This window comes from Dendrobates tinctorius, unplaced genomic scaffold (assembly GCF_039654945.1).
Source record: "Dendrobates tinctorius isolate UK_male_01 unplaced genomic scaffold, ASM3965494v1 ptg000060l, whole genome shotgun sequence".
Taxonomy (NCBI): Eukaryota; Metazoa; Chordata; class Amphibia; order Anura; family Dendrobatidae; genus Dendrobates; species Dendrobates tinctorius.
The window spans coordinates 35,593,120-35,737,298 of record NW_027361728.1 but is presented as its reverse complement, the minus strand read 5'-3'; the positions used below and the strand labels follow the sequence as shown (position 1 = coordinate 35,737,298).

At 43.9% G+C, this 144,179-nt stretch overlaps 1 protein-coding gene across 2 annotated transcripts; it reads right to left on the bottom strand.

Annotated features, from left to right (window-relative positions):
* Window positions 1–62,824: 62,824 nt before the first annotated feature.
* On the bottom strand, window positions 62,825–99,004 carry TNFSF10 (TNF superfamily member 10). 2 transcript variants are annotated; one of them, XM_073578837.1, is made up of 5 exons: window positions 98,867–99,004; window positions 79,908–80,054; window positions 79,757–79,802; window positions 75,171–75,284; window positions 62,825–65,562 (listed from the first exon to the last, which is right to left on the bottom strand). In XM_073578837.1, the coding sequence occupies exons 1-5, from the start codon at window positions 98,990–98,992 to the stop codon at window positions 65,153–65,155; spliced, it is 843 nt and encodes a 280-aa protein (XP_073434938.1). In that variant the 5' UTR covers window positions 98,993–99,004; the 3' UTR covers window positions 62,825–65,152. The 2 variants fall into 2 exon arrangements, with proteins under 2 accessions (XP_073434938.1, XP_073434939.1); XM_073578838.1 differs by lacking the exon at window positions 98,867–99,004 and adding an exon at window positions 92,282–92,416.
* Window positions 99,005–144,179: the final 45,175 nt, after the last annotated feature.

The window sequence follows — 144,179 nt, the reverse complement described above, 5'->3', positions numbered from 1 at the left end:
ACTTATCAAAGCAAGCTGTGAAAAAGAAAAGAGTGAAAAAAGAAAATTAGAAAAAAATAATTACTTAATTGAATTTAATGCTACTTACGTATGTAGAGCAGGGGAAGCAAGAAGAGGGGAGCTACAAAGCAGTGAAGATGTCAGGAAGAAGAGCTATTGTACAGTGAAAGAACGTTGGGACATTGCTCTGACCTTCCGGGAGCGTACTGTCCTGCTCGATTCAAAATGGTTGGGAGCTATGCAAAAGGCCTGATTCATTATTGCATTTGTGCCTTCTTTCTTTCTCTAGTTTTGTGGTGTTGTTCACCTGTTTTTCATTGGTGCCTAATTCTTTTAATTTGCACTTTAATAAAGTCTATTTTACATATGGTCACTTGTGTTTTTTTACTTTCACCTTTGTGGGCATGGTTTGTGGTTTACAAATGCTTTAAGCTGCTTCATCAATTGCAACTCTTCAATAAGAGCAATTGATGAATCAACCAAAAACATCTGAAAAACAAAAACCGCACCAACAATGGAGAACATGAAAAGACAAGCGAGCACGTAAAATGAGCCTCAAAAAAGTGTAGATTATAGTAGTACTAGGCACAAATATAAAAAAGCTGAAAGTGCCACAAGAAGAAAAAAAAGCACAAATGCAATAATGAATCGGCCCTTCAATGACTGGTTGCTTGGAAGATGTAGGGAATGTATGTGCTTGTGTTATCCTTTATTTAGCTGCAGTCTGCTACTTGCTGGTCATATTTGTCATATTATATTCAGGATCTGTAGGAAACACAATATTCTAGTATACTGATTAGCTGATGTACCTTCAATAGCAACAATCCCTATATTATTAACCTGTTGTTATAGGTATCTAACAGATGAGGGGGACTGTAATGTAATCCTTTTGGTATGTGCTGTGAAGTATTAGATGTACAAAGTATTATCTGTTGTAGCTGAAAACTTACATTCTGATGCCCTCTAGTGGTAGCTTTGAAAATATGTAAAGTTAGGTCAAGAAATATCTGGACATTGACACAGGTTTTGGCATCATAGCTCTTTGCCAAAACTTATTCACGATACAGTTATATAATCAATATGAGCTTAAAGTGCAGACTCTCATAATTTATTTGAGGCTATTTACAACTTAATTGGAGTAAGGATTTAGGAATAACTGCTTTTTAACATGTAGCTGCCTCTGTTTAAATGGACCAAAAATAATTGGATAATTATCTCAAAAGCTCTCTAGTGGGCTGCATTGGCTATTCCCTCATTAATCCAACATTAATAAAAAGGTAAAAGGCCTGGAGCTGATTCCAGATGTGGCATTTGCATTTGGAAGCTGTTGATCTGAACCCACAACACGAGGTCACAGAAGCTCTCAATGCAAAAGAAACAGACCATCATTCGTCTGAAAAAAACACAATAAATTCATCAGAGAAACAGAAGAAATGTTAAGAGTGGTCATATCAACAATTTAGTACATTCTGCAAAAAAAAAAAAAAGAGTGCACTGGTGAATAGGAATTCAAAATGACCTGGACGTCCACAGACAACAGTGGTCATTGATTGCAGAATCCTCTCTACGGTGAAGAAAAAACCCTTCACAACATCCACCCAAGTGAAGAACACTTTCTAGGAAGTAGTTGTTTCACAATGTAAGTCTACCATAAAGAGCTGAACTTTATTCCTCTCAGCAGCCCCGAGCTTTCAGTCATAGAGGTGTGGCATACACAGCTTCAGTCACCACTGTGTGCATAGTGAGCAACGGTTTTAACCACACCCCGACACTGACAGTTAGCCGGATCATCATTAGAACTCACTGTTATTCAGTGCCGGGGAGTGGTTATAGCCAGTGCTCACTATACACTGAGCGGTGACCTGCGCTGATCGTCCCCCAGTTATTTAAAGCTCAAGCATGCCAAGAGGAATAAAGTACATTTCCCCCAGCAGCAGGCCTCTCAGTGCGACTGTCACACGGCTTCAGAACATTATTAACCTGCAGATTAACCCCATATCTGCAGGTTAAAAGAATTTTTTTACATGACAGGTTCTCTTTAAACTAGTGTAATTCCTTCATATCATCATCTATGGCCTAAAGTTATTAGACACAGAGCACAGACGAAAACACTCCACACTCCAAGAAGTTTGATCTTCCACTCTGTTTAAGGCACTGGAGATTTAGATAAGACTCCACTTTTATTTATTTCATGTGATTAAAAAAAGTTGCAGTGACATTTTGTACTTGGTATATTTAGTATTAGTGAAACTTGAAAACAGTATACATTTTCATTCTTGTAAAGCTTGCTAAAAAACAAATTTGGCCAAAAAGTTGCAGCTTTTTTTAACAAATAAAAGTGAAGTCTCTTCTCCATTGCTAATCTGTGGGCTTGATGTCACCTGATAATACAAAGGTAACATCAGCCTCACAAATATTACCCCCACTTGCCACCACCACAAGGCAAGTGGAAAGAGTTGGGCAAATCACCAGAACTGGTGCATCTAATATCTATTTTTAGGCTGGGGGGTAATATCCATGGCCCCTTACCAGCCTGAGAATACCAGTTCCCCAGCTGTCTGCTTTAGCTTGGCTGGTTGTCAAAAGTGGGGGGACATCATGCCGTTTTTTTATATCATTTATTTAAATAATGTAAAAAAACGCATGGGGACCCCTCTACTCTTGATAACCAGCCATGATCAAGCTGACAGCTGAGGGTTGCAACCCGCAGCTGTCAGTTTTGCCTGCTGTGGTTATCAAAAATAGAGGGAACAAATGAACAGGAGAAAGCATCATGGCACAAGTAACTCCGATATCCATGTATATATGTTGCAGCCAGATTAAAGAATTATTGTCGGCAGGTCGACTGGTATGCGGTACTTAGCTCAGAGCCCGTAGAAGCATTGGACGAGCATGAAACGGCCATTGTCCTAACTCGTCCTCCCTACATACCCTGTCCATGTTCCAAAAATGGAACAAAGAACTTTATTTTTAATCGACTTGTTGAATACCGCTCTCTTTACTCTTTTATCAGTTGTATTTTAAAAATATAGGGAAAAACACCATTTTTTTTTTTAAATGTATCTATATTGCAGGCATCGGCTGATGAATACTTCCGTCAGCGGCGACTGCGCTTGCTGCTATTAATTCGGGGTTCATGACCAAACAGTAGGTGTTTGGTACAGACCACGAACTTTAGTGTTCGGGTTCGACCATCTCTACCCCATAGATCTCTACATGTTCAAAGATGCACATCCAGTTGAAGAAAGCTCTGGTCGCAACTGCGTTGTTACACCATTATTCAGGTGTACTAGTGCACCGAGCAGGGTTCGAAGAATCGATACAGGGAGGAGAATACGCGCCGTCGCACTCAGACAGTGCTTTCTCGGGGAAGCGAGCTCTGTTAACCAGAAGTGGAGAAATGGCCCCAGCAAGCAAATGAGGCGGCTTAATGGTGCACCAAACTCTTGGTCATGCCACAGGTGCACCAAAGCCTCCACATTTGCATATGAATTAAAAGTTATTTTCTCAGTCAGTGAACTGTAGCTGAAACCAGTGTAAATTGTACTATATAAGGTCTGCATCTTGTTTCCATGCTGGAGGTGACTGTATAGATACCTCAGAGCTGCACTCTCAAAAAAAGTGAAGCTTTTAAAAGCAGACAGTAAAGTATGTACAGACAAATCACTGCTGCAATTATAAAGTAAAATTATTTAGCAGAATCTAAACAAATGCATGTTATGTAACAGACCAACATTCTGTCTCCTCCGGCTTTTTACCGACACTGCGTTCTGCTGAAATTAAAATCAACAATACTTTTAGGGGGTGGGGGCTGAGAGTAGTAAACGATTGTATACAAATGTTACATCACTGCATCAGGCATTTTGTTTTTGGTGTTTTCTGGCGATATTTCTATTGGTTGCGCAATTGAACTCTAAAAAACACGTTATTAAAATGCTGAAAAAGTGTATGTGTGTGTGTGTTTTTCTGTGTGTAAAGAAGGCCTTAGAGATTATTATGGGAAAACATGACAGCAGGCACCATCCTGTACTTTGGCAGGAAAAAACAATGACAGAGCAGCATCCTATTCCTCCCTACAGAATCCTGTAGAATAAAGAAACTAGTGTTTAGTCCAAATGCATAGATGTTAACAATCTAAAAAAAAAATGACTAGCTGTTAATAGCCTGGGCCACAGCAGTTTGGAGCATATTTATTAAAAGAGGTTATCTAGGACTATTTTTCTCATGGAACCGAAAGTGAATGATGGTCAGAGGAGCGCAGGAATAAGACCAGGACAATAAGTTCAAAGTTTACCACAACGCGTTTCAACGGTAACCCGTCTTCATCAGGTGAAACCTCCACCCGATGAAGACGGGTTACCGTTGAAACGCGTTGTGGCAAACTTTGAACTTATTGTCCTGGTCTTAATCCTGCGCTCCTCTGACCGTCATTCACTTTCGGTTCACAGTCATCCTCTTTGAAGGCATACGGCTGGAGCTGCGGTGGACCTGCACTTTAAATCACCTTCCTGGCCACATCTACAGCGCTCCTGCTCGACCGCTATTCTTTATCAATCATATTTTTCTCATGGGGCTTAGAACTGACATCTAGGTAACTGATACTTACCTTGCTTGTTCTGCCCTGCACCGGGTCAGAGTGGTGACGGACCACTCCTGCTGGCAATTCTGCTACTTAATTTGATCTCATGGCAACAGAGCAGCTCCTCTGTCGATGGGGCCCCACTGTTGGGCAGCTAGGAGATGACTGCCAATCAGCATGATATCAGTAGTTTTGCCCCCTCAACAGAGCAGAGAAGAAAAGAAGCAGCTGCTCTGTTCACATGATGTCACTGATAGCTTCAGAATCATCGGCAGGAATGGTCTGTGACCTCTCTGAGCCTGCAGAACAGGCAGATAGTTAACAACTACATGCCTGCAAGTTCTTAGGCCCATAAGAAAAAAAATAATCCAGGAAAACCTTTCTGTGCAATGCTTAGGCAGTGCAAACTTACACTAAATAAATTTATATTGCACCAGATTTATCAAAGAGGTTTATGCTGTTTGAGAAATCTGGTGAAGCTTTAGACTGTCTAGTCTAAGTTTACATCAACTTTTTGGTGGCTTACTTTATGCAAAAATTTGAGGCAAATTTTTGGTGCATTTTGTTGTACACAATGTCACATTTAAGCAATACCTCTTTTCTTTAGACTACACCCCTTCAAAGTGAGACCATTCCTCTTGTTGGATAATTTGCAGATAATGCATAACACACATAATAAATATGGTGCAAATCATGATCATTTTTATTTTGCACTAATTGATCCAAAATTTTGGCAAATTTAGGTAGTAAAACTACCCTCCATTTTTCTTTGCTATGCACATGACATTATGAGTGCAGAGCTCAATGGGAGAAGTTAAAGAAATACAACCCAAGTACCCACCCTAATAATAAATAGTCAGACATGGCTCTTCAGCTGGAAGGTGACTGGCCACGGCTTTTATAGAAAAATACACACAACCTCTAAATATAAAGTGCAAATGTATGAAATATAAAATTAACATAGAAATGCCCTATAGGTCAAGTTCCTGGCAAGAATGACTCCCTAATTATCTAACAAACCACAAAATTATGTATCTATCTCCATGTATACTATAATGAGCACAGATACGTGCAGCATTCGCCTCCATCATTAGCAGCATAAAACCTCAGCTACAGTGGTGTACAACAGCTTCTGCTTCCATGGCCACAAAATCATCAGACCGTGTCACTCCCCAGGGTCTGCTCCTTAGAGGAGATAATTAATATATTAATCAACCATCAAAACTGGTAAGTGTCAACAGTTATGCAATGGAGTCCATTCTTGTTACCAAGGACCAGCCACAGGGGACAACTCTTAACAGATCTAAAATTAAGTACCTAAACCCTACTGCTACTAAATCCATTGACCCAAAATATTCCCAATACCAGACCTAAAATCATTTGAATAGCTTATGACATGGAGTGTAGAAACTGCAGGAACGTGGGATGTTGTCACAGACAGTAGGCAGATCAAGAGTTAACAGGTTTATTGACAACAAGTAAACTCCACGCAGGGAGTAGCAGGACAAGGGGGAGGTGATCAGGAGAAGAGCAGAACTGGGAGCTAGGAAGGGGTAGGACAGGGACGAACGATAGTTCAATAGGAAAAGGCAAAAACTTAACAATCTGTAGTCTTCTTGATTGCAGCGTATTGGTTCTCCAATGGTGGCACCGGCAACAGTGGCACGTGATGTCTTGGAGGTGTCTGTAGAGGACAGGGTTCCAATCAACGGAGCAGAAGAAGAGTCTTTGAAGAGCGCGGGAAGCTCCCGTACCCAGGAACTCCAAACACTGTGCTAGTCCAGTAAAAGTAACCGCCGCTTCACTCCGTGGTGTATTAGGAACTTGGCAGAATGGCTCTGGCCTAGTCACCTGCAGCTTAGAGCGGAGTGTGGACATTACAGTCTCTGGTCTCGACTGTGAGTCACCTCCCGACACGGAGAATAGCGGGGAACAGGCAGTCCGTCATCTACTTTCAGCGGACCTGTACACAGGTAATCTTTCACGTTGGCCTGCGCTCACGGGATGTTCTGGCTTCACAATTGACACTGTACCTGACTGCCTGCTTCGGTTTCCCACCTGCACTTTGACCCTCTTCCCGCGCACAGTGCTTTTTAACTCGGCCCCGCCTCTACCTCAGTCACATGCCAGGGTCGATCCCTCTCTGGAAGTCTTCCCCCTTGCAACATTGGTGACAGTCCCGGCAGTTCCGGAACCGGAGTGATATAGGTACCCCCAATCTTGGTCTTCCTCTTACAGGAGGGCGAGCATGACACCAAAAATCCTCACTGTAAAATGGTGACTAAATCTGCCAAAATCATGTAAATAAACCCTTTATTTAGTAGCTACTCCCACGAATGCTATCTTACTCCGTTATCTAGTTCATGTTTATTACAGAAGCAATAGATGATAAATTAGACAGTCAGACAGCCTGAATAATCAAAAGTTACAACCAATCAGCCCCCATGTGGACTTCTGAACATGACTGTGGCTAGCTGGATGGATTTCCCTTTCTTGAGCCCAACCCTAACTAACCACCTACCTCTTTAACTGAGCTGGACTTCTTGTCTGATGGCTGGCGCTCACATCCGTATTTTCGAGTTACTTTGAGAATACTGAAAATTTGTTAGGAAAGAATGGAAAAGCTTGCAAACTTTTATTCAGGAACAGTAAAGTACACAACAGTATTAGACACTGACTGTGTCCTTAACTAAAATATTGTGTGGTACAAACAATTCCGAATATTGAAACTAAAAACTACTAATCGTGTAAAATGTGCATTTTCTAAGTCATTTCTGAGGGTATACTTTGATGACATATTAGAAGACTGTCTAGATATTAGAGATGATCTCATCTGCAGAGATTTGAAATCAGCAAATCACAGGAATTTATCAGGGAAATTTGTTTTGCATCCAATTAATTTGATGGGAATTGAATGTTCATTATTATGCTCCAGGTTCTGGTAAAGTACTATGTAAAAAAAATAAAATGCTCACCTTATCACTCACCTGTCCCACCACCCCACTCACGTAGTAAGAACATTCACCTGGACCCATAGAAGCGAGTAATCGCCAAACGGCCATTGTCTGTCACCTCCTTCCCTTTGCAGTCCTCTAAAGTCCTGCTTGTCCATAAATCTGTCTATGGTACGATTGTGAAATAAAGGACACACAATTTTTCACCTCAACTGGTGAGTGCTGCATTTTTTCTATTTTGTATTAGGCGCTAACCATGACTCCAGCAATCCCAGTCAACATCAGAGCAGAGCTTGCAAGCTCAGTTTGAAAAAACTTGAAAGCACTGCGCAAAAATAAAAAATTGGATAAGGAGTGATAGGAAGAAATACATAGCAAATACATGGAAAATGTACCTAATTTCTATCGTTATCTATTCTTTCCAAAAAACATAGCTGTAGCCAACATTTTACTAAGGAGGTGTCCTAGGGATGACAAAACAAAGCAGTTTTTCATGTCAGCATATTTCTATAAAACTGCTGGTCATTAAAAACTGTAATAAAATATTTTAACCCATTAGTTCACAACCTTTGTTGGTTTCCTCACAAAATATCTACAGTAGTCATTGTATGTGTTACAGATACAGGATGTTACAATTAGCCTGTAACCTATTAATTACCACCTACGTATTACACATATTACACCCACACAGTATGTAAATGGAAATAGCTAATCTGCCTAATAATGAAATGGTACAGCTTCAAATTCTGCACATTCTGCATTCTTGTACTTAGTCATCAGATACATTTAATTAATCATATGTCCATGTCACATATACATCAGTAGCAACATACCTGATTTAATCACTGTATACTATATAGCGCATTACCCAGCAACAATGTGGGGTTCCTGGTGATACACCAATTTAGAAAGTATGGTTTTTCTTTACTATATTGTTGCAATTTTTGGCATAATCCTGCTACTTTTCTAGATAATACACAAACTACAGACAAGTAAATTATTTTTTAGCGTAGCCTGGCCTGATCTTCAGGGCACTGGGTGATGACGTCACTACAGCGCTTCCTCTGTGCTGAGCACTGCGGAGAGTCACAAGACACTGAGGAGACCGAAGCAACAGAACCTGGAGCAGCGGGGGAAGAGGGAGAGATGAGCATTTGATTTTTTTTTCTGTTTGGAGCATTAAATGGGGTCTATTCTGTATGGAGCATTATATGGGGCCCATTATTCTCTATGGAGCATTATATGAGACTCATTATTCTGTATGGCGCATTATATGTGGCCTATTATTCTGCATGGAGCATTATATGGGGCCCATTATTCTGTAAGGAGCATTATATGGGATCCATTATTCTGTATGGAGCAATATATGGGGTCCATTATTCTGTATGGAGTATTATATGGGGTCCATTATTCTGTATGGAACAATATATGGAGTCCATTATTCTGTATGGCGCACTATATTGGGTCAATTATTCTGTATGGAGCATTATATGGGATCCATTATACTGTATGGAGTACTATATTGTGCTCATTATTCTCCTGCCTCCTCCAGCAGCGACCCTGGGACCCCGCTTCACCACAGCCACCACTGCGGGTAAGCAATAAGTCACATGGATTATAAGAAGTACAACCATTTTATTAAAAAAAATTCCCATTTTTCTCCTCAAAATTTGGGGAGCGTCTTATAATCCGGAGCGTCTTATAATCCAAAAAATCTGGGAAGTGACATCTTGGCCATTGTACTATACCTTTATTTCTCTGCCGTATCTGTGCATCATGAATTGTGGTATGTGTTAAAGGGGCCCACTGAGATTCTTTCACCCAGGACCCACAAAAATCTAGAGCCGGCCCTATGTGTCTGTCTGTTCATGTGTATGTATGCTTATACATGGGTGTGCATGTGTTTATGCATGTGTGTATGTGTGTTTATGTATGTGTGTATGTATGTTTATGCATGTAGGCTAGAGAGATTCGCCACACACTGTTTTTTGGTGATGCAAATTTCTTTATTTCATGCGAGCAAACAAAATTAAATGTGACTTTGAAGTAAGGACGTTTTGACCCCACTGGGGTCTTTATCACAATGTCATTTGGCACTTTGGTACTGATGGGCAGCATGGTGGCTCAGTGGTTAGCACTGGCGTCCTGGGTTCAAATCCCACCAAGGACAACACCTGCAAGGAGTTTGTATGTTCTCCCTGTGTTTGCTTGGGTTTCCTCTGGTTTCCTCCCACATTCCAGATACACACTGATAGGGAATTTAGATTGTGAGCCCCATCGGGGACAGTGATGATAATGTGTGCAAAACTGTAAAGCACTGCGGAATTTGTTAGCGCTATATAAAAATAAAGATTATTATTTATTTATTTACTTGAAATGGAAGCGATACATTTGAAGGGGAAGAGTTGCAGTTACTGTGTTATCTTGGTTTCCTTGGTGCTCTCGCACATATGTTTGCAATAAAATATATACAGAGAATCAGATCACAGGGGTGGAGGAGACGGAGAAAGTAATAGAATCATAGAATGGTAGAGTTCGAAAGGACCTCCTGGGTCATCTGGTCCAAGTATTACCACCAGCTCAGGGGCACAGCGATGGGGAGCCCTTGTGCCCCCACTTACGCTAATCTGCTCCTGGGTTGGTGGCAGGACACAATAGTCTTTGGGGACGAGGATGTCGTCTGGTACCCGAGGATTCTGTTCTGGGGATGCTACATTGACGACATCCTCGTCCTGTGGGCGGGGAGTGGAGAGTCGTTTGGGTCCTTTGTGGATACTCTGAACAAGGATGATTTGGGCCTTTTCTTCACACATGAGGTGGGGGGAGACCATATTACCTTCCTGGATATAAGTATATCTATCTCCAGTGAGGGTGTATTGAAAACGTGCCTGTATCGAAAACCCACCTCAACAAATAGCCTTTTGAGGTGGGAGAGTTATCACCCCCCCGTTAGAAAGGGGGATCCCCAGAGGGCAGTTCCTCAGAGTCCGGAGGAACTGTTCAGACGGGGTTATTTTGAATCACAATCAAGAGACCTTTGGGGTAGATTTAGGAACAAGGGTTACCCCACTAGGGTTATTGAACCTGCATAAAGACATGCAAAACAAGTGAGGAGGGCATCTCTTTTGGCCCCCAGGGGAAAAGAGGACCTGAAAAATGTGACCAGATTGATAGGCACTTTTGATGATCAATCGAGCAAGGTTCTAGACATACTTTAAAAACATTGGGGGATCCTTATGACGGATCAAGATATCTGTAATTTTATCACCCCGAAGCCATCAGTGACTTATAGAAAGGGCAAGTCAATCAAAGATAAAGTGGTAAACAGTCATCTTGAACTGTGCAAAAAAGAAGGCACATGGCTGCAGACTAGGTCGACTGGTACATTCAGATGTGGACACTGCAGTTTTTGTAAATTTGTGTGTCCTTCACAGACATTCTGCAGTTCTGTCACTAAAAGGATTTATAATATGAGATTTTTTGCCAATTGTAAAACCACAGGTGTAGTATATTTGTGTACTTGCTCGTGTCCACTTGACTATGTGGGGAAGACTAAACGTGAGTTTAGAATCCGCATAGGTGAGCATCTGGGTGACATTAAACACTGTAGAGATGCCCCCTTGGCACGTCATGTTAATCTGGTACATGGAGGTGATACTTAACAGATCTCTTTTCGCGGGATTGAGAGGGTCCAGCCCGCAGTGAGACAGGGAGATTGGGACAGGAGGATCTTACAGCAAGAAACACGCTGGATCTTCTGGATCGAATCACAGAGCCCTAAATGATTAAATGAACAATTGAATTTTACAAGTTATTTATGATCAGGGTGGTCCTGCATGTTTCCAGCCTACTGCTCTGAGTGAGCTTATGTGATGATTAATACCGATTAATGGTGTAAATTTATATCCAATATTATTATTTTTTGCCCTAGGACACAGATTTTCTGCCTTGCTCTTTTTAGGGGGCTTCCTCTATTGGGGACACATTCAAACGATTTAAATGCATGATGCATAGTCTGATAAGATGGGCGTCAGTATGGGAGTTTGGCTAATTAAATTAGAGGTGTATACAATATATCTGATTATGCTCTGAAATAGTTATAAGCATTAAACAATCTATTTTGTGTATTAAGATCTAAATGAATGCCGAATGATCACAAGCAATATTATTTGCTTGTTTATAAGATGGAAACATGTTTTTTTATAATAGGTTATTGGGCTATTTGATATCATGCTGGGTAGTAGCTGAGATATGACTTTTATAGCTGGATTTTCGGTGCTGTGGAACAGGGAATGTGCGCTCTCTGGGATGGGCTCTTAAGCCTGATGTCATGCAGGCATGTATGGATGCTATTTAGTTTGCATGTCCCTCCCTGCTATGACACACTTCTGCCCTGACATGAGCCGAGCCTTGTGTCCCTCCCCGTTATGACACACTTCCGCCCTGAGACTAGTTGGGCATGTATTTTTTGTGGACGCTACTCAGCCCTTCTGCCCCTCCCCTCTAGTACACACTTTTATTATTATTATTATTATGCATTTATATAGCGCCATTTATTCAATGGCGCTTTACATGTCAAAAGGGGAATTATAGACAAGTGTAATATATACACTTCTGCCCTGACGCCATGTGGGCATGTAATTCATTATGGACGCTATTCAGACTTCTTGTTCCTCCCCCTCATGACATACTTCTGTTCTGTGGAAGGCAGATTGCGCTCCATCTGACCTTCATTTTGACATCTGATAGACCGGAAGTGGGCGTTCTATAATTGACGCTGAAGTTTCAAATGAGAGCGAGGAACGCGCTTTGAGGACGCCGCACTGACCGGATGGCCAGGGGTGACTATACCCCTTTCTCCTGACCCCTGATGAACCCTCATCTACCCTGAGGGGGAAATGCATCGGGTTTCGTTTTCATCATTGGCTGAATGACAGATTAGTACCTCTACTGCACATTGCACTTTGCAGATTGATTATTAATGGACGCTGAGGGAAAATTGTGTACCTCATGATTGAGCAGATGTATTGAGAAATCTGTTATTATTCTGCAAGAAATACTGTATGGTCTATGCACAAGACTATGCTTGTCTCTGCTCTGACCATTATTTGGTGGAGATAGCATTTATCTGATTTATATGAGGCTTTCATTGATTATTTTTCCTCTACTGCACATTGCACTTTGCAGATTGATTATTAATGGACGCTGAGGGAAAAGTGTGTACCTCATGATTGAACAGATGTATAGAGAAATCTGTTATTATTCTACAAGAAACACTGCATGGCCTATGCACAAGACTATGCTTGTCTCTGCTCTGACCATTATTTGGTGGAGATAGCCTCATATAAATCAGATAAATGCTATTATTGATTGTTTCTCCTCCTTTTTTTGCTGCATAGAAAATTGGGTGACCGCATACCTCTGTTGTTTTCAATAATTGATATTGCACAGAGAGTTTATTTGTTCTAATATTCCAGCGATTTTTTTCTGGCATTGGGTATGTGCAGTGTGTTTCATCTGAAATACGCTTCCTGAGCTTGGTACACCTGTGTTATTTGTGCTGTTGATTTTTCCAGTCTTTTTAGATTATGGGGAATTAAACTTTTGGAATTATCTACTGCAGCTTGTTATCTACTACGAGATAAGTTCCAATGAAGCTGCATTATTGAATGTTTTAGTTTAATCCCTATGTAGATATTTTTTCCTTACAAATTTTGGAACAGGATATTAGGCCTAAATTTTTATCTACTGCGCCCTGCTGTCTTTTTGACTACGAGATAAGTCTTAGTAAGGCTGCAATTTTTTTTACATTTTTTTTTTGAGATTTGAGAGAAGACTGTATTTACAATACGAGATGAGGTTTACAGCACTCTAGCACTTTTAATTGAGACCTATTGTGTGTGTGTATTTTCTTTTTGTGTCCCTTTTTGTAAACGTAGGGTGATCTAGGGCGTAATTAGGGACGCCGACATTGAGCGGGGGCGCCATATCGTCTACAACTAGGGTCATTTTAGGGCCTGATAGGGCATTATAGATTTTTAGACCCGGTATAAGTACATATTATTTGTCTCTAATATCAATTGTTGATATGAGTAACTGACCTCTGACCCCCTGATGTATATGGGTTTGTCCAATTTATGGGTGGTTTTAATGATTCTATTAAAAATGTAGATTTTAAAGGGATTTTTTTTGGTGCTTTCTGGTATTGATCATCTGGTCCAACCCCCTGCTCAAAGCAGGAATCACTGATCAATGAGTGGAACAGGCTGCCACGAGAGGTGGTGAGTTTGAAGACTTAAATGGAAGGAGAACCCACCACCTCTCGTGGCAGTCTGTTCCATTCATTGATCACCCTGTCAAAAAGTTTTTTTTAATATCTACTCTGTGTCTCCTCCCATTCAGTTTCATCCCATTGCCTCTAGTCTTTCCTTGTGCAAATGAGAATAAAGTTGATCCTTCTACAATGTGACAGCCCTTGAGATATTTGTAGACAGCTATTAAGTCTCCTCTTAGTTTTCTTTTTTGCAAGCCACACATTCCCAAATCCTGTAAGGTTGGGGTCACACTGTGTTATTGCAGTCCGTTACACGGACTGCGTTACACTGCGGCATAACGCAGTGTAATGCAGTCCGTTAACGCTGCCATTCCCTCCCATTATCGGGCGCATCGCTACGCATGCCATAATGTGCTGTCATTCTGTGACGGAGCCTCGAATGCGGGCTGCAGCGTCTGAGGCTCCGTCACATGAAGCATCTGCGCTAGCGGTATAGCATAACGCGATCGCATTATGCTATAGCATTAACATAGCCCATCTACGCTATGTGTTGAAAGGGCTGCCTTAATGCAGTATGAACCTGGCCTAACTGTTCCTCATAGGACATGGTTTGCGGACCGGTCACCATTCTAGTTGCTCTTCTCTGAACTTGCTCCAGTTTGTTGATGTCTTTTTTAAAATGTGGTGCCCAAAACTGGACACAATATTCCAGATGAGGCCTGACCAAAGAGGAGTAGAGGGCAATAATGACTTCACGTGATCTAGATTGTATGCTTCTGTTAATACATCCCAGAATTGCATTTGCCTTTTTAGAAAGTCCTAATAGAAAGCATAGGTGACAACTCACAGCTCTTGCCTGAGTGTGTCCACAGAGCAGAGTATGGAATCAATAGAAGGCATAGGGATCACAGTATGGACTCAATAGAAAAACTAGACTACAAAAAATGCTGAAAGCTTAATTACTCTTTCAGGACAAATTTGGCTTAGAATGAGAAAAAAATAGCTCTATATTTAATTTAAAAACATTGTCCCCTTCTAGTTTTTTTCTGTATACAACAAGTTCATGTCTCTGACCCACTTATCTGCTAATGGCAGCCTGTGCAAATGAAAAAGGAGTTGCCCATACTAGAAAAGATTTTTAATTCTTTATTATTTAGAAATTAGTTTCATCCATTTCCATAACAAATTGGTTTCAGGATGTCATATAGTGATTATTTAAATGAATGGATATCACATGGTTAATCACTTACCAGCCCAGACTTTATTAAGGTGACATATCATTTTTGATTTATGCAAAGTTCTTATTTATATTAAAATCCAAATGAGTTATAAAACTAATAAACCAATATATATATACACAATTATAACCCAGCGGAGAACCCGAGGAGCTCGAGCCTTCCCAGTCACATAATAATGCAATCATGCAGGGGGCAATGTTAACAAGCTGAGAAAATCATTAGCTCTAATGTTGACTTTAATGATTCACAGAAATACTTTTCACTTCTTGTGAGTTTCTATTGTTTTGCTTACCCTGCAGCTCAGCTAAAGCCCCCGTTACACACTGCGATATCGCTAGCAATATCGCTGTAAAGTCACCGATTTTGTGACGTTATAGCGATATTGCTAGCGATATCGCTGCATGTGATACTTACCTCCGACCGGCTCCCCCGCTGGTTATCGCTGATCGCGCGAGAAGCTCCTGGATCATTCCTCGTCGTCGAGCTTCCTGCTGCGCTTCCTGCTGTGACGATGAGCGACGCGTGGAGCCGGGCGGGAAGACGCAGGATCGCTGCGTCTGACAGGTAAGTAGCGACCCCCGTCCCCAGCGATGTCGCTGGTGAGATCTGCCTGTGTGGCAGCTCACTACCGACCACTTAGCGATGCACCAGCGATCCTGACCGGGTCATATCGCTAGTCTGGATCGCTGGTGCATCGCTAGGTGTAACGGTACCCTAAGACTCTGCTGTTGATGGTCTCTGAGAGGAGACATAAAGCTAAAAGTATCCCTCTATCTTGACCCTCTTTGCTGCCAACAACTTTGGCTAGATGTGCACCCATTCTTGGCATCTCTCTCTGTTTCTTTGTTTTTATTTTCTTCAAGACTTTTTTCTTCTGATGCTGTAGGGTTCGAGCAGGCTCACAGGATGCAGTGACGAGACACGAGACTGAATGTGGGGTGAAATAAACTTTTATAAGTTTTAAAGCCGCAAGGGCTAAAACTGCTTAAATCAGACAAAAGGGGAAACACTTATTTGTCCTCGCAGGGACTCGTAAAACAACATTTAAAAAAACAAAAAGGGTCCTTATTTTCTCTATAATACACTTAGCCTTCCGGGCGTCGCTCGAGTTCACTACCACTCAGGGGTTGCAGATGTGGCTGCCTTGTAATCCACGACTTCCCGGAAGGACTTGTGCTTGTCCAGCCCCGAAGAGACCAGAACGATGGGGCGCAGCAGGCCCTTAAGAAACTGGACGGTGGGGCGCAACGGGCCCTGTAGTAACCGGAACGATGGGGCACAACAGGCCCTGAAGAAACCGGAACGATGGGGCACAACAGGCCCTGAAGAAACTGGTCGGTGGGGCGCAACGGGCCCTGAAGAAATGGGGTCGGTGGAGCACAACGGGCCCTGAAGAAGCTGGCACGGTGGGGCACAACAGGCCCTGAAGAAATGGGGTCGGTGGGGCACAACGGGCCCTGAAGAAGCTGGCACGGTGGGGCACAACAGGCCCTGAAGAAGTGGGGTCGGTGGGGCACAACGGGCCCTGAAGAAACTGTTCAGGGGGTCAATCTCCCAGGCGTCCGTTTAGAGGCGCTCGTTCCCCAGCCAGGTCATGACGCAGTTTCAAAAAAGACATAAACGTTAACAAATTCTGCTCAGTGTCCCCTCAGTAACCGGGACGGGCTCTGCGGCCGCCTATAGCGAGGTGACGTCCCCTGAGGTCGGTGATGACGGGGCCGCGGCTGTGGGAGAAGACAGGGGGGCAGTGTCCTGGCCACTGTACCGGATTGCTGTGTCGTCGCAGCGGTCGCCTGAGATCCCGGTCCTGTCACACCACGGAGGGAATCAGCGGCCGTCACTTTATCTGAATCTTTGCGGGGGGAAACTCCCGGGGAGAGTCTCTTACGCGTCAACCTTCGGTAAGTCTCAAATTTCCCTTTTTCAATCTCCTGCCTGTCTCTCTTTTCCACACCGTCAGTTGCCACAGTCCTCTCTCTGCCGCACGGCTTCCTCTCTCCTGTCAGGCTCTCTGCCAACTGCCACCTCAGCGCGTCCCCTGCTCCTTTTACCCTCGCCCCGCCCCCTGTTGCCCTGACAACTTCAGTCGCATGTCTCCCTTTGTAATCCCCCTGATGTGGTTTCTTCAACAACCCTGATGGCGGTCCCCCTGGTTCTAGCCCAATCACTGTATGGGGGTCCTCCTCCCCACATTCCCCCACCCTGTAAGCTCGCCAGTCCTCGGGCGAGGGTGTTAGTCTATTGAGATTGGTCTGTAAAGGTGTCAATATTTGTTGCCATACGAACTGGTCTTGTTCATACCGTTCGGGGGGGTTTGCCGGCTGTTGACCGCTCGGAGCGTCTAATTTCGACTGGGGTGGAATCTTCTGGGGTGGTGGACGTCGGTGAGCTGCAAGATGCCGGTGGGTTAATTGTGTCAACTGGCTCATTATTGGGTGGAGGGCCCTTGGGAACTGGAGGGAAATCCTCGTCGTCTGAGTCCCAGCATATGGACTCCGGTTCGGATGTCTTCGGGACGGGTTCCAGTTGCTTCGGGTCGGAAGAAATACACAGGCGTAACATATTACGATGTACAATGCGAGTGGGCAGTGTTTCATCCTGCTCGGGCTGTATTTCGTACACAGGTCCTTCTGAATGGATACGGCATAGTACCCGATAAGGACTCTCTTCCCAACGTGACTCCAGTTTATTCTGGGGGCGTTGATCTAGTACAAGCACACGGTCCCCGCTTTGGAGATGGGGAGGGGAGGTTGTATTCTTCCCGGGGTGTTCCCAGTCTTGAAGTTTGGTATGTACAATTCGGTGAAGAGTTTGCAACCTGTGGCGATGATTTCGGACCCAAGACGACACTCCGGTCCAGGGCCGAGGCTCTTCGGGGTCCAACTCTACCTCCGTGATCCCTTTACCCTCTCGTCCGAACAGCAGGAAATAAGGAGTATAGCCCGTTACTCGATGTACCCGATTATTATAAACCCACACTAATTCAGAAACATATTCAGGCCAACGAGCTTTCTTGTCACTCTCCAGAGTGCGTAGCATTTGAATCAATGTCCGATTAAATCGCTCACAAGCCCCATTCCCTTGCGGGTGATATGGTGTGGTCCGGGATTTATCAATCCCATAAAGATGATGTAGTTCCTCCATAACTTTCCCCAAAAAACATGCTCCCTGGTCGGAATGTATGCGTTGAGGACAGCCGTACACTTGTATAAAATTTCTGCAAATTGCGGAGGCGGCTGACTCCGCGGTCTGGTCTCGAGTAGGGGTGACCACAGCGAATTTAGTGAAATGATCCACCATGACGAGGCAGTGTTCGTATCCCTGGAATGCGGGACCAATGTGCAGATAATCCACCGTCAAGAGCTCCAAGGGTTCTGAAGTCACAATCGTCTGTGTTGCGGCCCTCTGAGCAGGCGGTTTGGCCAATTCACATAAGCGGCAAGTACGACAAACTTCGTCCACAACAGCCGACAAGCGTGGGTGATAAACTTTCTGTTGTAACCATTGCAAAGTCTTTTTGACTCCAAAGTGGGCCCCTTTTTCGTGAGCCTCTCGAGCCAGTTCGTGTAGTTGAGCTCCGGGCGTAACCACCTGCCAAACAGTCGTTGAGGTTGTTTGCGAAGTGATCTTACGGTACAGTAATCCCCTTCGGATAATCAGTCTCTCCCATTGTCGCAGCATCAGCGACAGGTCTTGGGTCAAAGCTTGTCGTTGAGTGTCAGTGGGTAATTGACCAGCAGCGACCCATTTCCGGAGAAGTCCAACTTCTTCATCTTCTTGTTGCTGTTGTATCCACTTATTACGAGATTGTTCCAGGATGCCCCTGTGGGCCTCTGGGGAAGATACTTTTGCATCAACATTGGTGAGCACGGCAGCGGTAAGAGCGAACGGTATTTCCTCTCCTTCTAATTCTTCGTCTCGATTCTGTCCAGGAGTTGTATGTCGAATCCTAGAGAGAGCATCTGCATGAACATTCTCGGCCCCTCTTTTGTAAATAATCTTGTAATTGTACTTCGCCATTCGGGCCACCCATCGCTGCTCCAAAGCCCCCAACTTGGCGTTTTCCAAATGAGCCAGTGGGTTATTGTCAGTTCGCACTACCACCTCGGAGCCCGCTAGGTACTCTGCGAATCTCTCCGTCATAGCCCACACCACTGCGAGGAGCTCGAGCTTAAAAGAGCTGTAATTGTCAGGGTTACGCTCGGAGTCATGGAGTGAACGGCTTCCATATGCGATCACCCTTTCCCGGCCATCCTGAACTTGTGACAACACAGCTCCTAGCCCGTGAAGACTCCCGTCAGTGTGCAGGATGAACGGCTGAGAAAAATCCGCATAAGCCAACACTGGGGCATCCGAGAGTGCAGCCTTGAGATCTCGGAAGGCCTCTTCCTGAGGGTGTTGCCACTGGATTTTTCGCCCATTGGCCCCAGCGGGAGCCCCCTTCAGCAGGTCATGTAGGGCTCGAGCTCGACATGCAAAATTCTTTACGAAACGACGGTAATATCCAGCTAACCCCAGAAAAGCCCGCACGTCTTTCACCGTCTCGGGGGTAGGCCATTCCTGGATAGCAGCAATCTTCTCCCGGGATGGCCTCACACCTTCTGCCGAAACGACATGACCCAGATACTCAATCTGAGAGCGAAATAGGTGACATTTCTGAGGCTTCACCTTCAACCCGTACTTTTGCAGCCGGCTGAGTACCTGTCCCAACCGCTTCAGGTGGTCCTCGAAGGAGGCGGCATAGACGATGATGTCGTCCAGGTAGATCAACGTGGCCTCAAAATTGAGATCCCCTAGACATCGCTCCATCAATCGCTGAAATGTCCCGGGGGCGTTGGCCAGCCCGAATGGCATTCGATTAAACTCAAACAGTCCCATGGGCACTATGAACGCCGTCTTAGCTCTGTCCTCTTCTGACATAGGCACCTGCCAGTACCCACTGGCCAAGTCCAGGGTCGAAAAATATGTTGCTTTACCCAATGCAGACAGAGATTCTTCTATGCGGGGCAGTGGGTATGAGTCTTTAATAGTGCAAGCATTCAATTTACGATAATCCACACAGAATCGTAGTGTACCATCTTTCTTCCGAACCAACACGATGGGGGCCGCCCAAGGGCTTTGACTTTCCCGTATCACCCCTTTTTGTAGCATCTGAGCCAGCAAAGTTTTCACCTCCTGATAGAGTTGTGGCGGGATCTGTCGATATCGTTCTCGGATAGGGGCCGCTCCTGCTGTGGGGATCTCATGAGTGATGGCGGTGGTACACCCAAAGTCGTCCTCATGACTAGCAAATACTTCATGGTACTGTCCCAGCAATGCTTTTACTTGTGAAAGTTGGGCCGCAGTTAGTCCAGAAAGCTCGGCCCGCATCTGCTCCAAAATATTTCGGCCCTTCTCTTGTGTCGAGACTTCGTGGGCCTGTAGGGTTCGTATTGTTACCTCCCCGGGATCCTCGGGGTGTACTCGTAATTGAACCGCAGCAGCGGGCAGCACTTCTTCTAGAGGCTTTACTAGTTTGGCCAGTACAGTCCGTGCTTTCAGAATGATATCTCGGTCTTCAAGGTTAACGCAGCGGACCAGGGCGGTTCCTTTTCGCACCGTAGCGAGGGAACGGGCCACCAGTATGCCAGGAGGTAAGTGCTCTGAGTGACACGGCTCCACCTGCACCTCTACGCCTTCCAAAGGTATCGGGGCCCGAATTGGCAGGGCTACCACTGTCTGTCCAGGAGGCAGCACAAGCAGGGGTGCCGCTGTCGCGATGACCTTGCCCAGAGCCTCACCCTCCTGGCAGTCCCGATGCACCCGCGCACCTCGCACCAGCTGCTGGAATACCTGTCCCTGAGCTGTGCGAGAACCCCACTGCTTCAGTGTCCTTTGTGTGGGATCATTAAGCAACAGGTTACCAAACTCTTTTAAAATATTCATGCCTAGGGTGACGGGGTGTCGTTGATCAGCTTCTCCTTGAGTCAGCACCACCCCTCTGCGGCCGAGGGGTTTACCGCACAACGTCACCTGCACCCACACTACCCCGGCAACCGGAACCGGCAGTTGGTTGGCGGCTACTAGTCTAATCATGGGCCCCCACTGAGGCCTTGCTGCCTCCGGAAAGTTTTGTTGAAAGTACGCTGCGGGCATAGTGGTTACTTGTGACCCTGTGTCCACCAGACACCGGACGGCCCGGCCCTCTACTTCTGCCCAAACTTCAGGACACTTTGCTACCAAATCTTCGGGACTTCCACCACCCCTAGTTGTGGTTTTCGGCTCCGAGCGGCGTCCCCCCAGCCCGGAGCCCTTTAGTTTAATGGCCGCCGGGGTGGGTATCTCCCACGCCGCGGACACTCTCGGGCGAAGTGGCCTGGTTCTCCACACTCATAACACCGGGCCGGTAGAGATTGACCACCTCGCGGAGAGCGTGACCCCCAGGGACCGGGATTAGCACTGGGTCGTCCAGTCTCCGGTTCGGTTCTTCTCTTTACTTCAGCCAACTCGCTCTTTATATTTTTCAATTCACGCTTCATCTCCTCCACCCATTGAGGTTCCTCAACTGTGTTCGAGGAGGCCTCCACACCTCGGACCTTCCCCACGGGGACCGCCATCCCCTGCTCTTGCTCCTGAACCCGTGCCTGACTTCCCACTTCTGAAAAGTCGATTTGGGGATTCATTCTGATCCGTTCCCTTAAAGCCTGCTTTATCAGTGGATCTCGCAGTCCAGTCACCAGTAGGTCACGTAGGGTTATGTCAACAGGTCCTACCCCTACCCCATCTTTTCTTTCAATAGCCGTATGCAACTCTTGGAGTACATTCATATACTGAGTAATCGTCTCCCCATCTGCCTGCATCCGGCTAAACAGTCGGGTCCTTAACTCTCCCACATTAGTGGGATCCCCGTGGGTCTGTTCCACTATCTGCAACACCTTTTCAAAAGTGTTGCGGTGCCCCGGGGGTTTCAACATCACTGACCTCCGCACCTCCCCGTCTAGGGCCATGAGTGCCACTTCAGCTTCCAGGTCAGGGGTCATTGGGTGCATCCGAAAAAGCCCCCTCATCCGCTCTGTCCAGCTCCATAGCATAGTATTTGAGCCAGAGAATCTAGGCAGGTTGTTCAACATGGCCCCCAATGAGATGCTGGTACGGGGACCCTCATTATTTACAGAGCTTACAGCTCCCCCATGTTCGGGGCTACCACTGTCCGCGCTCGGAGACTGCATCCTGCCGACTACGCCAAGTGTAGGGTTCGAGCAGGCTCACAGGATGCAGTGACGAGACACGAGACTGAATGTGGGGTGAAATAAACTTTTATAAGTTTTAAAGCCGCAAGGGCTAAAACTGCTTAAATCAGACAAAAGGGGAAACACTTATTTGTCCTCGCAGGGACTCGTAAAACAACATTAAAAAAAACAAAAAGGGTCCTTATTTTCTCTATAATACACTTAGCCTTCCGGGCGTCGCTCGAGTTCACTACCACTCAGGGGTTGCAGATGTGGCTGCCTTGTAATCCACGACTTCCCGGAAGGACTTGTGCTTGTCCAGCCCCGAAGAGACCAGAACGATGGGGCGCAGCAGGCCCTTAAGAAACTGGACGGTGGGGCGCAACGGGCCCTGTAGTAACCGGAACGATGGGGCACAACAGGCCCTGAAGAAACCGGAACGATGGGGCACAACAGGCCCTGAAGAAACTGGTCGGTGGGGTGCAACGGGCCCTGAAGAAATGGGGTCGGTGGAGCACAACGGGCCCTGAAGAAGCTGGCACGGTGGGGCACAACAGGCCCTGAAGAAATGGGGTCGGTGGGGCACAACGGGCCCTGAAGAAGCTGGCACGGTGGGGCACAACAGGCCCTGAAGAAGTGGGGTCGGTGGGGCACAACGGGCCCTGAAGAAACTGTTCAGGGGGTCAATCTCCCAGGCGTCCGTTTAGAGGCGCTCGTTCCCCAGCCAGGTCATGACGCAGTTTCAAAAAAGACATAAACGTTAACAAATTCTGCTCAGTGTCCCCTCAGTAACCGGGACGGGCTCTGCGGCCGCCTATAGCGAGGTGACGTCCCCTGAGGTCGGTGATGACGGGGCCGCGGCTGTGGGAGAAGACAGGGGGGCAGTGTCCTGGCCACTGTACCGGATTGCTGTGTCGTCGCAGCGGTCGCCTGAGATCCCGGTCCTGTCACACCACGGAGGGAATCAGCGGCCGTCACTTTATCTGAATCTTTGCGGGGGGAAACTCCCGGGGAGAGTCTCTTACGCGTCAACCTTCGGTAAGTCTCAAATTTCCCTTTTTCAATCTCCTGCCTGTCTCTCTTTTCCACACCGTCAGTTGCCACAGTCCTCTCTCTGCCGCACGGCTTCCTCTCTCCTGTCAGGCTCTCTGCCAACTGCCACCTCAGCGCGTCCCCTGCTCCTTTTACCCTCGCCCCGCCCCCTGTTGCCCTGACAACTTCAGTCGCATGTCTCCCTTTGTAATCCCCCTGATGTGGTTTCTTCAACAACCCTGATGGCGGTCCCCCTGGTTCCAGCCCAATCACTGTATGGGGGTCCTCCTCCCCACAATGCTATAAAAGCATATAGGAAACAGATAAATAAAATGGCACAATGAAAATTTCTAACGTGACATTTAGGTAATCAATTTGCACATGACAAATCACTTTTATTTAGAAAATTTAGGAGATCAGAATTGCATCACGAAAGAAAGCATGAAAAAGAAAAACAAAGGAAAGTGTAAAAAAGAAAAAGTCAGATGGTTGAGAGAGTAAAGGCGCATTTACACTGTAGGATTATCATGAAAGAGGGTTTCTAGCTCCCAATTATCTTTTGTTCATTGATTGAAATGATCTTTTGTGCTTTACAAAAGGTCATTGCTCTCGGTAGCACATCATCCAATGCAGACATGACTTGTGCTACCGAAAATAATAATGGCAGCCAAGGAAATTGCTCTGTGCATTGTTAAGTGTCATCTACATGTGTAAACAAGCTATTAACCCCCTAGTGACAGCCAGTTTGCAGCTTAATGACCAGGCCAATTTTTACAATTCTGACCACTGTCACTTTCTGAGATTATAACTCTGGAACGCTTTAACGGATCCCACTGATTCTGAGACTGTTTTTTTATGACATATTGTACTTCATGTAAGTGGTAAAATTTCTTCGATATGTCTTGTGTTTATTTATGGAAAAAAACAGAAATATGGCGAAAATTTTGAAAATTTTGCAATTTTAAAACTTTAAATTTTTATGCCCTTAAATCAGAGAGATCTATCACACAAATTTCTTAATAAATAACGTTTCCCACATGTCTACTTTACATCAGCACAATTTTGGAAACAAAATTTTATTTTTTTTAGGAAGTTATAAGGGTTAAAAGTTGACTAGTGATTTCTCATTTTCACAACAAAATTTACAAAACCATTTTTTTAGGGACCACATCATATTTAAAGTCATTTTGAGGGGTGTACATAACAGAAAATACCCAAAAGTGACAACATTCTAAAAACTAGACCCCTCAAGGTGCTCAAAACCACATTCAAGAAGTTTATTGACCCTTTACATGCTTCACAGGAACTAAAGCAATGTGGAAGAAAAAAAATTAACATTTAACTTTTTTTTGCAAAAAATTTACTTCAGAACCATATTTTTTTTTATTTTCACAAGTGTTAAAAGAGAAAATGAACCACAAAATTTGTTGTGCAATTTCTCCTGAATATGCCAATAACCAAAATGTGGGGGTAAACCACTTTTTCAGCGCACAGCAGAGATCGCAAGGGAGGGAGCGCCGTTTGACTTTTTCAACGCAAAATTGGCTGGAATTGAGATCGGATGCTATATTGCGTTCGGAGAGCCCCTGATGTTCCTAAACAGTGGAAACGCACCACAAGTGACCCCATTTTGGAAACTAGACCCATTAAGGAACTTTCTAGATGTGTGGTGAGCACTTTGAACCTTCAAGTGCTTCACAGAAGTTTATAACGTAGAGCCGTGAAAATAAAAAATCATTTTTTTCCACAAAAATTATCTTTTCGCCCCCAAATTTTTATTTGTACAAGGGTAACAGGAGAAATCATACCACCACAGTTGTTGTGTGATTTGTCCTGAGTACGCTGATACCCCATATGTGGGGGTAAACCACTGTTTGGGCGCACGGCAGAGCTCAGAAGGGAAGGACTACCATTTGACTTTTTCAATGCAAAATTGGCTGGAATTGAGATTGGACGCCATGTCGCTTTTCAAGAGCCCCTGGTGTGCCTAAATAGTGAAAAAAAACCACAAGTGACACTATTTTGGAAACTAGACCCCTTAAGGAACTTATCTAGATGTGTGGTGAGCACTTTGAACCCCCAAGTGCTTCACAGAAGTTTATAATATAGAGCAGTGAAAATAAAATAATCACTTTTTTTTCCTCAAAAATGATAATTTAGCCAGCTATGTTTTATTTTCTCAAGGGTAACAGAAGAAATTGGACCACAAAAGCTGTTATGCAAGTTGTCCTGAGTACGTTGATACCCCATATGTGGGGGGGAACCACTGTTTGTGCGCATGGGAGAGTTCGGAAGGGACGGAGCTCCATTTTGGAATGCAGACTTTGATGGAATGGTCTGCGGGCGTCATGTTGCGTTTGCAGAGCCACTGATATGTCTAAACAGTATAAACCCCCCACAAGTGACCCAATTTTGGAAACTAGACCCTTGAAGGAGCTTATCTAGATATGTGGTGAGCACTTTGATTCCCCAAGTGCCTCACAGAAGTTTAGAGATGCAGAGCCGTGAAAATTAAATATCATTTTTTTCCTCAAAAATGATAATTTAGCCCGTTAATTTTTATTTTCCTAAGGGTAACAGGAGAAATTGGACCACAAAAGTTGTTGTGCGATTTGTCCTGAGTACGCTGATACCCCATATGTGGGGGGGAACCACTGTTTGGGCACATGGGAGAGCTCGGAAGGGAAGGAGCGCCATTTTGGAATGCAGACTTTGATGGAATGGTCTGCGGGCGTCATGTTGCATTTGCAGAGCCCTTGATGTGCCTAAACAGTATAAACCCCCCCACAAGTGACCCCATCTTGGAAACTAGACCCCCGAAGGAGCTTATCTAGATATGTGGTGAGCACTTTGAACCCGCAAGTGCTTCACAAAAGTTTATAAATGCAGAGCCGTGAAAATAAAAAATCATTTTTTTCCTCAAAAATGATTTTTTAGCCCGCTCTTTTTATTTTCCAAAGGGTAACAGGAGAAATTGGACCACAAAAGTTGTTGTGCAATTTGTCCTGAGTACGCTGATACCCCATTTGTGGGGGGGAACCACTGTTTGGGTGCATGGGAGAGCTCGGAAGAGAAGGAGCGCCATTTTGGAATGCAGACTTTGATGGAATGGTATGCGGGCGTCATGTTGCATTTGCAGAACCCCTGATGTGCCTAAACAGTATAAAATCCCCACAAGTGACCCCATTTTGGAAACTAGACCCCCTAAGGAACTTATCTAGATGTGTGGTGAGCACTTTGAACCCCCAAGTGCTTCACAGAAGTTTATAACGCAGAGCCATGAAAATAAAAGTCTTTTTGTTTTCCACAAAAGTGATTTTTTTTTTAGCCCCCAATTTTTTTATTTTCCCAAGGGTAACAGGAGAAATTAGACCCCCAAAGTTGGTAAATAGTGGAGACCCCTCAATTCTTGCTCCAATCCTAATCCCAACACACCCCTAACCCTAATCCCAGCCCTAATCCAAATTCTAACCTTAATCCTAATTCGCCCTAACCCTAATTCTAAAGCTAACCCTAATTCTAACCCTAACCCTAACCCTAATTCCAACCGTAACCCTAATTCCAACCGTAACCCTAATTCCAACCCTAACCCTAACCCTAGCCCTAACCTTAATTCCAACCCTAACCCTAACTCCAACCCTAGCCCTAGCCCTAACCCTAACCCTAGCCCTTACCCCAGCCCTATCCCTAACCCTAACCCTAATGGAAAAATGAAAAAAAAATATTTTCTTTCATTATGTTTGCCTAAGGCCGGTTTCACACTAGCGCATTTTCAACGCGCGCACGGCCGGGGGTAGCTCCGCCCCCGATCCGGCTCTCTGCCCGGCGTGCCCGCCCCTTCCTTGTAGCGCCGCCTCCTAGCGGACAGCGGCGCCTGCGATCGGCGCACCCTATCTTTAGCATAGGGTGCGCCGATCGTGCGCAGGCCGTGCGCTAGTTGCGCTTTGACCTGCGCTGCGCACTTTTGACGGTGCGCCGTGCGCGCCAAAATCGAACTTTTCGGATTTTGGCGCGCACGGCGCACCGTCAAAAGTGCGCAGCGCAGGTCAAAGCGCAACTAGCGCACGGCCTGCGCACGATCGGCGCACCCTATGCTAAAGATAGGGTGCGCCGATCGCAGGCGCCGCTGTCCGCTAGGAGGCGGCGCTACAAGGAAGGGGCGGGCACGCCGGGCAGAGAGCCGGATCGGGGGCGGAGCTACCCCCGGCCGTGCGCGCGTTGAAAATGCGCTAGTGTGAAACCGGCCTAACTAAGGGGGTGATAAACGGGGGGGGGTATTTAATATTTTTTTTTATTTTGATCACTATCATAGTTTATCATAGTGATCAAAATGAATCTGCCAGCCGGCAGATTTGCGGCGGGCGCACTGCACATGCGCCCGCCATATTCTTCCGGATCCAATATGCTGGCGCCCACCGGAGGACCCCGGCGGGACAGAGGACCACCGGGAGGGAATCCAGGACCACCGGGAGGTACAGGGGGGGATCGGGGACCCTATTTCTCTCTCCTCTGCTGTGCGATCACATCAGAGGAAAGAGAAATTAAATGCAAAAATTGCGGCTTTTTTTGCGATCGCCGTTATAGGGTTAAAAACGGCGATCGCAAAATCGGGGTCGGTAAAAACTGACCCGATTCATGTTCTCTGGGGTCTCGGCTACCCCCTGCAGCCGAGACCCAGGAAAAAATCCGACACTGGGGGGCGCTATTTACTTACTCCACAGCGCCGTGAATTAACGGCTCTTTGGTTTAAGTACCCTTACTTACCGCTGTTAAAAGGCGTATCGGCGGTCGTTAAGGGGTTAAGACTGCTGTTAGATAAATATTTACTGATCGGTGGTTGTTTTGTGCCACTAGTTGGTCCGTATAAATAAGGGGTCTCAAAAACCTATATGGCTGCAATAATGCAGCCAGGCTCAGATACATGCTGACTCTGTCTTAGGCAGCATGAATCAACTGACAGGTACCCTTTATCCACTATAAGAGAAGGCTATTTTTGAGGTTCAGTGCTACACAAAATATATATTTTATAAAAAGGATTTTTATTTTTAAATGTTACTTTTTTAATCTTTTTGTGACTTAAAGAGGTTGTTCACTACTCAGACAACCCCTTCTCTATCTGTGTGTTTTCCCTTATAAAATAATAACACTTATACTCACCTCCAGTGATGGCACCTTCCCAGCGGTGTTGGCACTGGCTCTCTCTGATATCTCCTAACATTGTTATGTCACGCAATCCCTGTGTGCAATCAGTGCTGGCTTCACTCTCTTTGCCTTTGGATGTATCATGTACATCCGATGGATTGAGATATCAGCAGCTTTCCTTCTTCTGGATGTACAGTGAAGAACAAAAGGGTAACAATATTTCCATATCTCATTATCCACTTCTGCTTTGAACTTGAGACTGCCATCATTTTATAGACAATCAACTTCTATATCTCATACTTAAATTTGACTTCCAACTATTTAGCATATGATTAGTTATGCAGATTCGTGCCATGTCACTGCATTGTTACTGTTTTGCTCCTTAAGATCTAAATTTTAATTTTAATTATTTTAATAGTATTTTGTAACTCCACCTTTGGCTTTCAACATAGCCTGAATCCTTCTTGGCATGCTCTCTATCAGATTCAAACATGTTTCAACCGAAATTTGATCTCAGGTCTCTTCTACACGTTCCCAAAGTTGGTGCATACTGGTCGATTCACTTGGGTATGTATACAGTTTTTCTTCAGTCCTGCCCACAAGTGTTTGATTGGGTTAACGGTTGGGGGCCAATCCAGCACCATTACTTCAGTGGTATTTAACCATTTTTTCACCAATTTTGACATATGCTTCGAATTTTTGTTCTGTTGGAACACTATGCTGTACATTTCATACCCATAGCACTTTAGTGTACAAAGTAACTTATCTTGTAGGATACTCACATATAGCTCAGCATTGAGATCACCATCAATTCTGGTCAAGTATCCAATGGCTTTGCCTGTGAAACGACCCCATAGCATCAGGCTTCCTCCACCGAACTTAACATTTCCTTCAATTTCTCAATCTGTTTGCCCCTTTTTCCCTTGTTTCTTTCAGACCCATTTGCACCTTTCAGAGTCTAGTGTATTGACTTTCCTAGTCTATTGACTTTCGTGTCATCGTGCGAAATCACCTGTTTCAAATCTTTAAATGTCCACTTTTCGTACTTGTTTGCAAACTCGAGCCTACGCTTCTTATGACAATACTGAAGTGGAAGTTTTTTCACCAGTTTTTGAGCCACCATTGCAGACTTGTCTAATGTGTGTTGAACAGTGCTTGTATTGATGTCTGTGATCTCACTATTATGAAGCATATGAGCCACTTCCACTGCCGTGTTTGTTACGCCAGAACTGATAGACTTTGGGATGGGTTGACTTGTTGACTCCGATATTTTACCTGGATGTCCACCTTTTGGCTTCTGAGTGCATGGACAGACTTCATTTCACACTCTTGCAACTGTCATGGCACTTACATGATGCAGTTTGTCAATTTTCTTGGCCAAGAGACCGCTATTGATGAGCTGGATGATACCGTTTCGCTTTTCTCAGGAAATCGCCTTCATGGCTGCTCCGAACCAATGATCTTTCACTTGAGAATCCACCTAATAACACACCGAGCTATTAGGAAGTGTGAGAGCAGGTTGTATTTTGTAGTATATAGGAAGAAAAATATTTTTCCACCACCAGGAATAAAACAGCAACAATGCAGTGGCATGACAAGAATCTGCATAACTAATCATATGCTAAATAGTTGCAAGTCAGATTTATGTATCAGATAGCCAAGATGATTGTCTATAAAATGATGGTGCCATTTACCATGACAGAAAGGAGCAGGAAGATCCCAGGAAGATCTAATTTCTCCTACTCCTGCACTGAATTGATGCACTTCACCTTCTTATTAAATGGTGTAAATTTCTTTAAACAGTACAGGAGTTAAACAGCTCTATTGAGAGCTCTTGGAGCTAAGGCTCTCAACTGAGCACTGTTAGCCACTCCCATACCCTATATTACCTGAGTCCTGACTAAAGCCCCCTTCACACATAGCGAGATCGCTAGCGATATATCGCTAAAGCATCACCGATTTTGTGAAACAACAGCGATATCGCTAGCGATCTTGCTACATGTGACACTTACCTCCGACCCGGCTTGCTGCTGGATATCGCTGGTCCATTTCTCGTCATCGGCTTCCTGCTGGCGCCGACGAGCGACTCTATGGACAGGCGGAAGACATCACCCTCGCTGCGTGTGACAGGTAAGTGATGACCGACGACCGCTGCTGCATTGCTGGTGAGATCTGCCTGTTTGGCAGCTCATAAGCAACCATTTAGCGATGCACCAACGATCCTGACCGGGTTGTATCGTTGTCGGGATCGCTGGTGCATCGCTAAATGTAACGGGACCTTTACACACATAGTCAGAACTATCTATTCTGCATGGCTAGTAGGATAGGTGTTGGTGGTTATTTGAGTAGTCAGTTGGTGGATTTATCTGTGACGGTTGCTAGGTTTTGAGTATGTGATAATTCCCTTTTTTCTCCTACTTTGGTTTAAACCCATCCTCCACTCCCCGTCACAAACCTTTGTGATATGTGAGTGTATATTTGCATGTTTGGTATTTTCTGTTACCCCTGTTCGTGTTACCTTGTTAGTCTGGTTGGTGTACTGCGGTGCACTACTACTCCCCTCTTCCCTGGGTGGGGGAAGGGTACAGACTGAGGGTGGATTTGTGGCACCCCTGAGGGTCCAGTTGCCACAGAGGTACTGCACCTCACCCAGATGTGTGGTACCCCACAACCAGGTAAGGTGAGTGCACCCGACCAGATTCCAACACCCACACCCCACACATACTAGTAGTGTAGCAGAGCACCCTTTATGGCTCCCTGCTTGGAACATGAAGAGTGCTGGGAGGTTGGCGGAGCGTAGCTTAGAGGGGAGCAGGATAGAAAGTGAGATCAGATCCCTTTGAGGGAGCGAAAGCAGAAGGATGTGTCTGCAGCAGCCCTACTGCTTAGAGGCTGCTGGACGGATTGGAACACAAGGGAAGCTCCCTAGGAAAGAAGGTTCTTCTGGGACACGGCTGGAGCGAACTCCCCATGGGTCCCTTATCCATGCTGACTATAGGTCAGGTGGAGGGAGAAGCTGGTCACAAAGGGAACGGCCCCTAGCCTAGATCGCATTCTTCAGGGTGCCACTAGCAAACTGACAGCTTTGGTTACTTTATGGACCATCGCCCCTACCACGGTTAGTCCGACTGGAAAGGCACTATATAGAACTATATAGAATCACAGAAACGGTGAGGCATTGTCTGAACAGGATTCACAGCAGCTGGCCCAGAACGACAACTGTGAAGTGCTGGAATGGAAGGAAGGAGTTTTAGCAGCAAATTGTTTGGTAACAACCAGGAAAGGCACACACTGACTGGGAAAGCTGGAAAGGTGCATTTCATCTTATCTGGAAGTTGGCTGGACACCTCACCTGGAGGACGAAGCACTGAAGCGGGTATCTGTGTGTACAGCAGAACTGTGAGTAAAGCCCATTGAACTACATGCCACTGTGTCCACCGCATTCTTTCTGCGCCGCTCACCCAGCACGGCTACATCCTCCCTTCTACATCACCTCACCATCTACCCATTCCACTCTTCTGCTCTGGGACTACAGCTCTACCTGTGGAGGGCTTCAACATCTCAGCTGCACCTAACATCTGTCCCAGAGAAGCAACACCGCAGCGCTGGTCAATCTGACCAGAAACCACAGGTGGCATCACGAATAACTTCATAGACTTTATGCCCATTAAATTCAACCCCTTTTACATGACCACCTGAGACCACGGAGCGGGTCACTGCCACTGTGACTTTTCCCATTGAAATTAACGGGCCCGGCGCCGAGTATCCCACGGCCTCTGGGGTGCGTCATTACTGGTGTCATGAACAGGATACTGTTGTGAATTCACTTTCTGGCCTATCTCTGGTTACTAGTGAAGATAATGGAGCTGGTTATATTGACAGAGGGGTCACGAGTTCTCTTTCTGGGCTCCCTCTGGTGGTTACTGGAGGTAATGGAGCTGATCTGATTAACAGAGGCTTGCCACCTGATAATGAGGAGGACGATTGGAGATCTGGGGTTTCTGACTGGATTTAAGACAGCTGACTCCCTCTATCCCTGCTGGTGATTTTTTCCTGCCTCCTGAGGTCTTAGTTTCCAGCTCAGTCCCTGCATGCTCAGCTAAGTGTTCTTTTGTTATTGTTCACATTTGATCTGGTTTTGTCTATTTCAGCTTAGTGTGGTCAGCCAGCTCCGTCTGGGGCTGTGCTGAATCTCCATCCATATGTTACTGCTTGTGCCTGTTTGTTTTTGTCCCTTATTAGATTGGCCTCTTTTTGCTCTGCTTTCAGAATATACCAGAGTGCTGATATAGTGGGTGAAGTCGTGTGACTTCAGTATTTTTCTCAGACGTGTTGGACATTTTTTGCAGGGTTTTTTGCGTGATTGCAGACAGTGTCTTTCCTTTCCTGTCCTGTCTAGTTAGTGTGGGCCCCATCGTTTGCTCAGTCTATTTTCCTACCTGCGTTTGTGTTTTCTTCTTGTCTCACCGACAATATATGTTTGGGGGCTATCTATTCCTTTGGGGTCTGCTCTGGGGCAGTTTAGATTTCCCCTTTCTTGCTTTAGGCTTATTTAGCTCTCCGGCTGTGCCGAGGCATCTAGGATCATCGTAGGTATGCTCCACGGCTACTGCTACTTGTGTGGATAGGATCAGGGGTCTGCAATCCGCTTAGTTACCAATCTCTCTGGTTTCCTGTGGCTTTGCTTGGTCTTGCTCTCCTCCTCGGTGACCCAATCATAGCAGGATACCGTGCGTGCCTAAAGTCCTACAGGAGCAATGACCTGCAGCAACTGAAGCAGTGAGTCGCACCCCTTCAAGCGTTATCTGAGGGGGAAGATGTCTAATCCTGGCAACGCTCAGGGTGCAACAGCTGCAGCTCCCATATTGCCTCTCACCATCTCACCATGCCTTATATACCTTGTGCGACATGGCTGCCACAGTACACTGGCGAATCGCACACCTTAAGTGACTTTAAAGAGAAGCTCAGTGGTGGGAAGAAAAGCCAGGAAGAAGCCACAACCCCCAGCAGCCATCATGGAAGGTGGACAGAGGCTAGGAGAGCGCGGAGGAGATGAGCAACTTTCCCCCGGCACGATCGTTGTAGTCTCTGGCCCACTGGAAGATATAGACCTGAGGCAGCTGGAGGAGGAGATCGCTCAGCTGAACCACAGCCTGCAGCTGAGGCAGGCCTTGCTGGAGCAGCGGAGACAGCACGCCCAAGAGGGGTCTGCTGAGAAGGTTCCCTCACTACCAGTACCAACTACCGCTGATCAGGTATCACCGCCGCCAGTACCCACTGCGGCCACCGCCCAGACCACACTGCCGGAAGCCCCAGACAACACCCTGGAGGTGCCATTGACCTCACCTGAAAACGGCCCTCAAGCGCGGCCCGCTCCGGATCCTGCAGCTATCCCAGGTGGCCCAAGATCAAGCCACAACACCAATGAGAGATACTACCATCACCACCACTGCTACAAGAGGTTGCCGTGAAGTGCTTCCCTGGAAGCAAAAGGGTTACCAGGCCTCCAACACCCCAGGAGGTGGACCCAAGTAAGCAACTTTCTTGCAACTGAACAGCTACCCGGGAGGGTATGGGCGCCGTTGTGGCCTCATTGTTTGTCATTTTCGGTTTGCCTTAGTTTGGCATTAGTTTCCTTAAAAGTTTAAAAACTGCTGAGATCATGGACAAGGAGTGATCCTTAAACTCTTCCCTGTAAATAGTTTGCACCTCTTTAGGTGCTCCCTCTTGGTTTTACTTTAACCTCTGCAAAACAAGGACTACCAGAAACCTAAACAAAAACCCACGGGTGTGGCCGAAAGCTGGGTCTAAAGGAAAGTACCAGCAAGTCCTGCAGCACCCAGGACCACCGTTGGAGGTTTAGGGTGGGTCCTCCACCAGCAAAAGGGACACTGCAAGACACCCCGGCTGGGACATTGTCCACTACTCACAAGACTCATTACAGTTTAATGAAGCACTTTATACATTGTCTAATAAAAATGTTGATAGTATTGTATAGCTATGGTATTAGAAACAGATTTTTTACAGAGTATAGCTGGTAGTGATATTTAATAAAAATGTGAAGTTGTTGAATAAAAATTGAACCAGGTAACGAACCATAGTCAGCGGTTGTCACCCGGCAGCACCTAGAGTTATAAGTAGTAAAAATAAAGTTATTTTTAGGTAACGTTTAAAGTAATGGTACCTCTCTTTGACAGAAGATGTTTGATAGTAATATAATGTTGACTGCTGGCAGTATTGTTTTAAAAAAATATAATTTTGTATTTTCTTCCTGTAACATCCTTGCTTTATTTCAGCCCGCGGATGTGCTGGGTTTAACGGGGGAATGTGGCGCCCCTGAGGGTCCAGTCGCCACAGAGGTACTGCACCTCACCCAGAGGTGTGGTACCCCACAACCAGGTAAGGTGAGTGCACCCAACCAGAGTCCAAACCCACACCCCACACACACTAGTAGTGTAGCAGAGCACCCATTATGGCTCCCTGCTTGGAACACGAAGAGTGCTGGGAGGTGGGCGGAGCATAGCTTAGAGCGGGAGCAGGATAGAAAGTGAGATCAGATCCCTCTGAGGGAGGGAAAGCATAAGGATGTGTCTGCAGCAGCTCTACTGCCTGGAGGCTGCTGGACAGATTGGAACACAAGCGAAGCTCCCTAGGAAAGAAGGTTCTTCTGGGACACGGCTGGAGCGAACTCCACGTGGGTCCCTTATCCATGCTGACTACAGGTCAGGTGGAGGGAGAAGCTGGTCACAAAGGGAACGGCCCCTAGCCTAGATCGCATTCTTCAGGGTGCCACTAGCAAGCTGACAGCTTTGGTTACTTTATGGACCATCGCCCCTACCACGGTTAGTCCGACTAGAAAGGTGCTATATAGAATCACAGAAACGGTGAGGCATAGTCTGAACAGGATTCACAGCAGCTGGCCCAGAACGACAACTGTGAAGTGCTGGAATGGAAGGAAGGAGTTTTAGCAGCAAATTGGTAATAACCAGGAAAGGCACACACTGACTGGGAAAGCTGGAAAGGTGAATCTTATCTGAAAGTTGGCTGGACCCCTCTCCTGGAGGACGCAGCACTGAAGCGGGTATCTGTGTGTACAGCAGAACTGTGAGTAAAGCCCATTGAACTACATGCCACTGTGTCCTCCGCATTCTTTCTGCGCCACTCATCCAGCACGGCAACATCCTCCCTTCTACATCACCTCACCATCTACCCATTCCACTCTTCTGCCCTGGGACTACAGCTCTACCTGTGGAGGGCTTCAACATCTCAGCTGCACCTAACATCTGTCCCAGAGAAGCAACACCGCAGCGCTGGTCAATCTGACCAGAAACCACAGGTGGCGTCATGAATCACTTCATAGACTTTATCCCCATTCAATTCAACCCCTTTTACTTGACCGCCTGAGGCCACGGACTGAGTCACTGCCACTGTGACTTTTCCCATTGAAGTTAACGGTCCCGGCGCTGAGTATCCCATGGCCTCTGGGGCGCATCAGATTCATAAGCTGAGGTAAGGTACATGGCCCCGGCCTTTTCACCTTCAGAATTAACCTGAGGAACAGGTTGCGCTAGGGCACCCCCTAGCGTTAGGGACAGGGAAGAAGCCCCAGGTCCCTGGTTACCTGGCAACACAATCATGACAGATGATAGTCTCGCAATCAAAGCAGTAGTGGATGGTGAGATATGGAGCCTGAAAGTCAGAAGTTCAAAACATTGTTGCACTTTTTCTCTTCTCTGTATATGAGTATAAGGCTGGAATTACACTAGCAAATGGTATCCGATGCTGTCACATCAGATGCTATTCGAGAGCATCAGTTGTGATGTGTTAATGGCGAGATACTGATGCGGATGCTAAACGAGAATATCAGTTGCGATATGCTAATGATGCTCAGCTACAGCTGTGGAGCTCATGGAGTGTTGCATGAGAGAATCACAGCACGACTGTGCAGGAGTCGGAGAAAGTAATTTATCCATCTCCTCCATTGTGTGTCTCGGGGTATATCGGACTTAACTGTGAGTAATGTGTTCTTTTTGGAATTCGTAGCATAAGGCTTTGCGCCAAACATACCATGACATGTTTTCCCACATGCTTTTGACAGATTACAAGAAGGTTTTAGCAAAACATAGTTGGAGTTCAGATGTTTTTCTTTGTAAGAAAAGCTTATGTATTGCCAACATACCCCCACAGGCCAGACATAGGAAGAGTATAGGAGATCGCTGTCACATGGAGCACATGACCAGCACTTGCCAGAAATTCCTGAATATCCTTTAATGTTGCTGTTAGCCTATTGGCAGCCTCCTGGTCCAGTTTTTTTCTGGTCTGTTCATCAATTTTTCAGAGATATCCAATTCCTGCTAATGGTACTGTTGTGACATATTTAAGCCACTTCTTCATGACCATCCTCTCAGTGTTCCATTGTATATCTAATGCCTTGGAAATTTATTGTACATTTCTATTGACTCATCATAACTTTCATCAATGAGATCCTTTTGCTGTGTTGTAAGCTGATTATGGACCATGGCTTTTGTGGTAAAACATAGCTAAGAAAATGTCAGGAAAATCCTAATAGAACAGGAAAACTATATATGGGGTTAATAAGAATCACTTTTAACCCCTTTACCCCCAAGGGTGGTTTGCATGTTAATGACCAGGTCAATATTTACAATTCTGACCACTGTCCATTTATAAGGTAATACTCTGGAACGCTTCCATGGATCCTGGTGATTCTGACATTATTTTCTCATGACATATTGTAGTTCATGAGAGTGGTAACATTTCTTTGATATGACTTGCATTTATTTGTGGAAAAAAATGGAAATTTGGTGAAAATTTTAGAAAATTTAGCAATTTTCCAACTTTGAATTTTCATGCCCTTAAATCACCGAGATATGTCACATAAAATACTTAATAAGTAACATTTTCCACATGTTTACTTTACATCAGCACAATTTTGGAACCAAAATTTTGTCATTTTTGCAACACCATTTTTTTTTAGGGACCACATCACATTTGAAATCACTTTGAGGGGTCTATATGACAGAAAATATCCAAAAGTAACACCATTCTAAAAACATAACCACATTCAAGATGTTTGTTAACCCTTCAGGTGCTTCACAGGAATTTTTGGAATGTTTAAAAAAAAGAACATTTAACTTTTCTTCACAAAAAATTTACTTAAGATCCAAAAATTTTTTATTTTACCAAGGGTAACAGGAGAATTTGGACCCCAAAAGCTGTTGTATAATTTGTCCATAGTAGGCTACCCCATATATGCAGGTAAACCACTGTTTGGGCGCATAGCAGAGCTTGGAAGGGAATGATTGCCGTTTGACTTTTCACTACAAAATTGGCTGGAATTGAGATTGCATGCCATGTTGCGTTTGGAGAGTTCCTGATGTGCATAAGCAGTGAAAACCCCACACAAATGACACCATTTTGAAAAGTAGACCCCCTAAAGAACGTATCTAGATGTGAAGTGAGCACTTTGAACCCCCAAGTGCTTCACAGAAGTTTATAACGTAGAGCCTTAAAAATAAAAAATCATATTTATTCACAAAAATGATTTTTTCATCCCCAATATTTTATTTTCTCTAGGGTAAAAGGAGAAATTAGACCCCAAAAGTTGTTTTCCAATTTGTCCTGAGTACCCTGATACCCCATATGTGGGAGAAAACTACTGTATGGGCACGCGTTGGGGCTCTGAAGGGAAGTAGTGACGTTTTGGAATGCAGACTTTGATAGAATGGTTTGCAGGTGTCATGTCACGTTTGGAGAGCCCCTGATGTGCCTAAACAGTGGAAACCATCCACAAGTGACCCTATTTTGGAAACTAGACCCCCCAAGGAACTTAACTAGATGTGTGGTGAGCACTTCGAACCCCCATCTGCTTTACAGAAGTTTATAATGTAGAGCCATAAAAAGAAAAAAAATCTTATTTTTTTCCACAAAAATGATCTTTTAGTCCCCAATTTTTTACTTTCCCAAGGGTAACATTAGAAATTAGACCCTAAAAGTTATGCAATTTGTCCTTAGTACGCTGATATATCACATGTGGGGGTAAACCTCTGTTTGAGCACATGGCAGAGCTTAGAATGGAAGGAGCGCCATTTTACTTTTTCAAAGCAAAATTGGCTGGAATTAAGATCGATCGCCTTGTCGCGTTTGGAGAGCCCCTGATGTCCCTAAACAGTGGAAACTCCACACAAGTGACACCATTTTGGAAACTAGACCCCCTAAGGAACTTATCTAGATGTGTGGTGAGCCCTTTGAACCCCCAAGTGCTTCACAGAAGTTTATAATGTAGAGCCGTAAAAAAAAATCATATTTTTTTTAACCAAAATGATGTTTTTGCCCCAATGTTCTTTTCCTAAGGGTAACGGGAGAAATCGGACCCCAAAAGTTGTTGTGCAATTTGTCCTGAGTACGCTGATACCCCATATGTGGGAGAAAACTACTGTATGGGCACACGTCGGGGCTTGGAAGGGAAGTAGTGACGTTTTGGAATGCAGACTTTGATGGAATGGTCTGCGGGTGTCATGTCGCGTTTGGAGAGCCTCTGATGTGCCTAAACAGTGGAAACTATCCACAAGTGACCCCATTTTGGAAACTAGACCCCCCAGGAACTTATCTAGATGTGTGGTGAGCACATTGAACCCTCAAGTGCTTCACAGAATTTTATAACGTAGAGCCATAAAAATAAAAAAAACATATTTTTTACCACAAAAATGATATTTTAGTCCCCAATTTTTTATTTTCCCAAGGGTAACAGCACAAATTACACAACAACTTTTGGGGTCCAATTTCTCCTGAGTAGGTTGATACCCCATATGTGGGTGTAAACCACTGTTTGGGCACATGGCAGAGCTTGGAAGGGAAGGAGCACGTTTGACTTTTTCAATGCAGAATTGGCTGGAATTGAGATCAGACGCCATGTCGCATTTGGAGAGCCCCTGATTTGCCTGAACAGTGGAAACCCCCCCAATTCTAACTCCAACCCTAACCCTAACACACCCCTAACCCTAACCCTAGCCCTATCTCTTGCCCTAAACCTAACCATAGCCCTAACCCTAATGGGAAAATGGAAATAAATACATTTTTTCAATTTTATTATTTTTCCCTAACTAAGGGGATGATAAAGGGGGGTTTGATTTACTATTTATAGCAAGTTTTTATGTTTGGCAGCTGTCAAACACTAAAAGACGCTTTTTATTGCAAAGTTTTTGCATCACCACATTTTGAGAGCTGTAATTTTTCCATATTTTGGCCCACAGAGTCATGTGAGGTCTTATTTTTTGCGGGATGAGTTAACGTTTTTATTGGTACCATTTTTGGGCACATGACTTTTTTGATCGCTTTTTATTCCGTTTTTTGGGATGCAGAATGAACAAAAAACAGCAATTTTTTTTGGGGGGGGGCGTTGACACCGCTCCACGTGTGATAAAATTCATAAAGCGGTTTTATTCTTCCGGTTAGTATGATTACAGTGATACCTCATTTATATAATTTTTTTATGTTTTGGCGCTTTTATACAATAAAAACTATTTTATATAAAAGATAATTATTTTTCCATCGTTTTATTCTGCGAGCTATAACTTTTTTCATTTTTTCACTGATGATGCTATATGGCAGCTCGTTTTTTTGCGGGACAAGATGACGTTTTCAGCAGTACCATGTTTATTTATACCCGTCTTTTTGATCACGTGCACTTTTTGTTTGGCAGTATGATGATAAAGCATTGTTTTTTGAAGGGGTTCACTAAAGGGGATAGCTAGTGGGACAATTTTATAGGGTGGGTCATTAAGGATGCAGCGATACCAAATATGTGTACTTTTATTGTTTGTTTTTATTTTCAAAAAGAAATAAATTTATTGGGGATTTTTTTTTTCTTTATTTAGGAATAGTGTTGAGAGAAACCTTCCGATATCGTGAAATATCGGATCGGATTGGATCAGACCGATACCCAAGAAGTATCGGATATCGACGATTCCGATACAGGAAACCAATGCAAGTCAATGGGACAGAAATATCGGAATTAAAATAAACCCTTTTCTTCCTTGTAGGTTAATTCTACATGAAGAAAAACAACTAAGAATAATGTAGAATGTATTGGGGGAGGTGGAGGAGATATTAAAGGCATAGAGGTTTAGCCCAATCAAATGGAATAGCAGGAATTAATTTTTTTTTTAAGACGTTCGGCGTTACAAAGATATTGACTATGTTAACCTTTGTTAGATATGTATGTTTCAGTACTTCCATGCTCTTCACCTTCTGTTTTACTTCTCCCACACTTTCTCCTTCATGATCCTCAGCAGCAGCAGCATCTTTTTCATCAACTTCTTCACCTTATTCATCTTCTTCTTCACCTTCTTCCTATTATTCTTTTTTTTTACAATCTTCATATTCTTCTTATTCAACTATTATTCTTCATATTCTACTTCTTCATCTTCTTCCTATTCTTCTTCTTCTTCATCATATTCTTATTTGTGACAGGCATTCCTGTAGTTGTTATCTATAAAAGTTTGAAGATTACACCTTCCGTTCTGCCTGTCACAAAAGATTTACAACAGGATTTGTCCGCGTTCAGTTTGACCTGCAGCAGCAGGCATTTTCCAGGGGCACCACGAGGAGGAAAGGACTCACCCCCATACACTGCTTAGTCTTCTTCTGCTTATAATTTAGATAATATCTTTTGCTCTGATTTTTAGTCTTATGCTTAATGTTCTTCTGCTTTTTGTTCTTCTGCTTCTTGGTCTTCTGTCTCTTGTTGTGCTGTATGTTGGTGGTTGTCTTCATGTTCTTTGTCCTCTTGGTCATCTTCTTCAGGGTCATCTTTTTGGTCTTCTTTGCGGGGTCTTCAGGGTTGTCGCCAGCGAGATCCAGAGTGACTACCAAAAACCATTTCAAAAAGTTTGAACTTGGAAATGTAGCAGAAGGTACAAGAAGGCTGAGGAACTGCCGAGAACCAGCTGACGGTACTGGAACCCAGATGGGTAGCAGAAGGAACAAGAGCCAATGGCACTACCGAGGACCAGCTGATGGTACTGGAACCCGGTTACTAAGCAGGAGGTACCTGTGCTCGAAAGCACTACCAAGGACCAGCAGACGTTGCTGGAACTCGGATACCGAGATGGAGGCACCTAAGCCAAAGGCACTGCCTAGAACCAGCTGACGGTGCTGGAACCCAGAGGGGCAGCAGAAGGATCAAGAGCCAATGGAACTACCGAGAACCAGCTGACGGTGCTGGAACCCGGAGGGGCAGCAGAGGGAACAAGAGCCAATGGAACTACCGAGAACCAGCTGACGGTGCTGGAACCTGGAGGGGCAGCAGAAGGATCAAGAGCCAATGGCACTACCGAGGACCAGCTGATGGTACTGGAACCCGGTGACTAAGCAGGAGGTACCTGTGCTAGAAAGCACTACCAAGGACCAGCAGACGTTGCTGGAACTCGGATACCGAGAAGGAGGCACCTAGGCCAAAGGCACTGCCGAGAACCAGCTGACGGTGCTGGAACGCAGATGGGTAGCAGAAGGTACCCATGAAAAACAAAGTTGCAAGGCCGCAAGCCGGCCGCAGTTACCGAAACCCACAGTCCTACAGGGGGTGCTTGTCCTATTGGCACTATGGAACCAGCCTTTATTCCCAGATCCCGCAGCCCACATAGGAAGCACCTAAACTGCAGGCACCATAGAGTCGGCTAACCCGACCGCAACACGACAGGACAATGTATTGGTGACAAAGTGACGTTGACACTTCCCGGAAACAGCTGGCGTGCTGGAACCAGGCTGGGCAGGAGAGAGTACCCGTGCCAAAGACACTGCCGAGAACCAGCTGACGGTGCTGGAACCCGGATGGGTAGCAGAAGCTACAAGAGTCAATGGCACTACCGAGGACCAGCTGACGGTACTGGAACCCGGTAACTAAGCAGGAGGTACCTCTGCTAGAAAGCACTACCAAGGACCAGCAGACGTTGCTGGAACTCGGATACCGAGATGGAGGCACCTAAGCCAAAGGTACTGCTGAGAACCAGCTGACGGTGCTGGAAGCCGGAGTGGCAGCAGAAGGAACAAGAGCCAATGGCACTACCGAGGACTAGCTGACGGTACTGGAACCCGGTGACTAAGCAGGAGGTACCTGTGCTAGAAAGCATTACCAAGGACCAGCAGACGTTGCTGGAACTCTGATACCGAGAAGGAGGCACCTAAGTCAAAGGCACTGCCGAGAACCAGCTGACGGTGCTGGAACCCGGATGGGTAGCAGAAGGTACCCATGAAAAACAAAGTTTCAAGGCCGTGAGCCGGCCGCAGTTACAGAAACCCACAGTCCTACAGGGGGTGCTTGTCCTATTGGCACTACGGAACCAGCCTTTATTACCAGAAACCGCAGCCCACATAGGAAGCACCTAAACTGCAGGCACCATAGAGTCGGCTAACCCGACCGCAACAAGACAGGACAACGTATTGGTGGCAAAGTGACGTTGACACTTCCCGGAAACAGCTGGCGTGCTGGAACTATGCTGGGCAGGAGGGAATACCTGTGCCAAAGACACTTCTGAGCAGCAACTGGTGTTGTTGGAGCCCAGGGATTACAGTACAAGCAGAGTGGAGGCAGAGTCCTAATTGGAGCAAGTTTTAGCTCTGTAGTAGTGTGAATGTGGACAGAGCAGGCGAAATTGCCGGACACACAGCAGGGGAGCAGCTGGTGTTACTGAACCCCACTAACACAGGAGCTAGTGTTTTTCTCTGTGCAGACGGCACTTCTGAGCAACAACTGGCGGTGTTGGAGCACAGGGTCAATCATGGAGTAGGCTGAGGCCTAATTGTAGCAAGTTTAATATCTGATGTTGGGATGAATGTGCAGGCAGCAGGAGATATTGCCAGACACACAGCAGGGGAGCAGCTGGCGTTACTGAACCCCACTAACACAGGAGCTAGTGTTTTTCTCTGTGCAGACAGCACTTCTGAGCAACAACTGGCGGTGTTGGAGCACAGGGTCAATGATGGTGTAGGCTGAGGCCTAATTGTAGCAAGTTTAATATCTGATGTTGGGATGAATGTTGAGGCAGCAGGAGATATTGCCAGACACACAGCAGGGGAGCAGCTGGTGTTACTGAACCCCACTAACACAGGAGCTAGTGTTTTTCTCTGTGCAGATGGCACTTCTGAGCAACAACTGGCGGTGTTGGAGCCCAGGGTCAATCATGGTGTAGGCTGAGGCCTAATTGCAGCAAGTTTAATATCTGATATTGGGTTGAATGTGGAGGCAGCAGGAGATATTGCCGGACACACAGCAGGGGAGCAGCTGGTGTTACTGAACCCCACTAACACAGGAGCTAGTGTTTTTCTCTGTGCAGACAGCACTTCTGAGCAACAACCGGCGGTGTTGGAGCACAGGGTCAATGATGGTGTAGGCTGAGGCCTAATTGTAGCAAGTTTAATATCTGATGTTGGGATGAATGTTGAGGCAGCAGGAGATATTGCCAGACACACAGCAGGGGAGCAGCTGGCGTTACTGAACCCCACTAACACAGGAGCTAGTGTTTTTCTCTGTGCAGACAGCACTTCTGAGCAACAACTGGCGGTGTTGGAGCCCAGGGTCAATGATGGTGTAGGCTGAGGCCTAATTGTAGCAAGTTTAATATCTGATGTTGGGATGAATGTTGAGGCAGGAGGAGATATTGCCAGACACACAGCAGGGGAGCAGCTGGTGTTACTGAACCCCACTAACACAGGAGCTAGTGTTTTTCTCTGTGCAGATGGCACTTCTGAGCAACAACTGGCGGTGTTGGAGCACAGGGTCAATGATGGTGTAGGCTGAGGCCTAATTGGAGCAAGTTTAATATCTGATGTTGGGATGAATGTGGAGGGAGCAGGAGATATTGCCGGACACACAGCAGGGGAGCAGCTGGCATCACTGAACCCCACTAACACAGAAGCTAGTGTTTTTCTCTGTGCAGACGGCAGTTCTGAGCAACAACTGGTGGTGTTGGAGCACAGGGTCAATGGTGGTGTAGGCTGAGGCCTAATTGGAGCAAGTTTAATATCTGATGTTGGGATGAATATGGAGGGAGGAGATATTGCTAGATACACAGCAGGGGAGCAGCTGGCGTTACTGAACCCCACTAACACAGGAGCTAGTGTTTTTCTCTGTGCAGATGGCACTTCTGAGCAGCAACTAGCGGTGTTGGAGCCCAGGGATTACAGTTCAGGTGGTAGAAACATGAACACAACAGGAGACCTGGATACTGTTGCCAACCAATTATTTAATCTGGAAGAGGACTGGCAAATTCCGGCGAGATCCAGGCCTTGTTCATTTTCAGAAAAGTAAGCAGTCAGCGTTATCGGAGGATAGTCGCATGCGACGGTCTGTTAGTACACCACCTGCGGCACTAAAGACGCGTTCCGATAATACACTAGCAGCAGGGTAAGCCAGCACCTCCAATGCATACTGGCTAAGCTCTGGCCATGTATCCAGCTTAGAGACCCAAAACTTGAAAGGGGAAGAGCCGTCTGGGAGTACACTGAGAGGGCAAGACATGTAGTCTGTCACCATTTGACGGAAACATTGCCTCCTGCTGACTGGAGCCGTCTGTGATGGTGTAGACATTTGTGGCGGGCACACAAAACTTTGCCACATTTGGGCCATACTGGTCTTGCCTTGTGCTGAGGCGCTGCCTCTGCTCCCTCTTTGTGCAGAGCTTCCTCCACTGCCTCGACGCACAGAGCTGCTTTGTAAAGCACTAGCAGCACTGCTCTCCGGTGGAATGGAGAACATGATGGACTGCACCAGTGTGTCTTGGTACTCCCGCATTTTACGCTCCCGGTTCAACGGTGTTATGAGGCTTTGTAAGTTGTCCCGGTAGTGAGAATCTAGGAGGGTGTACACCCAATAATCAGCCGTGTTGAGAATGTGGGCGATGTGGCGGTCGTTTCTCAGGCACTGCAGCATGAAATCAACCATGTGCTGCAGACTCCCAACTGGCCAAGAAACGCTGTCCCCTGCTTGAGGTGTCATCTCTGCCTGCTCTGCATCACCCCACCCTCGCTCTACATACTGACTACTAGAGTATTGTGTACCTCCCTCCTCTGGAGAGATGTCTTCCTCCTCCATTGACTCCTCCTCATCCTCCTCACAAAGTGTCCCCTGCCTAGGCCTTTGTGAGGAACCACATTGCGCAGACTGTCCAGAAGCAGATGGCATTTGTGACTCCTCTTCCGCCACCTCAAAAAGATATAGGATTCAAAAAGATATAAATAAACTGGAGAAGTGGGCAGCAACTAACAGAATGGTTTTTAACAGGGAAAAATGCAAAGTACTACATCTGGGCAATAAAAATGAAAAAAGCATATACAGAATGGGAGGAATAGGGCTAAACAACAGCACATGTGAAAAAGACTTGGGTATACTAATAGATCACAGACTGAATATGAGTCAACAGTGTGATGCAGCAGCAAAAAAGGCAAATGCAATTCTAGGATGTATTAACAGAAGCATACAGTCTAGATCACGTGAAGTCATTATTTCCCTCTACTCCTCTTTGGTCAGAGCTCATCTGGAATATTGTGTCCAGTTTTGGGTACCACATTTTAAAAAAGACATCAACAAACTGGAGCAAGTTCAGAAAAGAGCGACCAGAATGGTGACTGGTCTGCAAACCCTGTCTTATGAGGAAAAGTTGCAGGATTTGGGAATGTTTAGTTTGCAAAAGAGAAGACTGAGAGGAGACTTAATAGCTGTCTACAAATATCTAAAGGGCTGTCACATTGTAGAAGGATCAACTTTATTCTCATTTGCACAAGGAAAGACTAGAAGCAATGGGATGAAACTAAATGGGAGGAGACACAGATTAGATATTAGAAAAAACTTGACAGTTAGAGTGATCAATGAGTGGAACAAGCTGCCACGAGAAGTGGTGAGTTCTCCTTCAATGGAAGTCTTCAAACAGAGGCTGGACAGACATCTGACTGGGATGATTTATCGAATCCTGCTTTGAGCAGGGGGTTGGACCAGATGGCCCAGGAGGTCCCTTCCAACGCTATGATTCTATGATTCTCTCCCAAAACCTCCTCCCTTAGTGCTTGCAGTGTTTTTTGAAGCAGGCAGATAAGGGTGACAGTCATGCTGACTAGTGCATCATCTGCACTCGCCATCTGCGTGGAATCATCGAAGGCACGCAAAACGTGGCAGATGTCCTTCATAGAGGCCCACTCAGTGGTGGTGAAGTGTGAACGGCGCGCAGTGCGACTTGTTTGCGCCTGATGCAGCTGGTACTCCATTACTGCTGCCTGCTGCTCACACAACCGCTCCAACATATGTAACGTTGAATTCCACCAGGTGGATAGGTCACATATGATGTGATGTTCCAGAAGGCAGCAGTGCATCAAGATCCGGATAGTCCCTCAAAAAACTCTGCACGACCAAGTTGAGCACATGTGCCAGACATGGGATGTGAGTGAGGTTGCCTAGGCCCAGAGCTGCCACCAGATTTCGGCCATTGTCACACACTACCAAGTCTGGCTGGAGATTCGCTGGCACAAACCACACGTCGCTCTCCTGCTTGATGGCATTCCAGAGCTCCTGTGCTGTGTGGCTTCGATTCCCCAAAGAAATTAATTTCAGTACGGCCTGTTGACGTTTGGCCACGGCTGTGCTCATATCGGTCGTAACAGGTAAGCGTTCACGCGTCCATGTGGAGGTAGACCGTGACGGCTCCTGCAGCACTGATTCTGAGGAACTGGAGTATGAGGAGCAGTCAATGTGTACACACTGGATTCCTGCTATCCTTGGAGTTGGCAGAACACGTACAGCGCCACTCTCAAGATCTGTACCCGGCTCCACAGCATTTACCCAATGGGCAGTGAGGGAAAGGTATTGTCCCTGTCCATGGTTACTGGTCCACGCATCGGTGGTCAGGTGGACCTTGCTACTGACGGCGTTTAGTAGCGCATGTTTAATTTTTCCCTCCACATGCTTTTGCAGGGCAGAGACGGCTTGCCTGCTGAAATAAAAGTGGCTGGGCACATTGTATTGTGGGACTGCCAATGCCATGAAGTTACGGAAGGTGTCAGTCTCCACCAGCCTAAATGAGAGCATTTCAATTGCCAGTAGTTTGGCAATGCCAGCATACAGAGCCTGTGCTCGGGGATGGTTTGCCGAGTATGGCCGCCTTTTCTCCCATGCCTGTGCTACCGATGACTGTAGAGTGGCCTGGGAGTGTGAGGATGACAGGGAACGTGGTGCTGTTGGTGTAATTACACTGGGTCTCTGTACAACAGTGCCAGAGGTTCTTCCATGGCGATCCTGTGAGGAAGCCAAACCAGCTGTGTGTGAGCTGGAGGAAGAGGCTACAACACGAGCTGAAGAGGTGGTAGGTGGTGCTGTAGGTTGGCCTACGTCTTCAGTGTGTCTTTGTAACTCCACCACGTGCTTGGTCCGCACATGTTTCCACATATTTGTGGTATTGAGGTTGCTGACACATTTCCCTCTTTTGACTTTCAGATTACACAGCTTGCATTTGACAAAGCAAATGTCATCTGCAACTGTGTCAAAAAAGGACCACGCACTGCAAGTTCTGGGAGCGCCCGTTTTGGGTTTTGGAAGAGGAATGCTCCTAATGGGTGCCGAAGTGGAGGCTACAGGCAACCAAGTCTGCCCCCTCCCTCTCCCTCCTGTCTTGGCCGTTCGGGGAATCTCTTCCTCAGAGCTGCTCCCACCACCTTCCTGTTCCTCACGCCATGAAGGGTCTAGGACCTCATCATCTACACTACCCTCTTCAAACACCTGCTTCTCCTGGGTAGTCTCACCAGCACAGTACGCACCAGAAAGTGGCACCTGAGACTCATCATCAGATGTGTACTGAGGTTTGCACTGCTGACCATAGGCACTGGCCCACCCGCCTCTTCAGATTCAGAGAGACAAAGCTGTTGCACATCACTGCATAGTCCCTCTTCTTCACATTCTAGAATGCTGCTTGGCTGGCCCCCTATTTCCAAGCCAAGAGATTCAGAGAACAGAAGTAGAGAATAAGATTGCTCCTGTCCAGGGCTCTCTGACTGCCTGGGCAATTTGGCAGGTGGTGAAGAGACAGATGGTTGCTCTTCAGTGCTCTGGACCTGAGAGGATGTGGAACTAATTGAAGTTGATGCGTTAGCTGCCATCCATCTGACAACGGCTTCAATTTGTTCCTCCCGCAGCAGTGGGGTATGGCGAGCTCCTACAAAGCTGCCCATAAAGGACTGTTTTTTTTTTAAATCTAGGGGATGCTGAGTCACTGGTGCCCGCAGCAGGCACAGAATCCCCATGTCCTCTCCCTGCTGAAACTCCACGCCCACGACCACGTGCCTTACTCCCTGCCTTCTTCATCTTGGTAGACTGATAAAGATAGGCAGAAAAATACTAATGGCTTAGTGTGCTTATTCCTGAACAGCTGCTAACAGGTATAAGAAACACTATTTTTATAAAGTGTGGACTACACTTTAATATGAGCGAATGTGGCCTACACAACTGTAAAGTGGAGTGTTTGGTGAACTTTATTTACGTGTTTTTTTTTCAAAAAAAACAAAAAGGATGTGACCAAAGATGTTAAAGCAATAGTATCACAAACTTTTTGGAGCTATTACAATGCAGGAAGGTAACCTACAATGCAGTAGATGAGGCTTCAAAAAATAGGCTAATACTAATCTGGATGGGGCTGCAGGGCACAAGCCAGCAAAAAGGCTCCTCTATCTACTCCTATATAGTGTTTGCAACCAATCTAGCTGGACACGGATGGAAGCACACTAATAGGAGAAATTCAGGAAAAATAAGCAGCACTACAGCAAAAAAGGACAATGTATGAGGCAGTGACGCACGCCGAGCGGACTAGAACCAGAGGTGGCTGCAGAACACACTACAGCGTGAGCTGCACTCACACACAGAGACCTCACAGACAGCCGTGAACAGTGCAGAGAACTGTGCACTAGCACTGAAAGGCTGCAGAAAGGCTCCGCTATCTACTCCTATATTGTGTTTAAAACCAATGTAGATGGATACGGATGGATGAACACTAATAGGAGAAATCAGTAAAAATGAGCAGCAATAAAAAAAAAAAATATGTATGAGGCAGTGACGCACGCTGGGCGGCCTACAACCAGAGGTGGCTGCAGAACACACTACAGCGTGAGCTGCACTCACACACAGACCTTGCAGACAGCTGTGAACAGCGCTGGAAGGCAAAGGAAAGCTTCACACAGGGGTTGCTAAAGTAGCCTGGGTAAAGCACAATATAGCAAATCGCTATGTCTTACTGTCCCTCAGAGTCAGAAGAGCAGCGTCCTGTCACTAACTGAATTGTACCCAAAATGGCGGCGGCTTTTATAGTGCATCATGACATAATTTCAGCAGCCAATCACAGCCATGCCATTAGTTAACATGCCCACATGCCTAACAGGATGTGCCCACACTTCTTAGGATTCCTCATTGGCTGAATCAAATCAAACTGGCTCATAGCATTATGGGAACTTCCCATTCCGGTATTCGATATGCTAAAAGTATCGGAGCTCAGTATCGGAATTCCGATACTGCGAATATTGGCTGATACCCGATATTTGCAGTATCGGAATGCTCAACACTATTTAGGAATTTTTAGGCCGGTTTCACATTTGCACTTTATAGCGCAGCGACGGCCTGCACACGGCCGCCGATAAGCCCTGCCCCCTGCCAGCTCCCTGCCCGCCCCATCCGGTCATCGCCGCCTACTAGCACACATGGACGCTTGCGATCTGCGCACCCTATCTTTATCATAGGGTGCGCAGATCATGCGCTGGCCGTGTGCTAGCAGAATTTTGCCATCCGCTGTGCACTTTTGAAGGTGCGCCGTGCGCGCCGAAATGCAACATGCTGCCTTCGGCGCACACGGGCGCACCTTCAAAAGTGCGCAGCGCACGGCAAAATCCTGCTAGCGCATGGCCAGCGCACCCTATGCTAAAAGATAGGGTGCGCAGATCGCAAGCGTCCATGTGCGCTAGTAGGCGGCGATGACCGGATGGGGCGGGCAGGGAGCCGACAGGGGGCGGGGCTTAGTGGCGGCCGTGCGCAGGCCGTCGCTGCGCTATAAAGCGCAAATGTGAAACCGGCCTAAATTATTATTTTTACACTTTTTTTTTTACTTTATTACATTGTCCCAAGGGGGGACATTACTATATAGTGCCAGATCGCTGATGTGACACTCTGCACTGCACTGTGTCCGATCAGCGATCTGACAGGCAATGCAGGCGGCTTCTCAGCGCCTGCTCTCAGCAGGCACTGACAAGCCACCTCCCTGCAGGACCCGGAAGGCCCCCACAGCCATCTTGGATCGTGTTGTTCCGAGGGTCTCAGGGAAGCATGCAGGGAGCCCCCTCCCTGCGCGATTCTTCCCTATGCCCCCGTAACACTTCGAACATGTTTGATCACAGTGTGCCAGAGGTTAATGTGCTGGGAGTGGTCCATGACTGTTCCTGGCGCGATCAGCGGTGCTCCCCCCGTGAGCGCCGATGATCCAATATGACGTACCATCCTGTCCTTGGGAATTAAGTCCCAGGGCACATGGACGGGATAGTACGTCATATGTCAGGAAGGGGTTAAGCAGTCTGGGATCATTAATATTTTCTACAGGTTCCCAGGAATTATCCTCAGGGCTGTATCCTTGCCGTTTTATTAGGTGATGCAACCTGTTTCTGAATATTCTTCAGTCCAGGAACTTTTGACAATGTAATGTTCTTGACCTTCCAATTACAACAGGTTTAGGAGGAGGTAGGCGCTGTCCTGGAAAAGAATTTGGAGCAAATAGCTTCAATAAGGAAACATGAAACACTGCATGTATCTTCATTGTTCTGGAAAGTTGAAGACAGAAAGCTACTGAGCTAACTTGTCCAATAATTTTGAAAGAACCGATACATTTTTGACCCAGTTTTGGTGAAGGTAAATTAAGTTTCAATTTCTTTGTAGAAAGCTATACTTCATCTCCCACTTGAAGGCTCGGAGAAAGTCTTTTAGATTTGTCCGCTGCTTCCTTATATTTCTCCTTGGCAATTTTTAATGTGCCCTTTAGCATTTCCAGATTCTGTTGGAGAGATTGTATCCGGTTTACGCTCTTTACACTCCACTGAAACTGCCCTCACTAAAGTCTCTAATGATCTGCTAACAGCTAAATCAAATGGTCATTCCTCCATGCTAATTCTTTTGGATCTCTCTGCAGCATTCGACACGGTGGATCATCAGCTCCTCCTCACTATGCTCCGTTCCATTGGCCTCAAGAATACCGTTCTCTCCTGGTTCTCCTCCTATCTCTCCGACCGCTCCTTTACTGTATCTTTTGCCGGTTCCTCCTCCTCTCACCTTCCCCTTACTGTTGGGGTCCCCCAAGGATCGGTTCTAGGCCCCCTCCTCTTCTCCTTGTACACTGCCCCTATTGGTCAAACAATCAGTAGATTTGGTTTCCAGTACCATCTCTATGCTGATGACACCCAATTATACGCTTCTTCTCCTGACATCACGCCAGCCTTTCTAGAAAACACCGGCGATTGTCTAAACACTGTGTCTAACATCATGTCCTCACTATATCTGAAACTGAACCTGTCAAAGACTGAACTCCTGGTGTTTCCTCCCTCTACTAATGTACCTATACCCGACATTGCCATTTCTGTGTGTGGCTCCACTATTACTCCCCAGCAACAGGCCCGCTGTCTTGGGGTCATACTTGATTCTGAGCTTTCCTTTGCCCCCCACATTCGATCACTGGCTCGCTCTTGTCATCTGCACCTCAAAAACATTTCTAGAATTCGACCTTTTCTTACTTTTGACTCTGCAAAAACTCTTACTGTTTCTCTTATTCATTCTCGTCTGGACTATTGTAACTCTCTTCTAATCGGTCTCCCTCTTACCAAACTCTCCCCTCTCCAATCTGTCTTGAATGCTGCAGCCAGGATCATATTCCTCACCAATCGCTACAGCGATGCCTCTACCTTGTGCCAGTCATTACACTGGCTACCCATCCACTCCAGAATTCAGTATAAACTTATTACCCTCACCCACAAAGCCCTCCATGGCTCAGCACCACACTACATCTCCTCCCTTGTTTCAGTATACCACCCTACCCGCGCCCTCCGTTCTGCTGATGACCTGAGGTTAGTATCCTCAATAGTCAGAACCTCCCACTCCCGTCTCCAAGACTTTACACGTGCCACGCCAATTCTTTGGAATGCACTTCCCAGGTCAATACGATTAGTCGCCAATCCCCACAATTTTAAGCGTGCCCTGAAAACGCATTTATTCAGACTGGCCTATCGCCTCAACACATTAACCTAATCTATCCCTGTGTGGCACAGCCAAAAGTTTTACCATAACCAGATTTCCTGCATCATGTTCCCACATGCTTTATGCATCCATTAGCCCTCTGTGTCTGTACTGTCACACACTTTATGGCTGGTTCATACAATCAGGGCAACTGTTACCACCCACCTTTCGTGTCTCCCTCTTTCCTCATAGACTGTAAGCTTGCGAGCAGGGCCCTCATTCCTCTTGGTATCTGTTATGATCTATGTGATTATTGTTATGCTGTAATGTCTGTTGTCTGTACAAACCCCCTCTGAAATGTAAAGTGCTGCGGAATATGTCAGCGCTATAAAAATAAAATTTATTATTATTTATTATTATTATTATTATTATTATTATTCTGTCAGTGACTGCAGGAATAGAAGTTTATTTAGGAAAATTGTGAGAATACTTGGATGGTACCCCAAATTTGCAATGAATGGTGTCTGTTTAGTTGAAAATTTTTGACAATTGTTGTATGAAAACTCTGCTACAAGAAGCAAATCAGCACAGCCATTATGAAGATGGCAAATGTAGAATCAGAGATATTGCCCCATGGTTTTATTAGTGCATTCAGTCTGACCAATATATTGGGGATGGAATGGAGAGGATAAGCTGAAATTAATGACCAATGCTGCACAAAAATTCTTCCAGAATCGTGATTTAAATTGTACTCCACGATCAAAGACGGCTTCGTCTGCAACTCCATGAACATGAAACACATTTTGATTTATGAGATCGGCAGCCCTCTTGGCTAAGGACAAATTTGTACAAGGAACAAAATGTGCTGCTTTGGGGAGTTGGTCAACCACGAGTAGGATGAACTGTTCATCCTTAAATCAACAATAGAGTCCATAGATATAGAACACTAAGGGCGAAACAGAATTGACAGAGGCTGCAATAACCACAATGATGATGTACTGTATATTTCGGATTATAAGTTGCACTTTTTTCCCCAAAATTTTGGGGGAAAATGGGGGTGCTTGTTATAGTGCGGATATACCTTACCGGCCGCGGTAAAGCAGGGTCCCAGGGTCGCTGCTTGAGGAGGCAAGAATGGAGCGTTGCTGCAGGCCGCAGGCTGGGATGAGGGGGTGTTACGATGTGCGGCGCACCACTGTGGGTGTCTGGTGCAGCGCTGAGATCTCATCTCCCGAGATTTTGGTGCTGAGATCTCCATCTGCGCATGCCCGGGTAGCCATTTTCCCAGAGTCCACCACAGAGTAAACCATATAAGTGCGGGGGCTCTGGCCTTTCACAAAATGTCAGCAGAGCCCCCGCACCACCGAACACCCGTAGCGGCGCACATCGGAACACCACCTCACCCCAGCCTGCTGCCTGCAGCAACGCTACACTCTTGCCTCCTCCAGCAGCGACCCTCGGATCCCACTTCACCGCAGCCACCACCCCATGTAAGCAATAAGATGCATGGATTGTAAGAAGCACCATCATTTTATTTAAAAAAGTTTTTTTCCTATTTTTCTCCTCAAACTTTGTTGTGCATCTTATAATCCGATGCATCTTTATAATCCGCAAAATGCGATTGGTGATGCTCGGGGAGTTTTATATCTAGTGGATGCAGGAGAATTGGTTCTGTCTCGTATGCTTCACATATATTTTCAACCACTTTGTTATGGATCACCTCAAGGAAATTGGACTCAGACATAAAAGTTGTTGTTGGTGCTGTTGGAGAGGAAACTTTGGAGAACAGCTTAGATAAAGCATCAACCGGGGCCTGTGCCGGCTGTCGGGGGTCTGTATGGGCCTGCCGGGGGCCTGTGCCGGCTGCCAGGGGTCTGTATCGGCCTGCCGGGGGTCTGCCGGCTGTCGGAGGTCTGTACTGGCTGTCGGGGGGTCTGTACGGGCCTGCCGGTGGCCTTTGCCGGCTGCCGGGGGTCTGTACTGGCCTGCCGGTGGCCTGTGCCGGCTATCGGGGGGTCTGTACGGGCCTGCCGGGGGCCTGTGCTGGCTGCCGGGGGTCTTTTGTGTGTGCAGGCATAGTCCGATGGGACTACAAGTCCCATCGGGCTATGCCTGCTACAATGACAGTGATTGACACATTAGCCAATGATGGGACAGTAGTAGTCCCATCATCCGGCTAATGTGTTGAATGTTAAAAAAAAAAAACCCCATACATACTACATATATACTACATTCATACATACTACATATATACAACATTCATACAACATACATACTACATACTTCATATATACTACATTCATACAACATACATACTACATATATACTACTTTTATACAACATACATACTACATACATACTTCATATATACTACATTCATACAACATACATACTACATACATACTTCATATATACTACATTCATACAACATACATACTACATATATACAACATTCATACAACATACAAACATACTACATACATACTTCATACATACTACATTAATACAACATACATACTACATACATACTTCATATATACTACATTAATACAACATACATACTACATTCATACAACATACATACATACTACATTCATACAACATACATACTACATATATACTACATACATACTACATTTATACTACATGCATACTTCATATATACTACATTAATACAACATACATACATACTACATATATACAACATTCATACAACATACATACATACATACTACATTCATACAACATACATACATACTACATTCATACAACATACATACTATATATATATTACATTCATACAACATACATACATGCATACTACATGCATACTAAAAATATACTACATTCATACAACATACATATATGCTACATTTATACAACATACATACATACTTCATATATACAACATTCATACAACATACATACATACTACATACATACTACATATATACTACATTCATACAACATAAATACATACTACATACTTACTACATACATACAACATGCTACAGACATACAACATACATACAACATACATACTACATACAATACATTCATACAATACATACACATAGACATACAGTACATATAACATAGAGTACATACTCACCATTACTTGTCACTTTGTTCCCCGAAGCCAGTGTCATCTGTGAAAAAATATGAAAATAACAAACAACCGATATACTACCTGATCCGCATAAATCCACGAGTGTTCCACGAGTGTCCCACGTAAATAGTCCCTAGTCTCACTTTTGGCATCGCTGTGCGAGAAAGTTCCCACGCAGCTTTTGCCATAAAGTGAGACCAGTGAACGATCGTAACCTGTCAGTGATGCAGTGCAGGAGATTGTCGTGGGACAGTCGTGGATTTCTGTGGAACAGGTAGTATATTGTTTGCTTGTTATTTTCATATTTTTTCATAGATGACACTGGCTTCGGGGAACAAAGTGGCAAGTAATGGTGACTATGTACTCTATGTTATATGTACTGTATGTCTATATGTATGCATTGTATGAATGTATGAATGTATTGTATGTAGTATGTATGTTGTATGTAGTATGTATGTAGTATGTCTGTAGCATGTTGTATGTATGTAGTAAGTATGTATGTTGTATGAATGTTGTATATATGTAGTATGTATGTAGTATGTACTATGTATGTTGTATGAATGTAGTATGTATGTAGTATGTTGAATGAATGTAGTATATATGTAGAATGTATTACAAGATTCACACATGAGAAGAGCATACTGCCCAATGTAAATGAACATCAGAAAGAATTAGATTTAAAAGATCCTTTTATTAAACATCACATAAAACCACAAAATCATAGTAATGGTGAATGAAGTAATCAGTGTTTGGGAAACAAAAATAGATTCCCCAGAACTAATTCAAAGCCTAGGCAAAAATATATATATGTAGAATGTATGTAGTATGTATGTATGCTGTATGAATGTAGTATATATGTTGTATGTTGTATGAATGTAGTATATATGAAGTATGTTGTATGAATATAGTATATATGTAGTATGTATGTAGTGTGTATGTATGTTGTATGAATGTAGTATATATGTTGTATGTATGTAGTATGTATGTTGTATGAATGTAGTATATATGAAGTATGTATATAGTATGTATGTTGTATGAATATAGTATATATGTAGTATGCATGTATGTTGTATGAATGTAGTATATATGTATGTAGTATGTAGTATGTTTGAATGTAGTATATATGTAGTATGTATGTAGTATGTATGTATGTTGTATGAATGTAGTATATATGAAGTATGTATGTAGTATGTATGTTGTACGAATATAGTAAATATGTAGTATGTATGCTGTATGAATATAGTATATATGTAGTATGTATGTATGTATGTAGTATGAATGTAGTATATATGAAGTATGTACAGTCATGGCCAAAAGTATTGACACCCCTGCAATTCTGTCAGATAATACTCAGTTTCTTCCTGAAAATGATTGCAAACACAAATTCTTTGGTATTATTATCTTCATTTAATTTGTCTTAAATGAAAAAACACAAAAGAGAATGAAGCAAAAAGCAAAACATTGATCATTTCACACAAAACTCCAAAAATGGGCCGGACAAAAGTATTGGCACCCTCAACCTAATACTTGGTTGCACAACCTTTAGCCAAAGTAACTGCGACCAACCGCTTCCGGTAACCATCAATGAGTTTCTTACAATGCTCTGCTGGAATATTAGATCATTCTTCTTTGGCAAACTACTCCAGGTCCCTGATATTTGAAGGGTGCCTTCTCCAAACTGCCATTTTTAGATCTCTCCACAGGTGTTCTATGGGATTCAGGTCTGGACTCATTGCTGGCCACCTTAGAAGTCTCCAGTGCTTTCTCTCAAACCATTTTCTAGTGCTTTTTGAAGTGTGTTTTGGGTTATTGTCCTGCTGGAAGACCCATGACCTCTGAGGTAGACCCAGCTTTCTCACACTGGGCCCTAAATTATGCTGCAAAATTTGTTGGTAGTCTTCTGACTTCATAATGCCATGCACACGGTCAAGCAGTCCAGTGCCAGAGGCAGCAAAGCAACCCCAAAACATCAGGGAACCTCCGCCATGTTTGACTGTAGGGACCGTGTACTTTTCTTTGAATGCCTCTTTTTTCTCCTGTAAACTCTATGTTGATGCTTTTGCCCTAAAAGCTCTACTTTTGTCTCATCTGACCAAAGAACATTCTTCCAAAATGTTTTAGGCTTTTTCAGGTAAGTTTTGGCAAACTCCAGCCTGGCTTTTTTATGTCTCGGGGTAAGAAGTGGGGTCTTCCTGGGTCTCCTACCATACAGTCCCTTTTCATTCAGACGCCGACGGATAGTATGGGTTGACACTGTTGTACCCTCGGACTGCAGGGCAGCTTGAACTTGTTTGGATGTTAGTCGAGGTTCTTTATCCAACATCCGCACAATCTTGCGTTGAAATCTCTTGTCAATTTTTCTTTTCCGTCCACATCTAGGGAGGTTAGCCACAGTGCCATGGGCTTTAAACTTCTTGATGACACTGCGCACGGTAGACACAGGAACATTCAGGTCTTTGGAGATGGACTTGTAGCCTTGAGATTGCTCATGCTTCCTCACAATTTGGTTTCTCAAGTCCTCAGACAGTTCTTTGGTCTTCTTTCTTTTCTCCATGCTCAATGTGGTACACACAAGGACACAGGACAGAGGTTGAGTCAACTTTAATCCATGTCAACTGGCTGCAAGTGTGATTTAGTTATTGCCAACACCTGTTAGGTGCCACAGGTAAGTTACAGGTGCTGCTAATTACACAAATTAGAGAAGCATCACAGGATTTTTCGAACAGTGCCAATACTTTTGTCCACCCTCTTTTTTATGTTTGGTGTGGAATTATATCCAATTTGGCTTTAGGACAATTCTTTTTGTGTTTTTTCATTTAAGACAAATTAAATGATGATAATAATACCAAAGAATTTGTGTTTGCAATCATTTTCAGGAAGAAACTGAGTATTATCTGACAGAATTGCAGGGGTGTCAATACTTTTGGCCATGACTGTATGTAGTATGTATGTATGTTGTATGAATGTTGTATATATGTATGTATCTTGCATGAATGTAGTATATATGAAGTATGTATGTATGTTGTATGAATGTAGTATATATGAAGTATGTAGTATGTATGTAGTATGTATGTTGTATGAATGTTGTATATATGTAGTATGTATGTAGTAAGTATGTTTTTTTTTTTTTTTACATTCAACACATTAGCCGGATGATGGGACTACTACTGTCCCATCATTGGCTAATGTGTCAATCACTGTCATTGTAGCAGGCATAGCCGGATGGGACTTGTAGTCCCATCGGACTATGCCTGCACACACACAAGACCCCCAGCAGGCCCGCACAGAACCCCGGCAGCCGGCACAGGCCCCCAGCAGCCGGCACAGGCCCCCGGCAAGCCTGTACAGACCCCCAACAGCCGGCACAGGCTACCGGCAGGTCCGTACAGACCCCCGGCAGCCGGCACAGGCCACCGGCAGGTCCGTACAGACCCCCGGCAGCCGGCACAGGCCACCGGCAGGCCCGTACAGACCCCCGACAGCCGGCACAGGCCACCGGCAGGTCGTACAGACCCCCGACAGCCGGCACAGGCCACCGGCAGGTGCGTACAGACCCCCGGCAGGCAGGCCCGTACAGACCCCGCATCATGATGCGCACAGACCGCGCATCATGATGACATCATTTCAGCAGCCAATCACAGCCACAACAGTGGATCATTGCATTATGGGGACTTCCGAATCCGGTATCCGATATTGAAAAAATATCGGTACTCGGTATCGGAATTCCGATACAGCGAATATCAGCCGATACCCGATATTTGCAGTATCGGAACGCTCAACACTAGTCATATGGCGTGTGGCCAAAATGTAGAAGGACGATAAGGAGATAAATTGCTACTTAAACCATAACAACACCAAAGAAACCCACGATCAATTATCCCACAAAGATATTCAAAAATTGCAAAAAGCTTTATTCAAAATTATAAGGATACATGAAGACGGGGGAGGAAAAACAAGACATACACATGTGAGCAAATGGGGCACACATACTAAGAGGGTATCCAATATTGAGACATAAATTGCCCTGCACTGAAACACAGTATTTACCCTTACTCAATTGCACATTCCCAAATGGCCTGATGAAAAAACACTTACAGATATAATATTAAGAGTATGTACAAAAACACATCGTCCATCATATGGTATACCTGGTCAGAAGACTCTTAATATTATGTCTGTCAAGTTCAGATAAAGGTTGACCAGGTCCGGAAATAGACATTTCAGGGTTAACCCCCACACTGCCTGACCAGCACCACAGATGAAGGGTGACACAGGCCCAGGCACAGGTGCACAATCAAGCAGAGCCTGGGGCAGGGCAGGGCTGCTGTGAGTGTGCCCAGCAGCCTAGATCAATCACAATGAACACAGAAAGAACGGCGAACATGACCCAGCGCGAACGGCAACAGTAGTGGTCAACCACAAACCAATATGAACTAAAAAGGGGGAGAAGCAGTGCTGCTTGTGGTCAGAAAGCAATACATAAAGTGCATATGCACGTATTGATTTCTAACTGTATTTCAAAATGAGACATTTAACAAAAATGTGTTCAATATTTTGAGCCACCCCGCCATGCCAAGGCTTTCCCATATGGGGCAGTCCTACTCTACGTTTTTTATATTCGCTGTGCCATTACGGCCTCCTAAATGTATTAAAAGAAAGACCATATTAAATGCAAACTGTACCTGAAGCATTTATGAATCACTCCCATGGAGCCAGAAAAGGCAAGTGCAGATAAAGGTTGACCAGGTACAGAAGTAGACATTTCAGCGATTCTGAGCTCTGCCCTGTGCCCAAACAGTAGTTTATGACCAAGTGTGGTCCATCACTGCATTCGAAAACAAGTACATAACAAATTTATGAAACTATTTCCTCCTTATACACCAAGTGAAAATGAAAATTTTAGGAAAAGCAACATTTTAGTTGAAAAAAAGTAAATTTTAATTCCATTTTGTGCTAATTCCTGTAAAGAACCTGAAGGCTTAATAAAGTTCTTGAATGCTTTTAAGGGTGCAGCTTTTAACATGGGGTATTGTTTGTGGGCTTTATGAAAAATAGGTGCCTCAAAGTCACTTGAAATCCAAATACATATAGTGCCTTGCGAAAGTATTTGGCACCCTGGAACTTTTCAACCTTTTCCCACATATCATGCTTCAAACATAAAGATACCAACTGTAAATTTTTGGTGAAGAATCAACAACAAGTGGGACACAATTGTGAAATTTATTGGTTATTTTAAATTTTTGTGGAAATACAAAAACTGAAAAGTGGGACGTGCAATATTATTCGGCCCCTTTACTTTCAGTGCAGCAAACTCACTCCAGAAGTTCATTGTGGATCTTTGAATGATTCAATGTTGTCCTAAATGACTAATGATGATAAATATAATCCACCTGTGTGTAATCAAGTCTCCGTATAAATGCACCTGCTCTGTGATAGTCTCAGGGTTCTTTTTGAAGCACAGAGAGCATCATAAAGACCAAGGAACACAACAGGCAGGTCCGTGATACTGTTGTGAAGAAGTTAAAAGCCGGATTTGGATACAAACTGATTTCCAAAACTTTAAACATCCCAAGGAGCACTGTGCAAGCGATCATATTAAAATGGATGGAGTATCATACCACTGTAAATCTACCAAGACCCGGCCGTCCCTCTAAACTTTCATCTCAAACAAGGAGAAGACTGATCAGAGATGCAGCCAAGAGGCTTATGATCACTCTTGATGAACTGCAGAGATCTACAGCTGAGGTGGGACAGCCTGTCCATAGGACAACAATCAGTCATACACTGCACAAATTTGGTCTTTATGGAAGAGTGGCAAGAAGAAAGCCATTTCTCAAAGATATCCATAAAAAGTGTAGTTTAAAGTTTGCAGCAAGCCACCTGGGAGACACACCAAACGTGGAAGAAGGTGCGCTGGTCAGATGAAACGAAAATTGAACTTTTTGGCAACAATGCCAAATGATATGTTTGGCGTAAAGGCAATACAGCTCATCACCCTGAACACACCATCCCCACTGTCAAACATGGTGGTGGCAGCATCATGGTTTGGGTCTGCTTTTCTTCAGCAGGGACAGAGAAGATGGTTAAAATTGATAGGAAGATGGATGGAGCCAAATACAGGACCATTCTTGAAGAAAACCTGTTGGAGTCTGCCACAGACCTGAGACTGGGATGGAGATTTGTCTTCCAACAAGACAATGATCCCAAACATAAAGCAAAATCTACAATGGAATGGTTCACAAATAAACGTATCCAGTTGTTAGAATGGCCAAGTCAAAATCCAGACCTGAATCCAATCGAGAATCTGTGGAAAGAGCTGAAAACTGCTGTTCGCAAACGATCTCCATCAAACCTCACTGAGCTCGAGCTGTTTGCCAAGGAAGAATGGGCAAGCATTTCAGAATCTCGATGTACAAAACTGATAGAGACATACCCCAAACAACTTGCAGCTGTAAGGTGGCGCAACAAAGTATTAAGTTAAAGGGGCCGAATAATATTGCACGCCCCACTTTTCAGTTTTTGAATTTCCACAAAAATTTAAAATAACTAATATATTTCGTTCAACTTCACAATTGTGTCCCACTTGTTGTTGATTCTTCACCAAAAATTTACATTTGGTATCTTTATGTTTGAAGCATGATATGTGGGAAAAGGTTGAAAAGTTCCAGGGGGCTGAATACTTTCGCAATGCACTGTATGTATAATATAGGTTTTGTAAATTTCTTTGAAAAAATGATAAATTGCTGATACATTTTTACAATTCTTGGTAGAAATGGGATTGATAAAAGCATTCCAACGGTATTACCACAAAGTGAAACCTCAGAATTGAAAAATTGAGGCTTATTGACAGAGCCAATTTAGGCCTTCCTGATACTCGTGACCAAGTGGTAAAAAAAAACTTTTGGCCATGTTTGGCCAATGACATCCCTTTACAGGATTTTCAATTTAGATTCCACAATAACTTACAGTTCAATGCAAATAAAAGGGGTTTTACAAACCTTACTGCGGAGAAAATACACATGTGAAAGGAGACAAGTGTATGTTTTCTGATTTTATTTATGTATAAAAAAGTACATGGAGCATACTAAAAATTCATTTGCTGGAAATGATAGATGATCATAAAATCCAAGTGAATATTGTACATTACAGCAGAATTCAAGATTTCCAATTTAAAAAAAATAGAATTCAAGTCAACAGATTTTAAGTAACATGTATAGCCATAGAGAAGTATGTATAATTCTGTATACATTTATAATAATGATATAGACTTTTGAAATTACCAGTTCATTAGTCGGAATGAAATAAATTGTCCCACATAAGTAAAAGTTTGCTTATGGCTACAAAATGTATTAATTACTGTTATTATTATTTATATTGATTTTTACTTCAGTGGTTTTTCCCTTATTGGTAGGCCTATTAGTGGCATATTTTATATGATGTGTTAGTAAAGGTGAACATTTTAATCTGTTTGTGAGATAAGAAAAAACATATTCCTTCTATTTAATAAAAAAAAATGTGAAACTTACTTACAATATTGTACAAGGTTGTACATTATCTACATTCATGTTTTGTCTTCAAAGGTTGTTTTTGCTTAATATAAGCAGATTATTGCCATTTCTATGAGAAATCATGTACTGTAAGATGTAGATCAACTACATACAAAGGCACAGTCATGCACAAGAATCCAGAATAATGACACAAAGAGTCTCTAGAGTCGGCGCTATAGGCACTCCATGTGCCATTGCAGAATGCCTCCATCATAGAGCACCATGTTATAAGGATATTCTCCCCTAAAAGCAAAGCTTCTCTGGGGAATTAGCTCTATCAACTGGCATCTGATGGAACATGCCACTTTTTTATTGTTGAATTCAACATTTTGAATGATGTATGGATCCATAATACGTTGATATCTATGAGCCCTTGAAAGGAAGAACACCACATCTGAGGCCTGGCGCTCGCGAGAATCTCTCTTATAGGAGTTCACAAGTGGCTAGATCTTTATCCCAAGAGCTACCACATAGCTTGAAAATAAATGTGGTCGTCCATTTCTGTACAAGGCAATTTGTTCATGATTTTCCTCATTTGAAGGTCTCCCCATAAGCCAAGACCTTTATCCATTATTATTGGAGAACGATGATATAAGTTCTTGCACACCAAGAGCACTCCATCTATGTTGCCCTTAATGATACGGATTAGCATGGGTTAAAGTCTTTTTCTGCGTGCTACCATCGTCTCTTGGAACTTGTACTGTTTCTTGACAGGTCATACTTAATCTAGACTGTTATATGACATGAACAATACTGGACAGTCACAGAATGCTTCATGTTCATCCGTCATGTCCACACAATCCAGAAGCCAGGCAAGTTGTCTTTTGGCTCGCAAAATTACAAGCTGTTCATGCTGATGAAGTGATGCCGACACATTGGCTACATTTTCTAAGTCTGCTGTGTCTTCTTAGTTGCTACAACTTTGATTTAAAAAAAAAAAAAAAAGCATGGAAATATTGTAGTGTTACCAGAATCGTCAAAATGTTTTGGATTTTTTCTGCAGCATTTAGTTACTATCAAATGTTCCTTCAATTGGGAATTAAGCAGAGTATATAATAGTTTAAGATATTATGAGCAATGATTTGTTATTTGGTGTAGTTCCTAGACTTAAAGGAACACTAAGCATAGATAATGCAAAATTACAGGAATTATCCCATAACCCCCTCCTATCTCGTCTCATATTAAAACTAGAACGAGTAAGATATGAAGAAAGAATTCTTAAGCTTCCCAGGAGATCGGCCATTTCTCCGCTCCTCCTCCTCCTCACAATTCTGTGTCTGGCTTAGGAACAGCTGGCTGCAGCAGGAGCCTCTCCCTACTGCTTTGTCTTCTATAAAATACTAGGAGCATTAGGCCTACCACTCAGAAACCTGCCAGCCAAAATTGGAGGAATTTGAAGGAACTTTACACCTGTGTTCTCTGCAAGACTTCCACACGAATGTACTGAAATTCCTACAGACTAACAAACAGTGGGAGCAAGTTTATCTCCTGTTAACACTAATCATTCATTTTCTAGGTTTAGTATTCCTTTAGGACGGTGAAACAAGGCAGGGCGGTCCAGTCCCCACTGAATTAGGTTTGGCATGGAGACCCAGATCAATCAGTTATGGTTCAGGCTTCATCTCATTGCTTCCCAGAGTCAAAAACATCAGGTTTACTGAACACAGTTCTTGGTGCCTTTTAGTATCCCTGAGATATAGAAGACTTAGATGCAATATGTCAGTGAGATACAATACACTCAAGGAATTAAGCTGCACAGTTTTGTACTTGATGCTTAATTCTCATGATACTTTTGCAATCTTGTTTCTTCATTATTTCTTCAGAATAATAAAAAAGCACCGAAAAATGTTGCTTTTTCATCCATATCAAGGATATGATCATGATTCACAGTGACAAATAACCGATCTTTTTCATTTAGCTTGAACACACCGCCTTGATAAATGGAATGAAGTCCATACTCCGCATCTTTTGACCAACATGTTGTTTTGACATTTTTCATTAGTTCTATGGGATCGCGGTAGCTTGTCATTTTGTAAATGTGTTGCATCAATTGTTTTTCTTTCTCTTCAGCATCCTGCTGACGGAAATATGTCTGGGCATAGATATAGTAAAAGCCACTTTTTGCAATGACCAGTTCTCCATTTTGTACTTTGATGCTGTTCATATCTGACAGGGTATTATTAGACCAGCCAATAATTTTATGCCCACTGTAGCGCTCCTTCGTTAAAACTGTGGAGGAAAAAGGGATATATGTGTTAATGACTGTAATACTTGCAATATTTTGCTTACATTTCTGCATCATCATTTTACAATAGTAAACTACAAAGAATTACTTTTGTATAATGGATGTTACTATTTTGGAGAATTAAGTGCACCAGTTGCTTACATATTAGTTTTATGTGGTTTCTACATGCCACCCTAAGCATTTTCTATAAGTCTGCCAAGACAGTGAGCTCATTGTGCTAATATACTGGTTTTTTTTTTTTTTTTTTTTTATATAGCGCTAACATATTCCGCAGCGCTTTACAGTTTGCACACATTTTCATCACTGTCCCTGATGGGGCTCACAATCTAAATTCCCTATCAGTATGTCTTTGGAGTGTGGGAGGAAACCGGAGTACCCGGAGGAAACCCACGCAAACACGGGGAGAACATACAAACTCCTTGCAGATGTTGTCCTTGGTGGGATTCGAACCCAGGACCCCAGCGCTGCAAGGCTGCAGCGCATTACCTACTGTATGTCAATATATTAAGCCAACAAATCAGTATCATGTCCCTCCTGCCATAGCTGATGATTTGCGAAGAAGCAGATTTGCTCTTTCAGACCATTTTTTTTTTTCAGTCATCCGTGTATTAGAGACAACTAAATTTATTTTTCCAAACACAAGGATGATTTTTAATTGTGATCTCAATTATCATGTTCTTTATCAACGATTAAAGAATACCAAGACACATTATTTAATACTAGGGAATTATATGAAGCATCAGGGCACATGGCTGACCATTGCTCCATTCAAACTAAAGTCCCATTGGCCCCAGGAACAATTTTGGACAATGGAGAGAATACCCTCCATTATTGTGGTTTGTATCCTCTACGGTGTTGCCTTTGCACATCTACTACCCATAAAACGCAGGCACGCACACCTATGTTCTCATTACATGCATGCATCCGGGAGCCACCTACCCCCACATTCCACCCTTACTAAGTCAACTTTGGTAGAGCTGGCTGGAACTGGCAAGAAGTGCCAAAAGTCACAATAGTTGTATTGCACATAGATTTTACAACTGTTTTAGATCAGAATTGCGACATAAATTTGATGATTCAGCTTATAAACTTTAGAACCACCGGCAAAAAATAAATAAAACAAAACTGAATATCTGAATTGAAATATACGGTATGAATACAATAAATCACAAATAAGAAGAAACTGGTTTTATTTCTAAAGGTATGTGCACAAATCCTTGACACATACCCTTAGGTATGCTAAAAGTTTTTTTTAGGAGGTTTTAGAACAGAAACTGAATGGAAACTCTCAAAATCCTCCTAAAAAATGACATTCTGCTCAATGTCTGCTCCAAAAACATAGCAAAAACACTCCATGTGCATATAGCCTTAGGGACATTTACGTCTATTCAAACCCATGAAACCTACATATGTGCAATTATACTAACCAGATGTAGTATGCATGCAAGACTTGTTTTTGCATGGTCTGTACTACTGGGAAGCATGCAAACTCCCATCACAGTTACTGATTATGCTGAGACTGCGGCTGCCATGAGGTTATATTGTAAGAGATCATAGTTAAGCCTCTTGACTAACATATTTATTTAGGAAAATACTGAGTGAAACAATCTCAGAGTCCTCTTAGCATGCACATATGGTATTGGCTGTTCAATTGATGATGTAATGAAACATCATTGGATTTAATAGCAGAGTACAGAGGAGTAAGAAACAGGGTTAAATCTGGGATGGAGATAAAGATAGAGGCTGAAGACAGGAATGAAGAGGCAGAACTTAAGGGAAATAAGCCTGCCATGTATATATGTATTAGACAACCAAGAAAGGGTATAGGGAGTGAAAAAAATCTCACTAGACTGCTTCATAAAACAAAATTATACATAGGGGCAAAAGGGTCAAAGATGTCTTGTTTAGAAATTTCTATGGGGACAAACAAGCGCAATAGGGTGTTATCCAGACAACAGTACAGAAAGAAAAGTGGTACTGCTCTACTAATGCTGTTGTGTGAGATACAACACTAAATAGGTTTCAGAGTTAAAATTTTGAGTTGCTGCAGCTCCACATGGTGGCAGATCCAACGCATTGTTCTAGTATTAGGAGATGCTCACCCACAAAGGAACCCAGTAATGACAAAGGGTAACAGTGCGGTTGTGATGAAGGAGCAGCCGCCATCTTGGATAAGGGGCCTAATGCTTGCCTCATGTCTGAGCTTGGCCTGTCCATTTTGGTCTGAGTGCACAAGAATTACAGGGAGGTGTGATGAAGGATTTAACTGCTCCTACCCCCCCAGGGCCTGTACGCATATTGAAGAAAGCAGGATTTAGTGCCCAATGTTGAATAGCAAGGCCTTTTAGTATGATAATGAGATAAGACCCAAAACAGTACTTCAAAGCTTGAGTAGCAGCCATGCCAGCATGGGGCAGAAAGGGGCCTGGGGGCCTCAATTAGAAAATACCTGTCAGCAAGACACAGAAATACACATCCATTGTCTCTCCCAGCCTCTCTGGCTCCATCCTAGGATCATGGATTATGAGCACATCTTTCGAGTTATGGACTCATGAAAAATATCCGAGTGACCCAGAGGAAATCACGCATCTGGCAATGTGACTCCTGAGTCGGTGAGGGTTCTGGGGCCTGAGATACATAGAGCAACCCAATGGGGCGATGTTTGCTCTCCACATGACTGGCAAAACAAACCGCATTCACTGGTACCTCTCATGTCCTGATTCGATCATGCTGTTGAAAGTTACCCCTTTCTTAGATATTGGGAATAAGTTCTGCAGGGAGCTAAAGGGTGGAGATTATTAGCCCACCCTCTGACACAGGGGGAGGGACCTAGCGTGCTTAAGAACTAGCAGCCCATGGCAGAGAGTCACACTCACAGAAGAACCAGACGTTGATGATCTAAGAAGGAACTGGGGACAGATCTGCCAAGGGGAGCAGCGGCCCATGCTTTGGGGTCTGTCCGGCAACTAAGATTCTTGTACCTGTGGACTGCAGAGCTCCCGGCACCCACATGCAACCTACAATCAGGTAAATTGACCTCCAGCTTAATATCTTTAAGTCTTGTACCCTTACTGTTATATTTTACTCTGACTGCAAATCCATTGTAATTCCATTGTATAGCTTACTGTATATTTCTGTAATTATCTAGTGCGCCCTTAAGGCAATTAAACCATAAAATTAATCTTGGGCTGATGCTTTTAGTCTGATTATGAATCTTAGAATACCCAGCGGGTAACAGGACATCCTCCCCGGCGGCCATTTGCTCTAGGTGCAGTTCCCTTACTGACCTGAGACACAAAGGGGGAGCCGGAGAGCTGTGCCTGTGTAGTTACGTCACATCGGTGACGTGGGAGGAACGAGTCCTGTGTCCTTCACAACGGTTTATTCTCCACTTGTTTTAAAGTACTCTCACTTCTTCATCAGGAGAGCCATAAAAGTTGTACACAGTAACATAGAACAGACTTAAAGAGTTCAAAAATTCTGTATGCCAGGTGGATGGCGTTTTTTTTAATTTGGAGCTCATTTTTGAATTTTTGAACTATTTAAGTCTGTTCCATCCTACAACAGTCATATGTTAAAGTTTGGGCACCCCTATTAATGTTAACCTTTTTTCTTTATAACAATTTTGGTTTTTGCAATAGCTATTTCAGTTTCATATATCTAATAACTGATGGACTCAGTTATATTTCTGGATTCAAATGAGGTTTATTGTACTAACAGAAAATGTGCAATCTGCATTTAAACAAAATTTGACTGGTGCAAAAGTATGGGCACCCTTATCATTTTCTTGATTTGAACACTCCTAACAACTTTTTGCTGACTTCCTGAAGCACTAAATTGGGTTTGTAACCTCATTGAGCTTTGAACTTCATAGCCAGGTGTATCAAATCATGAGAAAAGGTATTTAAGGTGGCCACTTGCAAGTAGTTCTCCAATTTGATTCTCCTATGAAGAGTGGCATCATGGGCTCCACAAAACAAATCTCAAATGATCTGAAAACAAAGATTATTCAACATAGCTTTTCAGGGGAAGGATACAAAAAGTTATCTCAGAGATTTAACCTGTCAGTTTCCACTGTGAGGAACATAGTAAGGAAATGGAAGAACACAGGTACAGTTCTTGTTAAGCCCAGAAGTGGCAGACCAAGAAAAATATCAGAAAGGAAGAGAAGAAGAATGGTGAGAACAGTCAAGGACAATCCACAGACCACCTCCAAAGACCTGCAGCATCATCTTGCTGCAGATGGTGTCACTGTGCATCGGTCCTTTGCACAAGGAGAAGCTGTATGGGAGAGTGATGCGAAAGAAGCCGTTTCTGCAAGCACGCCACAAACAGAGTCGCCTGAGGTAAGCAAAAGCACATTTGGACAAGCCAGTTACATTTTGGAAGAAGGTCCAGTGGACTGATGAAACAAAGATTGAGTTGTTTGGTCATACAAAAAGGCGTTATGCATGGAGGCTAAAAAACACAGCATTCCAAGAAAAACACTTGCCACCCACAGTAAAATTTGGTGGAGGTTCCATCATGCTTTGGGGCTGTGTGGCCAATGCCGGCACTGGGAATCTTGTTAAAGTTGAGGGTCGCATGGATTCAACTCAGTATCAGCAGATTCTTGGCAATAATGCGCAAGAATCAATGACGAAGTTGAAGTTACGCAAGGGATGGATATTTCAGCAAGACAATGATCCAAAACACCGCTCCAAATCTACTCAGGCATTCATGCAGTGGAACAATTACAATGTTCTGGAATGGCCATCCCAGTCCCCTGACCTGAATATCATTGAACATCTGTGGGATGATTTGAAGCGGGCTGTCCATGCTCGGCGACCATCAAACTTAACTGAACTGGAATTGTTTTGTAAACAGGAATGGTCACAAATACCTTCATCCAGGATCCAGGAACTCATTAATAGCTACAGGAAGCGACTAGAGGCTGTTATTTTTGCAAAAGGAGGATCTACGAAATATTAATGTCACTTTTATGTTGAGGTGCCCATACTTTTGCACCGGTCAAATTTTGTTTAAATGCAGATTGCACATTTTCTGTTAGTACAATAAACCTCATTTGAATCCAGAAGTGCAGGTTGCCTGCATCTCCTAATTGAGATGTCTTGTTTGTTACCATTACCTTAAAATAAATGTACACCTTTTCAACTATTTTAATTGTTTTAGTTCATTTAAATTATTTTAAAAAGTGAACCTTTTATTGCAGCTGCCACTTATTGGAGATACGCAGCCTATAGGTTAGTATCTTGCATAACCAGGGATATTATGCTATTTTTTTCACTCCATTAGAGAACTAACTTAATTTATATGTTTGTTTTTTTGGTTGTTGTTTTTTTTACTGCGTATTGCCAAAATGACTTCTCAATTAGAGTCAGTGTCCCCCCAAAAAGTGAGAAGTTAAATAAATTGTGTATAGCCTTGGAATCATAGTTAGAAAATTCACAATTCTTTATTTCCTGTATTAGTTAAATTTATATAAATAAATGTCTTATTAATAGAGTTGAGCGATACCGTCCGATACTTCAAAGTATCGTATCGGATGGTATTGGCCGATCTTAAAAAAAAGTATCGGTATCGCCGATTCCGATACCGGAAGTCCCATTCAAGTCTATGGGACTTCCGGTATCGGAATAAGAAAAACCCTTTCCTGCCCTTGTACAGCCTCTCTGGGGTCTGTACGGGCCTTTCGGGGGGCTGTGCCGGCCTGCCAGGGGGTCTGTGCAGGCTCCGGTGGTCTGTGCCGGCCTGCCGGTGGTCTGTGCAGGCTCCGGGGGGCTGTGCCGGCCTGCCGGGGGGCTGTGCAGGCTCCGGGGGGCTGTGCCGGCCTGCCGGGGGGCTGTGCCGGCCTGCCGGGGGGCTGTGCCGGCCTGCCGGTGGTCTGTGCAGGCTCCGGGGGTCTGTGCAGGCATCGTCCGATGGGACTACAAGTCCCATCAGGCGATGCCTGCTACCATGACAGTGATTGACACATTAGCCAATGATGGGACAGTAGTAGTCCCATCATCCGGCTAATGTGTTAAATGTAAAAAAAAAAAAAAAAAAAAAAAAAAATTACATGCTACATACATACAACATGCATACTAGATACATGCTACATTCATACTACATACTACATACATGCTACATTCATACTACATAAATACTACATGCAACATACATACTACATATATACTACATGCATGCTACATACATACTGCATGCTACATACATACCACATATATACTACATACATACTACATGCATGCTACATGCATGCTACATGCTACATACATAACACATATATACTACATGCATGCTACATACATACTACATGCTACATACTACATATATACTACATGCATGCTACATACTACATGCTACATACATACTACATATATACTACATGCATGCTACATACATACTACATGCATGTTACATACATACTACATGCTACATACATACCACATACATACTACATATATACTACATGCATGCTACATACATACTGCATGCTACATGCATGCTACATACATACTACATACATACTACATGCTACATACATACCACATATATACTACATACATACAATACATTCATACAATACATACATAGACATACAGTACATATAACATAGAGTAACATACTTACCAATACTTGTCACATTGTTCCCCGAAGCCATTGTCTTTTCCGGAATAAATATTAACATAACAAACCACAAAAATACTCACCCACGATCCGAAGCAGTCCACGAGTGTGTCCCACGACGATCTTGGGTAGAGAACTGCAGCATCAGCTGTTGCTGCCGTTCTCTACGGGCTGCAGGAATCCAATGACGGAAGGTAGGTATCCTTCCGCACTGTATTCCTCCGCCACTTAAAAAAAAAAAAAGTCCCTAGTCTCACTTTATGCCATTGTGCCATTGCTGTGTGCAGCAATGGCATAAAGTGAGACTAGGGACTTTTTTTTTTTTAAGTGGCGGAGGAATACAGTGCGGAAGGATACCTACCTTCCGTCATTGGATTCCTGCAGCCCGTAGAGAACGGCAGCATCATCTGATGCTGCAGTTCTCTACCCAAGATCGTCGTGGGACACACTCGTGGACTGCTTCGGATCGTGGGTGAGTATTTTTGTGGTTTGTTATGTTAATATTTATTCCGGAAAAGACAATGGCTTCGGGGAACAATGTGACAAGTATTGGTAAGTATGTTACTCTATGTTATATGTACTGTATGTCTATGTATGTATTGTATGAATGTATTGTATGTATGTAGTATATATGTGGTATGTATGTAGCATGTAGTATGTATGTAGTATGTATGTAGCATGCATGTAGCATGTAGTATGTATGTAGCATGCATGTAGTATATATGTAGTATGTATGTAGCATGCATGTAGTATATATGTAGCATGTATGTAGTATGTATGTGGTATGTATGTAGCATGTAGTATGTATGTAGCATGCATGTAGTATATATGTAGTATGTATGTAGCATGTAGTATGTATGTAGTATGTATGTAGTATGTATGTGGTATGTATGTAGCATGTAGTATGTATGTAGCATGCATGTAGTATATATGTAGTATGTATGTAGCATGTAGTATGTATGTAGTATGTATGTAGTATGTATGTGGTATGTATGTAGCATGTATTATGTATGTAGCATGCATGTAGTATATATGTAGTATGTATGTAGCATGTAGTATGTATGTAGTATGTATGTAGTATGTATGTGGTATGTATGTAGCATGTAGTATGTATGTAGCATGCATGTAGTATATATGTAGTATGTAGTATGTATGTAGTATGTATGTGGTATGTATGTAGCATGTAGTATGTATGTAGCATGCATGTAGCATGCATGTAGTATGTATGTAGCATGCATGTAGTATGCATGTAGTATGTATGTAGTATGTATGTAGTATGTATGTAGCATGTATGTAGTATGTATGTAGCATGTAGTATGTATGTAGTATGTATGTAGTATGTATGTAGCATGCAGTATGTATGTAGCATGTATGTAGTATGTATGTAGTATATATGTAGTATGTATGTAGCATGTAGTATGTATGTAGCATGCATGTAGTATATATGTAGTATGTATGTAGCATGCATGTAGTATGTATGTAGCATGCATGTAGTATGTATGTAGCATGCATGTAGTATGTATGTAGCATGTATGTAGTATGTATGTAGTATGTATGTAGTATGTATGTAGCATGCAGTATGTATGTAGCATGTATGTAGTATGTATGTAGTATATATGTAGTATGTATGTAGCATGCATGTAGTATGTATGTAGCATGTAGTATGTATGTAGCATGTAGTATGTATGTAGCATGCATGTAGTATGTATGCAGCATGTATGTAGTATGTATGTAGCATGTATGTAGTATGTATGTAGCATGTAGTATGTATGTAGCATGCATGTAGTATATATGTAGTATGTAGTATGTATGTAGTATGTATGTGGTATGTATGTAGCATGTAGTATGCATGTAGCATGCATGTAGCATGCATGTAGTATGTATGTAGCATGCATGTAGTATGCATGTAGTATGTATGTAGTATGTATGTAGTATGTATGTAGCATGTATGTAGTATGTATGTAGCATGCAGTATGTATGTAGCATGTATGTAGTATGTATGTAGTATATATGTAGTATGTATGTAGCATGTAGTATGTATGTAGCATGCATGTAGTATATATGTAGTATGTATGTAGCATGCATGTAGTATGTATGTAGCATGCATGTAGTATGTATGTAGCATGTATGTAGTATGTATGTAGTATGTATGTAGTATGTATGTAGCATGCAGTATGTATGTAGCATGTATGTAGTATGTATGTAGTATATATGTAGTATGTATGTAGCATGCATGTAGTATGTATGTAGCATGTAGTATGTATGTAGCATGTAGTATGTATGTAGCATGCATGTAGTATGTATGCAGCATGTATGTAGTATGTATGTAGCATGTATGTAGTATGTATGTAGCATGTAGTATGTATGTAGCATGCATGTAGTATGTATGTAGTATTTTTTTTTTTTTTTTTTTTAACATTTAACACATTAGCCGGATGATGGGACTACTACTGTCCCATCATTGGCTAATGTGTCAATCACTGTCATGGTAGCAGGCATCGCCCGATGGGACTTGTAGTCCCATCGGACGATGCTTGCACAGACCCCCGGACATCAGCACAGCCCCCCGGCAGGCCGGCACAGCCCCCCGGCAGGCCGGTACAGACCCCCACAGGGTGCACAGACCACCGGCAGGCCGGCACAGCCCCCCGGCAGGCCGGTACAGACCCCGGGCAGTCCACACAGCCCCCCAGCAGGCCGGCACAGCCCCCCGGCAGGCCGGCAGAGACCCCCGGAAGGCCCGAAATGACGGCGCATCATGATGCGCACACACCGCGCATCATGATGACGTCAGGCCGTCAATCAACTGAACTTCCGATTCCGATGCCGAATTCCGATATTGAAAAAATATCGGAAGTCGGTATCGGAATTCCGATACAGCAAGTATCGGCCGATACCCGATACTTGCGGTATCGGAATGCTCAACACTACTTATTAACAAAATATAAATCTTGTATCTTACATTTTACCGCAGTCTTGGCTTTCCTACTATCACCAGTGACATGGGCAGCAATCATTGAGGCAGCGTAGACTTGCTTCTCAGCAACAGAGACTGGGAGGACTTCGGAAACCTTTTCTAGATTAAGAAAAAAAGAGAACAGATTTAGACAATGATACATAACCTGAATTGTATGTACGCTACAGATACATGCATACTGTAACCCATGTCTAAAGCAGCAGGTGGGGACAAATCTTGGAAATTTTATATCAAATGTCAGAATTCTCTTAAATTGAAAACACTTGTGATGAAATGTCAATGGTGGCCATGCACCTGACATAGCTGTGGACGTTGGTGGAATACTAGACTATCTTTCCAATCTTCCCCATGAGCAGGGATTGGAAAGTGAAAATGTTTATTTCTATTTAAAGGACTCGGCGACTGTCAGACCGTTCTGGTGGCAATTTATCTGGATACAAATCCAGCTCACCAGATACGGCATTCCAACATCGGAGAACGAGACCGCTGTGTCAAAGCGCACAATCCAAGGCAAATGAGAAAAAACTTTGTCCAGCTCCACGATGTAGTGAAAAATATTCTTTATTCACTCAATAGAAATGAGGTTTAAAAGCCAGCATGAGTTACAAGGCATGCGATCGATCTACACGTTTCGAGTGGCTAGGCACTCTTAATCATGATTTTGGTATCATGATTAAGAGTGCCTAGCCACTCGAAACGTGTAGATCGATCGCATGCCTTGTAACTCATGCTGGCTTTTAAACCTCATTTCTATTGAGTGAATAAAGAATATTTTTCACTACATCGTGGAGCTGGACAAAGTTTTTTCTCATTTGGCAATTTATCTACCTAGGGAATATCGGCTCAGCCTGTTTTTTTTCTTCCCCAATCGGAAGATATTTTATTTGGCAGCATAGAAGATTCAGCTCTTTCATTCAGGGAGAGTAAGCCTTATCATATATTTGGAAGGGATCTGGCAAATCTAGAGCTGGCAGTGTATCATGTTATTGGTACGTGTTTACGTATATGACCAATATGAGTCAGCCTTAGAAGTGGATATTAAGAATGGCATACACTCGTCTTTGCCTAGATTTGCTGTGATTCACTTGTCTTTCAGAACAGTAATTTAGAGACGTATTAAGGCCCCGTCACACTAAGCGACTTACCAGCGATCCCAACACCGATATCAAGGTGTCAGGATCGCTGGTAAGTTGCTATGTGATCGCTGGTGAGCTGTCACTGACAGCTTCACCAGCGATCCGCACAGCGTTGCCGAGCGCCTGGCATCGCTTGCCATCGCTGTAAAAAATAGAATCAAAATAAAAAATATTGTTATTCTCACCTTCCGACGTCCCGTTCAGCCATCCTGCCTCTCTCTACACTCCGGTCCCAGTGATCCTTTGCACGAATGACCGCGAGATGTCACGGTCTCAAGAGATAACAAAGTCTCGCGGTCATTCGTGCAAAGGATCACTGGGACCGGAGCGTGGAGAGAGGCAGGATGGCTGAACGGGACGTCGGAAGGTGAGAATAACTATATTTTTATTTTATTATTATTTTTTACACCTGATCGCTGGTCTCCCGCTGTCACACACAGCGATGCGTGCTGGCCAGCGGGAGACCAGCAACCAAAGAAATGTCCAGAGGGTTCTTCCAGCGATCAGCGATACCGGCAGGGGATCGCTGTTGTGTCACAAAAGTTGTGACTCAGCAGCGATCTCGCTACCGAGAACGCTTAGTGAGACGGGGCCTTTACCGTTTGTGCAAATATAGCTTTTTATCATATAATGAAAAGGTCTACAATTTTCTGGGAACAGCTTATCAGTGGGGGTCCCTAGTTTTGATGACCTCTCCTAAAGATAGGCACCAAAAAACCTCTTTAAGAAAAACATTGAAGGTTGGCAGAGATATTTATTAGCACAAGTCATTCATATTGAAAGTATATCGGAAAATTGTAGACCTTTTCATTATACATTAAAAAAGCTATATTTGCACAAATTGTAATACATCTATGCATTATTCTTCAGAAAGACTAGTGAATCACAACATATCTACACAGAGAATATTCTCATATGTACCCTACCCTCACCGATCTGGTATTGATTTATCTGCTGAACCCCCAATTCCCCTTTCACATGTATCCTTTTGCCTTATGGCCTTAGTGAAGACATACTGATAGGTGGTAGTATTTATAGTGAGAAAGTCCATAATCGCTTTGCTACAAGCACTTTGGAGCTCTGGTATGCCTCGTACACAATCCTCTTTGTACTGACGCAGATGCTATAACTAAAAACTAATAAAAGGTTCTCTTTAAGACATTTATAAGGATCACCCTGAGCAAACAAGACTAACAGAAGTGGTCAACCACTCTGTGACAAGAAATACAGAATTAAGTACTGTAAGCACTTATTAATAGGGAAAATGTATAGATAAATGCATTGTGCATACAGTGAAGCATTGGACTTTGATTATTTGAGCTCAGAAAAGTCTAAAATTGATTGAAGAGTTACAATATCAGCAAGATTGTGCAGGAAAAAAGTACAAAGTTTGCAGTTTTCACATAAATAGGTAAAAGTCTGACACTGAAAAAGGTATGATGACTAATAGATGACTAATATGCTGTCTGAGACAACATAGCAGCAATAAGGGGAAGGTGTCTGACATCTATGACCATTGCAGCTGCTTCCTGTTCATGAGGTTCTGATTCTATACGGAAGGAACAGAACATATGCTCCATGTCCATAAATCCCTGTGTGCACCACTGAGCTCTTCTGGTCAGAGCTTCTGACTATCAAACCTATTCGGCACAGTGATATCGGCAAGGGTTGTGTCCAACGCTTGACCAGAAAGCAAAGGGCGAATTTTATTATTCAACTTGTTTCATTTTTTCTGCTGAAAAAAGTTGTACATTTTGGTGCAAGTAGTTTGCGCAGAAATGTATAGCTTTTTTTTTATAGTGATCAAGTGGCCCCCCGAAGACGCAAGAAGCGAAACGCCCACACTACAGATAGGTTGGTTTCTGCTTACAGGCTTACTACTTATCTCTGGCATGTATTTACTCTTGGCTCTATCTCTCACACTGGCTCATAGCCTCCTTGTCTGTGGTTAATTAGCAGCTCCTATTTTAGGATCACTTTCATTATATATGTTTTTTCAGACTGGTGGATATATTTATATCTCTTTGACAGCAGTTGTGATTGACATAGGACCATATTTCTCTTTATGCACCAGGCTTAGTCCGGCTTTTGGACTAATGTATTTTGCACTATTGCACTTTATATGAATATTGAGAAGATATTGTGCCCTTGTACTTAAAGTATATAGAAATAGACAAATTCATATGTATATATATATATATATTTCTATATACCTTTTTCTCTGTTCAATTGTAGGCCTTTTCATTAAATATGGCCTTTATTATGCACTATTGCATTTCATATGAACATTGTGAACAAATTATGTCTTTTTATTGAAGGATATATTTCACATCTACATGCCTCTGTTTATATACTGCAACTGTGTGGTAACTGGGTGTCGCTGATTCCCTCATATATCTTATATTTTGTGACTAATTTATCATAAATTTGTATTTTACCCTATTTTGGATAACAATAAAAAATTTTATATTTTATCTATTGCTCTTGGTTCCATTTTCTTGTTTTTGGTTTATATGTTGTTTCAATGGATGAGCTATAACATTAGCAGCCTCTCTTTGTTATTTTTTTTTTAATTTATTTTTCTGTTGCATTTTCCTTTAGTGCTTTTTCAATAAGATCAGTGTATGAGATGCCAGTCGTAGGGCCCCCAGTAAGTGTAGTAGTAGGACCGGAAGGAATAAAAGTGGAACGAGTGTCCTAATACAATCATTTATTTGAAATGACATGCCTCCACCAGTTATATGTTTTTGTGAAACCCTAAGGGTATGTGCACTCGTTGAGGATTACCCTGCGGATTTTTCCGCGTGGATTTGGCTAAATCCGCAGGTCAAATGACCTGCGTTTTACTTGAGGATTTAGTGCAGATTTTGTGCGGATTTCCCCTGCGTTTTGACACCGGCGGATTCCTATAGTGTGGAGCAGGTGTCAAAACGCTGCGGATCCGCACAAAGAATTGACATGCTGCAGATTTAGGGTGTGTGCACACGCTGCGGAGTTTTTGCTGCGGTGTACAGTACCATTATAACCTATGGAAATCAAAAACCGCAGTGCACACGGTGCGGAATTTTCCGCACGGATTTTCTGCAGTTTCAAATCCGCAGCATGTCACTTCTTTCTTCCGAATCCGCAGCGGTTTCACACCTTCTCCATTGTAGAGGTGTGAAACCGCATGGCTAAACCGCAGGCAAACCGCAGGTCTTTTGACCTGCCGATTTTGCTAAATCCACACGGAAAATTCCGCAGATGAATCCGCAGCGTGTGCACACAGCCTTAAATCCGCAGAATGTGCACAGCGTTTTTCATTTATCATAGACTTTAATGGTACTGTACAACGCAGCAGAATCTGCGGCGGATCTGCAGCAGAATCCACACCGTGTACACATACCCTAAGATCGGGTACTAGGTTGAAGAAAAAAAGATGGTGAGAAAAGATACCTTTAATCAGTGATGTTATTTCAACTCCATACTTTTCCTCCAAAATCTAAAAAGAAAAATTTACAATCAATAATGAAAAGAAAACCTTCACTTCGATTGCTTAAACTGGGCTGACCACATGTTAGTGCAACATAATTTGAGGAGAACTTACATTTCTGATAAGACGCTGGACTTGTTTCTTCACTTCTCTACATGGTTCATTGTCATCACCACTATGGACGCTTGCTGCTTGAAACACATAACTGAAGTCTTCGCCTACCAAACAGGCAATATTGCTTCTTATGTAGTTTTCATTCATCTAGAAAATAGAAAATCACTGTATTAAAATATGTTTATTCCTATGGGTAATGAACATTACATTGAAAAAACAAAATCAGTCCAGTATGAAAAAGCCTTTCCACCTCTAGTGCAATTCCCATCTTTGCAGCCTGTACACATGATAGACAGCCCAAGCTGCATACAATCCTGCTTTCCTGTGTAAGGCTATGTTCACACATTGCATTTTTGCATCGACTTTTTATTTAAATTAAAGGCAGCTAATTACAATACCAGCAAAAGATATGAGATTTGAGACCTGGATAATTATTTAAATCTGCAGCATGTCAATTCTTTCAGCGTTTTTGCAGCATTTTTTCACCCATGAAAAAGTGTAAAAATGCAACTTAGGTTTTTGTGGCATTTTCACACCATTTTTGGTGACTAAAACTAACTTTATTAAACATGTACTGTAGACAAAGCACACAAGAAATCAGCACCCAACACAAACGCTGCAAAAAATACTGCAAGGAAAATGCCACAAAACAGGGTGTTTTGATGCAGTATTTTTCACTGGTAAGGCTAGCTTCACATTTACGTTTCAGGGCGCAGCGGCGGCCTGCGCACGGCCGCTGTTAAGCCCCGCCCCCTGACATGCGTCATGCGTCCCCTATCTTTATCACTGAGGGCGCAGGCCGTGCGCAGTATGCGTTTTGGCGGCGCCTGCGTCCTTTTGACGGTGCGCCAACCAGCACCAAATGTAACCTGTTGCAATTTGGTTGCGCTTGAATCATAGAATCGTAGAGTTGGAAGGGACCTCCTGGGCCATCTGGTCCAACCCCCTGCTCAAAGCAGGATTCGCTAAATCATCCCAGTCAGATGTCTGTCCAGCCTCTGTTTGAAGACTTCCATTGAAGGAGAACTCACCACTTCTCGTGGCAGCTTGTTCCACTCATTGATCACTCTAACTGTCAAAAAGTTTTTTCTAATATCTAATCTGTGTCTCCTCCCATTCAGTTTCATCCCATTGCTTCTAGTCTTTCCTTGTGCAAATGAGAATAAAGTTGATCCTTCTACAATGTGACAGCCCTTTAGATATTTGTAGACAGCTATTAAGTCTCCTCTCAGTCTTCTCTTTTGCAAACTAAACATTCCCAATTCCTGCAACCTTTCCTTATAAGACAGGGTTTGCAGACCGGTCACCATTTTGGTCGCTCTTTTCTGAACTTGCTCCAGTTTGTTGATGTCTTTTTTAAAATGTGGTGCCCAAAACTGGACACAATATTCCAGATGAGGTCTGACCAAAGAGGAGTAGAGGGAAATAATGACTTCACGTGATCTATACTGTATGCTTCTGTTAATACATCCTAGAATTGCATTTGCCTTTTTTGCTGCTGCATCACACTGTTGACTCATATTCAGTCTGTGATCTATTAGTATACCCAAGTCTTTTTCACATGTGCTGTCACTTAGCCCTATTCCTCCCATTCTGTATATGCTTTTTTCATTTTTATTGCCCAGATGTAGTACTTTGCATTTCTCCCTGTTAAAAACCATTCTGTTAGTTGCTGCCCACTTCTCCAGTTTATTTAAATCTTTTTGAATCCTCTCTCTCTCTTCTCTAGTATTAGCTATCCCTCCTAGCTTTGTGTCATCAGCAAATTTAATCAGTTTACCCTCAATTCCTTCATCTAAATCGTTGATAAAGATGTTGAACAATACAGGGCCCAGGACAGAGCCCTGTGGTACCCCACTTGAGACATTCTTCCAACTGGATGTGAAGCCATTTACGACCACTCTTTGGGTCCGATCACTAAGCCAGTTATGAATCCACCTAACAGTTGCCTTGTCCATTCCATACTTAGTCATTTTTTCAATAAGGATTGTATGAGAGACTTTGTCAAATGCTTTGCTGAAGTCTAGATATACTATATCTACAGCATTTCCTTGATCCACCCAATCAGTTATACCGTCATAGAAGGAAATTAAGTTAGTCTGACATGACTTATTAGTTACAAACCCATGCTGACACTGTTTAATCACCTCATTCTTATCCAGGTACTGACATACATGTTGTTTAATAATTTGTTCAAAGATCTTCCCTGGTATAGAAGTCAGACTCACCGGCCTATAGTTGCCTGGGTCCACCTTCTTCCCCTTTTTGAAGATAGGAACAACATTTGCTCTTCTCCAGTCTTCTGGCACTCCAAGAATTTTCAAAGATTATGGAGAGGGGTTCAAAAATGTCTTCTGCTATCTCCTTCAGTACTCTGGGGTGTAATTCATCTGGACCTGGAGATTTGAATTCATTTAGGTTAGCTAAGTGTTTCCTCACTATCTTTCTGTTTATAGATATCCTGGATTCTTCTATTCCCTTAATAGGACAGTGAATAACAGTTGATGTTACATTTCCTTTCTGAGAGAAAACAGATGCAAAATAGGAATTTAAAAGTTCAGCCTTCTCAACATCCTGTCTTACCATTTCATCATTTTCATCCTGTAAAAATCCTATAGCATCTTTGACTTTTCTTTTACTTTTGACATATCCCCAAAATCCTTTATTATTGCTTTTGACATCTCTTGCAAGCCTCAATTCATTTTCAGCTTTAGCTAATCTGATTTGTGCCCTGCAGGTTCTGCAGACAGCATTATATTCTTCTTTAGATATGCCTCCCTCTTTCCATTTTATAAACATTTTTTTCTTCCTTTTTAGCATGTGCTTAAGTTCTGTGTTCATCCATCCTGGTTTCCTTAAATGCTTCCTATTCTTCCCTCTTTTCGGAATTGTTAACAACTGTGCTTTGAGAATTTCATTTTTTTGAAGATTTCCCATCCTTCCTGGACATTTTTGTCTTTAAGGATATCCAGCCATTGGATCCCTCCAATTCTCTTTCTGAATCCCTTAAAATCTGCCTTTCTGAAATCTAACCTTGACGTCTGAGTCTTCACAGGTCTTCCGCCTCTAGTTATCCAAAATTCTAAAATAGCATGGTCGCTACCTCCTAGGGTCCCAGCCACTTTTACCTCTTCAACCATTTCCTCCCTGTTTATAAGGATTAGATCCAAGGTAGCAGTTCCCCTTGTTTTCTCTCTTACCTTTTGGAAGATAAAGTTGTCAGCAAGAGAGGATAAGAATTTCCTCGACCTGTTGGTTTTGCCTGAGAGAGATTCCCAACAAATGTCTGGATAGTTGAAATCTCCCATGACAACTAAGTCATATTTTTTGGAGAACTTGGCCATTTGATGCATGAAGAGTTCATCCATATCTTCAGCTTGCACAGGCGGCCTGTAGTAAATGCCTACAATGGTGTCCTTTCCATTGTTCTGTCCTTGTATTCTTACCCAAACAGTTTCCACAGAACTCCCGGTCTCTGAAGCTTCAATCTCTGTGCAGATATACACGTTTCTAACATACAATGCGACACCTCCTCCTCATTTATCAAGTCTGTTTCTTGTAAATAAGTTGTATCCTTCTAGTCTTGTATTCCAATCATGTGTATTGTCCCACCATGTTTCAGTGATTCCAATGACATCATATTTCTTTTCCTGTGTTAGTAGTTCCAATTCTCCTTGTTTGTTGCCCATGCTTTGTGCATTAGTATAGAAACATTTTAGTTTGTGATTGGTTTCTCTTTCTCCAATATTTTTATTAATTAGATTCTTTCGTCTTTGTTCTTCCTTTCCACTTCTAATAGCAGAGTTCTCAATAGCATTTGTCAGGTGTATGGCTTTTTCTGGTCTTTTGCTTCCCTTCCCATGTTGTTCTAGTTTAAAGCTCTCCGTACAAGTGTAGCAAGGCGACTTCCAAATACATGCTTTCCAGTCTTCGTAAGGTGCACCCCATCTCTGGCAAGTAGTCCATCGTATAAGTAGTTCACTCCGTGATCCAGAAATCCAAATCGTTGCTGATGGCACCATCGACGTAGCCAGTTGTTCACCTGCAGAATCTTATTCCACCTCCTTGTTCCATGGCCATCCACTGGGAGGATGGAAGAGAAGACCACCTGCGCTCCCAGTTCTTTCACTTTCTTGCCTAAGTCTTCAAAGTCTCTGCAGATGGTTTCCAGGTCGTTTCTTGCGGTGTCATTTGTCCCCACATGTAGTAGCAGGAATGGGTAGTCATCTGTAGGTCTGAAGAGTCCTGATATCCTGTCAGACATATCTGTAATTTTTGCACCTGGAAGACAGCACATTTCTCTTGAAGTTATATCCGGTCTGCAGATAGCGGCCTCTGTTCCTCTCAACAGGGAATCCCCCATGACCACCACTCTCCGTTTCTTCTTCACAACATTTTTCTTTCTCCATCCAGGAGGACTCTGAAGGCGTACAAGGTTGCTGTTTGTTGGCAAAGTCTTATCCTGATGTATTTCTTCATCGTTTTCCTGCGTGAGAGCCTGGTACTGGTTCCTGAGCAGTATGGGTGCTGACTGCCTCCCGATCCTCCTGCTTCTCTGGGTCACATGTGTCCATTCCTCTGTTTCTTCAGGTGCACTTCGAATTTCTTCTATTTCTGTAACATGAAGAGATAATTCTGCTCTGTCCAAGAACTCTTCACCTTCCTTAATGATCTTCAACGTAGCTAACCTCTCTTCGAGATTTTGCAACTTTTCCTCCAACAGGGACACAAGCTTGCATTTGTGGCATGTGAAGTTTGGCTTTTCCACTGGTAAATCTGTGAACATGTAGCAAGAAATGCAGCTCACCAAATGGCTCCTGGCCTCTTCCATCTTGAGATTTCTTAAAAACGATGAAAGATGAGCCAAAATTTGCGCGCCGATAGGCGCGCGGTTTTTCCGATTTCCTCTTTTCAGCTGCAACGGCCAAAACCCAGTGATCGTTGAGTTTGCGGAGACTCTTCACTTATCCCAGAAGGCACTGGGAATATGCAAATGATCTCCTCAAGACTCTTCCTCTGGTTTTCCGATTTCCTCTTTTCAGCTGCAACGGCCAAAACCCAGTGATCGTTGAGTTTGCGGAGACTCTTCACTTATCCCAGAAGGCACTGGGAATATGCAAATGATCTCCTCAAGACTCTTCCCCTTGGTCACTGTCAAAAGGATGCAGGCGCCGCCAAACGCATACTGCGCACTGCATGCATCCTCAGTGATAAAGATAGGGGACGCATGACGCATGTAGCATCATGTGCCTGGAGGCGGAGCTATCGGAGGGGGCACGGCAGGGGGCGGGGCTTAGCAGTGCCCGTGCGCAGGCCGTCGCTGCACCCTGAAATGCAAATGTTTGGTTTCAGAAAAAAATGCAGCAAAAATGCTTCTAATCTAAATGAAGATTGACAAAGTCCATCTCTGTGCCCTATGACAGGTACCCTAGTGGCCCCCTGGCACAGAGGCTTATAAAACAGCATATTGTATAGCCATAAGCTGCACAGCCATGCACAGCATTCAGATTTACTAACACAATGTGGTCACTTTTGTAACTGGACATGAAATGAAATAAGGAAACATCTGGATGAAGTCGACTCATCTGACTCACATGGGGTTCTACAGGAATTAGTGTCAGATGGAAAAAGTTGCTTCATAGAAAATAAATGCACTATATAATGGCACCTAATATGCAAAAATGAATTGTAAGTTCAGTGCGACAAGAGTCGGATGTAAAGACCCGTAATAGAGTCACTGTAAAGTTGTGCAATACAAGTCAATAAAATATAAGATAAAATACTAGAGGCAAAGTAGCTCAAATAGGATCTTATCTGACAAACAATAAATGTATCTTTATCAGATTGTGCTAACCTGATCCATTATATTATGTTTTTAAGTCAATGTTCAGCTGCTGCACATTCACGGGTTGTTAAAACCAAAGAGAATGAAGATATGGAGAAATTGTGGATACCTCCCACGCTGCCGATTATTGAAGACCTCAATTCACAGAAAATCATTGAATTTGCGGCTTTTATACAATGCGTTTCGAGGAGACAAGCACTTCTTCAGGAAACAACAGAATATAGACATTAAACATACAGGGCAGTTTTTACAGGCTTGAATTTCAAATAAATGCGCCAAACCAAAACATGACAGTGTGTTACATGCAGCAGCTTAATGATTAAATAACACAGGATACTATAGATTTCCCTATGGAAACCTGGGTTCGTGTCCATCTCTTACTTTTAGGTCGGGGTCACACTTGCGAGGGCAATGCGAGAAACTCGTGTGAGTCTCTTGCCTCAGTACCCGGCACCGCCGCCGGCACTCATGACCGGCGTGTGCGGCTGCATGTCTTTCTATGCAGCTGAACGCTCCGGACCGAACTGCCTGCGGCAGTGCCGGGTATTGGGGTGAGACACTCGCACGAGTTTCTCGCATTGCACTCGTAAGTGTGACCCAGGTCTTAGAGTAAATGTACGAATAATTTTATTTAAACAAAAAATTGTATTAGTATATACTTTTATGTTTTAAATATGTTTGTAATATATGATTTCTTATACATTTTATATAAAGACTTTTTATGAGCATTTCAAATGCATTTATTTTTGCCAATGTTATCAGATTTAATCATGTGCCGACCTAGTGAACTTTGAGATAACACACACTGTCACGTGTTGGTTTGGTGTCGTTATCTGAAATTCAAGCCTTTAAAAACTGCCCTGCGTGTTGAATGTCTATATTCGGTTGGTTCCTGAAGAAGTGCGTGTCAGTTCGAAACGCGTTGAATAAAAAGTTTAATAATTTTCTGTGAATTGACGTCTTCAATGATCAGCGGGAAAAGGAGATGGTAATCCAGAGAGACAAATGTGATAAAAGCCAGGGAAAAACTTTATTTTCAAAAATAAATAATATACAAGGATGGACTCACCATCCATGATTAAGGCTTCCTTTGAAAATAAAGTCTTTCCCTGGCTTTTACCTCATTTGTCTAGCTGGATTACCAGCTCCTTTTCCCATTGTAGACTTGCCTGGTTTCGGGCTATCCGTGCGGGACTTCTCATCTGTTTTCCTACAACATGGTAAGCTGACTTTCTTCATATATTTCTCTCTTCAATGATCAGCAGCGCCAGAGGTATCCATAATTTCTCCATATCTTCAAAAAAATATTATAGTCATCTAGATGTACAGGAAATAGTAAGAAATGATAATATTGGTATCAATAGTTTGACAAGATCTTTATACATTGACCCGCTAGCTTCCTGCATACAGAGTTTCAGATAATTACACGGTTACAATGTATAGTTTGCCCAAATCTTGGACCGTCTTCCCTTTTACTTGAAAACTAGAATCATCAGGGCGAGCAGCTCAGTTGTAACATTGAGGAGGAAGGAAGTAACTATTTTTTCTCCATTTATTTTTCTAGCATGGGACATAACCGCATACAAAAATAAAGAAAACAGGATTTATTTGAACTGTTTTCTTCCTACTTCATTTTTAACATGTAGACAATACATGTAGCAGTTTTATTATACACATGCCCTGACCTGATTTTGTTCAGAGCTCTGGGAATAATCTTTAACTAAACAACCCAGAATGAATCATAAACTAAAGCCTCAAGGCTAGACGTTAACTCAGAACTGAAAAAGTAAATTAGTGAGGAAACCCACAAATATAATCAGCATTTCAGAATTTGCTGACTTGTTGCTTTCAGCAGGGGATAGATATTACGTCAGGTGCCAAAAAAGTTTGCATTTCACCAGAAAGGAGTTATTAGTGATAATGTTTACAATTGTGTTTATAACTCTACATCACTATATATTATCAAGGTTTTAGCAGGCATCTAGGTATTTGCTTGTATACAAGTTAAAAAAGAAGTTCAGTTTTTCTACTAATACCCAGATTTCTAAAAATGACTGACTATCTTGCAGCTGCCCACATTAACGAATAAAAGTTCTTAAACTAAAATCCTTCTTCTTTATACCTGCATTGAAATTTCTTTTTACTTGACTCCGTCTTTAAAGAGGTTATCCGAGACTGTTGTTATTTTTGCATATGGGGCTAAGCGGTTTTGGCCGCTGCGGACTCGCGGCAGTTTCTGCTGCGGTGTACAGTACCATGATTCCCTATGGGAATCAAAAACCGCAATGCAGACGGTGCAGAATTTTCCGCGCGGATTATCTGCAGTTTTCAATCCGCAGAAAGAATTGACATGTCAATTCTTTCTGCGGATTCTGCTGCGGTTTGCCATCTCCTCCATTGTGGAGATGAAAAACCGCAGGGCAAAACCGCAGAGCAATCCGCAGGTAAAACCGCAGGTATTTTGACCTGCGGATTTTACAAAATCCGCGCGGATTAATCCGCACCTAATCCGCAGCGTGTGCACACAGCCTTAAAGGCAAGTAGTTGCTAGCTGCTTGCCTGTTTTGCCCGTTAACAATCTCTGACAGATAAGAGCGGTCACGAACATCTCCTGCTGGCAATTCTGCGACTTCTGATTCCGTCATGTTGACAAAGCAGCGTCTTTGATGCGGCATCTATGCCATGTTGATTAATAGCCAGATCCCTGGTGCCTAAGGGCCCCGTCACACATAGCGACTCTCCAGCGATCCTGACAACGATATGAACTTGTCAGGATCGCTGGTGAGTCCCTACATGATCACTGATGAGCTGTCAAACAGGCAGCTTCACCAGCAATCAGGACAGAGACACGCGGGTAATAAGTGACGCACGTCGCTTAGTTACCCGCAGTGTACGTTAGATACCAGCGCGCTGGTGCAGGGAGCTGGTAAACAAGGTACACATCGGGTTTCTAAGAGCCGCGCGGCGCTTAGAAACCCAATGTTTACCTTGGTTACCACCTCCAGCTCGCTGATCTCCCGCCTGCCACACGCAGCAGGAGACCAGCGGTCAAAAAATGTCCTGGCCATTTGTGGACGATCAGCAATACCCGGCGGGGGGGGCGGTCGCTGATAAGTGTCACACACAGCGATCTCGCTGGTGAGATTGCTGTTGCGCCACAAAACTTGTGACTCAGCAGCGATCTCACTAGCGAGATCGCTGTGTGTGACGGGGGCTTAACTGTGGAGAACTGGCTTTCAATCAGCATGATGCCTGCAGTGATGCTCCATCGACAGAGCTGAGTGGAAGAGAAGGTGAGCTCTGTTGAGGAGCCGTGAAATGAAGCAGGGGAGTCACCAGTTACCAATGACCTGCCTGTTAATTCTCAGCAGATAAAAAAGAATAATAAAATTCCTGGATAACCGCTTTAATGATTATTATTTTGATTTATGTTGACCAGAAGAAGCTTTACGTAGATTTGTCTCTGCTCTGAAGAAATTGACATTGAACTGTAGTTTCCACAAACTTTGCATAAATCAGTAAAACAAGTGAATATAAGAAATCTTTTAATATGCACAGTATTATCATAGAATCTGCCTTCTTTCTCCACTTATGAACCCCTTCACCTACCCCTGTCTCCTGAATCATTAACTGAAAAAAAATCTCAAATCCATCTTGCTTGAAGGAAACCTGTCACACGCTTCATGCTGCCCAAACCATGGAAAACATAAATTGGAGCCTCGCTGCTCGATTGCAGCCAGATATATACTTCTCTGAAATGCTGTGGCTTTTCCCAGTGCCGCTTTAGGTGATTGACAGGTCTCTCCCATAAGAGATCTTCCAACTACAGTTTCTCTGAAATTCTATATATCTTGCTTCCATCATGCAGCCAGGCTTTGACTCTTGCTGTCTGTGGTTTGGGCAGCATGTTTTGCTGACAGGTTCCCTTTAAGACTAAACAGACTGGTAGCTTAGTGATGTGTCAGGTTAGATAGTATATTGGAGACTGTGGGGAAGGGTGAATGAGAGAAGCACAGTGAGAGGCAGTGGAAATGACAGTGCAGGTTCTAGCTTCTCAGCACTGCATGCACAGCTATACTTCTCAGTACTGATGTTTAATTTACTCCATGCCTTTGCTGCTTCTGTCAGGGTGTTACCAAATGGAAAAAGAACAGGATTCCCTCTATGTTTAGTGTAAGACACCATTGTCGCTAGCCTCCATCCATCAGCTCAGACTCAATTGTAAACTAAAGCCTGCAGAGAGGAAAACTCTTGACAAATGCAGGATATACGATAGATATAATGGCCACAAATGGTATTATTCAATATGTGAACACAGATGACAGCTTATTCTGAAAAGTCACTTGAAAAGTTTACATATCTCAATATTCCTTAATATTACATATCTCAATATTCCTGGTACAGTCCTAATGATGACTGATGTCACTACTATTATCTATAATTACATAGCTATAGTGATTTCAAGGGCATAGATCTTACAAAGTCTGAAAATTAGGGCACGTGCGCATAATCTTTCTCTCTCCGTGTGAGAAAAAACATCTGATTATGCTACTCAGACTCTGGGGGTGTGTGCACACGTTGCGGATTCTGCTGCGGAATTTTCCGCGTGGATTTGTCTAAATCCGCAAGTAAATCCACCGTTCAAAAGACCTGCGGTTTATCTGGTGATTTTCTGCGGATTAGCCTGCGGTTTTCCCCTGCAGTTTGACTCCTGTCATGGAGCAGGGGCCAAACTGCTGCGGAATCCGCACAAAGAAGTGACATGCTGCGGATTTAAAACCGCAGCAAATTCGGGTGGAAAATTCCGCACCGTGTGCACTGCGTTTTTCATTTTGAATTGCCTTAAATGGTACTGTATGCTGCGGATCCGCAGGGCCAAATCCGCTGTGGATCCGCAGCAGAATCCGCAACGTGTGCACACACCCTGAGACCGCACTCAGATGTCAGCCGAGTGTGGTCAAATGTTTTCTATGGACCCATTGGACATGTACTGTATGTAACCCCAAACAATAACATGGGTACTAGTGCCATCTGTCAAAATCATGGAGAGCACTTGTCTGATTTAAATGGTAATTTGCAAGAGCCCTTATGGTGCCATGTGGCCCCTGAAGGAAATTCCAGACCGCATTGGTTGTAGTCCTTAATTTAATGTATGGCGAGAATCTGTCATTACCTCTTTACCGAGATGGTGCAGGAAATTAACCTAAAGATAATGCAAAGAAATGGGAAGAGAAGTACCAAATCCTCATGTTGAAGATGGTTTGGGGGTGGAAGGGTCAATCAGCAGCAGAGCAGGCTTTGTTTTTTAGCTCTGTGACTTTGTGATAATAAGATATAGTTATTGTTTAATTACTGAATTTATTGGAAACTACTGCAGTAGGGAGCTGGGACTGACTACTATGGGAAAACAAGTCAGTAAAATTCAGATTCCTGCTTTAATAGATTTAGCTCTGAAGCTTTTGTTTATTCTAAAGGTTTGTAGACATTTCCTGGTCTACATTTATAAGGAAGGTGAAGATGAAAAAAAGTTTCTCTTATAGCAAGAGCTCATCTCTTGGAATTTTTCCTTTGCTTTGCTCGAAAGACAAAAATAGCACTACTCGGATGAGGCAAGACTTTTTGTTCCTAGATAGGATTACTGGACTCTGAAGGTAATTTGAAACAGAAATTTGCATATAGTCTGACCAATTTCCTTGTACAGTAGATTGTCAGTCATTGATCTGGGCTGTTCTACAACTTTAATAAAAAGTTTACTTCCTTAAGAAGTCCTGCAAATAAAAAGTTTGCTGCTGAAAGTGAATTTTGCACAAGAAACACCACAAAGAAATATTGATTCCAGCTCTGGAGATGTTCCATATTTGTTTTATGTGACCTTTTTATCACAGGTTTTCCACCAGTTTATCTACTAGTATGCTCGGTTTAGGTTTTTGTGACGTTTCCATCATGATTTTTCCAGTTTTTACCATTGATTAAAGCTGCACTCACACATTTGTGTGAAGTGTCTGAGTGCTGTCTGATTTAATTGGACACCACTTGTACACATAGAGTAGAATGAATTTGTTCACACATCGTTGAAAATCATGGATCCAAGACTGGGATCCGTGTAAGTCAGAGCAAGATCTATTCTAATCCGAATTTGCAGATCAGAATCAACCATTAAAGTCTACGGGGGTCCATGAGCCACAGATACAAATCGGAAGCCTTGGAAACTACCACATGGATGTGTGAATGTAGCCTCAGGCGTGAGTGTTACACCACTTTAAGAAGTGACATAATGCATTTTGCAAAAACCAAGCTCTTCTGACAAAACAGTCAGGTAAAAAAAAACAAGGTGCCTGAGATTTCTGAAATCTCAAACACTTTACTGATACTGTGAAACGTAGCTGAATATTTGCTTAAAAAAAGCAGCAAAAACGCAAAGTGTGAGACGTTGCATTTCTGATCAGGCAAAAATACACGGCGTCAAAAACCCACCAAAAGCTCATCGTCAGAACGTAGTCTAAAAGGGAGAGAGAGAGAGAAACCTTACCCCTTAGACCCCAGTCCAGAGCCTCTCACCTAGCCAAATCAGTTCTCATACTTTGCACTGACATGGGCCAACAGCCTGAAACACCGTTTCTGCAAATTGAGATTCTGATTTGGCTTTAATCCGAAGTCATATTGCAAGACTCATTAAAGGGTCGATTGTGACTTGTAGGATCGCTACTTCCAACAGGTGGCGCTATAGAGTTCAAGCCCTCTTTCTCTCTGAAGAGGCAATTTGCATATGCAAGCAATCAGTTATTTCTTATCTTTCATTGCTGGACTGGGCTCAGCTTCCTTGTTTGTGAAAAGAAACAGGATGAAATCCAGACCCTCCCTAGGTTAACACAGAGCTCGGGTAAAAACAAAACTTTGTATGGTTTCATTTTCAGGTACATAGGATTACATTCAGTGTTAAGAAAGTAATAATTAGTGTCAAAAGTGTGAAGAACTTCACGGCTGCAACAACACAGAGGATGAAGCCTCATTAAGACACACAAACCCCTGCATTCTCCCCCATATTTTATTCCCTTTCCTAAACAAAAAGCCTGGTATTATTTACATCTGGAACAGATTACTAGGGGAGAGTTCGTACAGGGCAGGTCTCTTGATTTTTTTTGTAGCCAGATGTGCAGTTATAATATTACAATATTCCTATTCATCCATGGTTTTTTATATTCAAAATAACAAAATGATCCAGCTCACCCTTTCTAAAATTGATCCAGTCAGTGGAGAAGCCCAAAAACCACATCACTGCATGGCGTTTTAGGGAGATATGTCCAAGAAAGGTGAAGGATCCAGCTTCCAGTATATATAAAAGTATCAAGTTTTATTTAATTCATTATAAAAGTGAAAAAATATACATACTTTTCAAAATGTTGAAGTGAATACCCGCCATAAAAAAAAGGCATGCTTCAAACACTATGGGTCTCTTAGTCATGGTACATGGTCCTATGTAGTGGTAAGACCACATTGCATTTTTGATGCTGCAGGTTTTCTGCACCAATTAAAAAAGTATATTCTTAGTGAACCATGAATGCATCTAATGACTGGATATGGGGAACACTACGCAGCGGAAACTAGCGTCTCTGCTGCCGAAATTAACATTCTGCAGCTCGTAAACCCGCACCAAGGGGGAGTCTACATAGCGTTACATAGAAGCACAGTGGGCATGGGATTTCTATTAATCGCATGCACTAGCCCGCTAATGCAGCAAATGCAGCGCTGCGTCCAAAATGCTGCTATTCCTGATCGTGTGCATGCAGCCTAATACGCTGCATTTTTTGCACAGCAAATACATAGCGGAAAAAGCTCCAAAGCACTCAACATTGAAACCTTACAATACTAATGTACGCCACAAATATCAGAAATACGATGACTGGAAAAATACAGGCGCAGTCATAAATCTGCCCAATTAAGTTCTATTTTGAAGTTCAGATTGCCTCCAGCCTCCAGGCAGTGTCCAGATAATACTGTGTTATTGGGTATAATGTACAGGTTGTATGTATGCAGCACATCTCAAAGCGCCCTCCATTGGTCATTGTACATCGCAGAAATATGACTAAAGCTGCCTATTAACAAACAGTTCCATCCACTATAAAAATACATAAAAAAATAAAGCTATTTAGATGAAAAAGATCATTCTCTATTGGTGGATAATAATAATCAACTTTTTTCAGGTGCCTTTTTACATCAAAGTCAAAAATGTGATTGAAGAATGAAGCTATTAATTACTACTTAACATCTATTTTGTTACTTCAAGATTTAGCTGCACTTTGTGAACCTGCCCTTTGGATCATGCAGTTTTCTACAGCATTTTCAAGCTGGTGTTTTGTGGTATTTTTGTGCCATGAAAAAAAATTCAAGGAAGAGTTCTCTAAACACAGGCATGTTATCTTCCTATTTTGGTTGCTTCTTGCACGATATCTGGTAATAAGAGTGTGAACTATGGTCAAAACAATATCCTGTCTGCTGGGATTGTAACATTATCAGCGTCCAAGAACATTGCCTTCTTTTTTATCACTTTACAATCGCTTATACAGCCTTGTACCTTATAACCTTCATAAAAGATAACATTTACATTTACAGGGATTTTTGAGTGTAAAAAGAAAGTTAAATTACAGTGTATCAGTGATTTCATCTATTAATGGCTAACATTAGGGTATGTGCACACGTTGCAGATTGGCCTGCGGAAGTTTCTGCACAAAATCGGCATCTTTTGGCAGAGATGCGTCCGAGTTTCTCGCATGTGAGTATGAGCCCTTAGTATGTAGTTACTACATGTGGTTGGACTTTTCCTGAGGAGTATAACGAAAAAAAACTATTTTAAAATGGCGCGCGCAGCGCCTGCGCAGTAGCAGCTATCAGTGTATATAGAGGTGATCCGATAGCTGCTACTGCGCATGCGGCGCCATCTTGCTAAAGAAAAAAAATTCCTCCTCCAAGATGGCTCCACCTGCACCTGTGCAGTAGCAGCTCTCGGAGATTGCGCCATCTTGGAGGAAAAAATTGTTTTTTTCCTTCAGTATGTACAGATAATCATTATGCAAACTAAAGGGCGGTCAGTGAGGGATCAGTGACCTGTCAGCAGTCCGCATTATGAATACCTGATCAGAGCACAACATGAAGCCCCCCCCGCACAGGCCGCCCCAGAGCACGAGCATTTCATTAACACAAAACTGATAATAAAGATTTAACAAATGTAAGGAGAAGAAGCAAGCCAGGCTTGTCTCATCCATAACGGGCTCTGAACCGTCAGGGCTGTCACCTCAGTTACAGGGGGAGCGCTTAGGCTGTGTGCCCACATAAGCATTTTTTTCGCGTTTTTTAAGCGCTTTTTCCATGCAAAAACACTTTAAAAACGCATACAATAAGCATCCCATTCTTATAATGCATTCTGCAATTTTTGTGCACATGATGTGTTTTTTTTTTTCAAAAAAATGCATCGCAGTAAAAAACGCAGCATGTTCATTAATTTTGCAGTAAAAAATGCATTTCCAACTATATTCTATGAGAATGTGGATGCTCCGGGAAAAAACGCATAAAAACGCGCAAAAAAATGCATTTTTCCAGGGAAGGAGTCTGGTTTTTAGTCAGGAATTTTCTGCATACGTGGCCACATAGCCTCAGAGTACAGGATGTTCCCTGTGCTTGAGAAAAGAGGGCATGGCTAAACAGACAAAAAATACACGTGCAGAAAATCAAACTGTGGAGGCGGGAACGCTGAGCGCGCGTCAGTGGTGTGAGGTAATTTCAGCTGTGAGGCAAGAAGGCGGAGCTAAGGGGAGCCAGAGACGAGAGGACATGCTGACAGCAGCTGACCGACGGGGTCCTGCTGACAGGCCGCATGTACCGCTAACATCGCTGTCCAAGCCTACATCAAGGTCCTTGACAAGCCTGCGAACTCGGCCGACGACGCTGACACAACTGCCCCGGCTGATGGTACTGACTGGGGAAGGCAAGGTCTGTGTGAGGGATACCGGTGTTCAACGGTACAACTCAGCAGACCGAACAGACCACCGTGAATTGTTTCAGGACTGTCTCCTAGACCGCGATAGTACAAGGATTCTCACCGCTGAGGGAAGAATCTGCCCCTCCTTCTGCCCTGCATCCGTTGGGGCCAGTGCCCATGCTAGAACCCCAGGCAATCACCGCCAGCAACAGGATTGAAAAGAAGACACCGTCAGGACCACAACAGGACATTCTCAATGCCAGAAAAGCTCCCCCCATTTTCCACAAGACTGTAACAGATCCTCGTTGTGGCTCATTCCAAGTGGCCCCAGTCAAAGTGAGGGGCACATCTAGGACAGGAGCGCAAAGTGATAAGTGCATAGTTTACATTTTCTTCCCCTATTGGTTAAAACCCCCTTAGATGTGTACTTTGTATTAGGGAAGAACTATCCCCCTCATTTAAATATTTCCCTGGAAGGCGTATCCTCCTGTGAATTAAACCCTTTGTTAACCCTTGGTCTGCCTCGTGTCCCTTACTGCATCCCGCTACCTCCTTACACAACAACCACAAGATGGATTTCATTACCACAAGTATCATTTTATTCAGTATAAGGCCGGGATCACACACAGCGAGATACGGCCGAGTCTCGCAGGTTAAAACCAAGCTCTGGCGCCGGCACTCCGGAGCGGAGTGTGCAGCCGCACAGCAATACATGGAGCTGCACGCTCCACTCCGGAGTGCCGGTGCCAGAGCTTGGTTTTAACCTGCAAGACTCGGCCGTATCTCGCTGTAGTGTGACTCCGGCCTAACAGCGCAGAACTGACACTGTGTGTAGGTTACTCTTGCTACTACTGTTAATCTTGCCGACAGGCTCCATTTAAGGCCATGTTCACATTATCAATCAGTATTTGGTCAGTATTTTACTTCACTCCTGGTTTTGGCTTACAAATACTGATGTAAAACACTGACCAAATACTGAATGTGTGAACATGGCCTATAAGACTCAATGTGAACATAGCCCTAGTCTACAGTCACTCATTATAAGGTGTATGGTGGAGGCCCCAGTTATTTAGTCCCTTTTACCTCCCTATAATCCAACCATACATATAGTATATAGAACATAACATATAGCCTATACATTAATCACTGTCCTTTGGCATTTTATAATATATGCACGTACATTTGCATTTTTTTTCCTGCTAGTTTGGAATGTAAGTGGGATATCTACCTTTATTTTGCAGGGCTCATATAGCCAAGCACGGTTTGTGTTTTATGGTTACAGGGCTGAGCTTGTTTACAGGCTCACACACCTTCGTCTCCATTGTAGCCTCCAACAACCAGCAGTGTACATTCGGCTTGGCTACATGGATGTGCATGTAAACAACAGTACAGCCATAATTGCAAACTGATCACAAGATTACTACTGCTCAACTGTATGGTCAAAACATCCTAAAACTTCTTAAAGGAAATCTGTCACCAGTTTTTTGGCCTATCATCTAAAAATATCATCTAATAGAGTGTGAGCTATACATTCCCCAACTACTTGTGAAACCCCCTGACTCCCCATGAATCCCCCATAAAAACCTTTTATATTGCTCCAGCGCTCTATGTAAATATCCTCGGTCCGGTCCGATGGGCGTTGATGCTGGTTCCTCTCTCCACCCCAAATCGGCATGCTGTATGCATTCCATTCTGTAAATAGCATTTTTACCATAGAGGTCCCGCGCGTGCGCATTCAAATTGCCTCCCGCGCGTGCGCAGTATGATTTTCCCAACTGCGGGTAAAGCCGAAAAGCATTAGTGCGCATGCGCCGGTGAACTATGTCCTGGAAAAATTTTGCTGTGTTCCGGGACATAGTTCACCGGCACAGAACGGAATGCGTACAGAGCGCCGATTTGAGGTGGAGAGAGGGACCAGAACCAATACCCATCAGACCGGACCAAGGATATTACCATACCGCGCAGGGGCAATATAAAAGGTTTTTATGGGGGATTCATGGGGAGTCAGGGGGTTTCATAAGTAGTTGGGGAATGTGTAGCTTACACTCTATTAGATGATATTTTTAGTTGATAGGCCAAAAAAGTGGTGACAGATTCCCTTTAATGGATGTGGTTGCACACTAAGCTTTTGATGCAAAGACCACAACACCCACAACTGAGCGACACTGAAACATCACAACATCCACAATTGAGTAACACTGTAACATCACACAACACATCATATACTAACATCACACAAAACACAATACTGAACCATCACAAAACTCACAACTACAATGTTGCAACATTGCCCCATTGCACTCCTGCATGAGATTGGAACAGATGATGAGCTTGTGGTTGCTGTTGACCCAAGTATGTCAGAAGCAGAAGTGTTGGGTAACGTTCCCACAATGAGCTTTTGATGTTGCAGATTTTCTGCACAGTTTCTTCACCCATTAATTAAAATAGGTTACTTGCATTTTTTTTTTTTAAAATATGGCGCTTAAAAAACTTGCCAAAAACTGATCGTTAATGTCTTATCTGTCACTTTAGGTGGATCTTCAGTCCTACTGTATATAAGCAGTAACTTCCATTCTAGAATTATTGCTCTGCAGACAATACCGTCCCAAATGGTTAAATAGCAATTTCAGCAGATTTCATGCACACAAACACAATAATAAAAAGATAATAAGCTTCATATCTAACGAGAAAAACAACGCTAATGTGCCCCGGGAATGTTTCCAGACACAAACACTGGACAACCTTGTGATTTCTGGAAACTAGCCAGAGATATTAACCAGGGTATTCTGCAGCTGCAGAGCAATAATAATGTAACGTATACCTTGCAAACAGCAGAGAAAATATGACAAAAGATCTAAACTGTAAAAAGTCAGAAATCCACAGTGCATGAAGAAATCAACAGGATTTATTCCCTTCTCCCAGAGTAACCTGAGAAAAGACAGGAGGAAGAAACACATATACAGTATGTACGGTGTATGGGAAGCATAATATATGTAGATATTTATACATATACATGAAGTATAATATATGTGTATATATATACACACACATGAGCGTGCTACTGTGAAAAGGCCGTCGCTCCCAGCTGTTAGGAAAGCTTCAGTCTGAAAAGCTTCAAAAGGTGAAAAAGATGCAGCATACCTGTTTCATTTCATATCTGAAGTAAATAAATGTAACTGCAAAAAATAGAGACTGAAGCAACAGTATGAAAATGATAATTCCAGCCAGAGGGAGATAGGAGGATCCTGGAGCAGCCTTCATGTTCATGGTAGGAGGTTTGCTGCCTGAGTGGTGAGGTGCACTCTCCTCTACGCCCTATTATAGGGAGGGAGGAACATTCTTTCGCTTTATCTTACTGACTGCTTTAACCATGGCTCTTATACAATCTGATTTTATTTGGTTTCAAGTTTACAAGAGTTTCTACTGGCCTCTGTAAGAGACAAGTGCTTCTCACTAAATTAGAATATCATCAAAAAGTTAATTTATTTTAGTTCTTCAATATAAGAAGTGAAACTCATATTATATAGAGTCATTACAAACAGAGTGATCTATTTCAAGTGTCACTGGCGGACACAGGCAGAAAAGGACCCCTGTGGAAGAACAACACATGGGCTCTTTGCAGCCCAAGATCTCCTAAAAATGCAAAATTGCACCTGCTTTGGAGGTATAAATGGGCCCCCTCACCTCTTGGGCCCCTGTGCAGATGCACAGGTTGCACAAATGATATGTCCACTCCTGTCAAGTGTTTATTTCTGTTAAGGATGATTAAGGCTTACAGTAAGTAGCGAGGCTACCGGGGAGAGCAAAGAAGTTGGTCACCCCGGGCCCCATTCTCTGAGGGGGCCCACCCGGAGCTACGCTTCTGTAACTGTAGCAGCGTGTACAGCACGCTGATACAGTTACATTCTGCGGCAGAGCAGGGAAAATCAATCCCTCTGCTCTGCCATCTGGCCGCTATGGGGCCCCTGAGCAGTAGGGGGACTTAGTGCCAGCAGTGGGCCCCGAGCCTGTCATCGCAAGTTCAACTGTATCAGCTAAATGCCAATACAATTGACCGCATTGAGGAGATTGGGAGCATTACGATCCCTTTCCCATCATCCCCCTCTCAGTGTCCGACGTCCCTGACGCAGACACTGACAGTGGGCACGATGACGTTGTAAGGAGGTGGCCAGTCCCCTCAATTGCACCCTCCTCTTCGTCTGTGTGACTCCCTGTACACTTTCTTGTATATATGTTTTATGTGTAATATAATGTATGTCATATTATGTATTGTGTATGTTCTCCTTTAAATGTCTGTGCAGAGTTAGGGACGGGCAATAGCTAAATGGGGAGCTGGGTTGGCAGCCAAGAAGGGACAGGAATCGGCTGCTCCTCAGAACTTCCTGGGACTCTGGCCAGCGCAGACGTGATTGTCAGACGGGTCACTGCCTGACCCGCTCGGGCAGGAGAGGTCTGTTGCCCTGGACTCAAAGAAACCCAGGGACTCAGGAAGGGTCCCTAAGACTACAGCAATGAAGACTGCAACATGGGTTCCAGGACTCTGGAAGGGCCCTCCGCTTCTGAAGGAGTAATACCGGCGTATGGACTACTGTCTATCTTTGGCTTCTACAGCTGCTATGGGTGCAGCTGTGGAGAGTTTCAGGGACAGTTCAGGAATCCAGTGTTGTACTCTTTTTTTTTTTTCTCTTTTTTCCATTCTATTCCATCCCTGTTTATTAAACATTTTTCCCCGTTGGACAACAGTTGCCTTTGTGAACTTTGCATAGCCTGGACCACTGTGACCAAAGGAGAAGGTAATCTGTGGGGACAGAACTGTGCTGGACCCGTCTGTCTATGTGCAAGGGACTGGGGGTGCTCGCTGATAGTGTGCTCAGTGGACTTTACCTATGCACTGTAACTTTAAATAACCCAGCCACAACTACCCCTCCGATGCCCTTGTTACGTCACTACTCGGCACCCGCTGTCGGGAGATATGTAGGCTCTCGGAGAAGGGGAGGAACAAGGGTAAGTATTGTATTTTTTCTTTCTGGGAGTGCATTATATTACATAGAGTCTGCCTATGGGGGGCTGCATTATACTATAAAGTCTGTCTATTGGGGTGAATCATACTATATAAAGTCTACCTATAGAGTCTGCCTATGAGTCTGCCTATGGTGAGTGCATTATACTATATAGAGTCTGCCTGTGGGGGGCTGCATTAAACTATAGTGTCTGCCTGTGGGGGGATGCATTATTCTGTAGAGTCGGCCTATGGCGGGTGCAATATACTATAGAGTCTGCCTATCAGGGGTGCATTATATTAAAGAGTCTGCCTATGGAGGGTTGCATTATACTATAAAGTCTGCCTATAAAGGGCTGCATTATACTGAGTCTGCCTATGGGAGTGCATTATACTATATGGAGGCATATGAGGAGTACATTCTACTATATAGAGGCCTATGGGTAGTGCATTATACTATATTGAGGACTATATGGTGCATTATACTATATGGAGGCTATCTAGGGGGCCATGATACAGTGTGGAGATTACAGTGATGGGGCCATCATACAGTGTTGGATGTTATGAATGGGTCACCGAGGAGGAAAACAGGACCAAGCCAAGTCACAGAAAACCAGAGAGGTTGGTAACTACGCGGATTGCAGAACCCTGATCCTAACCACACAACTAACAGCAGCCATGGAGCATACCTACGATGATTCTAGATGCCTCGTCACAGCCGGAGGACTAAATAAGCCTAAAGCAAGAAAAGGGAAAATCTAAAACTGCCCCGGAGCAGACCCCAAAGGAATAGACAGCCCCCAGACATGTATTGACAGTGAGACAAGATGAAAACACAAACACAGGTAGGAAAACAGGCTGAGCAAACGATGGGGCCCACACTAGCTAGAAAGGACAGGAAAGGAAAAATACTGTCTGCAATCACGCCAAAAAACCCTCCAAAAATGTCCAACACTTCTGATAGCAAAAAATACCCTGAAGTCACTAGACTTCTCCCACTATATCAGCACTCTGGCATATTCTGAGAACAGAGCAAAAAGAGGCCAATCTAATAAGGGACAAAAAGCAAACTGGCACATACAGTGACATAAGAGTGGAAATTCAGCACAGCCCCAGCCGGGGCTGGCTGACCACACATAAAACTGAATAGACCAAACCAAATCAAATGTTAACATTAGAAAAGACGACTTTGCTTGAGAAGGCAGGAGACCGGGCAGAGGGATGAAGTGGGCCATCTTGGAGAAACGGTCCACCACTACCAAGATGACTGTACAGCCGGAAGAACAGGGTAGGTCGGTGATGAAATCCATGGCAATGTGTTCCCAAGGAACCGAAGGGACAGGCAATGGAAGCAGCAAGCCGGATGGAAGTCGTCGTGGCACTTTGTTTTTAGCATAGGAGGGACAAGAGGCCACAAAATCGAGCACATCTTGGAGAAGCATGGGCCACCAGTAGTGACGCGTGATAAGGGCAAGCGTCTTCTTAGTTCCGGCATGGCCGGCCAGTCTGGAGGAGTGCCCCCATGGAAGGACCTTTCGCTTGAGGTTTTCAGGCACAAGAGTCTTGCCAGGAGGTGGAGAAAGCCAGTTCACTGGAGCCACTGTGATGATTCTAGTTGGGTCAATAATGTGCGAAGGTTCCTCCACTGTTTCATTTGGCTGGAAGACCCTGGACAGAGCGTCGGCCTTGGTGTACTTGTTGCCGGGGCGAAAACGGAGCTCAAAGTCAAATCGGGGAAAAAATAAGGACCATCTGGCCTGATGAGGATTGAGTCTCTGGGCAGACTGGAGTTAGGCCAAGTTCTTGTGATCCGAGAAGATTTCAAAGGGATGGACAGCCCCCTCCAGGAGATGACGCCATTCTTCCAAGGCCAATTTTATGGCCAAGAGTTCCCGGTCGCCGATCGAGTAGTTAGACTCGGATGAAGGCCTTAGAAAAGAAGCCACAGGGATTCAGATGACCGGAGGGCGGATCTCTGGGACAGTACTGCCCCGGCACCTGTTGAGGAAGCGTCCACCTTGAGTACAAAGGGTCGGTTGCTCTCGGGACGATGCAACACCGGGGCCGTTGAGAAAGCCCGTTTTAAGGTCTGAAAGGCCTCCTCCACCTCAGTTGTCCCTTTACGGACCAGATTATAGGCTCCCCTGAGGTCTAGCTTGGAGAAGACCCGAGCCCCTCTGAGACGGTCAAACAGCTCCGGAATAAGTGGAAGAGGATACCTGTTCTTGATGGTAATCTCGTTCAAGCCCCTATAGTCAATGCACAGCCGTAGAGATCCATCCTTTTACTTGAAGAAGAAAAACCTGGCTCCCGTGGGCGAGGAGGACTTCTGTATAAAGCCTTTGGTGAGGTTCCCCCGGACGTACTCTGACATGGCTACAGTCTCTGCGGGAGACAGGGGGTAGATTCTGCCCCTTGGGGGGGGTTGAACCGGGGATTAGTTCAATTGGGCATTCAAAAGGCCGGTGTGGAGGAAGAACCTCCGCTTCCTTCTTATCAAAGACATCAGCGTAGGAACTGTAGGCTGAAGGAAGGCCCGGAAGGTCTGGAGGTGGCCGAGGAGCGGCCGCCAGATGGACAGGAGTCAGACAGCGAGCTTGGCACGGGTGCCCCCAGCAGAGTATCTCCCCTGAAGACCAGTCGAGAACAGGGTGATGAATCCTTAACCATTGAAGACTGAGTAGAATCGCATGGGAGAGCTTGGGCAAAACGTACAAGGCTATCTTCTCTCGATGTAAGGCTCCGACTTGCAACTCCACTTCCTCAGTGACCAATGTGATGGTCTCCTGTAGCGGTTTGCCATCCACTGCGGCAATCAGGCGAGGATTACATAGTCTAACCACGGGAATTTGGTATTTGTCCATCTCTTCACACCGGATGAAGTTACCTGCTGAGCCCGAATCCACGTAGGCCACCTCGGATCCACATCTCTCCCCTGAAACCACAATAACAGATATAGTTAGAGGTTGAGAGGAATCATTAGCACCTAGGGAGGCCTCTCTTACCTGACCTAGGTGAAGGAGTTTCCCAGTCTCTCAGGACATGTGCGGACAAAGTGTGATAAACCTGCGCAATAGAGGCATAGGCCTTGTGCCCGCCTCTCTCTCCGACGCAACTCGGCCAACTTGAGGAGATCTACCTGCATGGATTCGACCGAGGGGGGAGAAGAGGACCCGGCAGGACGGGGACTAGCAGACCGAGTAGAAAGGGAAGCTGGTCTAGTGGACCTCCTGTCTCTCGCTGACTCCCGAGCGAGCACCTGGAAGCGAAGGTCAATGCGGGTGGCCAGCGAGATAAGGTCCTCCAAGGTGGTCAGGGTATCCCGACCCGTGAGTTCATCCTTTATTTTGCTCGAAAAACCGCGCCAGAATGCCCCTACCAAAGTCGCGTTATTCCAGCCGAGCTCAGAGGAGATCGCGTACTGCCCGACCGTGAGAGAACCTTGATATAGGTTAAAAAGGGACTCGGTGAGAGAGGCAAACCGACCCGGCTCATCGAAAACCCTGCGAAAAGTATCCAAGAAGATTGGAAGACTCGAGACAACGGGGTCGTCCCGTTCCAGGAGAGGGTTCAGCCAAGACAGGGCCTTCCCCTCCAGATGGGACATAATGAAGGCCACTTTGGCCCGGTCAGAGGGATATTGCTGAGGCAACCATTCAAAATGGAGGCTACACTGATTTAAGAACCCCCTGCAGAGCTTGGGATCACCAGTAAACCGAGGCTGCTTGGCGAGGCGTGATGCCGGGAGACCTGTAGAGACGGGGGGAGGAGTCGGGATCGTGGTGGCAGACTGGAGGACCGACAAGCGGCTATCAACGGAGGCCATGTAACTCAAAATATGGGCTTGAGTATCTCGTTGCTGACCCAGCTCCTGTTGAAGACTGGCCAGTTGAGGGGCATTTCCAGGATCAGCCACCTGCAGGGCCGACAAACGGGTGTCCATAGACTTCATGACAGACATGATGCGTCCCTGATTCTCCCGCAAAAAGAGCAACTCCTTTTGGGTAGCAGCAGTAGTACCGGCGGAGTCCATGGCCTGATCGTACTGTTACCATGGCTGGTCAGGTGAGGCAAATCTCCAGGAGAGGACCCTCTTGACCGTGGCACCGAGGGGCCCCGGGCGAGCTGCCAGGTGGAGCCGACCCCTATACAGGGATTGTTAGGAGCAGGCCCAGGGGTTCGGGTACCATGATAGCCGGTACCGAGAGGGGCGGCTCAGAACGGACTGGAGTAGGAGTGAGAGACTATAGGAGGCAGGGTCCGAGTAGGATTGCAGGGCCGGACCAGGGATAGCAGGATGAAGCGGGATCACTGGAGACAGGACTGGAGTAGGACGGTAGGACTGGAGCGTGGCTAGCAGGATGGGGCAGGAACACGGGAGGCAGGACTGGAGTAGGACTGGAGCGTGGATAGCAGGACGGAGCAGGAACACGGGAGGCAGGACTGGAGTAGGACGGTAGGACTGGAGCGTGGATAGCACGACGGAGCAGGAACACGGGAGGCAGGACTGGAGTAGGACTGTAGGACTGGAGCGTGGATAGCAGGACGGAGCAGGAACACGGGAGGCGGGACTGGAGTAGGACTGGAGCATAGATAGCAGGACCCATGGAGTACCGGACTGCGGGGCTGCTGCAGGGACCACGGAGGGCAGGCCTGAGAGGCTGCTGCAGGAATCACGGAAGACAGGACTGCGAAGCTGCAGTGAGCACACGAGGAAGCACGGCTCAGTGTGCTAGCAAACACAGCGATCAGGCGCCTCCCTCAAGGGGGAACAGCCTGATATGCCCCTGTCTGGTCTGCCATTGTTCCGTCGGTGCTACCGTGTCAGGGCATCGCCGGAGCACAAGTAACAGAAATGAAGCGCGGCCGCGCCCTATGGCGCATGCGCATTGCATGCAAGACACCATCGGCCACGGGCCTGTCAGAAGGGACCGCCGTGGCTGTCGGACGGCGGGGGGCTGTGGCGCAGGAGCGGAGTTCGGGTGAGTATGCAGTGGCGGCATGACAGTCTTTGTTGTAATTTCTGTAGCCGAGTCGTGGCTGGAAGAAGTTGTCATGTCGTTCTGGGTCAGATGGAAAGCGATGTGAAAAGTGAACGATTCCATCAGAAAGAACGTCAGCTGTAAGTTATTATTTGTAACTGTACTGTGATCTCTTATATGTTCCATAGGACTTGTATCTACCACTGACTATATGAATGTAATATAAATGTTGGTCTTTATATAGAGATTATTTTCTGCAACAGTGCAGTCCACTGCAAAGGTTCTCCTACATCTACTATTAGGGTGCATCACCCAGTTGTAAGCAAGGTTACATGGTTAGTTTGGTTCCCTGAACCAAAACACTAGCAATTCCTCTGCTTACAGCCAAAGAAAACCCAAAAGTCTTTACCTCAGTAAATTAGGATAATTTATAAAGTAATACCAGCTTGAAAAATCATTTTAAAATCCAAAATGTTGGCCTACTGAAATGTATGTTCAGTAAATGCACTCAATACTTGGTTGGTGCTAATTTTGCATCAATTACTGCATCAATATAGCGTGGCATGGAGGAGATCAGTCTTTGGCACTTCTGAGGTGTTATGGAAGCCCAAGTTGCTTTTAATAGCAGCTTTCAGCTTGTCTGCATTGTTGGGTCTCATGTCTCTCATCTTACTCTTGACAATACCCCATAGATTCTCTATGGAGTTAAGGTCAGGCCAATCAAAGTACAGTGATACTGTTGTTTTTAATCCAGGTATTGGTACTTTTGGCAGTGTGGACAAGTGACACGCCCTGCTGGAGAATGAAATTTCCATCTCCAAAAAGCTTGTAGGCAGAGGGAAGCATGAAGTGCTCTAAAATTTCCTTGCAGACGGCTGCACTGACTTTGGTCTTGATAAAACACAGTGGACCTACACCAGCAGATGACATGGCTCCTCAAACCATCACTGATTGTGGAAACTTCACACTAGATCTCAAGCAGCTTGGATTGTGTGCCTCTCCACTGTTCCTCCAGACTCTGAGACATTGATTTCCAAATAAAATTCAAGATTTACTTTTACTTTCATCTGAAAACAACATCTTGGACAACTGAGCAACAGTCCAGTTCTTTTTCTCCTTGGCCCAGGTAAGACGCTTCTGGAATTGTCTATTGGTCATGAGTGGCTTGATACAAGGAATTTGATACTTGTAGCCCATGTCCTGGATACATCTGTGTGTGATGGCTATTGAAGCAATGACACCAGCAATAGTCCACTCCTTGTGAATCTCCCCAAAATTTTTGAGTGTCCTTTTCTTGACAATCCTTTCAAGGTCGCGGTTCTCCCAGTTGCTTGTGCACTTTTTCTAGCACACTTTTTCCTTACTGTACACTCAACTTTCCATTAATATGCTTGGATACAGCAGTTTGTGAACAGCCAGCTTCTTTAGCAATGACCTTTTGTGACTTACCCTCCTTGTGGAGTGTGTCAATGACTGCCTTCTGGACATCTGTCAAGTCAGCAGTCTTCCCTATGCAAATTTATTAGAAAACAAAAACAAATATCACATGGTCATAAGTATTCAGACCCTTTGCTAAGACACACATATTTAAGTCACATGCTGTCCATTTCCTTGTGATCCTCCTTGAGATGGTTCTGCTCCTTCATTGGAGTCCAGCTGTGTTTAACCCCTTTACACCCAAGGGTGGTTTGCACATTAATGACCAGACCAATTTTTACAATTCTGACCACTGTCCCTTTAAGAGGTAATAACTCTGGAATGTTTACATGGATCCTGGTGATTCTGACATTGTCTCCTTGTGACATATTGCATTTCATTTTAGTGGTAAAATTTCTTTGATGTAACTTGCATTTATTTGTGAAAAAAATGAAATTTGGCGAAAATGTTTAAGATTCCGCAATTTTTCAACTTTGAATTTTCATGCCCTTAAATCACAGAGATGTGGCACACAAAATACTTAATAAGTAACATTTCCCACATGTCTACTTTACATCAGCACAATTTTGGAACCAAAACTGTTTTTGTTAGGAAGTTATAAGGGTTAAAATTTAACCAGCGATTTCTCATTTTTACAACACCATTTTTTTTGGGGGGGGACCAAATCACATTTGAAGTCACATTAAGGGGTCTATATGATAGAAAATTCCCAAAAGTGACACCATTCTAAAAACTACACCCCTCAAGGTGCTTAAAAACACATTTAAGAAGTTTATTAACCCTTCAGGTGCTTCACAGGAATTTTTTGAATGTTTAAAAAAAATGAACATTTTTACTTTTTTTCACAAAAAAATTATTCAGGTCTAATTTTGTTTTTATTTTCCCAAGGGTAACAGAAGAAATTGGACCCCAAAAATCATTGTGAAATATGTCCTGAGTATGCTGATACCCCATATGAGGGGGGTAACCACTATATCGGAGCATGGCAGAGCATGGAAGGGAGGGAGCGCCATTTGACTTTTTCATCGCAAAATTGGCTGGAATTGAGATTGGACGCCATGTCGCATTTGGAAAGCCCCTGATGTGCCTAAACAGTGGAAACCCCCCCACAAGTGACACCATTTTGGAAACTAGACCCCCCAAAGAACTTATCTAGATGTGTGGTGAGAACTTTGAACCCCCAAGTGCTTCACAGAAGTTTATAACGTACAACCATAAAATTAAAAAATCATATTTTTTCCAAAAAAAGATCTTTTCACCCCTAATTTTTATTTTCCCATGGGTAATAGAACCTCAAAAGTTATTGTGCAATTTGTCCTGAGTACGCTGATACCCCATATACGGGGGTAAACTACTGTTTGGGCGCATGGTAGAGCCCGGAAGGGAAGGAGCGCCGTTTGACTTTTTCAACGCAAAATTGGCTGAAATTGAGATTGGACGCCATGTCGCATTGGAGAGCCCCTGATGTGGAACGTATGAAATATATATCTCATGGGAATCAGAAATAGTGCGAACATATAAATCCCTTAAAATGAATTATTTATTTTATACATTAAAAAACACCTATCCCAGTGAAAAATGGCCAATGCCAAAAATAACCAGACCTACGCTGGGATGCTACATAGCCCTACTTTAAGGCTCACTGATACCTTCCTAGCCGTGGAGGTTGGCACCCTAAAAACGAGAATTGGTGCCCCCACTCAACGTGGACTATCCCTCACTCCCCTACCAGTCCCTATTCAGACAGGAGGGAAAACAATAATCTGATAGTGCAGAAATGAAACTTCAGAATGCCCTAAGCTCAAGCAAACCTTCATCATGCATCATCTGGGTATCATATATGGATATGACGTTTATTGATTGATCCTCCTGATGAACCGCTATAGGCGGGGAAACGCGTCGGGTTGACCTGCACATGATAAGTGACTTTGTTTATTATACTATGATTTATATACCCTTGAGAGGGGTTAGTTTGTATTATCTGTCTGTTGGACATATTAGTTTGTCACATATGGTCATGATGTGGAGGTAATAGATTTTTTATCGTTAATAGTATCCTGGGGTCCTACTTTAGCCTAAGGCAACTTTAATGTTCATTGCTATAATATCAGATGGGCATACCTACATATGACAAGCAATGTATTGGTTAATATACCACTGTGTGGGGATTCTATCAGGACAACATCAATTGTTTGAGGTTTGCTTGAGCTTAGGGCATTCTGAAGTTTAATTTCTGCACTATCAGATTATTGTTTTCCCTCCTGTCTGAATAGGGACTGGTAGGGGAGTGAGGGATAGTCCACGCTGAGTGGGGGCGCCAATTCTCGTTTTTAGGGTGCCAACCTCCACGGCTAGGAAGGTATCAGTGAGCCTTAAAGTAGGGCTATGTAGCATCCCAGTGTAGGTCTGGTTATTTTTGGCATTGGCCATTTTTCACTGGGATAGGTGTTTTTTAATGTATAAAATAAATAATTCGTTTTAAGGGATTTATATGTTCGCACGAGAGCCCCTGATGTGCCTAAACAGTGGAAACCCCACACAAGTGACCACATTTTGGAAACTAGACCCCCCCAAGTAACTTGTCTAGATGTGTGGTGAGAACTTTGAACCCCCAGGTGTTTCACTAAAGTTTATAATGCCCGAGCGTGAAGATAAAAAAATCATATTTTTTCCCACAAACATGATCTTTTAGTCCCCAATGTTTTATTTTCCCAAGGGTAACAGGAGAAATTGGACCCCAAAATTTGTTGTCCAATTTGTCCTGAGTACGCTGATACCCTATATATGGGAGAAAACTACTGTATGGGCACACGTCGGGGCTCGGAAGGGAAGTAGTGACGTTTTGAATTGCAGACTTTGATGGAATGGTCTGCGGGCGTCATGTCGCGTTTGGAGAGCCCCTGTGCCTAAACAGTGGAAACCCCCAATTCTAACTCCAACCCTAACCCCATCACACCCCTAACCCTAATCCCAACTCTAACCATAACCCTAGCCACAAACCTAACCCTAACTAATCCCTAACCCTAATCCCAGCCCTAACCCTAACTTTAGCCCCAACCCTAACCCTAGCTTTAGCCCCAACCCTAACTTTAGCCCCAACTCTAATCCTAAGTTTAGCCCCAACCCTAACCCTAACTTTAGCCCTAACCCTAACGGGAAAATGGAAATAAATTTTTTTTTATTTTTCCCTAACTAAGGGGGTGATAAAGGGGGGTTTGATTTACTATTTATAGCAGGTTTTTATGCTTTGCAGCTGTCACACGCTAAAAAACGCTTTTTATTGCAAAAATAGTTTTTGCATCACCACATTTTCAGAGCTATAATTTTTCCATATTTTGGCCCTCAGAGTCATGTGAGGTCTTTTTTTTTTTGCGGGATGAGTTGATATTTTTATTGGTACCATTTTCTGGCACATAACATTTTTTGATCGCTTTTTATTATGCTTTTTGGGAGGCAGAATGAGCAAAAACCAGTAATTCATGAATTTCTTTTGGGGGGGGCGTTTATACCTTTCTGTGTGTGGTAAAATTGATAAAGTGTTTCTATTCTTCGGGTCAGTACGATTACAACAATTCCTCATTTATATCTTTTTTTATGTTTTGGTGCTTTTTTACAATAAAAACAATTTAAATTAAAAATAATTATTTTTGCATTGCTTTATTCTGCGAGCTATAACTTTTTTATTTTTTCACTGATGATGCTGTATGGTGGCTCGTTTTTTGTGGAACAAGATGACTTCTTCAGCGGTACTGTGTTTATTTGTATCTGTCTTTTCCAATGTTTATTATATTTTCTTTATTTAGGAATTTTTAATTTTACACATTTTTTTTAACTTTTTTACTTTATCCCAGGGTTGGACATCACTGTATTATATCAAATCACTGATCTGACACTTTGCAGAGCACTGTGTCAGATCAGCGAGCTGACAGGCAGTGCAGGAGGCTTGCCGGTGCCTGCTCTCAGCAGGCACTGACAAGCCATCTCCCTGCAGGACCCGGAATGACCCCGCAGCCTGTTATGATTCAGTCACCGAGGAGGATTACCAGGGAATTAGCTGAGCAACCAGGAAACCAGAAAGGTTGGTAACTGAGCGGATTGCAGACCCCTAAACCTAACAACACAACTAGCATTAGCTGTGGGACGTGCCCACGATGCCCTAGACACCTCGGCACAGCCAAAGAGTTAACTAAGCCTAAAGCAAGAAAGGGGAAAGCTAAACTGCCCCGGAGTAGAACCCCAAAGGAATAGATAGCCCCCAAACATATATTGTCGGCGAGACAAGATGAGGCACAAATGCAGGCAGAAAATAGAGCGAGCAAATGATGGGGCCCAAACTGTCTAGATAGGACAGGACAGAAAAGATACTGTCTGCAATCACCCAAAAACCCTAAAAAATCCAACATGTCTGATATACAAAAACACTGAGGCCACACGACCTCTCCCCCACTAGATCAGCATTCTGGTGTGAACTGGAAGTAAAGCAAAAGAAACTAATATAACAGGGAATTAGCAATACTGAACACAATGACATACTGTGACATATGAGCGGGGTCCAGCACAAATCCCAGCAGGGAATAATGCTGAACCCACACAGCAAAGCAGAAAGTAGAGAAAGGCAAAAACTATATCAAATGAAAAAGATTCCAGCAAACTAATAACTTATCTGAATGATGCAAGACCAAGGAGGGGAAAAAGAAGAGAAACCAAATCACCAGCAGCAACTGAAGGAAGCTTGCTCACTTAAATCCTCCCAGTCTGTAACCCCTGACTTCCAATCATCGTCTTCAGGTGAAACTTCTGTCAACATGACCAGCTCCACTACCCGCAGCAACCACCAGAGGGAGCCCCGACTCAGAAGTCAGATCAAGAGAGATCACAACAGCAGCCATCTTGGATCCGGGGTCCTACAGGCAGGATGCCTTTGGAACAACGCGATCACAGGGAGATGGGAGAAAGTTCCACAAAGTCAACTATCATTGCAGCCCTCCACCAATCAAGCCATCATGTCAGAGTGGCCCAATGGAAGCCTCTCCTCAGTGCAAGACATAAGAAAGCCCACATAGAGTTTGCTAAAAAACACATGAAGGACTCCAAACACTATGAGAAATAAGATTCTCTGGTCTGATGACACGAAGATAGAACTTTTTGGTGATAATTCTAAGCGGTATGTGTGGAGAAAACCAGGCACTGCTCATCACCTGCCTAATACATTCCCAACAGTGAAACATGGTGGTGGAAGCATCATGCTATGGGGTTGTTTTTCAGCTACAGGGACAGGACAACTGGTTGCAATTGAAGGAAACATGAATGCGGCCAAGTACAGAGATAACCTAGATGAAAACCTCTTCCAGAGTGCTCTGGACCTCAGACTTGGCCAAAGGTTCACCTTCCAACAAGGCAATAACCCTAAGCACACAGGTAAACAACAAAGGAGTGGCTTCAGAACAACTCTGTAACCATTCTTGACTGACCCGGCCAGAGCCCTGACCTAAACCCAATTGAGCATCTCTGGAGAGACCTGAAAATGGCTATCGACCAACATTCGCTATCCAACCTGATGGAACTGGAGAGGATCTGCAAGGAAGAATGACTGAGGATCCCCAAATCCAGGTGTGAAAAACTTGTTGCATGATTCCCAAGAAGATTCATGGCTGTACTAGCGCAAAAGGGTGTTTCTACTCAATACTGAGCAAAGGGTCTAAATACTTAGAATACTTATGACCATGTGATATTTCAGTTTTTCTTTTTTAATAAATTTGCAAAAATTTCTACATTTCTTTTTTTTCAGTCAAGATGGGGTGCAGAGTGTACATTAATGAGAAAAAAAGATCTTTTTTGAATTTACCAAATGGCTGCAATGAAACAAAGAGTGAAAAATGTAAAGGGGTCTGAATACTTTCCGTACCCACTGTAAGAGATTAACCTTTTGTATTGAAGAACTGAAATAAATTAACTTTTTGATGATATTCCAATTAATGAGAAGCACCTGTATTTGTGTATCTGTGAGGAGCAATCTACAAACTGTGGAGAAATCTGAAGGCTTTTTACAATCACATTATTAACCGGTTAACAATCATAGGAAAGTAGAAAATGAAGAAATGTCTATCACGTTTACCCCATCACTCACCAACTTAAAGCCACTCAGACCCTGCACTAAAAGTGAAGTATTCTACTTTTCTCCAAAGGTGCAACATAAGCTGGTGTCATAAGTTTATGCCCTTTAATGCTGTCTTCTATAAACAATATGGTTAGATTTGGATAGGTTTGCCCAGTAATTATTTGCCTCTATCAGAAGAAAGAAAATAAAAAGACAACCCCAGTCCATATTCCCTATAAATTAGCGTTGGCGACTTTATCTAAATGTACGCCATGAAATACTACAAATACCCTGTTTGGGAAAAATTTAACCACACCTTCACTGACAAAATCAGTAGTTTAATGGGGGGTGCCGAATCCACATCCATAGCAATTAGCTCCTATATTTTTATTTATTTATTATGCATTGCTCATATTTCGCTATCATATTCCTCAGCGCTTTACAGACATTATAATTGCTGTCCCCATTAGGGCTTACAATTTAAATTCCCTCTAAGTATGTCTTAGGATTGTGGGAGGAAATCGGAGAACCCAGAGGAAACATACGAAAACACTGGGAGAACATACAAACTCCTGGAAGATGTTGTCCTTGAAGAACCAAACAAAGAGAACCTCGAACTTATGGTCTAAAAGGGAAGTACAAGTACTAATTGATGTTTTTTTTAATAAAAATACCTTTATTAAACAGAAATGGTAATTGGTAGCACTACAACAAAAATGTGCCCGTACTTGGAATATAGGGTAAATAATAAATAAGGCAATAAAAGCATATAGTAAAGGAGAAAACAGCAGACCAAAAAAAAGGTAATGATAATAAATGCATATAAATTACAATCACATAGGTAAAGCCCAAGATAACACCAAAGCAAAAACAAAGTAAAAAAAGAAAAAAAAAATGGTGTAAAAAATATCTAAAATAAAGATTTTTATAGACCATAAATACTGGTGTAATCCCTACTGTCTACATAAAAAAAGAGAAAAGATATATAACTAAAAAAAATTATAAGTACCAGGAAATATTGGTATTCATATATACTAAAAACAGAGTTACAGTAAGGAGTTAATAAGTGTATGTGGGGAAAAAAAGGGTAGGGTTGTACCAAAAAGTGACCCTACAGCTATATGTAGAAAGAAACAATAAAAGGTACAATAAATACTTAGTGAAAGTGAGAGCACAGAGTAAGTGCAAATATAGGGTACTAAAGTGTAATAGCGGCAGCTCAGGGGAAATCATAAAGGATTATACCTTTAAGGTCCGCCGGTCCAAGTACAGCACACACCTCGACGCGCGTTTTGGAACTGAATCCTTCGTCAGGTTGAAACCCAGGACCCCAGCACTGCAAAGCAACAGTGCTAACCACTGAGCCACCGTACTTCTTGTATATTAAAATGCAGGTCAACCATCTGCTTACTGAACAAGTTACTGGATTTGCATTTGTCACCAGAATTCACACTACTCATTTCATACATTATTCAGTAGGTCTCTTAGACTCAATGAGAATGATGTATTTTATATGAAAATTCATCCCTAAGTGGCTGTATAATCATGAAAATTTAAATGAATTCAGCTGTAAAATGAGAGATCTCATGAGTCTAAGACTATTCAGTCTTTTCCCACGCAGTCTGATTGCTGCAGCATTTACTGAACAAGAAATGCAGCAGCAGGGAGGAGGGGCAATGAGAAGTTTTTAATCTGAGAGAGTCAGAGAAGATTGAGGAGAAACTATTGAAAAGGATTATATAGTCATTTGTAAATAGATTTTCCAAGGAAGTATACCAGTCTCATGAGGACTGATTTAATAATGTATGTGCAACAATACAAGTACACATATTTGGTATCGCTGTGTCTGTAACGACCCGCTCTATAAAATTGTGCCAATAGTTAACCTCATCGGTGAACACCTTAAAAAAATAAACAAAAAAGAGACAAAAAAACATGCTTTATCATGATACTGTTATGGTTCTGCAGCACAGGAATAGGGTAGGAGGGGGGAAAACTGACCCTGCACTATGACTATGCTGATACCCTACGATGGAGTGGGCGACCCATTCCTTTGAATAGACCCACCGACGATCCTAGGTTAATCTCAAGCGAAGACCTATAGATAGGGGGAAGGAGGTCGCTGAAACATCTAAGGACTGGGTACAAAAACAGGTCACCTCCTAGAAGAAAACAAAGAGAAGGCTGCAGAAGCAAACTGAAAACAGAAACTAAGACTAGCAGAACCAGAGGTCCCAGCACTGCACTAATTAAACACACAGAAGGCAAAGCAAAGCTCCAAGCCAGAACTCAAGCGAATTAACACTGTTGTCCAGCAAAGACTGGGAGACAGGTGCAGGTTAATAAAGGGTGATACAATCACCTGACCCAAGACAAACCCACCAGGGAGGTAGTCGTGGCAGACAGTGGCAATACTGGCACACCCTAGTAGTGATGATCGAGTATACTCGTAGCTCGGGTCTCCCCGAGCATGCTCAGGTGGTGTCCGAGTATTTTGGCGTGCTCGGAGATTTAGTTTTGGTCGCCTCAGCTGCATGATTTGCGACTGCTAGACAGCTTGAGAATAGATGTGTGGAATGTCTGTTTGAATTCCCACATGTATTCAGCCTGTCCATAAGTCACAAATCACGCAGCTGAAACGCCGAAAACGAAATATCCGAGCATGCCAAAATACTCAGAGATCACCCGAGCATGCTCAGGGAGACCCGAGCAACGATGCTACTCGCCCACCACTACACCCTGCAGTCCACTCACTTGCAAATCAGGATCCATTCCACACTGCCGGGTTCCTTCTCTTTTAACACCACACAATGACAGTCAGAGTCCAGGTTCATCTTCAACAAAACAATTTTACTCAGCTCATCCAGTTTAGTCTCAGAAACAGCACAAGATTCTTCGCAGAATATCACCATTCCATTCCCTGTACTGTCCCTCACTTCTCCAGGAATATCCAATGGATCCGCTGGCACTGCAGCTTCCTTACTGGTCAGACTAACCCACTCAGGAGTTCCCCGCCCACTCCCCTCTCCAAAGTGAAGTCGAAAAATGGCTCTTCCATTCCTTACTAGGCCATAGGCTCGGACATTTAGGGTTGTTCCCACAAAGTTCTGAAGCTGCCCAGATATTCCTCCTCACCATGTGACTGTCAGCTCTAAGGCCCTGGACTGCTGGGCTCCTTGGCTTAAAAGTTCCCGTGGACACGACTGTCCTGTCCTTGCTCCCGGCTCACACACTACACTTAGACTGACTGACTCCAGGAAGCTCCCACAACTACCTTGTCTTAGCCCCTCCTAACTAACCTAATCATATTCGTCTAACTAATCCCTATCCTATACTATTATGCTCACCCTACTGGTCTAAGTCCTATACTGTCCCTATATCTTTATGTGGGGGAAGCCAGGGCCGTAGTCATGGCTGACAATGGTTGCTCAATCACAACCTGGTCTCTCTGTCACATGCACACAATGTCCCCTTTGTAGCATACCTTTCTTTCCACTTTTGGATCCATCAGAGTCCCCTCTGATATGCTGAGGATTTCCTTCTGACAGTTTCTTACAAAGAGAAGCAGAGTCCAGTTCCAACTTAAAATAAACGATTTTACTTGGTTCCAAACTTAGTACATCAGGCTCAGTCACAGAAGCAACATAGGGTTCATCACAGAGTACATCCTTTCCTTTCCCTGTGCTTTCCCTCACTTCTTCTGGAAGGTCCCAGGGTCGTACCGACTCGTCCGGTACTGCAGCGTTCCTTCTGTTCAGCCTCACTAACTTCAGGAGTTCCCCCTGTCCATTTCACCCCAGACATAAGGGCATCTGCCCATGTAGGTGGCTGCTGCATATTGGAGCTGCCCTGCATTCCTTTACTGCTGTGACCTTAAGCCCACAGGCTCTGGGTGACTGGGCTACTTGCTAAACACTACATGGCCAACTACCCTGTCTGGGCTCTCAGGCCCTACTGACTAAAATGTGGGAAACTCACTGACTTATCCACAGTTGGCCCCTCCTATGTAAACTAGTTCCTATTACTCTATCTTATCTTGTTGTATTCTAATATGCCCCCCCTCTAGTCGCTAATCTGCATACTATGCTTTCCCTTTAAAAGTATATTAGAAATTAGTTTAGATTATAAGCTATTAGATAGTTAGATTACAAGGGGGACTTACAAGGAAGAAATTTTCGGGTAGGTTACCGTAACAAGCTACCCATTCCTTCTCGCTTTTCCCAGCTGTTCAGTTTTTTTGATACGGTGTGCAGTGAGATACAGGGCCTAAAACTTGATCCTAGCAAAGACAGAAATTTGAGTAAGAATGAACAAATGGTCATTGCAAAATTGGGTGCCAATCGTGATTTTGTAATCCGCGAAGTGGATAAAGGGAGGAATTTGGTCATTTGGCCGGTTGAGTTATATCTTGAAGAAGCTAAATGCCAATTATCCAATTCTGACTGTTATTAGGTTCTCCCTTCGGATCCATCATGTGCTTTTAAGGCTAAATTAGATCGTCTATTGGACTCTGCCTTTGCATGCAACATTATTAACAAACGGGAAAGGGAGTTTATGACAAGCCACCACCCAAGGTCACCGACCTTTTACATGCTTCCAAAGGTCCACAAATCACTTCAGGCACCTCCAGGTAGGCCAATAGTGTCCGGGATAGGTGGCTTGTTGGAACGGCCGTTTATATATGTGGACTTCTTTTTACAGCTGTTGGTATCTTCCCTCAGGTAATTCGTGAGAGATTCCACTTTCCTGATTCAGCATCTACAGGATCTCAATGTTCCTCCCGACACTTGGCTTAGAACTCTGGATGTAGAGTCTCTTTACATCTGTATACGTCATGATCTGGGGGTGCAGGCTGTCTCCTTTTTCCTGGACCAGAATTCATCAGGTGATAGAAAACATGACTCATTTCTGCTGGACTTGTTATTTTTCATACTGGACAAAAATCACTTCATCTTTGATCGTGTCCACTACAGGCAAGTTACGGGCACCGCGATGGGCGCATGTTGTGCGCCCTGTTATGATTTTGCCTCCTACGGTGACTCAAACAGAAATGCTAGCTAAGTCCTGAAAACCAGAGAAGTTGGCAACTATCAGATTGCAGACCCCTGAACCTATCAACACAACTAGCAGTAGCCGTGGGGGGTTCCTACGATGACCTAGACCCCTCGATCACAGCCGGAGAGATACATAGGCCTAAAGAAGGAAAGGGGAAATCTAACTGCCCCAGAGCAGACCCCAAAGCAATAGGCAGCCCCCCACATATAATGACGGTGAAGCAAGATGAAAACACTTACACAGACAGAAAGACAGGCTGAGCAAAGACGGGGCCCAAAAACTACCTAGATAGGAACGGATAGGAAGGCTGCTGTCTGCAATCTGCAAAAACCCTATCAGAGACAAAAGCCAACAAGCTGATATAAAAATGGCCCTGAAGCAACTAAGCTTCAAAACTAAATCAGCACTCAGGTACCTTCAGAAGACAGAGATCAAGGAACACTGCACACTCCAGGAGGGAGTGGCAGAATCCAAAAAGCAAGAAAAACAAAAACAAATCTTAGATGCAAAAAGGCAAAACAGAAAACTTAGCTTTAGGAGAGCAGGAATCAGACTGGTGTCCAAGAGTCCACAGAGAAATCACCCGCAGGGCAGAAAGGGCGTAGGCTGCCTTAAATCCAGTCAGTGACTCCACTCAGCCAATCGTCTTCATTAGTCCCAGGTGTCTGATAATCAGGCTCACTACCTTCCTTCACTAGAATAGGGAGTTCACCAGGCCTCAGTGACGGAGGGGAAAATGAACTCACAAAAGCGCCCTCATATGCGAATCTCTTCTTGGGGTGGTGGGAAGTCACCTGGGTGTTCTGTCTTGAGTTCTTTTCCACTCATGTTATTCAATGGTACCGTTACATTGATGACATTTTGTTTCTCTGGACAGGTACCCTGGAAGATTGCCAACACTTACGGATGCGGTAGGGCATATGACCATGTCCACCCTTGCACTGACAGTTACCCGCCTCCCGTTGCCCGAAAAATATTCTGGGGATGGCGCCTCCTGCAGGGGTTTTATCAGCCAGTGCTCGATCCATCTGGAGCTGCTGGCTGCGCAATTCCCTACAGAGCGGGCCAAGGTGGCCTTTATTATATCCCTACTGTCGGGCAAGGTGCTGGAATGGGCTACTGTTATGAGTTCATTTTCTCCTTCACCTCTGATGTCTGATGAACTCCCTCTGCTGGTGAAAGGAGGTAGTGAAATTGATCTGGATGGGAAGAACCTGTCATCTGAACAGGTGGAGTGTGATTGGACATCCGGAATTTCTGAGTTGATATAAGGCAGCCGACGCCCTGCAGGGTTGCTGGTGATCCTTTCTGCTCTGAGCTCTGGCATCCAGTTTAGTTCCTGTCTACTAAAAGCTAAGTTTTTGCTCTGCTATTTTTCCATGAGATTTTGTCTGTTTTCTTAGTGTGTGTGTTCAGTTGATCTCTTTGCTCTGTCTTCAGAATATACCTGAGTGCTGATATAGTGATTTTGAAGTCTAGTGACTTCAGGGCCTTTTCTATCAGACGTGTTGGACATTATTTTTGGCAGGGTTTTTTGCGTGATTGCAGCCTGCATCTTTTCTGTCCTTTCCTATCTAGTTAGTTGGGCCCCATCGTTTGCTCGGCCTGTCTTTCTGTCTGTGTTTGTGTTTTCGTCTGTTTTTCACCGACAACACATGTTGGGGGCTGTCTATTGCTTTGGGGTCTGCTCTGGGGCAGTTTAGATTTCCCCTTTCTTTCTTTAGGCTTATTTAGCTCTCCGGCTTTGTCGAGGGGTCTAGGGCACCGTAGAAACCCCCCACGGCTACTGTTAGTTGTGGTGAATAGGATCAGGGGTCTGCAATCTGCTAGCTACCAACCTCTCCGGTTTTCTGGACTTAGCTTGTGTTTTTGTTTTTTCCTCCTCCGGTGACTCATTCACGACAGAATCACCAGCCATACCGCAGATTCTAGGGTACTCAATAGCAGGAAAGGATTGTAAAAAAAAAAACTGTCAGAATTTTTTTTTTGTGTATATTTTTTCCTCTATTTCTCTGAGGCCGTAGGGGGAATTTTTTCTCAATGGAGATTAAGCAATTGTCTGATTGTGTGGAGCAGCTCACTGCTGAAGTGCAGGGAATTTCCACCTATCTTGCTCATTCACATGCTGCTGAACCAAAGATCCCTACTCCTGATGTGTTTTTTGGGGATCGGTCTAAATTTTTGAATTTCAAAAATAATTGTAAATTATTTTTTGCCTTGAAGCCTAACTCATCGGGGAGCTCCGTGCAGCAGGTTAAAATTGTCATCTCTTTGCTGCGCGGCGATCCCCAGGATTGGGCGTTTTCTTTGAAACCTGATGATCCTATTCTAACTAATGTGAACGCATTTTTTCAAGCCTTGGGGTTGTTGTATGATGAACCTAATGCTATTGACCAGGCTGAAAAGGCCCTGTTGGCATTGAGCCAGGGTCAGGATTCTGCAGAGTTGTACTGTCAAAAATTCCAAAAGTGGGGGTCCTTACTACCTGGAATGATGGTGCCTTGGCAGCTCTCTTTCGGAAGGGTTTGTCAGAAACCGTAAAAGATACTATGGTGGGATTTCCTGTTCCCTCTGGTCTTGACGATTCTATGTCATTAGCCATTCAGGTTGATCGGCGTTTGCGTGAACGCAAAACTGCATGAGAGGTGTTGCCGCCTGTTGAACAAATGTCTGAACCTATGCAATGTGATAGAGTTTTGTCTAGGGCGCAACATCAGGAGTTCAGAAGGCGTAATAAGCTGTGTTTTTTTGTGGAGATGCTTCTCATGTTATTTCTGTCTGCCCTAAACGAGAGAAACGTTTTGCACACACATTTGCTGTGGGTGGTGTTCAACATAAGTTTCTTCTGGCAATTACTCTGATCTGCTCCCTGTCCACATTTTCCGCTAAGGCTTTTGTGGATTCGGGAGCAGCTCTGAACCTGATGGACTTGGATTTTGCTAAACGTTGTGGGCTTCCTATGACACCTCTGCGGACGCCTATCCCTTTGAGGGGTATTGATGCTACTCCTTTGGCGAAGAATAAACCTCAGTTTTGGACCCAGGTGGTAACGCGGGTCGCCCCAGACCATCAAGAAAATTGCAGATTTTTGGTGTTGCATAATTTGAATGTACCATTGTTCTGGGGTTTCCCTGGTTGCAAATCCATAATCCAGTTTTGGATTGGAAATCTGTGTCTGTGGTGAGTTGGGGTTGTCGGTGTGCCCTTAGTGACGCTCCTGCTTTCTCCACCTCTCCCCAGTCGCATGATGTTCCTGACTATTTGGCTGATTTTTATGATGTATTTAGTGAGAATGAGTCTGCGTCTTTGCCTCCTCGTAGGAGTTATGACTGTGCAATTGAGCTGAGCCCTGGGTGTAAATTTCCCAAGGGTCGACTTTTCAATTTATCTGTACCCGAGTACGAGGCTATGCAATCCTATATTAAGGAGTCGTTGGAGAAGGGTCATATTAGACCATCCTCTTCACCCTTAGGTGCTGTTTTTTTTTTTCGCGGCCAAGAAAGATGGTTCATTAAAGGCCTTGTATTGACTATCGTTCCCTCAACAAAATTACTGTTAAATATCAGTATCCGTTACCCCTGATTTCTGATCTATTCTCCAGAGTTAAAGGTGCTTGCTGGTTTACCAAGCTTGACCTCAGGGGGGCGTATAATCTTATTCGCATTAAGCATGGGGATGAATGGAAGATGGCGTTTAATACTCCGGAGGGACATTTTGAGTACCTGGTGATGCCTTTTGGGCTCACTAATGCCCCTTCTGTATTCCAGTGTTTCATGAATGATATTTTCCGAGACTTTGTGGATACATTTTTGATCATCTATCTGGATGATATTTTGATCTTTTCCAGGGATTGGGACTCTCATGTGGAACATGTTCGGACTGTGTTCCTGATTTTGAGGGAGAATTCCCTGTATGTCAAGGGACCGAAATGCCTTTTTGGGGTACAGAGGATTTCATTTTTGGGATTTATTTTGTCTCCGTCAACTATTGAAATGGACCCGGCCAAGGTACAGGCCATTTATGATTGGGTTCAGCCCACTTCTATGAAGGCCCTCCAGAAGTTTTTGGGTTTTGCTAATTTTTATCGTAAATTTATAGCTAATTTTTCTGGTATTGCCAAACCATTGACTAATTTGACTAAGAAGGGTGCTGATGTGCTGAATTGGTCTCAGGAGGCTGTTTCTTCCTTTCAGGAGCTGAAGCAAAGGTTCACTTCTGCTCCGGTCTTGCGGCAACCTGATGTCTCACTCCCGTTTCAGGTAGAGGTGGACGCTTCTGAGATTGGTGCAGGAGCTGTTTTGTCCCAAAAAGATCCTGTAACATCTAAAATGAATCCCTGTGCTTTCTTTTCCTGAAAGTTCTCCCCATCCGAACATAACTATGATGTGGGGAATCGGGAACTGTTAGCCATGAAATGGGCATTTGAAGAGTTCAGACATTGGTTGGAGGGAGCTAAACATCAAGTCGTGGTCCTTACTGACCACAAGAATTTGATTTACCTGGAGTCGGCCAAACGCTTGAATCCTAGACAGGCTAGGTGGGCCTTGTTTTTCACACGTTTTGATTTTGTGGTCTCTTTTCTTCCGGGCACTAAGAATGTCAAGGCAGACGCCCTCTCTAGGAGTTTCTTTGCTGATTCTCCTATTGTGACCAAGCCTGCTACCATCTTAGGTGAGGGGGTAGCTTTCTGCCATCTCGCCCGATTTGAGATGTGCTCTGGAAGAGTTCCAGGAGGACAAACCTGAGCATTGTCCCATTGGAAAATTGTATGTTCCTGACCAGTGGAAGAAGAGAGTGATGTCTGAAGTTCATTGCTCTGCATTGGCTGGTCATCCAGGTATTTTTGGTACTAGAGATCTGGTGAGTTGGTCTTTTTGGTGGCCCGCTTTGTCTCGTGATGTCAGGAATTTTGTGCAGTCCTGTGGGACTTAGAATCATAGAATCATAGAATCATAGAATCGTAGAGTTGGAAGGGACCTCCTGGGCCATCTGGTCCAACCCCCTGCTCAAAGCAGGATTCGCTAAATCATCCCAGTTAGATGTCTGTCCAGCCTCTGTTTGAAGACTTCCATTGAAGGAGAACTCACCACTTCTCGTGGCAGCCTGTTCCACTCATTGATCACTCTAACTGTCAAAAAGTTTTTTCTAATATCTAATCTGTGTCTCCTCCCATTCAGCTTCATCCCATTGCTTCTAGTCTTTCCTTGTGCAAATGAGAATAAAGTTGATCCTTCTACAATGTGACAGCCCTTTAGATATTTGTAGACAGCTATTAAGTCTCCTCTCAGTCTTCTCTTTTGCAAACTAAACATTCCCAAATCCTGCAACCTTTCCTCATAAGACAGGGTTTGCAGACCGGTCACCATTCTGGTCGCTCTTTTCTGAACTTGCTCCAGTTTGTTGATGTCTTTTTTAAAATGTGGTGCCCAAAATTGGACACAATATTCCAGATGAGGTCTGACCAAAGAGGAGTAGAGGGAAATAATTACTTCACGTGATCTAGACTGTATGCTTCTGTTAATACATCCTAGAATTGCATTTGCCTTTTTTGCTGCTGCATCACACTGTTGACTCATTTTCAGTCTGTGATCTATTAGTATACCCAAGTCTTTTTCACATGTGCTGTCACTTAGCCCTATTCCTCCCATTCTATATATGCTTTTTTCATTTTTATTGCCCAGATGTAGTACTTTGCATTTCTCCCTGTTAAAAACCATTCTGTTAGTTGCTGCCCACTTCTCCAGTTTATTTAAATCTTTTTGAATCCTCTCTCTCTCTTCTCTAGTATTAGCTATCCCTCCTAGCTTTGTGTCATCAGCAAATTTAATCAGTTTACCCTCAATTCCTTCATCTAAATCGTTGATAAAGATGTTGAACAATACAGGGCCCAGGACAGAGCCCTGTGGTACCCCACTTGAGACATTCTTCCAACTGGATGTGCAGCCATTTACGACCACTCTTTGGGTCCGATCACTAAGCCAGTTATGAATCCACCTAACAGTTGCCTTGTCCATTCCATACTTAGTCATTTTTTCAATAAGGATTGTATGAGAGACTTTGTCAAATGCTTTGCTGAAGTCAAGATATACTATATCTACAGCATTTCCTTGATCCACCCAATCAGTAATACCATCATAGAAGGAAATTAAATTAGTCTGACATGACTTATTAGTTACAAACCCATGCTGACTCTGTTTAATCACTTCATTCTTATCCAGGTATTGACATACATGTTGTTTAATAATTTGTTCAAAGATCTTTCCTGGTATAGAAGTCAGACTCACCGGCCTATAGTTGCCTGGGTCCACCTTCTTCCCCTTTTTGAAGATAGGAACAACATTTGCTCTTCTCCAGTCTTCTGGCACTTCTCCTGTTCTCCAAGAATTTTCAAAGATTATGGAGAGGGGTTCAAAAATTTCTTCTGCTATCTCCTTCAGTACTCTGGGGTGTAATTCATCTGGACCTGGAGACTTGAATACATTTAGGTTAGCTAAGTGTTTCCTCACTATCTTTCTGTTTATAGATATCCTGGATTCTTCTATTCCCTTAATAGGACAGTGAATAACAGTTGATGTTACATTTCCTTTCTGAGAGAAAACAGATGCAAAATAGGAATTTAAAAGTTCAGCCTTCTCAACATCCTGTCTTACCATTTCATCATTTTCATCCTGTAAAAATCCTATAGCATCTTTGACTTTTCTTTTACTTTTGACATATCCCCAAAATCCTTTATTATTGCTTTTGACATCTCTTGCAAGCCTCAATTCATTTTCAGCTTTAGCTAATCTGATTTGTGCCTTGCAGGTTCTGCAGACAGCATTATATTCTTCTTTAGATATGCCTCCTTCTTTCCATTTTATAAACATTTTTTGCTTCCTTTTTAGCATGTGCTTAAGTTCTGTGTTCATCCATCCTGGTTTCCTTAAATGCTTCCTATTCTTCCCTCTTTTCGGAATTGTTAACAACTGTGCTTTGAGAATTTCATTTTTCAAGATTTCCCATCCTTCCTGGACATTTTTGTCTTTAAGGATATCCAGCCATTGGATCCCTCCAATTCTCTTTCTGAATCCCTTAAAATCTGCCTTTCTGAAATCTAACCTTGACGTCTGAGTCTTCACAGGTCTTCCGCCTCTAGTTATCCAAAATTCTAAAATAGCATGGTCGCTACCTCCTAGGGTCCCAGCCACTTTTACCTCCTCAACCATTTCCTCCCTGTTTATAAGGATTAGATCCAAGGTAGCAGTTCCCCTTGTTTTCTCCTTTACCTTTTGGAAGATAAAGTTGTCAGCAAGAGAGGATAAGAATTTCCTTGACCTGTTAGTTTTGCCTGAGAGAGATTCCCAACAAATGTCTGGATAGTTGAAATCTCCCATGACAACTATGTCATATTTTTTGGAGAACTTGGCCATTTGATGCATAAAGAGTTCATCCATATCTTCAGCTTGCACAGGCGGCCTGTAGTAAATGCCTACAATGGTGTCCTTTCCATTGTTCTGTCCTTGTATTCTTACCCAAACAGTTTCCACAGAACTCCCAGTCTCTGAAGCTTCAATCTCTGTGCAGATATACGCATTTCTAACATACAATGCGACACCCCCTCCTCGTTTATCAAGTCTGTTTCTTGCAAATAAGTTGTATCCTTCTAGTCTTGTATTCCAATCATGTGTATTGTCCCACCAAGTTTCAGTGATTCCAATGACATCATATTTCTTTTCCTGTGTTAGTAGTTCCAATTCTCCTTGTTTGTTGCCCATGCTTTGTGCATTAGTATAGAAACATTTTAGTTTGTGATTGGTTTCTCTTTCTCCAATATTTTTTTTAATTAGATTCTTTCGTCTTTGTTCTTCCTTTCCACTTCTAATAGCAGAGTTCTCAGTAGCATTTGTCAGGTGTATGGCTTTTTCTGGTCTTTTGCTTCCCTTCCCATGTTGTTCTAGTTTAAAGCTCTCCTTACAAGTGTAGCAAGGCGACTTCCAAATACCTGCTTTCCAGTCTTCGTAAGGTGCACCCCATCTCTAGCAAGTAGTCCATCGTATAAGTAGTTCACTCCGTGATCCAGAAATCCAAATCGTTGCTGACGGCACCATCGACGTAGCCAGTTGTTCACCTGCAGAATCTTATTCCACCTCCTTGTTCCATGGCCATCCACTGGGAGGATGGAAGAGAAGACCACCTGCGCTCCCAGTTCTTTCACTTTCTTGCCTAAGTCTTCAAAGTCTCTGCAGATGGTTTCCAGGTCGTTTCTTGCGGTGTCATTTGTCCCCACATGTAGTAGCAGGAATGGGTAGTCATCTGTAGGTCTGAAGAGTCCTGATATCCTGTCAGACACATCTGTAATTTTTGCACCTGGAAGACAGCACATTTCTCTTGAAGTTATATCCGGTCTGCAGATAGCGGCCTCTGTTCCTCTCAACAGGGAATCCCCCATGACCACCACTCTCAGTTTCTTCTTCACAACATTTTTCTTTCTCCATCCAGGAGGACTCTGAAGGCGTACAAGGTTGCTGTTTGTTGGCAAAGTCTTATCCTGATGTATTTCTTCATCGTTTTCCTGCGTGAGAGCCTGGTACTGGTTTCTGAGCAGTATGGGTGCTGACTGCCTCCTGATCCTCCTGCTTCTCTGGGTCACATGTCTCCATTCCTGTGTTTCTTCAGGTGCACTTCGAATTTCTTCTCTTTCTGTAACATGAAGAGATAATTCTGCTCTGTCCAAGAACTCTTCACCTTCCTTAATGATCTTCAACGTAGCTAACCTCTCTTCGAGATTTTGCAACTTTTCCTCCAACAGGGTCACAAGCTTGCATTTGTGGCATGTGAAGTTTGGCTTTTCCACTGGTAAATCTGTGAACATGTAGCAAGAAATGCAGCTCACCAAATGGCTCCTGGCCTCTTCCATCTTGAGATTTCTTAAAAAGATGAAAGATGAGCCAAAATTCGCGCGCCTGTCGGCGCGCGGTTTCTCCGATTTCCTCTTTTCAGCTGCAACGGCCAAAACCCAGTGATCGTTGAGCTCGCGGAGACTCTTCACTTATCCCAGAAGGCACTGGGAATATGCAAATGACCTCCTCAAGACTCTTCCCCTGGTTTCTCCGATTTCCTCTTTTCAGCTGCAACGGCCAAAACCCAGTGATCGTTGAGCTCGCGGAGACTCTTCACTTATCCCAGAAGGCACTGGGAATATGCAAATGACCTCCTCAAGACTCTTCCCCTGGTTTCTCCAATTTCCTCTTTTCAGCTGCAACGGCCAAAACCCAGTGATCGTTGAGCTCGCGGAGACTCTTCACTTATCCCAGAAGGCACTGGGAATATGCAAATGATCTCCTCAAGACTCTTCCCCTGGTTTCTCCGATTTCCTCTTTTCAGCTGCAACGGCCAAAACCCAGTGATCGTTGAGCTCGCGGAGACTCTTCACTTATCCCAGAAGGCACTGGGAATATGCAAATGACCTCCTCAAGACTCTTCCCCTGGTTTCTCCGATTTCCTCTTTTCAGCTGCAACGGCCAAAACCCAGTGATCGTTGAGCTCGCGGAGACTCTTCACTTATCCCAGAAGGCACTGGGAATATGCAAATGACCTCCTCAAGACTCTTCCCCTGGTTTCTCCGATTTCCTCTTTTCAGCTGCAACGGCCAAAACCCAGTGATCGTTGAGCTCGCGGAGACTCTTCACTTATCCCAGAAGGCACTGGGAATATGCAAATGATCTCCTCAAGACTCTTCCCCTGGTTTCTCCGATTTCCTCTTTTCAGCTGCAACGGCCAAAACCCAGTGATCGTTGAGCTCGCGGAGACTCTTCACTTATCCCAGAAGGCACTGGGAATATGCAAATGACCTCCTCAAGACTCTTCCCCTGGTCTAAACCTTGTTCTCGCTCTAGTGGGTTGTTGATGCCTTTGCCGGTCCCCAGGAGGCCATGGACCCATATTTCAATGGATTTAATCTCTGATATGCCTATCTCTCAGAGAATGACTGTTATTTGGGTGATTTGTGATAGGTTCTCTAAGATGGTTCATCTTGTACCACTCCCTAAGTTGCCATCTTCCTCTGAGTTGGTGCCCCTGTTTTTGCAACAGTTGGTTCGCTTGCACGGGATTCCTGAGAACATTGTATCTGACAGAGGAGTTCAGTTTGCGTCTAGATTTTGGAGGACTTTCTGTTCCAAGCAGGGAATTCAGTTGTCCTTCTCCTCTGCTTTTCACCCTCAGACCAATGGGCAGACGGAGAGAACAAACCAGACCTTGGAGTCGTATTTGAGATGTTTTATTTCCGCTGATCAGGATGATTGGGTTTCATTTTTGCCCTTGGCCGAATTTGCTTTAAATAATAGAGCTAGTTCTGCCACTTTGATGTCACCTTTTTTTTGTAACTTTGGGTTTCATCCTCGATTCTCTTCAGGGCAGGTGGAGTCTTCTGCCTGCCCAGGTGTTGACACTGTGGTGGAAAGAATGCACCAGATCTGGGACCAAGTGGTGGATAAGTTGTCTCTCTCCCAGGAAAAGGCCCAGCGGTTTTCCAACCGGCATAGGACCATTGGTCCCCGGTTTAAGGTGGGTGATATGGTTTGGTTGTCATCAAAGAATATCTCTATGAAGGTGGCTTCTCCTAAGTTTAAACCTAGATTTATTGGACCTTATAAGATTTTGGAGATTCTTAATCCAGTCTCTTTTCGATTGGCTCTTCCTATTACATTCAAGATCCATAACGTGTTTCATAAGTCTCTGTTAAAGAGGTTTGTTGAGCCAGTAGTTCCTGTGGTGGCACCTCCTGACCCTGTATTGGTTGAAGGTAATGTGGAATATGAGGTTGAGAAGATACTGGACTCTCGTCTGGCTAGACGGAGACTCCAGTATTTGGTTAAATGGAAGGGTTATGGCCAGGAGGATAATTCTTGGGTCTCTGCATCTGATATTCATGCCGAAGGATTGGTTCGTGCTTTTCATCAGGCCCATCCTGATCGCCCTGGTGGCGTGGATGAGGGTTCGGTGACCCCTCCTCAAGGGGGAGGTACTGTTATGAGTTCATTTTCTCCTTCACCTCTGATGTCTGATGAACTCCCTCTGCTGGTGAAAGGAGGTAGTGAAATTGATCTGGATGGGAAGAACCTGTCATCTGAACAGGTGGAGTGTGATTGGACATCTGGAATTTCTGAGTGGATATAAGGCAGCCGACGCCCTGCAGGGTTGCTGGTGATCCTTTCTGCTCTGAGCTCTGGCATCCAGTTTAGTTCCTGTCTAATAAAAGCTAAGTTTTTGCTCTGCTAATTTTCCATGAGATTTTGTCTGTTTTCTTAGTGTTTGTGTTCAGCCTGCCTTGGTTGGGACAGGCTGAACTCCATTTTTGTCTCAGTTGATCTCTTTGCTCTGTCTTCAGAATATACCTGAGTGCCGATATAGTGATTTTGAAGTCTAGTGACTTCAGGGCCTTTTCTATCAGACGTGTTGGACATTATTTTTGGCAGAGTTTTTTGCGTGATTGCAGCCAGCATCTTTTCTGTCCTTTCCTGTCTAGTTAGTTGGGCCCCATCGTTTGCTCGGCCTGTCTTTCTGTCTGTGTTTTTGTCTGTTTTTCACCGACAATACATGTTGGGGGCTGTCTATTGCTTTGGGGTCTGCTCTGGGGCAGTTTAGATTTCCCCTTTCTTTAGGCTTATTTAGCTCTCTGGCTTTGTCAAGGGGTCTAGGGCACCGTAGGAACCCCCCACGGCTACTGTTAGTTGTGGTGAATAGGATCAGAGGTCTGCAATCCGCTAGCTACCAACCTCTCCGGTTTTCTGGACTTAGCTTGTGTTTTTGTTTTTTCCTCCTCCGGTGACTCATTCACAACAGGGACAGTTTTACCATGTGAAAAGAATCTGCAGTACGCAGGAAGACTTTTTGGCTCAAGCAAAGGATTTGACTTGTCGGTTCAGGAATAGGGGTTACCCCAAAAAGGTAATTTCACAAGCCTTCATTTCGGCAAAAAATGTTGATAGGGAACACCTTTTACAACCTCGGGCTATGGGCCCCCCCAAACCACTAGGGGTCATTACCACTTATAATGACCAGTGGCGAGATGTCCGTGGGATTCTGGCTAAACACTGGGGTATTCTCCTCAGTGAGCCCAGATTGAAACCACATATTGCTGCACAGCCAGGTTTGATAAGGGCTAGGAATTTCAAAGACTGTTTAAACCATAGCCACTTTAAACGACCAGTCACTAAGCTGAACAGGGGCATACGACTTATTGGTACATTTCCCTGTGGGAACTGCAATATATGCCCGTTTATTATTGGTGGCAGTGTTCTCACTTTACCCTTTTTTCCATTTCAGATTGTGACCAAAACCTATTTTAATTGCAAATCTCGCAATGTGGTTTATACTCTTATCTGTCCATTTCCAAAAATTTATGCTGGACAAACAACTCAAGAGTTGAGGAGGAGGATGCAGCAGCACTTTTCAAACATTACAACGGCCAAAAAGGATATGGAGAAGGGCAAGACACTTACATCTGTGGCCTCACACTATCTGGCTGCACACAACTCTCAATGGAACGGAACCAAGATCATGGGACTGGAATCTGTCCAACTGGACATCAGGGGCGGGGACATCACTCTGGAACTTCTTAAACATGAATCCAAAAGGATTTTTAACCTTAATTATTTGGCCCCCACCGGTCTAAATGAAAACCTACTGTTTACGGGGTTCTATAAACCAGGGTTCCCAAACTCCAGTCCTCAAGGAATACCAACAGATCATGTTTTCAGGATTTCCTTTGTATTGCACAGGTGAAACAATTATCACCTGAGCAATACTAAGGAAATCCTGAAAACATGATCTGTTGGTGGACCATGAGGACTGGAATTGGGAAACCCTGCTATAAACAAATTTGATGTCCCCGGCTATGGCGCCACCCCCCCCCCCCCCCGTTTTGGACTATTTCTTCTATTGTTCTGCTTCTTATTCTTTGTTTTAGGATACCCTGTATTTTCACAAGATCAGACTCTTACACTTCACCCGATATGGCCTCTCATTTCCATTTTTGATGGTCTATATAACAGCATACCAATTACCTCCTTTTTTCTCAGGTTGTTAATTATTTTCATTCGTATGTATTGTGTGAGGTAGCGCTGTCATTCAAGGTTGGGGGACACTCGCTTGGCAGCGAATAAGTCACATCCAGCACGGGTTTTCATAAAGCAGTATAATCCATGCGGTTTATTTCAGCTTCATAAACCGTCACAGCAACAGAAAACAGCATACAGTCAGCATTGCGTCCATTACAGAGTTCAGCTCTGTTATCCTTGCATCACACAAATTATGCACTGTTCAATGCGCAGGCTTTCTGGCCACCAAGTTATCTCACCCACGTCAGGGTTGCCTCATGCTGTTTCACCATGCTGCACGTTTATTCCCTCCAGGGAACTAACAGGCACACATCGCCATTACACACAGCGTCCACATGTGTTGTCAGGCAGGAAGCCCTATGTCAGCGGGACCTTCCTCTCTGGACCAATCGGGTCCCTGCATTCACCCACATGTGACCAGACCTCAGGTACCTTATATGGTCTATAACCACACCCACAGGTGATCACATGGCTATGACCTCACCCAAGGTCCTATTGCAGACAACCACACACAGGCTTCCCTGACACATTGTAACAGAACGTACTAGTCAGCAGTACCTCTGCTGATCATTATGATCTTTCAGTATCCTACCCCTATCAGGGCAATGGAAATGTTTATACGGCTGTCCTGGGACACCCACACAGCGCCCCCTAGCGGACACAGCGGTCACTGCACCACATACCTCCCCCCTATGTTCAAACCTGTGGGGTTGAACACACAGCATTACCCCCGGCTCTCGAGACTGGGCACTCACTACACCTTGCCCACCAGGTCGAGAGAACAGTCTCCATTTGTCATACGGTCTCATCTCTACGTTAGGCCTCCCCCGCTCCCAGCGGTCATAATACCGGTCATTGTCTTTGACCCCCCAGTCACGGTTTGTCTGCATCATCAGACACTCTCTAGTCTCCACCTGTCTGCAGTACGCGTCGTCACCTGATCTTTCTCTCACTGACCGTCTCTTTCGGTTGGTGCGGTCATAAGTCTTAGTAGAGCCTGCTGTCTGGTCTGAGTCTGACTCAGTCAGCGTCTCACAGGAACTATGGTCTTTCAACGTCATTCTGCCAGTCGAACTACCCCTTGCTGACACTCTTCTGCCATCTGCCCTGTCACTTCTTGGAGGAACCGTTCGGGTCCTTACATCTTGGGTTGGAGGCGGCCGCCACCTGGTATTCTGTATTTCTTTATTAATTCGCCGATGGTCCAGCCTCAACTGCTCAATTTCTTGCAGGTACTCCACTCGATACTCCACGAGCATCCGAAATTCTCTCAGGCTTTCCACGGAGCCAACCACCATGATGGAAATCCTTTCCACTTCCCTGGATACCTGGTCATCATCAGGAGGGATCCTCACCCTCACCACACTGGAGATATTCACAAGGTCTTGCATTACCTTCCCGGACCTTCCAATGATTCTCCCAATCAGAGTTTTGGGTACCGGAACCACATCTTTCCTCAAACCCAACCGATCCATAGCCTCTCTTGCTATCTCTAGGCGTCGAGCAGCCTTCATATTACTCTGCCTAACCAATTGTTTGACACGTAGACACTGCAAATGCATCTCTTTCAGGACAGCTACTCGGTTTGATGTATCTTCCCTGGCTGATACTATCACCAACTGCCGAGTCTCAGGTGCACCTCACATGCTTTGACCGCCTCTTTGAAAGCCTCATGTACCCCTTCCTCCGCACAGGCTTCTTGCATGTTTTCGGGTACCTCGATCACAGATTTGAAGGTCATGGTCTTGCTCTCTTCCTGGACAGAAGACTCTGGCTTTACCACGGACACTTCCCTCACTACAGTTGACCCGACCAGGTGACTGTCTTCTTCGGCTCTTTGCTCACCAACTTCAGGAGATTTTATCTCTTCGCGAGCCTTTGCCAAGATAGGTACCGGCAGTTCCGTCTTGTTATCCCTCGGACCCAGCTGCTGCACATCTCCGTCCAAGCTCTTCTCCCGCAGTAGACCTTCTACTACTCCTCTGAGTTCCTCCATCTTTTCCTTAAGGCTCTTGTTCACACTTTGCCAGGTGGACAGGTGACCTCTGAGCTCCAAGACTTCTTTCTCGAGCCCCTCCACCTTGTGCTCGGCCAATTGTCTCAAGATTCTCTCTTGTTTGACATGTTCTTCCACTGTCTCTTTTATTAGTTGTATCTCCTGATCTTGTTCTCTTTTGGCCAGCACATGTCGCACCACTAATTCTTTAACTATATCGTCAAAGGGTACCACTGAGTCAGTCCTATCAGTCGAGTGAACCCCCCGGTTACCCTCTGACTGTGTTTCTATTCCCGTTATCCTCTCGATCAGGTTACCACCAGTCCTGTCATGAGTTTCAGTCAGCACAGCATTAGATTCTGTCCTAGTGGTGGCCACTGGCAATAACATGTCACAGTCACACCACACCATACGGTGAACCCCCAAGACACTCTCTATCCGTATGTCAGCTCCGTTCTTTTTGTTTACCACACCATTCTCATTCACACTGTGGAACGCTTCAGGTGACGTCAGGTCAGTAAATTCGTCTGACGCAATTCTTTCTCCGGTCGCCCATACGTCTGGCCTGTCCACGTTAGGAGGCGTCAGCGTCTCAGTGTCTGCTAGCCCTACAATAGAAACATGTCTATCCTCCTGCCCCACATCTTTAAACATGACAAAGTCCCGGCGCCTCTCAAAGGTATGCACTAAGTTTGGTGGTATACTACCACCTTGGCACGCCCCCTTTGTCAGCTCAATTAGGACTCTGTCCACCTTATAATTCACAATGACCCCGTGGAGGCAGCAAACTCTGATGTTTTTCTCGGTCAGAGCTAAAACGAGCGGAGTTCCTGTGAGAGTCACCTGACTCTTTGAGTCCAGCCTACCAGGGACTCCTTCCCGATGCAGCATCACGGTACACACCTGCGGCCCATCGTCACTATCCGGAAAGGATATCCCACATTCTGACCAAGTCATACACACACACTGCGGTACTCCAGACGTACCCACTGAGTCATCTAGTGCTGTCATTTCTTCAAACTTGGCCCTTTTCTGGACCACCACCCCACTTTGGGTTGCCGCCCCCTCCCGGGACTCCACCCCTTTTTGGGTTACCGTACCAATTTGGGACTCCACCCCCTTTTGTGCTACTACCCCGATTTGGGTCACCGCCCCCTTTTGGGACTCCACCCCCTTTCGGTATCTCCCCATGTCTGTTATACCAGTCTTCTCAGACCACAGTTCACACCACACAGTTTGTGTCTCTTACGATACCACACAAGTCTTTGTTGGCACCACCACAGCTCCTGCTGTCATCGGCACCACCGGCTGCTGTTCACACACAGCTGCTGGTGTCACTGCAGCTCCTGCTGCGCTGTCTTGCCGCTTGTCCCCTTCGTAACCCCGCCGGGTTACCGGAAGCCGCTTGTCACCCTCGAAGATAAAAGAAACCACAAAAGCGTGCCCATAGGGCCTTACCAGTGCAGGTATAATGGGTATAAAGAAATAATACAGGGTACTCACCCTTAATAGTTGTAAAGCCACAACTACTGTATCCGCTTAGTCACATGCAATAAAGCTGCAGCAGGATGGTGTAGACAGACAGCGTCTGCTACCAATGCTGAAAGAGGAGATCCCAAAAAAAAGAAAAACCAGGTCCCTGTGCTGCGAGATCTTCGTGACCCCACTGAGCCACAGCAAGCACCTTCAGGTTTTGCAGAGGAAAAAAAATGAAAAACACATGCACGAAAAAACTCCAAAAAACTCACGTATCCTGTCTGTGCGCTATTCAGGACGTACCGTCTCCGCCTGAGACCGTCCAACACACAGGGCACACCGGGTGCTATTCAGGGAGCCGACCCTCCTCCCAGAGTCTCCCAACACACCGGCCTCACCAGGTCCAAGGTCATATCACGTGTTCCAGGGATCCGATTCCTCTCCCAGAACCTCCCAACACTGACCCTCCAGGACCTTGCTCACTGATCCAGGTCAGTACAACAACGAACACCTGTCGTTACCTGTGTCGGCCACACAGGTCCTCGGGTACCTCTTATCCGCAGAGGCACTCTAGCAATCACCAGTCTCTTTCACTGAGCTGCTGTCAGTATACGGCTTTCACAACCGTCAGCCCTCCTGGCTCAGCATTACCTGCACTGCAACATGTGCTGTTGGAACCGCAGCCCTTAGCAACAAAGTTTTTTTTTTTGTTTTTTTTGGCAGTCCTTTTCCGTTGCCCCCAGCAACAAGGCTACTATATTGCCCTTAGCAATTCTCCACCATTTGTGAGGTAGCGCTGTCATTCAAGGTTGGGGGACACTCGCTTGGCAGCGAATAAGTCACATCCAGCACGGGTTTTCATAAAGCAGTATAATCCATGCGGTTTATTTCAGCTTCATAAACCGTCACAGCAACAGAAAACAGCATACAGTCAGCATTGCGTCCATTACAGAGTTCAGCTCTGTTATCCTTGCATCACACAAATTATGCACTGTTCAATGCGCAGGCTTTCTGGCCACCAAGTTATCTCACCCACGTCAGGGTTGCCTCGTGCTGTTTCACCATGCTGCACGTTTATTCCCTCCAGGGAACTAACAGGCACACATCGCCATTACACACAGTGTCCACATGTGTTGTCAGGCAGGAAGCCCTATGTCAGCGGGACCTTCCTCTCTGGACCAATCAGGTCCCTGCATTCACCCACATGTGACCAGACCTCAGGTACCTTATATGGTCTATAACCACACCCACAGGTGATCACATGGCTATGACCTCACCCAAGGTCCTATTGCAGACAACCACACACAGGCTTCCCTGACACATTGTAACAGAACGTACTAGTCAGCAGTACCTCTGCTGATCATTATGATCTTTCAGTATCCTACCCCTATCAGGGCAATGGAAATGTTTATACGGCTGTCCTGGGACACCCACACAGCGCCCCCTAGCGGACACAGCGGTCACTGCACCACAATTGGTATAATTTTTGTGATTCAAAGCTATTTGTCTTATATCTGATTTTCGACCGGGTGCCCCTTTGTGGACATTACTTCTCTGTACTCCTATTGGTCATTATAATATATTTGCTTACTATCTTTGTGCCATGTTGCATCCGCTATTATTTTCCAGCAGGATGCACAGTAGTCCACCATATCGAAAGGTTTATTCTGCCGGAATAGCCCTTTTCCTGGGTTATTTACCGGCTATGCCTATTTTCACGCTCTTCATGAGTGTTTTCAATTGGTTTTTACCCTTTCACACGCTACATTCAAGGTATTTTGCCTCCTAGTCCCTTTTTGGGTAAAGTTGAGGACTAAGTTTTTCTGGTTGAGGGACCGTCAAACTCGCTATTAGGTCTATGTGTGAGTCTTGTCATTTAAGGTGGTCTTCCACGTTCACTTAATTTTGCTTCCCCATTTAGTCTTGTACTATTTACCATACGCTGGCTTTTAAACATCAATCGACTATCTTTTTTGTCTACCTCTCCCCTATATTCTGCTGTTCGCAGCATGGCTAAACCAGTCTTCTGACGGTCTCCATACAGCCGTTTTTTTCATTTCTAGTCAATGTTTATAGGTGTACATCGTGTATTTGATGCGTCATAATTACAGTATATTTTTTTGCACCATATTGTTTTGTTTACCAGTGCAAGCGCATGTGCTTTGGCCCTCTTCACATTTACTTGTGTCTATATTCTGAAGGCTTGGCTATTTTTCTATGCATTGGGGTAATGTGCCAGAGATGGGGGTGTCTAAATGGGTCAATGTCATGATTTGTTTAGTTTTAACTTCTGACACCTTTTCATGTTTGGCCAGTAAGTACTTTTATTTGGGCAACTCTCTTACCACATGCGCTGTCATATTGCAGCTTATTCTACCTGCATCCTTATAATACAGTATCATCCGGTCTGCTAGAGTTGTCCAATTGGCTCACTATGTGAGCTGTTTAATTCTAACATCTGATATTTGTGTACATGTGGCTACCAAGGACTTTTGCATTTTTTCCTGGGCTACTCCTCCATCATATGCGCCGTTATCACATTTTGCCTAATTCACCGCTGTATTACATTGCTCTGCCTCTGTGCCTTTTCACGTGTTCATGACGCATGCGCAACCAGTCTGTTAAGTCTGCTGGCTCTGTTTACCATAGCAGCCGAGTTGTCTATTTGATGAGATGTTATGGGTCTGATTACGCCTGGCGCATGCGCAGCTGGTTGTGAGCCCTGCCACTCTTTGATTCAGGTGCTGTCTGTATATTGGTTGCAGCGGCAACTTGTTTTGCTGTGATGATGCACTTCCTGCCTTGCAGCAGTCGGCGCATGCGAAGTGGGCTAGATGCGTCACTGATTGTTTGATTTGTGCGCTGTTATATCTTACTTTATACCTGTTGTCTTATCATGCCCGGCGCTTGCGCAGTAGGTAAAGAGTCCTGCTTTTTCTTTGACTTAGGCGCCGTCTGTCTGTGTATTGGTCACCGTGGCAACCTATTTCGTTGTGATTACATACTTCCTGCCCTGCATCAGTTGGCACATGCGCAGTGGGCCAGGCGCTTCACTGACTCTCTGACTTATGCGCCATCATTATTGGCAACACACCCTCTATGACTCATGCATCGTCATCATTGGCTACACACTTTCCAGGGTCATGTCTGGTACTTCGCTCCCCACGCTAGCTTGGTAAGCAGTGCAGCTGCACTTCATTAATAATTAATAAAGGTATATCTGTGTACAGGTTACTTGCAACAGGTACCCCTGACAAAGCCACTGAGGGTTGTGACACGCGTAGGGTCTCTGCTCTACCTAACTTTACTTCACATGGGTCTTTCTAACAGATGATTACCACTCTGTGTCATTTTACACGGGTGGTGTTCTTCAGCCTTTACCATTAACCCTTGTGCACCCATATACCCATATATTGTACCACCTGTGCCATTTCTTATGGGCTTATATGCTTTGCATTGTGCTACACTCTTTTTAGGTAACCTGCCTATGTCATCGTGGTCATACTCACTTGTATGTATTTTTCCTTATTCAGGTATTGTGCGTGGTGTGGTCACATGCGGTTCACTGTATTGAGGCCCAGGTGGGCATATACCATCTATTATCTAGTTGTCTCTATCTTTCACAAGTGTTGCATGTTTGAACAAGTGCTGTGCACAGGTCTACTCTAAATGGTATGCTGTTTACATGACCACTAGGTCTTCACTTACAGTATAATCTACAGTCATAAGTAAAAGTTTGGGCACCCCTATTAATGTTAACCTTTTTTCTTTATAACAGTTTTGGTTTTTGCAACAGATATTTCAGTTTCATATATCTAACAACTGATGGACTCAGTTATATTTCTGGATTCAAATGAGGTTTATTGTACTAATAGAAAATGTGCAGTCTGCATTTAAACAAAATTTGACCGGTGCAAAAGTATGGGCACCCTTATCATTTTCTTGATTTGAACACTCCTAACTACTTTTTACTGACTTCCTGAAGCACTAAATTGGTTTTGTTACCTCATTGAGCTTTGAACTTCATAGCCAGGTGTATCAAATCATGAGAAAAGGTATTTAAGGTGGCCACTTGCAAGTAGTTCTCCTATTTGATTCTCCTATGAAGAGTGGCATCATGGGCTCCTCAAAACAACTCTCAAATGATCTGAAAACAAAGATTATTCAACATAGCTTTTCAGGGGAAGGATACAAAAAGTTGTCTCAGAGATTTAACCTGTCAGTTTCCACTGTGAGGAACATAGTAAGGAAATGGAAGAACACAGGTACAGTTCTTGTTAAGCCCAGAAGTGGCAGGCCAAGAAAAATATCAGAAAGGCAGAGAAGAAGAATGGTGAGAACAGTCAAGGACAATCCACAGACCACCTCCAAAGACCTGCAGCATCATCTTTCTGCAGATGGTGTCACTGTGCATCGGTCAACAATACAGCGCACTTTGCACAAGGAGAAGCTGTATGGGAGAGTGATGCGAAAGAAGCCGTTTCTGCAAGCACGCCACAAACAGAGTCGCCTGAGGTATGCAAAAGCACATTTGGACAAGCCAGTTACATTTTGGAAGAAGGTCCTGTGGACTGATGAAACAAAGATTGAGTTGATGGTCATACAAAAAGGTGTTATGCATGGAGGCTAAAAAACACAGCATTCCAAGAAAAACACTTGCTACCCACAGTAAAATTTGGTGGAGGTTCCATCATGCTTTGGGGCTGTGTGGCCAATGCCGGCACCGGGAATCTTGTTAAAGTTGAGGGTCGCATGGATTCAACTCAGTATCAGCAGATTCTTGACAATAATGTGCAAGAATCAGTGACGAAGTTGAAGTTACGCAGGGGATGGATATTTCAGCAAGACAATGATCCAAAACACCGCTCCAAATCTACTCAGGCATTCATGCAGAGGAACAATTGAAATGTTCAGGAATGGCCATCCCAGTCCCCAGATCTGAATATCATTGAACATCTGTGGGATGATTTGAAGCGGGCTGTCCATGCTCGGCGACCATCAAACTTAACTGAACTGGTATTGTTTTGTAAACAGGAATGGTCACAAATACCTTCATCCAGGATCCAGGAACTCATTAATAGCTACAGGAAGCGACTAGAGGCTGTTATTTTTGCAAAAGGAGGATCTACGAAATATTAATGTCACTTTTATGTTGAGGTGCCCATACATTTGCACCGGTCAAATTTTGTTTAAATGCAGATAGCACATTTTCTGTTAGTACAATAAACCTCATTTGAATCCAGAAATATAACTGAGTCCATCAGTTATTAGATATATGAAACTGAAATAGCTGTTGCAAAAACCAAAATTGTTATAAAGAAAAAAGGTTAACATTAATAGGGGTGCCCAAACTTTAACATATGACTGTACTACTGTGGAGGTCTGTGTTAGGTGGTTGGCCTTTTGTTTATTGGTGTTGTGTCACATGTGTGACCAGTTTTAATGTTTTTAAATGTTTTTTGCATGTTTTTTGTGCCCAATAAACTTTAACATTTGTACGCTATTTCCCTGTCTTTGATGATCCTCTTTTTATGGCCTGTTCCTTTCTTCTTTGTTTTTTGTGACTTTGCTAGTACAGGCTTTGGTTGGATCCCTGTATATTTCCCTGTGGTGCCCCCGCAATACTCTTTGTAGATAGCTAGATTAGGCACTGAATAGATAGGGATTTAAGATGAAATTTACTTTGGACCATCCCTTTAATGAATTTGTAAGGCTTTGTGGCACATTGTACATGTGTAGCTCAGTATCCCTCCAGACATTAGACCAAGTGCCCTAAAGGATGGGAGGAAAAAGACCCACTGATGGGTACTGGACAAGTAAATTTATTTCATAGGAAAAAATTGTAAATAATATTATGTAAATAAAATAAATTAAATCTGTGCATTTCCTCATCATTTAAGTGAATTTATTTAATTGCTTCTGATATTGCTTTGGGATACCAGAAACAGTCAAGCAGGCAGCATTATGCTGTTCCCATAAAGCCTAGAGACGTCAACAGGAGTTCGGAAGACACCATAACACGATACAGTGAGCAAGATTTTTGGACAAGTTTGTTCCTTCTCTCAATGGCCTACTTTCTGTTTCTTCATCTCCATCTTTGGTTTTTGCCAGCAGAAATGCCAGCAGAAATGTACTTTTAAATGACATCATCCATTTTACCACACAATGTAAATTCCAAGTTCTGTGAAATGGTGAAAAAAATGAATTTTTGCCTTTAATTTTTGTTTTTTATGGTGTTCATTATGTGGTTATAATTATCTGCTATCATGATTCCTCAGATTCTGTATGACTACACTGATATAGTTGTAAAAAAAATTAAAAATTTGTAAAAATTAAATAAATTGTTTGTCCTCCCATTTTAATATGCCTGTAACTTTTTATCTTTATTTAGAACGATCTGTGAGAGCTTGTTTTTTTGTGTGGTGAGCTCAACTTTTTACTTGTTTGATTGCATTTTTTGAGGAAGGTGCAGCAATTGAAAAATGACAACTTTGTTGTTTCATTTTAATTTTTTCTTTTTCCTTTATGGCATTTATCACACAAGGTAAAAAATGTTGATGTTTCTGATGATTAAGGATATAGCAGTATCAAATGTGTTTGTTTTCTTTATTTATAAAGGGGGGATGAGGAGTCATTGGGATTTTTAAGTGTTTTGTTTTGCATATTTTTTAAAACTTTTTACTTTCATTCTAGTCCTCTTAGACTGGACTTTGCAGGAGTACAGAAAATACAGGTCACTGGCTACAATGGCAATTCCTTGGCACCTTGTGATCTTGCTGCAAGGGAAAGAGCAACAGATGCTCAAAATCGCATACCACCCAGATTACATGCCCAAAAGAGAACCTGTCACTAAGTGAAAAGTAGTCATTGTTTGGTCTTACTTTAGTCCCTCTGCTAGCCCTGATTATTCCTATTTTTTTAATCTATTATATGGTTCCAGAGATATGGGCCTTTTTATTTAATGCTGATTTTCATGGTTCTTACCAAGAGGGCAATATTCAAAGGTTTATTTTGCAGAGTAGGCTAAAGGCACATCCAAGAAGAACACAGTGGGCAAAGCCCTCTGAGTGAAGACAATAAAATGACCCTATCTCTGACAGTGTATGGCAGAAGGTAATAAAATAAGACCAAAATATTGTCAGTATGTCAGGAGAGAACGATGTCCTTGATTCCGATGGAGCGGAGCATAGTGAGGAGGAGCTGATGATCCACCGTGTCGAATGCTGCAAAGAGATCCAAGAGAATTAACATGGAGTAGTGACCGTTAGATTTAGCTGTTAGTAGATCATTAGAGACTTTAGTGAGGGCAGTTTCAGTAGCGTGTAGAGAGCGGAAACCGGATTGGAGAGGGTCGAGAAGAGAGTTGTCAGAGAGATAGCAGATCAGACGGGAGTGGACCAGGCGTTCCAGGAGTTTAGAGATGAAGGGAAGATTAGAGACAGGTCTATAGTTAGCGGCACAGTTTTGGTCGAGGGATGGTTTTTTAAGTAGTGGCTGTATGATGGCATGATTAAATGAGGAGGGAAAGATACCAAAAGAGAGAGAGAGGTTAAATATTTTAGTTAGGTGAGGGGTGATAGCAGGGGAAAGGGACTGGAGGAGATGTGATGGAAATGGGTCACTGGTGCAAGTGGTTGGGCGAGAAGATGCAAGGAGCCTGCTTACTTCTTCTTTGACTGGTTCAAAATCAGAGAGTGAGCTAGATGCAGTGGGGGAGGGAGGACACAGTGCATGGTATGAGGTGATTGGGAGATAATTTCCTGTTGGATCTGGTCAATTTTTTCTTTGAAGTAATTGGCCAGATCGTCAACTCGGAGCTCCGTGGTTGGGGCCTGTACTCTTGGGATGAGTAGAGAATGAAAAGTGTTAGAGAGATGTTTTGGCTTATTGGACAGTGAGGTGATGAGGGTGTTGAAATAGGTTTGTTTGGAGAGGTGAAGGGCAGTGTTGTATGTTCTAAGCATAAACTTATAATGGATGAAATCTTCGTGTAGATTGGATTTTCTCCACAGACGTTCGGCGCACCTGGAGCACCGCTGCAGGAAACGTGTTTGCAGGGTGTGCCAGGGTTGTCGCCGTCTGTGTTGTGGTGTTCTATTTATAGGGGGTGCAAATTCATCCAGGGCACTTTGAAGTGTTTCATTGTAATGCTTCAATGCATAATCAGGACATGAGAGGGAGGATATAGGGGCCAATGAAGACTGCAAGTTCTTCATAAGTTTCTGGGTGTTAATTTCCTGTATGTTTCTATAAGTATGGACAGTGGGGGTGACCTGAGCAGCCTGGCAGTTCTTGATAGAGAATGAAAGAAGATTGTTGTCAGAGAGCGGGAGAGCGGAGTTTGCAAAATCATCCACTGCACAAAGCCGAGAGAAGACCAAGTCGAGGGAGTTTCCGTCTTCATGCGTTGGAGAATTAGTAAGCTGCGAAAGGCCAAATGAGGAGGTTAGAGATAAAAGGTGAGTAGCAGATGGGGAGAGGGGAAGAGCAACGGGGATGTTGAAATCTCCCATTATGAGGGTAGGGATGTCACAGGAGAGAAAATGTGGAAGCCAAGTGGCAAAATGATCCAGGAACTATTGACAAGGGCCGGGAGGACTATACACCACCGCCACTCGCATGGAGAAGGGGGTGTAGAGTCTGACAGCATGGACCTCAAAAGAAGGGAAGACTAGTGAGGGTAGTTGAGGGATAACCTGAAAGGTACATTTTGGTGATAGGAGCAGACCAACGCCTCCACCTGCTCTATTGTCTGATCTTGGGGTATGAGAGAAGTGTAGTCCCCCGTATGAAAGAGCAGCAGCTGAAAGAGCAGCAGCAGCGGTAGTGTCTGACTGCTGGATCCAGGTTTCAGTAAGAGCCAGTAGGTTAAGAGAATTAGAAAGGAAAAAGTCATGAATGAAGGAGAGTTTGTTACACACTGAGCGAGAATTCCAAAGTGCACAATTAAGAGAGACAGATGGCATGCAGGGAATATTAATAAGATTAGAGGGGTTTCTGAGTGTAGCAGTTGGGGGGTTTGACTTTCTATAACATGAGGGACCAGGGTTGGGAGCAATGTCTCCTGCGACTAAGAGGAGGATAGAAAGAGTGAGCAGATGGTTAAGTGATTTGTCAGAGCGTCTCTTATGTTGAATGGTGGGACTGACTGGATCTGTGCAATTTAAAAATGTGAAAAGAGTGTGAGTGCTATACATAGGAGAGGAAAGGAGCGAGGGGCCGATATGGATGGAGTGTAGAGAGTTAATGCCAGGGTGGTGGATGTGTGTGAATGCAGCGGCCAGGATATAAATTACACAAATGCATATGGTA

Excerpts from the sequence above, each read along its gene's own strand:
- TNFSF10 (XM_073578837.1), bottom strand. The coding sequence starts at position 98,992 with ATGAACATGAAGGCTGCTCCAGGATCCTCCTATCTCCCTCTGGCTGGA. Across the intron at positions 80,055-98,866 it reads TCAGATATGAAATGAAACAG|ATGAATGAAAACTACATAAG; the intron begins GTATGCTGCATC and ends TCTATTTTCTAG. Across the intron at positions 65,563-75,170 it reads AGCCAAGACTGCGGTAAAAT|TTTTAACGAAGGAGCGCTAC; the intron begins GTAAGATACAAG and ends TTTCCTCCACAG.